This window comes from Lepidothrix coronata, unplaced genomic scaffold (assembly GCF_001604755.1).
Source record: "Lepidothrix coronata isolate B3197 unplaced genomic scaffold, Lepidothrix_coronata-1.0 Scaffold28, whole genome shotgun sequence".
Taxonomy (NCBI): domain Eukaryota; kingdom Metazoa; phylum Chordata; class Aves; order Passeriformes; family Pipridae; genus Lepidothrix; species Lepidothrix coronata.
In genome coordinates, this window is record NW_016690208.1 from 2,476,966 (window position 1) to 2,594,097 (window position 117,132).

Here is a 117,132-nt window from a genome sequence, read left to right on the forward strand (position 1 = left end):
GAGCTCCCCAGGGAGAGCTTCAGTGCCAGTACTCTGGGGTAAAACCATTAGTACCTTCATGGTGGTGTGGTTCCATCCAGCATCAAATAAGGATCTGTGAAGACTGCAGACACTTCCCTTGGGTGCATCTCCCAAGGAAACTGCCACAAAATGCTGCCAGCAGGACTCCTGGCCTTCCTTTCCAAGGTCCTGTGACCTTCCCAACTAATGCAGCACGGCTGGGAACTAACTGTGACTTGTGACAATAGTGAAAGAACAAGGTTTAGGGCTATTAACAGTGCAATTTAACTCCTCTTAACGGTTCCAAACATGAGAAAAACACATTTTTCATGTCCTGTTCCTCTGTAACTCTTGTGACCCCTCTTGTGTATCTTAAACACTAATTGCCTTCAATTGTATTTTATGCTGTTCTCTTGGGAACTGTTTGTTTTGTATATGATTTCTAGTAGTTCACTCGTGTGTGTTCACACCACTTCTCGCCCTCACAAACAGCCATGACTTAACACGTGACAAATGTTCAAAAGAAAATACACACTTCTGCCACAGGCTGCCTTTAAAAATGTAAGAAAAGAGAAAAAAAAAAACAACCCTTGGACTGTCTCTTTCCTGGAGGTACTGTTTTTACTTTGATAACATATTGTGCCACTATATTATACATTTGTATCTTGTTATTACACACTTTTGTAGACTTGTCTTTTTTACAGTGTGTAAATAGCTCTGTCCTTCATCTCTGTGATACTTAAGGGGGTCGTTTCCCCTTTAATTTAGTCCAGTACAGATTGTTTCTGTACACGACTTTCAATTCTTCCTCCTCTCTTTCTCTACTTTTCTTCTCTTTTTTTTTTTTTTTTGCCTTTTTTTTTGTAACTGGACTAATGACGACACAGATGTCAACACAGCACATTTGGATTGGAAAAACAAACTCTAAGAAAATCATGCAGTAAATGTCTTTTTTTTATTAGCTCTTATCTTTTTTTTTTTTTTTTTTTTTGATTTATTTTTTATTCCAGTCTCTCTTGTGTAGTGTATTTAAAAATAAATCAATGTTGAGGAAAACCTGTGTTTGTCTGTTAGCAAAGCTTTTCCAACCCAGTTGCCTCCCCTTAGATACAGCATCTGAAAACAGGGGTTCCCTGTTTGGGGGGTTCACCGTGGCCCTTTGGCACAGAGGGATTTGTGGAGCCAGGCAGCAGCCCCTTTCCATGTTCTTTTGATCTGGCTCTGGGAAGTCAGGAGAGAAAAGAGATGCACAGAATAAAGACTGTGTCATCACCTCTTTTGAATCAAAGACTTCACTGTTGTCTTCAAAGATTTAAATCAGAGATTTGACTAGACTTCTCTTCCTGTTAATGGTTTGTAATCTGTAATTCAGCTGCTCTTGTGGTTCCCTCCTCCTCTGCTATGAAATGACCCATGAGTTTCTCTCCTTATACAGTTCCCTCCTTCATTTTTGGTTGCCCATTTTTATCTTCAGCCTTTCCAGCAAATCTGGAGGGTTCCAGGTGGGAGTGTGACCAAGATCCTGGCAAGGTCAGTGTCCAGGCTGCTGTTCAAAGACTTGCATGTGGTGAATAGCTGTGGGCTGAGGGAAGATGAAGAAGCTTAACCTGCCCCTAAATACCACCACTCCTGGTGATCTTCATCTCCCCTGGCTTAGGGACCAGTCCATGGTGTCGTGGGAAGGCAGAGGCTGGGTTACCTGGCTGGGGAAAGCCCGGGGATCTGTGGTGTTGGGAGTGAAAGAGAGGGGATTAAAGGCTAAATTTAGCTGAATACAGTAGGAGTTGATTTAACAGATCGATGCATTTAACAGTTTGATTGCTCCAATTTTCAAGGCTATTGAGCTTGAAAGTGAGAGTGCTCTGGGGGAAAAATAGCTGTGTTTGTGGTTTTGTTTTGGGTTTTGTGTCTTTGAAATTACAATGTTCGCTCTTTTAAGTTTTAAAGGAAAACTTGTCATCTTGCCTTTTGTTGAGAAGTTGCTTGTCACGAGATATAAAATGTGGTCAGTGTTTTAGGCTCTTTTCTCTTAAAAATCCCACATTATTACAGACAGGCTGGTGTGGCAGCCTGGCTTGTGGAGGTGCTGCTGGGCCAGCAGTGCTTTCAGGTGTGTGGGAGTGCTGCCTGTCCCCCAGGATGGTCAGGGACAACCCACAGCCTCTCCCTTGGTTGACATTCATCCTTCCACAATTGAAAAGAGAGGAAAACACACCTAAACACAGTGTCACCTCTGAGGAGAGGGATCCTGACATCACCTGTGCATCTAAGAGCGGGCTGGCAGCAGAGCACAGGATGCTCCCGGTCCAAGGCTGAGTCCTGGCCTGGGTGGGCTGCTGGGAATGATGCTCCTGAATCAATCCATGGTCAGTCCTGATGCCTGGGCAGTGCTGGTGCCCCTAAAGGTGTGGTTGAGGGGCAGCCCTGCGAGTCATTCCCATGTAGAGGCTGGGCTCAGAGCTGTCCTCCCTGGCAGTGCTGCCCAGTGGGTGTTGAACGGTAGGTCCAGCTTAGCAGAAAGTTGACCTGCAAGCCAGTCCATGCTGAACATTTTCTTAGCAATTGCCCCCGTGTTGAGGGTTCTGTGCTTGTCCTGCCATCCATTCTGCTGATAAAGGTCCCACCTGTGCTCGGGAGCCGCAGCACTGCATGACCCAGTTATGATACACGAGCCTCTTCAGGAGTCCCTTGGATGTGATTAAATCGGGCTCTTTCTCTGCAGAGGATCCCCTGGGCTTCTGAAATTTGCTGTTCCTGTTGTGTGTGTTGTAGTGCTGCAGGTCTGCTCGGGGTGGAGGAAAGGTGAGGAGCAGCCTTTGGGAATGGAGCCGATGGGCAGAGATGGGGCCGGGACAGGGACAAGGGTTGTGCCTGGACGGGGGAGGATAAGGGGGTGTTTTATAGGGGGTCCCAGCAGTGGTGATGTTGGCAGCAGTTGTCTGCATCAGCCCTTGCTGCCTGGGCCCACTGGCCGTGTGTAGAAGAATCCAGTGCCAGTTTGGTGCCATCCCTGTGTGGGTTGGCTGGCACAGCAGACAGTGGTGTCAGAGCTCCAGGAATGTCCTGCCTTGTCCACGCTCCTCTCTGCCACCGGTGTGGCCATTCCACAGTGGATCCAGCTCCTTACAGTTTGTTGTGCAGGTGGGTTCCAAGGTCTCCAGCTCACAAAGGTGTTGGGGGGTCTCGGTGTCCCCTCAGGAGCTGCTCCACAAAGGGACCAGGGAGGGGAGGATTTGGGAAGAGCTGGATGGGAGACACCACGTCCAGTGTGCAGGGACAGGCTTTCCAGCCTCCTGGGGATCGTTCTTTGCACGTTGCCCCCTCCTTCCTCCCAGACACACCCCCAGACTCCAGGCAGTTATTTTCCATTCACTTTTACCTCCCCTCTCCCCACAGTGTTAATCACCAAGGAGCAATAATGAAGAGCCTGGAATGCTGTCTCTTCCCAAGCACACCAGCCACCCTAAGGTGTGTGCCAAGGCGAGCTCCAGGGGTGCCACAGCCCCTCACCTGCCCCACATCTCAGCCTGACGGGAGCCCCTTTCCTGCCAGAGGGTGAGGAGGGGCATGGCATCACCCCTGTGGCACCAAGCTGGCCATCAAGGAGCCCTGGGGTGCAGGGGCTGAGCCAAGCTCTGTCCCACCTGCCAGGTAAGTGCTTCACTTTTCAGTGAGTTCTACAGAGGTTATTGGACATCAATCAGCCTCGTTATACGTGTGCTTTTATCGTGCTGCTCTGAGCCTGTTCCTCTCCTGCTCTTGAGAGCAGTAGCTCAGGCATCTCTGTGGCCACAGCATTGCCCAGCAGTTTTCCTTCCCCTTTCCACAGCAGCCAATGCCACTTTTCCCTGCAATGATCCATCACAGCAAAGCCAGGGATTTACCAGCCCTCACTAACCCAGAGTTGCTCCAAAACTCTTTCCCCTTCCTCCCTCCCCATCCCTCCCCCGACTCCAGTGCAGGGTAAAATTGATCAGTGCGTATTTATTGATGGTTTGAACACTCAAAAGAAAGAGGGGGGGGAAAAAAGAGTAGTTGCCATAGAAACATCGATAAAGCTCCCGTCTCCACCGAGGGATGCGAGCGCGGCGCCTGCGTCCAGATCCAAACCAGGGCCTGTGGTGGGGCGGAATCGAGAGGGATGGAGGTGGGTTTGGGGGTGCCTGGGGTGGGGGGCTGTGTGGGCTCAGCCATCCTGAGTGCTGTTGGTCTCTGCTGTGGTCCCCACAGCGTGAGATGGTCCTGGCAGAAGGGATGCAGGGGAGGGAAATGCCCTTCCTCGCCTTAGCAGCTGGTGGTGTCCCCATGTGAGGACCAAACCCTGGCATCCTCTGTGCCCCTGCAAACCTGGAGTCTCTCCCGTTCTGCACCCTCCCTAGATGAGCCTGGTCCAGTGTCTCCATCACTCCTCCTTGAACCCCATGGCTGATGTTTTCCCAGGGGTTCCAGCTCCTCCATCCAGCCTTTGGTTACTGCTCCTGCTGCCAGAGCAACTCACGCAGCACTGCATTAAGTGGTCTGTCTGCTTGATGGATATTACAATGCACCTCTTGCAGCCTGATTTAGGGTTTTTTTTTTTAATCTTTTTACTCCCCCAACCAAGTCCTGCCACGGTCTCTGATTTTTGAGGGTGCAATTTAGCGCTTGCAAATCATCTCCCGGCTCATTTTTGTGCCTGCAATGAAATATCAGCAGTTGCTCAGTGTGTAAGTTGCTGTTAGTGCCTGCAGCAGGTAGTTAGAGCTCTGATTGCTGGTACCTCTGGCAGGCACAGAGCAAATGCCGACGTTGGCAGAGCTCAATCTGCCCAGAGGAGGGGAAGGCAGTGTCTGGACAGTGGGGTTTGTCTTGCACCGCTGTGGCTGTGCTGGCTTTCGGGGCTGGTGATTCCCAAAGCTGCACCACTGGGGACTGGAGAGCAAGGGGACACTGAGAAGTCCTCAGTGGCCCCGGGTAGGTGCAGAAGTCCTTGTTTCAGCCCTTCTGCACCCAAATTCTACAGCCGGGAATAGGTGGGGATGAGGCCAGGAAGGATTTGGGAAGGGCCAGGCTTCCAGGTAGGTGCTGGGGTGGTGTGACAAGGATACAAAAGGTCGGTCATCACCACCTCACCCTGGTGAGGACTGACTCTGGGGGCCAGGGAGTGAAAGGGGTGTTGGGGCTGTGGCAGGACTAGTGATGCCAGGGCAGGTTTCCATGCTCATGCCAGGGATTGCTAAGGACAAGATTTTCTCAAACCCCGCTGCTCTGCCCTGGTTTTTGCACGCAGGAGCTGCCTCGTGTAAGCGGCATCTTGACACTAAAGCAGAATTTGCTGCCGGAGGGACTTTTCCTTAATAGGCAGGAGAGCAGCAACTCGGCAGAGAGCTCTGAAGGACCCTCTCCTCCCTAACAGCCGGCCCTGGGTGGCAGCAACAGGCAGTCCCTGGGGACTGTCACCACCAAGATTATCCCACTGTAACCCTCCAGCCTTGCTGCCTGGCCTTACTGGCACTGCCTGTCCCAGTGTGCCACCCCTGCTCTCTGCCAGCACTGCAGCACTGGAGACTCAGTGCTCGGCCCTTTCCTTGTGCCCCTGCAAAACTGTCTGTGACCAGGAAAGGGATTTAGGGGCTTCTTTTTAAGGCACCCTCCTCTTCTTCTGTTGCACTGGTTGGGAACAGGGACATGAGACCTAGAGCAGGGCTGTGAGCTGAGCAAACGCGGTGTCCCCCATCCCCAAGGCAATCCCAGCAGCAAAAAAACCCCAGTACCCTTTTGTCCGAGCAAACCCAGGCGAGATGGAAGGGAAGGACGGGACGGGGTGACCCGCAGGAGGGTGGGGGGTATCAAGTCCAAGCCCTCATCTCCCGAAGCGGAAGGTGAAGCCCCCTTTTTTCCTGTTGTAGCCGTTGAGCTCCTCGGCCAGGTTGCCCAGGGTGCCGCTGCGCTTCTCCCCCGCGGCGGGCAGCACCTCGGAGCCCCCCCGCCTGCCCGGCCGCTGCCCGGCCCCCGCCGAGCCGTAGCCCCGCAGCTCCCGGGCGATGCCCAGCAGCGCGTCCAGCTCCTCGCTTCGCCTCCGCTTGGCCCCTGCCCTCCAGCCGGCGCCAGGGTCCTCCGCCGCTGGTTGCCACCTGGGACCGAGCAGGGTCCCCTCCCCGGGGCGTCCCGGCTCCCGCCGCTCGCTGGGAGGGAAGCAGGTCCCCAGGCTCAGGAGGAAGAGGCAGGACAGCGAGTAGGGTGCTCTCATCTGGGGGAAGCACAGGGAGGGAAAGGCAGGTCAATAAACCGCCGAGCATCCTCGGGCGGCGGCTGAGGCACCAGCACGGGATGCCCTCGGCCCTCAGTTCCTCACCCCTGCTGCAGCACCCCCCAAACCAGCCCCGCTGGCCCTGCTAGAACTTCACCCCACACTAAGCACCCACTGCTCCTTCTGCAGCCTCCACACCAGCACCCAGTGCGGGTGCTGGGGGAGTTTGAGCTCTCCCCATGCTTCCTTCAGACCTGCTGCCCTTCAGCAGCAGCAGCTCCGTGCTCACAAATCCCAGCCTTGCAGCGACTCCCCTGGTTCGCAGCCGGGAGCCAGCCGGGCTCTGCTGGGGTGAGGGGCCGAGAGCCGGGCAGGGCGAAGGGCTCCAGAGCTGCCCGCTCCTCTTGGAGGCACCTCGGGAGGACTTTGTGCATCACCCTGATTGTCCCCACGAGTAAGTCCTGCCCGCAGTGCCTGGATGACACAGGTGCAGAGGAAGGTGCTCAACATCCCTCTGCTTTATGGGGGTTGAAGGTGTCCTGGCGGTGGGGTCTGAGCAGAGTGAGCGCAGTCCTGGGTCATGTGCAGTGGTGCCTCTCACAAAGGCTCAGGAAGGGGAAATGCTGGCATTATTATTATTAATTACTATTATATTTATTATTTGCCGGAAATGTTGCCGTAAAAGTCACTGCAGCTTCTGGGGGCCAGGGTTTCTGCCCTGTGCTAGCAGGCTGGGGGCTGCTGCAGGTGGGTGCTCCTGACTCCTACACCAGACCCAGCTGCACCAAAGCCCCTGCATGCCCTCCCCAGCACCCCTCAGCCCAGGGGCTTCACTTCTGGGTGCTCCCTGCCTCTTTCACACCTTGCTGTCATTTTGCTCTCTCTCTTTTTCCACCCAGTTGCCCGTCGTGGAGCCAAATCGCTGGGTGCAGCCGGAGAAGAGGTGCTGAGTCCCTTCCCAGGGTCTGGGGGTGCCGGTGGGTCCCCACCTGCCTCCCACTGGCTCCTTTGCCTCCTCACTGGCTGCAGGTGTGAAGCAGGTATGTGGGGGCAGACAGACAGACAGATAGACAGACAGTCAGACAGACATATACCAGCCACTCACCTCTCTGCCCTGGTGCTGCCCAGCGCCGCTGGCCCTGGCCCTGCTCCGTGCTGCCCTGTGCCCAGATGAGCAGCCAGCCCGCCTTGGGCCATTAAATACCCGCCAGGTCTAATTGCTGTGTCACCTCTTGAACGTGTGGCCAAAGAGAGCAGAGGGTGGGATTCTCAGGGAGGGGGCTGGAGAGGGGGATGGGGGGGACAGGGGTTGGTGGAGCTGCCACAATGTGAGTACAGCAACACCACTCATTAACGCCCTGCCTTCATTTGCTGCCTTGTTTGAAGCGGTGGCTGGGAGCTGGCCTTGAGCCCCTGGCAGCTGGGGATGCTGCTGGGAGGGAGGGTCTTGTCTGGGGGCACAAGTGTGTCCCCCCCCCGTTTGGCTGGTGTGTCTTTGTGTGCAGGTCTTGGGGGTACCAGACTAATGTGTAAGTGTGGTGGGTACACAGGCACCAAGGGAGACTCCTGCACCCCCAAATTCCCCCAGGGACTGGCCCCACATGGATAAGCCCAAGTGCTCCCACCCTCCCTCGTCAATGCATGCAGCCACCAGTGCTGAAATGTGGTCCCCAGTGCCTGGGACCCTGCTGTCCCCTCCGGGTCTGTCCTGGCCTGCGACAGAATGGGAGGTGGGGTGAGCAGCTCAGAGGGAAGGGGCTCAGGGCATTGCTTGGTGCTCTGCCTGTCAGAGCAGGGAGAGGGTTCCCTTGGCTCTGAGACCTGCCACCCTCCCAGCCCCAGCCCCAGGGCCACCCTGAGGTCCCACAGTGCCTCAGTTTGGGCTGGAGCTCTGGGAAGCCTCCACTGCCCCCCCGGTTCTCCCCAGCCCTTGTTTTGCAGAGTGGTTTTGGCTCAGTGATCGAGTTTCCGGGGATTCCATGCCACGAGCCTGGCACAGGGAAGGAGCTGTCCCCACAGCACAGCAGGGGCTGCAGCGATCCAGTGTCACTCCCTTTGCCACCACCACGGCAGGTCCCTCCGGCGATGTCCCCACGCTGCGCCGCGGGCACGGCCGCCGAGACGCTGGCTAACGATGAGATCCTTTTATTAAGGAGTTTAGAAAGTCCACATGTACAGCGTTGGACACACTCACACACGACCTAGAGAGACTTCACGGCACTGCTACACACCACGACCTGGCTCAGGGCTTCGCCGGGAAGGTACGTGGCCACATCCCGGACCCCCAGTCGCCCCTGCCCTCCCCTCTCCGGGGAGGTGTCACCGCGGACGGGTTTAACCTAATCCAGGGCCATGGAGCAATGTGTGCGCTCTTGGGAATAATCCTGGGCAATCCTGCGTCTTGGCATGGATTAAATACCTCTCGTGCAAGTCAAAACAGAGTCATTGGGGGGTCCCGGATGACACAGGCAGTTACTCAAGGATGTGCTATCGACAAACCGACGTACAGTGTCCCCTCCCCAGCATGGCAAAACACCAGTGGAGGGGTCTGGGGAGGGGAGGGCCTTCCCACCCCGCACATGGCTCCATGTGCCTTCCTGGCCCAAAGGCAAGTGCTAGAAAACACAGCTACAGCTACTCCACAAAATAAATGAACGAGAAGTAAAGATGGGTGCAGGCGGGACCCTTTCTGGAGAGGTCCAGTGGGGCACAGGAAGGCCCTGGGAAGCTGTCAGGGCTCCTGCTCTTGAGCTGGGAAATGCCACTGCTGAGCTCCCCAAATTCCATTGTTCCAGAAAGCCTGACCAGCTGCTCTGGGCAGGGTTGGAGTAGGTAGAGCTGGTGCCTGCACTCAGAGCTCATCCTCACCCGAGGGCTCTGAGGAATGTCTCTGGAACAGGGAAAAGCAATCCCAATACGTTGTTTGTCCTTGTTTTCCTCGCAAAACAGACAGACAGGGACTCACCCAGCAGGTGAACGGGCTTGTCCAGCACAGGATCCGAGGTGGGAAGGCTTAAAAAAAGAAGAATCACAGAGGGCAGTACAAACCTGGCGCAGCTGGGAAGCTGAGCCTTTGATCTCCCCATGCCTTAAGTCCCCCTGGAAATGGAGACACTGGGAGTTTTCCTCCCCTCCTCGGTCCATCCATCTGTCCAACAGTGTCTCGGGGGGCCAGGGCTCTGCTCCCCACTGCTGCTTTAGCACAGGCAGAAAACGATGGACAGGGTGACTGGGTCCCTGCTGTCTCCTTCCCTCCCTGCTTCAGAGCCTTCTCACATTTGGTTCTAGTTTTCTTTTGGACAAAATCCCCCATTTGAGTCCTTCCAGGGAGCCAGCAGGAGACATCAGTCCCGCACCCCACAGCAGCTCCTGCTTGGGTTGGCTGGTGCGTGGCGCCGCTGCTGCCCAGTTATCAGGGCCCTGCAGATGCTAAGCCCCACTCGGGGCTTCTTTTTGCAAAACCTTAACGGGATTTGAGGAAATGAAAGGCTTTGGATATCTGCAGGTGCCGAGCCAGCACACGGCTCAGCCGGGGTGAAAATGAACGCGGGTCCCCGGGCCGGCAGTGAGCAGAGGGGGCTCACGTGGGGGATGTGTCTGTGCTGCCCAAAGCCAAGGGTTTGGGGAAAGGTCACAGCTTTTGGATGGCCCACATGAATCCGAGTGAGTCTGGTTGGGAGGGAGGAGCTGTGAAATGCAGGCAGAGCTGTGCTGGGAAGTGAACCTTCCTTGCCTCCTCCTCCTACTTGCCGCGCTTCCCATTTCTCCAGTGCTGCCAAAACAGCTCCATGCCGTGCTCAGTTCTGGGTGGACGTCCTTGCAGCACTGCATCAGCTTGCTTTGGGGTGTTCTGACCCATGGGGAGGCTCCAGGAGGCAGGACAGGGACAACAGGGTCTAAGGAGCTGGTAGTCATCCCTTCCCAGCTGTGTTCTCTTCCAGGGGCAGAGGCGAATGTTCTGTAGTCCAGAGAAAGAATCACTGGCACAGTCAGGCTGACCCAGCTGAGCCCTCCCCATCACTAGTAGCACCATGGGGGGAGCTGGAACTGTGGAGCAGCCTTGTCCCGGTCTGGGGGATTCTGGGGGTCTTGGGGCTCCCTGTGGCAAGTGCCCCCAGTCACTTGGTGAGGCCACTGCCTGGAGTCTGTGCCCGGAGCAGAGGTGATCAGAGGTGCTCAGCCTACCTGGGCTACTCCCTACCTCCAGGCAGCCCCTTCTCTTCCTTGCTGGACCCTGCTGGGCACTGCTCCCCAAATCCCTACATCCCACTGCCCTCTCTGGGGCATGAGCACCAGCCACAGGTCACGCCCTGGCCAGGACAGAGCCATTCTGGCTGCAGCGGAGCCATGGCAGTGGGAAGCAAAGGTCCAGCAATGTCCGTGGATGCCCAGGAGATAAAGTCACCCTCACTGGGGGCAGGTGCTCCCCAGAGGCCCCTCAAAGATGGGCCAGCCCTCGGGGAGGATGGGAAGGATGGCAGCTGGGGGGGATGGGGCTGCAGGTTGGTGGGGAAGGGCAGGGGGCTGGGCACAGTGTGGGGGGGCTCCTGCCATCCAGCTAATTCTCCTCCCGGATGGGCCGGATCTTCATCTCCGTGAATTTGAGGGAGTACTGCCAGCCGGTCCAGGAGGACCACTCGATGCCATCGGCGTAGGAGCTGTGGTGGCCCTTGAGGTACTGCCCGTTGAGGTTGGAGGTGTGGCAGTTGCGGTACCACCAGGCACCGTGGTAGAAAGCGGCGCAGTTGTTCTCCGAGTGGTCGTTGTCCAGGTCCTTGGTGGTGAACTTCATCCCATTGTGCTTCAGGAGGGAGTCACCTGTCCCGGGGAAAAGGAGATGTGATGAGCCCTTCCTGCCCTTGGGCCAGCTCCCTGCCCCATGGGACTCTCCTGGGCACCACAGCGGGATTCCTGCAATGAGTCTCCTGCAAAATCCTGTTAACTACCTCCAGCTCCCTGCAGCCGCAGGGATACAGCCAGTGCCACTGCCAGGGGAGACTGGAACACCCCAGTGAGGGGGTTTGGTGGCTGTGGGCTCCCCTTGCCCCACAGGCCCATGTGTGTGTCCCCACTCTGCTGCCTCACCTGCTGTTCCCGAGTAGTCGGTGACGGTGATGGGGTACCCGTCCTCCTCGGGGTCCACAGAGAAGAGCCCCACCCCGAAGCTGCCATAGTGGGCGAAGGCAGTGCCATTGTCAAAGTCCTCCAGGTCGATGCGGAGCTCGTAGGTGCCCTGGACTGTCAGCATGTGGATCCGCTTCAGCCCTGCAGCAGAGGGAAGGGGTGAGTGCAGGGACCCCGCTGGGGATGGGGTGGCCAGTAGGCCCTGGGGAGGGGGCCTGGGGTGGAACAGGGAGCGGTTCCCACCCTCCATCCCTCACTCTGGCTGCATGGCCAAGGGCACACGCTCAGCTCGGGGTCAAACAGCCCCATTGCCTCCCTGCCCTGTGCAGCCCCCTGACACCCTCCCTGCCTGCCCACCCATCACTCCCATGACATGAGCGCTGGCCAAGGGTGTCTTGGTGTGCCCTCCTTTGCAAAGGAAACCCTAGACCTCTTCAGGGGACCCCAGGCTTTGCCAGCCCACCCAGGAGTGAGCACTGCCAGCCCCACACACCTAACCAGTGCTCTCCTGTCAGCTTCCCAAAGCCATCCCGGTAGGCTTCCCAGCCACGGAAGAAGTTCACAGAGCCATCTTCCCGCCGCTGGAACACCTGGGGAGACACACAGGGCATCAGTTGTGGGGCTGCTCCAAGCCCATGCACCCTGGGCAGCCCCCCTGCTCCCCACCGTGCTGCCCACCACTCCCTGCCACTGCCTGATCACATACAGGCACGAATTAAACCCCATCAGCCCAGTCATTACACAGGGATGCTCAGCCATTATACAGGGATGCTGGGGAGAGGTCCCCAGAGAAATGCTGGATCATCACCTGCCAGATCCCAGGGTGGGTCAGTTCAGATAAAACCCTTCACAGGATCCTCCCTCTGGAGCAGAGCCCCAGAAACCTGTGGCCTGCTCCTGTGGGAAGGTGTCCTGTGCCCCTGGGAGTGGTGAGGACACTGCACCCACCTCCAACCAGCCTGGGTCTGCTGTTGCACATGGGAGCAGAGGTAAGGACAGATGGATGGACAGCATGACCTGAGGTCTGTCCTGCAGCTCGTGCGGCCCAGACCAGTCCAAGCCCTCCTACCAACGGTGTGTGTTCAGAGCTGTGTAAAACCCGGCAGTTGATTTCCCCCTCCTGGATCTCCACGCTCTCCTGGGCAGCCACCCCATTACAAGGCATCATCCCTGTGATGGCATCATTAGTCTCCCAGAGACTTTATCTCCCAGAGAAATTATCTGGGGGGCACTGACTGCCCCGACCCCTGCAGAGCCTCCAGATCCCGGGGCTCAGAACGTCTTTTCTCCTTGGAGCCTTTCCCTTTTCCTCTGCCATCTGCTCATCAGTGTGCTGTGTCCTGCGTGTTTCATCCCCTTTTATCCCCTTTTGTTTGGGTTTGATTTATTGACAGCAATCCAGAAAATGCTGCTTCGTATCTGACCATTTGAACTTAATTAAGCCTCCAGTCCTGGATTAATTGCATTAAAGTTGGCTGAGCCAGCCTGCCCCACTCCCACCAAGTTCTGCGCTCCTGTGGCTGTGGCGGGGAGCACTCAGTGATTTAGGAAAAGCCATCCCATGCCCTGGCCGGGCAGAGCACCCCATCTTTGGGGCTGGACCCCAATTCCAGGAACATTGATGAGCCCTGAGGCAGACTGGGAAGCCACCGTGCTTCTGCTCCCCTGGGCTGCTCCTGCCCTCCTGCACATGCAGGTTTTCATCCCTCATGAGCTTCACACCACTTTGCCCTTCACCAGACGGGCATTTTCGGGGCCGTGCCTGCTGGCTGCAGGCTCCGACACGCTCCTCGGCGTGGCCCGGCTCTGATCCTGCTGTACTTACCTTCTAGAATTAGAGCCTTAATTTTTATCCCTGCGTTGAGCACTTGAGAAGCTGTGGTTAAGCCCATTTAAAGGGGCTTTCTTCAGGCTTGCTGCGAAAGGGGGACAGCACGGCTGGACGGGGGCCTGAAGCTGATTTTCCTCAGCCAGCGTCGGCTCTGGTGCTGCCGTGTGGGGAAGGCAGTGGATGCAGCACCAATGCTCCCTCTTAATCGGCTTTGACCCGTGGTTTTAAATAGGCCAATTGCCTCAGTGGTGCCCAGGGAAGCATGAGGGACATGGCTCCGTCGGCCGAGCCTTGGCACGGATCAGGAATCACCCCAGAGGAGCCCTCAGTGCCCCACTGCCCACCAGGCTCGTCCCCAAGGGGGATTGGAACTGGGTTGGAAGGGCTGGCGGGTGCTGGAGGTCCTGTGTCCTCCCAGGTCTCCTGCTCCATCCTCATCCTCTCTTATGCACAGTCCCTCTTGTGCTTCATTTGTGCATCCACCATGCACTCCTCCTTGCCTCCCACACCAGGATGCTGCCTGCACTGGAACACTGGGTGCACTGGGATGCTGGGGGCACCGGAGACCCACAGGCTCATCACCCTCCAAGCCCTGCCTCGCTGCTCTTTTCCTCCTCATCAAATATTCATTACCCCCTCTTAAGCAAAAAGGATTTCCTTCCCTTTAAAGGCGAGGCTGAAATATTTATCTCCCTCACTCTCTGCCTCCCCTGGTCACACTTGCAGGACAGGGACAGGCTCCTGCGAAGGCACCAAACCAGAAAAATGGGTTAAAAGCAGAGAAAAGCAGGAGCATCAGCCTGTGACTGCTGTGGCATTGGCAGTGAGGAAGGGCTCTGCTCCCTCTCCCTCAGCTCCACCAAACCTGGGGTGTGCTTGAAACCCAGGCAGGCCCAGTCTGGGGACAGACTCTGCCATCACTTCTCTGCCTGCGCAGTACTTGGGCTCCTGGTTGGGTTTTTGGCAGCCGTGGCACAGACCCCCCAGCCCTGGCCCCACAGTGTTCCTCTGAGCCCCGTCACAGCAGGGAGACCATCTTCAGGCTCAGCCATGGACAAGGCAATCCCAGAGCATTGCAGGGCCAGTCTCTGGGAAGTGCTGATCACCACAGCCAGCAGCACTGCCCATCCCGGGAACTCCTGCCTGTCCCCACCAGCAGGAGTATTTCATCCCTGTTTGTGGCGACACATAAATCATATCTTCTGGAAACAACAGGTTTTTCCCCAGGCTCCTCTCTCCAGCTGCCTTCAGCCTACCCAGCCCATGTGTCTGCTCATCCCCCAGCCTGCTCTGGGACCCCTCCAGTGAAGGATGAGCTGGTGAAGCTGTGCCTGGCACAGCAGGTGCCCGTGAAGCTGGAAGCTGTCGCTTAACATTACCACAGCCCTAGTCCTGCTGGCACAGCCTTTTCTTCTGCATCCTTCAGCTTTCCCACCACTTCCCAATGGGCACTGTACATGGAAAATGATGCTGAGGCACACAGCCATTGTGGCACCATGGCTTACAGGGCCAAGATGCTGGATGGAGGCTCAGGGGCACCGTGAGGAGCATGTGGCCTTTGCAAAGACATTCCAAAGACAAACAGCACATGAAAAGGCAACTTTTTGAAGCCTCCTGAGACACTGAGCCTTCCTTGCCATCCATCATCCCATTATTACTTTAATAAAGTGCTGGAGGTGAGGAGTCAAGGAGTCAAGGAGTCAAGGAGGGAGTCAGGGTCAGGCTGGGCAATCACAGAGCTGGACCCCGGCACTGCCACGAGGACGGGTCAGCCCGGGGCAGCCACTGCAATTACAGTCGGTGCTGAGCACAGGATGGGGATGTTCCCATCAGCACAGGGCACTGACCTGGATCCACATCCCCACCAGCTGCAAATGTGGCTGGCAGGCAGGACCAGGGGGGATAAAACAGCTGTGCCTTGCTCAGCCTTCCCGAGGCAGGGGATGAGGAGTGACCAGGGAGCTGCCTCTGGCGAGGGGACAGGGTGGCACCGCAGGTCACACCGCAGGGACGGGGAGGTGCTGAGCAGCACCCAGTGAGCTCTTCCCCCTGCCCTGTGGTCTCTAAGCTGTCCGTGCAGGCTAAAGCTTAGCTCAGCAGCTCCCAAGCTCCCGAGTCAAAATTGATTCAGCTGCTGCCATCACTTCCACCCACCCACCCACATGCAAATAAGCCCAAATGTCAGGAGTAATCGCTCCAGAGAGGAGGAGGGGAGGGAAATTTCCCAGGCTCTGCACCACGACACCCTGCTGTGCCATGGCTTACCTGGAGCCTGGATAAGCCAGTGGACACAGGGACCTTCTTCGTGCCCAGCCCTGTGGGATGTGGCTGAGACAACCCCTGTACCCAAGGGACCAGAGGTATGTTTGGGACCTGCTGCTGCAGAGCAGCCACAAGAAACAGGAGCCTGGGCTGTGTGCTCTTGACCCTGCTCTGGATGTGTCTGTCTCTGGAACAGTGGGATTCAGCGCCTGGTTTGGCTCCTCATCCCATTGAGACGGCAGAGCTGAGGTGCTGCCTGACTGTGGTGCCAGAGGCAGTGCTGTGCCATCCCATTCTCAGGCCCCCACGGTGCTGCTGGGCTTAAAATCATTTCCTTTGCCCCCTCCCCAGCTCAGCCCGAGCCCTCCCGGCTGCAGCAGCTTTAAATAAGCCTCTGAGTGTCTCGCTAATCACCTTGGGCTGCTCTTCAGGCATGGCTGGGGCTGGTGGCGGCTGTGCAGACTGTGCAAGGGGTTTGCAAAGACCCTCCACACCCTGAAGAGCCAGAGAGGTCCTCCCCTTTTCCCTCTGTGAGGCCCCAAGAGATGAGGTCTCCAGGGCTGCACTGTGACTTGGTTTCCCCACCTGAGCTGCTGCTACCAACCCACAGACCACAGGTTCCTCCCGCACAGGGTGGGCGCTGGGAGGTCAAAGGCTCATCAGTCCCTGGGGGCAGGGGGGCTAAGCTCCCTCCTGGAACTGCTCAAAGCTGCTTAGGGGAATCAGATCGTGGGGATTTGTTTCCTAGAGCACCCAGCTGGAGGGGTGCTGGCTAGCCCAGCTCACCCAGAGTGTCCCCGGGGCAGAGGCTGCCTGCCCACCCCTCCCAGTGAGCCCCCACCACCTCCCTGGGACCACCTCCTGCCCTGCTGGCACCCCAGGTGATGCCCTCTGGGGTAGGAGAGGCTGCTCACACCCAAGTGGTCCCTGGGGCAATGGGGGGGCTCCAAGCTTGGTGCTGCCGTGTCCCCCCCTGCTCCCTGCTCCCTGCCCCCATTACTGTGATTACGGGGCCGTGGCAGCCGCCGTGGCAAAGTGAATCGGACAGGGCAGCCAGGGAGAGAGTGAATCAGCGCAGCATCCCAGGCGCCCCAGGCACCCTGGCCTCAGATGAGGCCAAGAGTGCTGGGTTTGGGGTCTGACCTGAGCCCCAGCACCAGCTCACCGTGTCCATGAGGACACGGCAAAGCAGAGCCACGTGCCCCGTGGCACAACTGCAGCCACGCTGTGCCTCAACTGGGCCCCAGCCCCACTGAGAAGGACAAACTCCTTGGATGCCTTGGCATCCAACTCCCTGCCTGAAACCACCTTCCAGCTCCAGCCAAACTCCCCATCCCAGTCCAGGGCAGGGCTGCTGGGCTCCAGCTCAGGGGTCTGGCTGGCACCGCTGGGAAGCTCAGTCGATGCTGCCAGCACGGGCATTGACTGGGCCCCTGTGTGCAGCCAGACCCCCTCAGCATTTATGCCAGATCCCAATGACACATTCAAGTGTCAGAATTGACATCTCCCACCCCCAGCATGCCAGCACAGGGCCAGCCCGTGGCCAGCGGTGGCATCCCCCGGTGTCCCCCAGCCTGGTGGCAGCTCACCGTCCAGCCGCCCCCGTCCGTCGTCATGTCACAGTAGACCTGGAAGCCGGAGGGATAGTGCGTGGGGAAGATGGAGTAAATCCCGTCCTCTTGCTGTCCACTCGCATAGATGTCAAAGCAGTCTCGGGGCCGGGAGCCTGCAGCGTGGCATTGGGATGGGGTGGGACAAGGAAAGCTGGTTAATTAATGATCTAATTTAGTGTCTTGCCATTTCTTCCAGGCTCCCAACCTTGCTTCCAGCTCTAGTTGGCTGCTTGGTGCTGCCTTGCTCTTTCCTTCCTTTCTCCTCCAATGCTCATGGTGAGTGGTGCCCAGGGGGACGCTGCACCACGGGGAGCCCCCAGCAGCTTGCAGGGACTGACCCCACGTCCCCCGTGTGATGGCAAGGGCACGCTGGGACCCAGCTGGGGATGGGGGAGCCGATGCCCAGAGAGGGCTGTGGGCAGAGCGTGGGCATGTGCTCACGACCCCAGGACAGTCTTAGCTGCAACTCAACCAAATGCTGATAAATGTGACTGTTCGAGCCCGTGCAGGGCCACCCTCTGCACCCAAATGGAGGCAAACAGTCACTCCTCGCTCTGCCTTTGCCCCAGATACATCTGCCTGGGGAGCAGGTGGGTCTGCAGCGGTGTGAAGTGGCTTTTGTGCTGGTTTACAGACAACTAGTGAGAAACGTGGTGAGAAACCCACCCTTCCAGGACACACCTCCCTGTCTCCCTCCTCCTCCACCACCTTGCCAGCCCCCTCGCTGTATTAAATCCCTTCTCCAGGGTGGTTTGCCCCATCTTGGGTGGTTTTCCCCCTCCCGAGAGCAGCGCCAGGCACATCCCTCTCCCCAGGGACTGGCAGGGATGAAGTCTCACCGTTGGAGCAGCCCCGGGGCCGCGCCCCCCTGGCCGGTGCTCGCTGCAGGTCAGCCTTGAGGCGGGGCCGGGCACCGCCCCGCTCCTTCTGCAGCGTGTCCAGGACGTCGCTGACTGAGCTCACCAGCCGAGCCATGTTGGTCTGGCTCTCCGAGAGCAGCTGTGGGCAGGGGACACGCGGGGGGGACACGGAATTGTGGTTAAATGTGGTTAAACCCTTTCCACGCCCCAGCCCCTTGACACTGTGAGGATGCTATGCTTGCTCCCACGGCTCAGCAGTGCTCCCTGCCAGGGCATGGGCTGGTGGGGACATAAAGCCACAGCAGATCCCTTATGGCATCTCTTTTTGGCTGTGGGTCAGGCTCCAGATAGTGCCTGTTGGCACCAGGGCTGAGAAATCCCTGAACCTGGGTGTGTCAGTGCTGCCACCCCTCAGGATAAAGAGCATCTCTGGGCAAAGGACAGGATCACGGAGGCGGCAGGAATAGCCGTGTCCTGAGGCAGCCACCAGCTCTTCATCGTTCCCTGAGGTGACCCGGGCTGGGAGAGTGACACGGGGTGGCCGTGGCAGAGCAGCAGGATGGGGAGCGAAGCGAAGCAGAGAGAAACAAGCAGCTCTGGATGGAGGGAGTTGAGCACCAGGAGGGTCGGGCATGGAGCTGAGTACTCAGCCGTGCCCTGGATCTTGCTACAACACTTGGCAGACCCCTAGCATACCCAGGTAAGCATTGCAATACAGTTCATCAGCTTGGCAATTCTGGGGATTGGAAATAAGGGGAGGGTGACTGCTGCGTGAACTGCCCTTGGGAAGGTCCTGTGCTGTGCTCAGCTCTGACCGGAACCTCCAAACTGGACCTGGAGCCAGGAGAACCACAATGTGGGAGGCTGCATGCCCAGCTCACTGGCACTGGGGTGGTTTGGCAACGAGGCAATTCCCAACTTGCAGTTCCCAAGAACCCACCTTCAACCTCAGCTCCTTCTGCTGGAGGTCTCCCCCAGACACCATGGGCAGGGGCTGCAACCAGCAATGCCCTCAGGGACACCAGGACAGGGTGTTCTATCCCCAGGGAGCCCTGAACGGCGCTGACAGCCCCGGCTCACCTGGATGAGCCTGCCCTGCTCTCCCTGCAGGGCGCTGAGCTCCTGCCCCATGGCGCTGTGCCCCTTCTTGAGGCCGTCGCAGTCGGCGCGCAGCTGCACGGCGTGTGTCAGCAGCTTGGCCACCTCGTCCGCCACCGTGACCAGCAGGGCCTTCTGCTGGCTCTTAGTGGCCTTGGCCTCGGCGTCGTGGTCGGTGACGGCGCGCAGCAGGGAGATCTGCAGCCCCTCCATGCGGCCCAGGGTGCCGGCGGCGCTGGGGCAGTTGGGGTCGATGAAGATGTTGATGCGGGAGCTGTCGGCTTTCTCGATGGTCACCAGCGCGTTGGCCTCCTCGGGGTTGGTGCTGATGACGGGGGGCGACTCGGTGACGGGCGTGTGGTAGTGGTTCATGAAGAGGATGGCCCCCGTGACTGTCACCGCCAGGAGGACGGCCACTGACAGCAGGACGGTGCACAGGATGTACCCGCAGCTCATCCTCTGTCGGCAGAGAGACAGACACCGTCAGCGCCCGTCCGGACAGACCCCTCCGCTCCCCTTCCTCCAAGAGGTAGGTTCAAACCCTCACAGGCTTTGGGGGGGCCCAGCAACAAGGTTGGCCAAGGGGGTGGTGACAGACGAGGGGAGGTGGGAGACCCCAGGGAGCCCTGAGGCTCTGCCAGGAACGTGGAGGCCACGGGTGAACACTCAGTGAGCAAAGCAGCTAAACCCGCCTGGGAGCAGGGTATGAAATAATAACGAGAGTGAAGGCACGGCAGCCGCCAGCTCCCGCTGGCATGTTTTATTTATGGTGGTGATCCTCGGCTGGAGCAGCCCTGGGTCCCTGGGAGAGCAGCGTGTGGGGGTCCCTGGTGCCCTGGGCACAAATATGGGGAGAGAAAGGGAAAACACCCCCCATGTTCCCTGGAGTCAGGACTGCAGGGAAAGCAGGGAGGGGAGGGGAGGCAAGGGCTGTCCCAGCAGCAAGGGGAGGCTGTGGGTTGTTGCTGGGGACACATTGCCCTGAGCATTGTGGGGACCTGCTCTGCATGGGGCATCTCCCAACTGTGGCTTGCCACATGTCCCCATCCCCCTTGCGCCCTCACTGCCTGCTGGAGGGGAGCAGAGCTGCTCTCAAAGCCCTCAGACCAGTCCCAGAGCCTACTGGTGAGGGAAAGGTGCTGTGGGAAAGGTCTCTGACCCTCCCCAGGCCCCTCCAGCAGCTCTGCTGCTGTACAGACCCCTTGGCTCAGCCCGTGGGAGCTGCTCCATTGCCCACCAAGAGCCTTTTCTCCCTGCAAAGCATGAAGTGCCAACACAGTCAGTGCAGAGGGAGTGAGCTGCCACCCGATCCCGCCAGCTCCCCGTCCCCCTCCACCTCCCCTCCTCATTACACCTGCAGGACAGAGGCTGTGATTTTCCCCTGACCCTGGCCACAGCTGTCATAAGGAATTGCAGGGCTGGCAGCAAACTGCAGATTCAGAGAGACAAAGACTACTTTCCCCTGAAACGAGGGGAAAATTGCTGCATCTGCAAAGATTTCCTAGGCCCTGTCCCCTCCTGTGCACATCTATCTGGAGTGACACCTTCCTTCAAGCACCCTTCATTTCATTCACGCTCACGCAACCATTTGCATTAAGGTGACCCCAGCTGTGGAGGGGCTGGCTGGCCACCAGCCCCAGGGGATGTTCCAGGTTTCTTCCCCAGCCCAGGGAGTGAGGCTGGAGATGCAAACAGCACTGGCTTGAATGGGGAAGCCACTTGGAGGGAGCTCTGTAAGGAGAGAGCCCCAGGCTCAGCCCCTCAGCACACGATAAAAGAAGATGTCAAAGGCAATAAGGGGAGCTTTTGGCAAGCAGAGGGTCAAGGAGTTTGCCCAGTGTTTGTAGACACAGAGCCCTGGCTTGGTGGCACAAGGGACACCCAGGAGTAGCAGGATGGTGGCAGACAGAGGTGGGAGATGCCCACTGCTGAGATCCTTACGTGGATACCTGGGACCTGAGCTCAACCCAGCCCCTCAGCACCCTGCAAGCACAGAAGTGACAGGAGGGAAGGCTGCTGAAAAAAAGCCAGCATCGGGAGGTCTGGGATCCATGGGGTGAGCAGGGACTGTGTCCCTGTGGCTGTCCTGGCTATCACAGCACCTTCAGCTCCACAACTTTGTGCCCTCCCATCCCGCTGCTGCTGCTCCCCACTGCACTGATGTCCCCAGCTCAAGGGGGCACATGGATGGGCCAAGGGACCTCTCTGAGCAGTAAAGATTCCCAGAGCAGAGCTGTGCACAGCTGATGCTTCACTTCCCACAGCCACGCAAATCCCAACCGGGCTTTAACACACCAAAATCCTGCAGCTCTGCTCAAGTCAACCATCACACCGGGAGCTGTATCCAGCTGCTTTCCAGCCTTTAAGACATAGAATCACTGCCCTCCTACCGGCACCAGGAATAGGGGACCAATCCCCTTCCAAAATTAGCCCCTCTGCTTGCAACCACAAGATTCTGAGTGGCGGCAGCTTCACGAGTCCCACGGCATTTTGCTGGCAGGTTGTGTTACCTGGCAACCTGCAGTGGGGAGAGGAGGGAAACTCAGTCAGTGGCACCAGCAACGCTCCAAACAGGGATAGTGGTCCCCCCAAACTCCCCCAGCACGGCAGCATGGCCAGCTCCCAGCACTGGCCCCTGTGGATGCCTCTGCCACGTGCTCCTGCCCCACCATGGCCACGGCCCTCATGACTCCAGGGGTTTCTGCTGTCTGTTCCGTGGCCTCAGGCTCCTGGATCTTCTTGCCAAGACTTTCAGGCAGCTGCAGGACATGCCCCTGGTTCTTGATATCCCTCTGGAGACATCTATCAGGCTGGAGGTCCCAAGGTCTCCAAATCACTCCTTCCTGAGGAGAGTAGAAGCTGGAAGACTGGGCGGTGCTCAGGATGAGCGGAGCTTTACTTGCAAACCTGCTGTGGAGCTGGGACTGGAGCTTGGGAAAGAGCCCCAGGCAGAAACCAAGGCATGGTTTTGTCCCTGGTGCATAGATGACCCAGGCTCTTCATGCCCTGCACTGGCTCAGGCAGTAGCTCTGTGCTCGGTCACCTGTGGGGACTGTGTCCTTGGTGCCCCAGCCACACGGCATGAGCCACCTGCAGGCTGCCCTGCACCCCATCGTGCCCCCAAAACATCCCCCAGCCTGTGCTGGGGATGGGAGACACTCAGCCTGAAAGGAGGGGAGGACACCAGTTGGCTTGTCCCCAGAGCAGACAGAGTTGACTGGTGCCTGGAGAGCATGGACAGAGTGGTGGCAGGAGAGGCTGAGCTCTGCCCTGGCAGATGCCCTTTGAGGAGGAGGTGCCCTTTGCTCCTGCCAAAGTCACTGCTTCTTGCCAGCTCACCAGGCAAGTGCTACTGTGGGATGGCAGGCAGCAATCTGGCTGCCTGGGTGCTCTCCCCCTGAACCAGGACCCCTGTTCTGCTTTCGAGGCAGGGGGGCACTGGCTTGCATTGCCCAGGCTCAGCTGCTGGAGCAAACTTTAGCCCAGGTACCCCCACCTTCCCGCTGGAGCCCACCCAGCGCTGTGGGCACCCCAGGGCAGCAAGAGTCAGTCCCCTGTCCCTCTCGCCCCCCCAACTCATTGCTTGCCCCAGAGCTGCTCGAGCAGCTCATTTTGCATCCCAGCCGCTGCCCTGCCCTGCTCTGCTCCACTGCCCCGTCCCCCTCCACCCTCCCCGCCTGTGCAGCCCCGCTGTTCTCAGCCTGGCGCCGGGGCTGTATCCCAGCCGCCTCCCGGAGCCCAACGCCGCGCTCCTCTGGCTCCCCGCAGGCACCGAGCAGATGAACTGAATCCCTCTCCCGTTCCCAGCTCTTTTCATCATCCAGAGCCTGCCTGCGACCGCTCCCACGCCACGCTCTGCGGATCGGGAAGAGGAGACGGGAAGGCTGGCGAGCACAGCGGAGCCGGCTCTGTGGGTGAGCATGCAGGCGGGCTGGGCTGGGATTTCACCGGAGCTTACAGAAGCTGGGATCGCAGCACGGAAAACTCTGTGCATCCTTTGCAACGCACCGCGAACCATCAGCTCCAGGCTGGGTCGTCCAGTCCCGTACGGGAGGTGGGGCTGGATCCATCCTGCCCAGCTCACTCTCGGGGCCACGGGGGGCACAAAGCCGGGGGGGTGGCAGCTCCAGCCCGATGGCACTGCTCGGATCCCTGCGTGGAGGGGCTGCGCGCAGGAAGGCAGCTTTGCCGGGGAGGGAAGAGTGAGGTTTCTCTCTTGGGGGGTCAGGGGTCTCCCGGGGTGCGCAGCCCCTCTCCCGTGAGGCGCGAAAGCCGTTCCCGTGAAGGGGCTGACCGGGGAGAAGAGGGCGCAGGTAAAGGGTGTGCAGAAGGGACAAGCCAGGCAAAAGTCCCTTTCCTGCCTCACTGCGGGTGGCAGGGGACAGGAAGTGTCAGACCTGGGGGCGAGCGTGTCTCACGGCTGCTCCCCCCCACCTCGCCCAGCGCCGGGGTGCGGAGGAAGGGCAGCACTGCCAGCTCTTGGCTCCTTCCCTCCAGTCACAGTCGGAGACTCACTCTCCTCCAGCTCTTCCTAGACACATTTGTCCATACTCAGCACCTCTTCTTCCCACCCTGCCTGCGCCCAGCGTGCCCGGCCGTGCAGCCGTGCCTGTGCCTATCCCTGGAAGTGTCCAAGGCCAGTCTGGACGGGGATTTGAACAACCTGGTCTAGTGGAAGCTGTCCCTGCCCACGGCAGGGGGGTTGGAACGAGATGAGCGTTAAGGTCCCTTCCAACCCAAGCCGTTATGGGATTCTCGGATCCCCCACCTGCTCTGCCGTGCTCGGCGGCCGGGCCGTGCCGGGGACGGGGGGGCTGGCACACGTGCAGCGGGATGTGCAAACGGGCTCCGGCACGTGCCGGATCCCCCGCGTGTCACCGCAGGCTCTGCCGCCGCTCCACCGCACCCCGCCGCAACGCCGGCCTCCCCCCCAAAAACCAGGGGCGCTCCTGGAGGTTAAGAGCGGGCCAGGCAGCCGGGAGCCCCCGAACAGGGAGGGATGGCTCTGGCTGCCGCGGGGAGCTGAGATGCCAAATCCCTTTAAAAGGGTTATTTAAGCAGTTTAAAGCGTGCAGCGGTTCAGCAGAGGAGTGTGGCAGCCCCGGAGCATCGCCCGCTACCCGTCCGGGGGCAGCCCCGGCGCTGGCGGGGGGGACCCGGGCCGCGGGTTAATAAACAAAATAATTCGGGGGGGGGGGGGGGGGGGGGGGGGGGGGGGGGGGGGGGGGGGGGAAAAAAAAAAAAAGGGGGGGGGGGGGGGCTGAGGGGGTGCAGCCCGGGGGCTTCTGCACGGGAAGGACCGGGAGGCAGCTCACCACGCCGGGCTGCACTGGGAGGAAAGCTCGCTGGGGGAACTGGGGGGTCGGTGGGACCGCCGGGATGGCTGACCCCCCCCTCCGCCCTCCGCCCCGTACCTGCGATTTCTCCTGCTGCCCATCCTCAAGTTGCGAGGCTCCTCCCACGGTTTTCCAACGCTCGTTCCCCATCTCGCCGCCAACTTCCAGCCCAAGTAAGTGCCCGGACCCCCCCAGGCTCCCCCAAACCTCCTCCCCGGCGGCGCAGCCCCCGGCCCGCCCGCGCTGCCCGGCTGGCCGCGGCGGAGGACGGGCGGCGGCGGCGGCGGCGGAGGAGGAGGAGGAGGAGGAGGGAGGGAGGAAGAGAAGGGAGGGAGGACACGGGCACGGACACGGGGGTGGATCTTCCCTCCCCGCCCGCCCCGCTCCCCCCCGGGGCTCCCCTGGCCCCGCTCCGGGCCCCCCGCCCGGCGATGCCCCGGGGGGTCTCCCCGCCTCCCTCAGCACAGCCCGCAGCCCCCCGGCCGCCCCAGTCATTCCGGACTGGGGCCCGATCCCCCCTCCTCCAGCCCCGGGCTCCGCAGCTGCCCAGATGTGGCAGCACAGCTGGAGGAGCGGCAGCAGGTAAGGTGGGGGCTGGTGCCGGCGGGGCCAGGGGTGCTACAGGGGACCGGGGGGCGAAGGGGGAGGCGGATGCCCTGGGGACCCGCTCACCCCCTTTCCAAAGATACGCCCCTTCACCCCCACGCTGACTGGGCTCAATCCCACCGGTGGGCAGGAATGGGCAGGGTGCTGGGCAGAGAGAGGGGGGCCATTGGCACGCCCCCACCCCCCCATAACCTTTGTCCCCAAGGGTAGCCAAAGTGCTGGGGGGCTCAGAGCAAAGCCCAGCGCACAGTGGAAAGCTGGTGCGGGCTGATGGGGGAGGAGGCAGCAGCTCCCCTCCCTGCGGGGTCACACCGATGCCCACTGGAGCATCCCTTGCCCAAACCCCAGCGTTGTCAGCCCAAAGCAGCGGTGCTGACCCTGCGTGCCAGGAGTCCCTCCCGGCCTGATGTGCTGCCACTCCCGAGTGGATGTGGTTTTCCTTCCCATAGCTTTGCCGCACTTCCCGTAAATCTTTTATTTGCCACTTGTCTGACCTGCGGGCAGGAGCGTTGCTGAGAGGTTCAGAGGAGCATCGTGAGAGCAGCGATGGCTCAGCCCTCTCTTAATCCATCTAGGGGGAGGCTGGGTTATCTCTCCGTGCTGAGAAGCCCCTGGGAAACCTCCTGGAAGGGCCCTGCATCCACCCTGCACACTCCTGTCCTGCAGCATGGGGCTGTCCCCTGGGCAGGCAGCACAATGGGGCTGGGGGTTGGTTCAAACCCCCCTGGGTCTGTCCCTGGAGCTCAGCTCAAGTTGGGACCCTCCAGCAGCTCCCATGTGGTGGCAGGTAAGGTGTGTGGGGGTGTCAGGTTGTTTGTGTGTTGGGGGGCAGGGGTCCAAGCAGCTTCTTTCCAGGACACACACCCCATCTGGGGAAGAGTTGGTGCATGCTGGGTCGGCTGGTTCCAAAAGACATCTCTGGGGCGGGGAGGGAATCACAGGCATTGCCTCAAGCAGTCAGTACGTGTGTCTCTGTGTGTGTGTGTGTGTGTGTATGTTGTTTCCTGGCAAGGTGCAAATCCTGCCTTTGGCTGCAGTGATGTTGTGTGTGGATTTACCGGGCGATGCTCATGGCTGGCAGCCCAGCTCCTTCCCCATGGACGGTTTTCAAGGACTTCCCTTTACAGCTGAGACCGGCCAGCTCGTGCCACCAGTGGGTTGTTTGACATGCCCACACCAGCCGGGCTCAGCCCCTGGCTCTGCTCGGCCACTCTGGAAGCATCAGGCCACGGGCACCCCGGGGGGCTGTTTTAGCTGAACTCCAAACAATAAAAACTTATCATTAAAAAGAAATGCATCTTGGCTTCATGTGGCCTGGCAGCGCGAGGAGGAGTGATTCAGTGGCTTGTCAGCCCTGGGCGTTAGGCACGCCGAGCTGCACAACTGGACACTCTCCAAGTCCAGCAACTCATTTTCTGCAGATGGAGCCAGGACCGTGCAGAGGGCTGATGGTTAATTTGCAATCCAACATACCTTGACATAACCCACAGCCGAATCGCGGAGGTGGTGCGGGGTGGGATGCTTGGGAGCCCGCTGGCAGGGGTGTGCAGGCAGGGCTGGCCCCTCGCAGCCCCTGCCCTGTGTGGGGTGTCCCTGCTGCACCCTGACACAGGGGGGCCCATGAGGCTCTGGCTCGGCCGCTCCCAGTGCTCTTCCCAGTTTCCAGTCTCCGAGCAACTCGATGAGCAGGATAGAGGGTGCCTGCCTGGAGGAGAAGGCTGTGTTTCTGGGAGCCGTGGGTGAGCCCTGCCCATGCTCTGGTGGGCCAGGGGATGGCAGGGACACTGGCCTGGCTCATCCCTGACTCATGCTGAGCTGTGTCACCACCTGTTACCCATCATGGGGTCTGGCTGTAGCTGTGGCACTGGGGACATGGATATGGGCATCCACGGCCAGATGAGCCCCATGGCCCCACAGCCCTGGATTCTGCTCCATAGGCTGTGCCAGGAGGGATTGGGTGCTCAGGGTGCACCAAGGACTTGGGCACACGCCATGCCTGGGGATTGATGGGCCCCCCGGGGGCTGACAGGGGCTTGGATAGGTGGAGAAGGGGTTCTGTCAGCAGCTCAGCCCTGATCTATAGGCAGACAGAGGGGATGATTCATGTCTCAAGCTGTGGCCTGAGGGCAAAAACGGGAGAGAGGTTTGATGTGAGGATGCCGGGAGGCTGCGGGTCCTGCTGGGAGTTGCGGCTCCTGGCAGTGTTTCCCTTCCCAGAGCCAGCTCTGCCCACACTGCCCAGGGGTCTCGGCTTGGCCTGGGGGCAGAAAATGGCTGAAGCAACACGGGACCAGATCCATGGACTAAACTGAGTCTTTTTTAAAAATTTCAGACACTGTCATCTATGTTGTGGTCCAAGGCAGCAAGCAAAGTTGCAGTGGTGGTGTTGGGCAGGGGTTTGACTTGGGTCAGGGGAGAGGACACCCCAGGGAGTGGGACACCCCAAGACAGGGCTCAGTGACACTTTACCCCCCTTGTTGAGTTCAACCACGCTTGGTCTGCATCCCCAAAATGCTGCAGGCCAGAGCTGGCAAGAGGACCAAAGTCCCGTGGGTCCAGCCCAGCGAGGGGCTGTGCAGGGCAGAACCACACCTGAGACACGGAGCAGCGCTGGGCCGGGGGGCAACACCGACCCCTCCCCGAGGAACAGCGTGCGCTTTCCTTGGCAGGGTGCCCCCGGAGGCAGAGCCGCCGCTGCACACGCGCGGCGTCAGACATCATCATCATATTAATAATGAAAGGGCAGCTCCTTCAAAGCTCTTCGTCCCCGCGCCGGCGAGAGCACAGAATGCAGAGGAGGCGCGTGAGCCTCATCCCAAAGCAGCCGCGGGGAGAGCGCTGCGATGCCCGGATGGTCCTTCGCTGGTCCTTCACCAGGCCGCTGACCCGGGTGACAAAAACCTGCCTGCTCCCCGATGGGTGCTGTCCCCACTGGGTGCTGGGGGGTCCCTGGCTGGGAGGGGGGAAGCCCGCGGTGTTCCCAGCTGCTGTCCCTGTCACTGCTCTGTGCAGGCTCCCCCGCCTGGCAGGGAAAGGCCGTTTTGGCTGTCAGGGAAGGAGCCTTTCTCCCAAGGGCTGAGTGCTGTGTCCATCACTGAGAGGCACGGCAGGACATCGCTCGCTGTGCCGGGGCCTTTTTCTTTTTTCCACGGGAGGAATCGATGGCTCAGACAATCAGACAAACCACCCGTGAAGATGTGCTGGGCTGCAGCCAACAGTGGGTCAGTGGCAGCAGCTCTTGGGGCATCTCTTCTGCTCATCCCCCTGCAAGACATTTGGGTTTCCAAACAACCTCCTTTAACACCCTCATTTTGTCTAGAGCATCCCCAAGCCTGGTCACTCGTTGTAAGGGTCTCAGCAGGACCAGACCAGGGACTGAGCATCTCTTCTTCTCTCTTCCCTCTGCCAAACCCTCTCCTCCAGCTTTTGCCCTGCTTGCGTGGTGGAAGCTGGGAGGGTTTTGCTGTGGATGCCCTGATCTGGGGAGGAAAGAATCAAACCCCCTGTACCAGGCAGAGTGGAGCACCCCATGCCCACCCTGTACCCACCCCATGCCCACCCCATGCCCATGTGCTTTCCCTGGCACCCCACGTGTTACAGAGAGTCCCACCCTGCAGTAGTGCCCCAGGGGGGTGGGGGGGCTGCTGTGTTCACCTTCTGACCCTTCCTGCCCAGCCCTTTCTCAGGCTTTTATTTTTCTCCCTCCAAACACAACAAAACCCCCAAATCCCCTGCAACTGAGAAACCTTTTTTTGTTCCTCTTTTCCCTTTGCTTTCTGCCGTGGCAGAGTATTGATCGGAGCTGATGTGCTGTAATCCGTTGTTTCTGAGAAAAGTTGGCATCCCAGAGTCCCTGGAGGGGCCAGATCCTGCCCCAGCATGGGTCTTGCTCCTCTGCCAGGCATGGGGCTTTGAGGGAAGGCTGTGACTTGCCCCATCCCATCCCTGCAAAGCCAGGGGCCATACGCTTGGCGGAGGGAACAGCATGAGCTGATAGGTAGGAGAAGGCTCTGGTTTGGAGCAGAGCCAGCTCAGATCCTGCTGGGATGGATATCCAGAGTGATGGACATCTGAAGATACCCTCCTACCCCTCTGGCAGGACAGGGGATGGTGGCACAGGGGGACATTGGTGCTGATGAGAGGGGCTGGTTGGGGGGCTCAGCAGGGGCTCTCCAGAGAGGAGTGATTCTGCTTCCAGGCATCCAAGGAGGGCTGTGGGGAGTTGGAGCTGACCTTGACCTGAGAGGGGCTCGTTTTGGGGTGCATGGCTGCCCCTGCAGGGCAGGACCCTGGCTGAGAACCACCCTGTGCCCACCCTCCTCCCCCCCTCCACTCCACTGTGCCGATGTTCCATCTACACTTAATGATGGCAAATGGATCAGAGCAATGGAAAGTGAGGGGAAAAAAGCCCAGCCAAAAATCGCCAAAAACCACAGGGAAGATTTTAATTTAAAACCTTTTCCCACATGGAGAGCAGCAGCCTGGGCCATCTGGAGGAGCATATGCAGGTGAGGGGGGGCAGCGGTGCCTCCCCCAGCTCCATCGTTATCAGCAGCCCCTAAAAGGGCTTTGGGCTGACAAAAGCTATCCCTGAGGGGGGGCAGGCACCCTGATCCCAGCCATCAGCCTGGGGGAACCCCGGCTTTCCCTGCCAGGCTACCAAGACCTCTCTGTTTAATTGCTGTATTTGCTGGAAAAGTGATGATGAATCCCAAAGCAAACTGCAATAGCGGCCGAGTTTATTGCAAGAGATTAATTCAGTGGTTTAATTGAAACTGCAGGAGCAGGACGGGAAAGCACCGGTGTGGGGCTGAGAGGAGGGGGGGTCAGGGTCAGCCCTGCTCAGCACCCACATCCACCTCTAACCCCGGCAATCATCGACACCCAAATTAGCAGATTTACTCCTCAGAGGCCTCCTCCATTGGCTGAGCGTCACATCCAGCATCCTAAAGCCCCAAGTCTCCTAGCAACTCCCCGGCACTGCCTCTGCCCACCCATTAACCCCTTCCCGAGCTCCCCCCCGCACCATGTGGAACACCTGGTGCCTTGAAGGCGTCACTGCCACACTGGGTGTGAGCAGGGCTTTGTGCAGCAAATAAATCTGCAGGATGCTGGAAGGATGCTCGGGATGGGAGAACTGAGCTGGGCTGGTTGGTCAAGACTCAGGATTTTTTATTCCAGGTGGCACAGAGAAATCTTCAGGTTTATACATTGATGTTGTGGCAGTTTGGAAGGTTTCATCCTCCTGACTTGTGGAGATGCTGGGAAAAGGTCAGGGAACCTCCAAATCATGGCCAGCTGGTGCAGCTCCCAGCTGGCATTGGCATCAGAGCACGAGCCAGCCTCTTCTTCCCTTTTCAATACTAAATCAATGACACCATTTCTTTGGGAATAGGATGGAAGGGAAATTTTCAAGGAAAATGGCCTTGAAAGTGTAAAATCACAGCAGGAGATGGTGTGATGCCCAGGCCAGGGCCGGAGGGAGTGAGGCTGCTTTTTGGTTTGGATGTCCAATACTTCCCTGGCTTTGTCTTTAGAGATCAGAAGGATGGAAAAAAAGGCTGAAAAAAATAGTGAGTTTGCTGTTCGAAAAATAACAGTTGACATGAAAAAAAAACCAAACAAGTTTGGTTGTGTTTGTTTGTTTTTTTTTTAACTGTCTTAATATTTATAGACTGGGAAATGTGTCCAAAGATCATGTGCCACTGAAAAGGATAAATCACTTATCTCACTTTAATGTGCTTTGTTGGGCTTTATCAGAAACATTGTCATAAAATCACCAAATTGAAATTTTAAATGGGGAGAGAGAGGAGATATCTGGAGGGTTTGTTCTTGCTTCTGTTTCCTTATTGCCAAATAAAATACAATTAAAGCAACGTTTTCCATGCCAGCCAGCACAGCTAACACTGCTTTTCTGACGGCACTTATTCCTGTCAGCCAATGAAAATAAATGATGCAGGATTACCAGGGAACATCCAGGCTCCGTGGCTGGAGGGGGATGCGGAGCAGCAGGCATTCCAGTTTGAAACAGAGGGATTTTATTCCCGCGGTAAGTGGAAATCTCCAGGGATGTTACCCACGGAGCTCTCTGCTGCCGCCTGGAGCGATGCTTCATCTTTCGTTCGCTCTCCCAGTTTCCCCCAGCGCTTCCCAGTCTAAACCAGTCCTTGGCACAGCCCCTGTCTGGGGGTGCTAAATTAACTCAGGACCCCCCTCGCAGCAGTTTTGGGGTGACTCCAGCCAGATCACGGTGGGTCTGGTCCCCCTTAGGGCTCACTCCCATGCCGGGGGCTACCGGCAGCTCAGCTGCTGACTGCACCGAAATCCCCGTGGTAATTGGATGAGGGCACTGGTTTCCATGAGAATATTAAATCAGAGCCCCAGCCCCGATCCCGGGAGACACGCTTGGGAATATAAAGACACGGTAGCTCACGTTATAGAGGAGTTATTTCTCCTGCTTTAAAGTCAAAGGTACCACAGCAACTTCTTATTTGTCACAGAGTGTATTGGAGCATCTCCGACTGATGGGAGAGAGGGAAGGGGAAGGCAGAGGGGCTGAGCACTCACAGCTCGTCACAGCGATGGGCTTTTGGGGGGCTTTGGAAAAGCAGGCTCAAAAAGTGGTTAAGTGCTTTCTAAGCCTGCTTTTCCAAAGCCCCCTGAGAGCCCATCACCAGCACTTTCTGAGCTTGTTGTTCCAAAGCCCTTTGAGAAACCATCACTGTGAAGAGTTGCAAGTGCTCAGCCCCTCTCAGGGGAGAGCCTGGGGGGTGACAGCAGCCACAAACCTTTGTAGCAGAGCTGATGCAAGTGTCCCAGTGCTGCAAAGGTCCCGGGGGCTTTGTGGGCAGGAGCTCAGTGCCACCATCCCGAGCTCACTCCACTCGGGACTGGTACAGGGAATCACTTAGGAAATGAGGGGCTCCAGCACCCTCTCACTTATCAGTTTATCCAGGTCTCTGGTTGTGGTGACCATCTGGTGGCATCTGCTGCTGCTCAGCTGTCACCCACCCTCCTGGTGAAGGGGATGCTCTGGGCACCTTGTGGGTGGGGATATGCAGGGGACATGTCCAGAGATCTGGCACAGGGTTAGGGGCAGCCACAGCAAGCACATCCCATGGCTTCCACGGGGACAGATGGATGCCATGGATGGATGGAACAATGGATGCATGGGCAGATGGACATCTCCCCACCCACAGCAGGGAGGCAGGGGAGGACAGACAGACAGACAGATGTTCCTCCTTAGCCAGTGGGGTGCCCTCAGGTGATGCAGACAAGCCCATTAAAGGGGTTTATCAAGGGGGTCGGGGCTGGCAGGAGGCTGCTGGTTTTATCTGAGATGCTGCTTTTGGGCTGGGAGAGCCTAAGCTCCTGCTCATTAATTAGAAAGGCTTCGAGGAGGTTTGTACTGGTTGGCCTCACTCGTGAGCAGCCATAATATGATGAGCGATTAGGGACTTTGAAGCTTTTTAGCGGGTGTCATTAAGCTGCTGATGAGCTCAGGCGGGGAAAGGGCCTTTTTGGCTGTGCCTGGAACTGGCTGGTCCTACTCTGACCCAGCCCTTCCTCCTGTTGTGGTCCCTGACCTCCTGAGCCTGATGAGATGGGTGAAGTGTGTGTTCTGGGGACAGCAATGGCTCATCTGTCACCCTGTGTCCTTGGGCTGGGTCAGATCTGGTGTCATTCAGCTCATCAGTGAGATGATGAGCTTGTGGTCATGCATGAGTGAAGCTGAGATGTTACTATTTTCGCTGTCTGCCAGGTATTGAGAGAATTTGGGGATTATTAGCTCTGAAAAGGTGACTTCTAAACCATTTGTGCATCAGGGGAGAGAATCGTGATATGTATCCTGGCAATTGCTTTGGGACAGAGTTTGTTTCCCGGTTATGGGTTTTCCCTGCTTGTCTGGGCACTGATGGTGAAGGCTTCTTGCTCAGGGGACACCCTCTCGGGTGGCAGTGTCACTGTCCCATCCTCCTCGTGCTTCCTGATGCCCCCAAGGGCTGCGGCAAGGCAGGGACAAAATCTGCGGGATTTTCTCTGCCCTCCCTCATCTTCTCCCGCCTGCCTTGGCAAAACTTCCTGCAGCTCAGCAGCATCCTGCCCCGCCGTGGTCTGGTTGGCATCACTAGCGCTGTATTTACAGCAGTGTTAATTAAATACTTTCTGCAATCAGCGCCACACATGACCCCGCTCCCCGAGCCGGGCTGGGCTGTAATGTGCCATCATCGAGCGAGAACACGACTGCTGCCATCCCAGGGAATTTCTAATAGAGATTTACTCATCCCAAGCCTCTCATTTCTCCATTTTGTGACATTTTGCAAAGTTCAGGTTTACAAAATAAGCCAGTGCACACGAGAGAAGCTCCAGCCATTATTTATGCTGCACATGCCATTCCCCCTCAATGGGGTCTTTTGTCCCACAGTGAGCAGAGTTAGGGGGTGGGCTGGCAGCTGTCCTCTCCTCCCCTCTGCCCAAGAGGCTGCTAGTTTTGACAAGGAGCACCTCATCACCCCAGATGTCCCTTCCTCTGTGTGCTGGGAGAGTGGCAGAGCGTTGTGGCTGTGCCCTTTGAAATGCTCCTGGCATCGTGCAGCTGAACCTGCCTCCAACCCCCATTCCAGTCCCAGGGTAAAGGATGGGATGGGAGAGGGAACTGGTCACAGTCTAGGGGCAGGTCAGGTAGGGCTACTGCAGTTTTGGGTTGTGATTTGGGATGCTGAGCTGCTCTGCTTTTAAAAATAAGCTTGTGCTGAAAGCTGGCGGGGAGCGCGGGTGCGGAGGCAGCAGCTGCCAGCAGAATCCCATTAGTGTGCCACAGCCTCCCAGGTCTCAGCTGTGGGCAGAAAAGCCCTTTTTGGCAAATCACCTGTGGTAGGAGCTGCCCACTCTGTGAGAGAGGCAGCCTGTGTGCCAAAAGCCAGGGATGGGGAGAAGGTGTCCGTCCCAGAGCCTTGTCCCTCCATGACACAAAGTGGTGGCCAGTGCCTTTCTGACCTGCTCCTGTTTAACCTGTGCCCAGCTCCCATCGGTGCTGGGGCCTGGGGCAAACCCCTGAGTAACCAAACTTCCTTCTCCTCCTCTTCCTCAGGAAGGCACTGGCCATTCTGTGTTCAGCAGTGCTACAGCAAGGTCAGCTCATCCCTTCTGGAGAAGGTTCTGCTGGAAACCAGGGTGTGCTCATCTCACAGTATCACTCCGTATGCAAGTGGAGTCAAGGGCACCAACCCAGGTCCCACACAGCTCCATGAGGTGGATGGGGGCAGGTAAGTGGGTGGTGGCACCCAGTCCTGTGCACCCTGTTGAAACCTGGCCGTGCTGCCAGCCTGGAGCTGGGCTGTGGGAGATGGGGGGCTGTGGGCTCTGGCACACCTCGCTCCTGCCCCACGCCTGCCTTGTCAGGTCTGATCACGAGAAGGATCAGTCGGCCCTGCTCCTCGCTCTCCCGATTTAATTAACGGGCCTTTCATCTCTACCCTGAAGGAATCTGCTATCTTCTGTCTTCTTAATTAACGTTCATTAAGCAAATCAGAAGAACATTTTCTCCTCTCCGCCTCCACGGCTTTTAACCCTTGCAGGGTTCCAGGTCCCCCCCATCCCAGGCTCCTGGGCAGGTTGGTGTGTCATCACAGACTTGGTCACCACGTCTCTGCCACGCTTGGACTAAAGTCCCGGGGCAGCATGTGAAGTCTCTCCAAGTACAGAGAACTTCAGGTGAGGTTGGGCTTTGCTACACCAGTTGGGCTGGGGGCAAATCCCAGCTCTGATCACTCTTAGGACACTCTTGTTCAAGATCATCCATATTCCTGGAAAACAAGGGGTTTCCATATCCAGCTTTAGCTCTACTTCATATCTAGGGGTGAAGTTCACCCATGGCACAGGTGATGCATCTGTGCTTGAAGGTTTTGCTGTGAGGAGCCACCATCCAAACCTGGTAGGAATCACAGTGCAAGGAAGGTGTGTCCTGTGGGGGCTACCCCTGCCGTTCTCTTGCAGAGTAACATTAGATGTGAAGGGAAATCTCCTTGTGCAGGCAAGAGGCACATTTGTGCCCAGCACCTGACAAGATGAGGGGCTCGTTCAGCCCGGGGTGCAGCTGAATCCGTCTAGGGATGTGCAGCTCTCACTCCAGCTGCAGCATTCCCACTGCTGAGCACAGCAGTGTCACCACCAATTGCCATCAAGCCCTGGCCCTGTGGGCCATCCCCCCATGCTGGGTGGGCTGTGCTTGAGGAGGAGGTGAGGTTGGGATGCTCATCAGCTTTGCCTGAATCCACTGTACGTCCCATGGGCACAGACCAAGCCCCCACTACATGGTCTCATCACTCTCTAACATGGACCCCTGTGCAAGAGGGGATGAGCTGGGCAGGGAAATCATCTCCTCTGTGTGTGTTACATCCAAGGAGGAGAAAGCAAACCCATGACACAAGAGAGCATCTCCTTGCCTCAGCAGCAAGTGGAAAGCAAAACATCTGGAAAACCTCATCCCTGCAGAATGCAAATCTGCTTAAAACTGGTGGCAGAGATATGCGGGGCAACTCTTGAGCTGAAAACCCTTCTCCTTCTCCCTGGAGGTTGACAGTGTGTTTGCCACTGGCCGCCCATTCCCAGGCAGCTGCTGCAGAGCTCCTCAGTGCTGGGAAATTCACCCTTCCCAGCGGAGCTGGCTCTGGCTGTCAGAGCCTGGGTCAATATATGATAATGGGGCTTTGAAACGGCGCTGCTGCGGGAGCCGCTGCCCAGGACTCTGATTCACAGCTCCCCTCCGGTGCTTTCTCCCGCAGTGTGTACGGGGAAGGAGAATAAAATAAATAAGAGTGGAAGGGAAGGGGAAGAAGGGAGCTTAAATTATAAATGAGAGCTAAGTTTCCAAGGCCCCTGTGGGCAGCTCAGTGAAGCAGTGTGGGAGTCAGAGGCAGCGCTCCCCCTGTGCACCCCTCTTTTGCAAACACACCTCCTGTGGAGTGTGGGGCAGGGTCTGCCCAGGGGCATGGCACTGTGCCAGTCTGCCTCTCCCCCTATTTGCTGTCACCCTCCTGCCCCCATGAGTCAAATCTGGAGGGTGCCATGGTCCCCAGAGGGATTCCCTTGGCACAGACTATAATTAGGATTAGCTGAGAGCTGTTAATGAGGCATGGTGATGATTGGGTTTTGCTACCCCGTGGAGATGCCTCCACAGGGATGTGCCCTCACCCTGGTCAAGGGGACTGGGCTGGTCCATGGCAGCAGGCAGAGATGGGACCCCCACTCGTGGGTGCTGGTGTGGAGGCATTGAAGGGAGTGTCACAGACCCACAACCCAGCCAGGCTGGTGTGAGTACAGGAGCATTGGCATCCCATAAATCAGTGTCAGGGGAGAATAGGGTGCTGGGCCTGCTCCAAAGCCTTTCACTCACCCCTTTTTGATTTTGGGGCTGCAAGAAAAGTGGTGACCACCACCAATTTAAGGAAAAAAGCTACAGGTGAGGCACATTCCTGGGGCTCATTCCTGGGGCTGAGAAATGGAGGAGCTCTGCTCCATCCACGCAGCTGGAGGTGCAAATCCCCCATCCCCAAAACAATGGGGCTGGGATGTATCCCACTGGAGGGTCCTATCCTGCCCATCCCCACAGCCTGAGGACCATGATGGCCTGCGGTGATACCAACCCCACAGCTCTGGCTCACAGACGAACATTTCGACATTCCCAGCAGCTTCCACAAGATGGACCTCGGAGCGAGAGGAGGTGCCGGGTAAGGGGACCCGTCCCGTCCCATCCCACCCTGTCCCGTCCCATCCCATCCCGTCCTGCCTGCTCCCGCCTTGCCATCGGGAGGAGGCTCAGAGTCCAGCCAGGCGAGCCCCGGCATGGCACGGCCTCCCGGGCTCTGCCTGCTGGCCCTGCTGGGGCTGGGGCTGGGGGCGGGGGGCTCGCCCGCCTGCTGGGACCCCCGGGGGCAGCCCCGCCGCTGCATGCCCGTCTTCGAGAACGCCGCCTTCGGCCGGGCCGCCCGGGCCACCAACACGTGCGGGTCGCCCCCGGAGGACTATTGCCTGCAGATGGGCACCCGCCACGACAGCACCCTGTGCCATCGCTGCGATGCCGCCGACCCCCGGCTCCACCACAACGCCTCCTTCCTCACCGACTTCCACAGCCAGGAGGAGAGCACCTGGTGGCAGAGCCAGTCCATGGCCTTCGGCATCCAGCACCCCAACTCCGTCAACATCACCCTCCACCTCGGTAAGTGCCAGCAGTGGTGTTGGTGAGGGGCACCGGCTGTGGGGGCATCGAGATCTGGGTGCAGAGATGGGGGGGGAAAGGGTGGATGCTCCTGCATCTGGTACCTCTTGGTGTCGGTGCTGAGTTAAGGACAGGACCTTCCCCAGGTCTTTTAGGGGGTGCAAGTTGGGAGGTGCCCTCTGCAAAGCACTGAAAGGACTCAGGGAGGGTCTGCCTTGTCCATCAGCCCTGGTCCTTCATGGGATGAGGATGTCAGCGGCTATGCCTGCCTGTGCTGCTTCCCAGACTCCCAAGACCGGGATGCCTGCCCCTCTTTTCATCCCCGGCTGCGTTATACTGGTTATGGAGGTCTGTGGAGCAGGAGACAGGTGGTTCCTAGCCCTGGGAGAGCTTTGCCCAGGACGAGTGAGCACCATGGGTGCTAAACCCCTGCCGTTTCAACCCCTGCATTGCTGAGGGTGCCCAGTACATCTCGGGGTGCAGAGCTCTGCACACATCGTGCAGTCCCAGTAGGTTTCCCCAGCTGGAATCCGCCCCTCTGTGTTTTAAATACTGTGCAAGCCGCCTGCTTGGAGGGTACTTAAAACCCACGGGGCATGCCTGGCATTTTAAAAAGGTTTTATAACATTTTCCTACCATCTAAACTATCCTGGCTGTTGGCCAGCGCTGTAAAATCTTCATTCTCTGCAGTCTCCTGCCATCTGCATGCCGAAGGGGGGTAGTGGAGGGGCTGCGGCTGGAGCTGGTAAGGGGACAGCCCAGCGAGGTAAGGGGACAGAGTGTTGGTGTGGCCCAGAGCCGTGCTGGTGGCACCCAGGCTGGCTGGGGTCGCCGTGGCGGTGGAGGGTCCGTGCCTGCCCTGGCAGTGACGCGGGCTCTGCCCGGCTGGGCGGAGGTCGCCGCTTTCCCAGCCCCCTGCGAGCGGGAGGACATCTGGTCCTGTCCCCGGGCCGGGGCTGGGCTCCCCGCCGGGCATGAGAAACGATGCCAGAGGAACCTGCCATCCCTGCTCCCGCTCCTGCCAGCCCTGTCCGCGGGGATCTGCTGGCCTCTTGTCCACTGTCAGATTGCCCCAAATCTCTCTGTGGGTGTCCTGGGGCACAGACCACCCGAGTGCAGCCTGTGTGTCTGAGAAAGTGCCACCAGGCGAGTTTGTGGCCACCAATCCCAGCTTGGCGCAGCGACATGTGCGGGCTCCACAGGCCCCGGGGCTTGCTTCCCAGTCTCTGCCTTTCTTCCAGCTCTTCCCTGGCTCGTCTGTGGTCCCTGTTGGACCCTGCACTCGGGTTTCCTGTGAAGTCCAGTCCCTGTGCCCACCCTGCTGTGTCTATGTTAACACAGCCAAGGCTATAGAATTGCACCAAGCTTATCTTCCAACCCAGTCCCTGTGGCCCTTCCTGAGCTGGAGCATTCTCTGCAAATGTCCCCTTCTCCTGCATGGCTCCTATATCTTGCTGTGCTAAAAAGTGCCATTTTGGCGCTTGGCTGTCACTGTCTGACTTTGCCAGAGCTGCCAGGCCCTGTTTCTGTCCCAGCTGCAGACCTTTTTATTGCTGCCTTAATGCTTTCACTTGGGTTAAGAAGAAAAAGCCCAACTGGCCCTGCAGCCTCCCCAGAATGAGTCCTTGCTCGTGAGCTCCACTGGGTAATGGGGTGTTTTAACCCCTGCAACGTGTCCCCTCAGCCTGCTTGTCTTGCTCAGACACATGTCATGTAGGTTCTCCAGAGTGGTTACCTGGGGAGCTTATTAAATAAGATATGGAATGAGTTGGACAAGAGCTGTGTTTACCTGCGTGCTGTTGATTGGTGTTAACTAGATTATCCTCCTTTAAACCTCTCTTCCCTGGGAGATTTCAGCCGTGCCGTTACAGTGCACTGGACTCAGAGCAGGTCGATCGTCCCAAGTGTCCATGGCTCCTGCACTTGCTCTGTCAGGGAGGTTCCTCAGGGAGGAACCCAAAATATCCATGGCTTGCGAAGGCAACAGACACCAGGGCTCCTCAGGAAGCTCCCTGAATGTCAGTGGCTCATTTTGGAGTGTGTAGATCAGGTAGCATCCGTGTCTGTGACTCTGCCTCTGATTTTCCTGTGGGATGGGAGCCCACTGCTGAGGTTTTGTGGGGCTGGAGGTGGCTGGGGACATGTAAGTGGTGCGACTGTCCCACAGGCTTCTCTCCAAAATCCTCTTGGAACCCCCAGTGCTGTATGAGCTGCAGTTCAGGCTCCACGGGAGGCAAGGGAACACTTTGTTCAGGTTTTTCTAAGTAGAAATTGGCTGATTGAAAAACCTGTCTAGAATAAGCACAGACTCCCTCAGGATGATTCCACAGGGAAGTGAGTCTCCTCCATCCCGGCTGGAGGCACCGAAATGGGGCTCCCCCAGCCTGGCTGACCCCTCCCCTCGCGCAGGGCCGCTTGGGGCAGAGGCTGTTTATTGACACAGCACTGAGCTCCCTTCCTCTCCCAGAGGAAACAGCTCTGGGAGGTGATGGCCCTGACCTCTCTGTTTTGGTAGACATCCCCCCTGGGACCCTGCTGTCTGGGAACCGGCGCCTGCCAGGCGTCCCCCCCCTTGCTCAGGGTGCAGGACAAGGGCACCCCTGCTGTCATGAGCCTGGAGGGGTCCCAGAGGGAGGGGAGAGGCACAGGGGAGCGTGGCAATGGTGGGACAGCCTGGCTGCAGACCCTTCTTGGCCCTCGTCACCTCCGGGTGGGCTGGAAGCGGGTCTGTCCCCAGCTCCAGGCACTCAGCCGGGCGCTCCCCGCATCCCTGATGGGATGCAGCTGCTTTTCCCAGCGCTGGTAGCCGACTGCCTTGGCTCCCCCGCAGCAGTCGCAGCACATACGCGACAGTATTCATATGGGCCCAATTAAAGGCTTGTTTTCCTAGTCCCAGAATAACCCCTATAACATTCCCAACTCATTATCTTTTCAAATAAAGCCAAAACCTTGCAGCTAATTGTTTTGTGCTGTCAGGAGTGGTGCTGTTATGGAGCAATCCAGGCTTTGAGCTGGTCCTTCATCTCTGGCAATTAAGAGGGTCTGATGTTCACTTTGGTGTTTTCTCTTCTCCTTTCTGCTAATTCTTTCAAGTGCTTTCAGAGCTCGCTGGCTGCCCCAGGGATTGGTGGCCTCTCTTTGTCTTCATCCCAGCAAACATGGCAGTGAGGCTGGGTCCTGGCACGCAGCTCCCTGGGAATCCCTGGGAAAGGGATTGGCCTTGACCCTTTCCAACTCTCCATCCCTGTGGCACTACTGCCCTGGGGACGCTCTCAGTGCTGTGGGCCTGACTCTCCTCCCTGCTGCTGGATAGAGCCTGGATTTGCAGTGCCTCCTTGCCCATACAACCCACCAGTGCACCCACTCAAGGGGTGGGCATTGCATTGGGGTGAGAACCAGTTTGGAGCTGGATGGAGCTGCACCATGGAGGAGCTGGTTAAGGGCAGCTGGATGGTGATCTCTTCTGGCTGTGGTGTGGAGAGGGAGACAATGCAGTAGGAGCAGCGGGATGGCAGCAGCTGTGCAGGATGGGGCACTGGGATAATTTAGGCTGGTGGTGCCCATCGGGAGGCCTGGAGAGGGTCACAGCACGGTGGGTCTGTCCACAGGCAAAGCCTACGAGATCACCTACGTGCGGCTGAAGTTTCACACCAGCCGCCCCGAGAGCTTCGCCATCTACAAGCGCAGCCACGCCGAGGGGCCCTGGGTGCCCTTCCAGTACTACAGCGCATCCTGCGAGAAGACCTACGGGAAGCGGCCGCGGCAGTACCTGAGGCCAGGGGAGGATGAGCAGGTGGCCTTCTGCACTGATGAGTTCAGCGACATCTCCCCGCTGAGCGGGGGCAACGTGGCCTTCTCCACCCTCGAGGGACGGCCCAGCGCCTACAACTTCGATGGGAGCCCCGCGCTGCAGGTGCTGCCAGGGCAGGAGGGGGTGGGTGTATGGAGCCCCGGGGACTGAGAGCACTATTGCACCCACGTGGGGTAATAGCACTGGTGATGCCCAGCATCCCTGTATGGAAAGGTGCAGGATGAGTCCCAGTTGGGAGCTGGTGGCCCCAACCCCTTGACAAGGTGCATTTCCTTTGTCCCCTGCAGGAGTGGGTGACAGTCACTGACCTGCTTATCTCCTTGAACCGGCTCAACACATTTGGGGATGACATCTTCAAGGACCCCAAGGTGCTGCAGTCATACTACTACGCTATCTCTGACTTCTCAGTCGGTGGCAGGTGAGGGGCAGCCAGATTGGGGTGAGGGCAGGAGTATGGGGACCTTCCCGGGGCTGTGGGGCTGGGGCAGCTGCTCCACACCAGTCTTATTTGAACTGTGGTTTTGGGAAACCTGCCCAGATGTGGCTTCCTCCATATGTAAACCAGAGCTGGAAATACAGAGATGGGTGATAAAACCTGGAGCCTCCCCAGTTGTATGGGAAGGTGGTCTTTTCCCCACAAACTCTTCTGCATGTTCCGCCAGCTTTATTTGCTTTGTCCCCTCCCAGCCCTATGGCTTTTAATGACACTGGGGCTTGTGTTGCTCCTCCTGTGGCCCTGCTGGTCCCTGGGCATGGGAAAAGGGGTTCCTGTGGTTCTAGTGGAGCCACAGCCTGAGGCTGCTGAGGCTGGTGGAGGAGCTTGGAGTCAGCACGGACACAGTCCGAGAAGCTGGAGCAGCTGTCTGTGGGAAGGGGGAGCTGATGTGGGTCAGAGATGCAGTCGGCACCCACTCGGTGCTGCCCATGGGCTGTGCTGCACATGCCCTTCCCTAGCTGGGACAAGTGGGAAATTTCTCCATCCTGGAGGGAGCTGTCTGCCCTGGGCAGCAGGGCTGGGACTGCTCCCAGCTGCTGTCCCACGCTCGGGGTCAGCAGATGGAGCTGGTTAGCACAGGCCACCCTCGGCGTGTGACCTCCGACTGGCCAGACTGGGATCACCTCAGGGACACCATGGGCGGCCTCAACACCAGCACAGCCTCGAGCTGCTTTCACCCCGTGGCCGGCCTGGCAGGGCCACACACAACCTGGCCACTGTCCCACTGCCACCACTGCCCACACGGAGCTCAGAGAGGCTCCCCCGTGCTGGGGTTTCCCCACAGGTGCAAATGCAATGGCCACGCCAGCGAGTGCGCGCCGGATGAGGCCGGGCAGCTGGTCTGTGTGTGCCAGCACCACACGGCCGGCGTGGACTGCGAGCGCTGCCAGCCCTTCTACCAGGACCGGCCCTGGGCACGCGGCACCGCCGAGGCTGCCAACGAGTGTCTCCGTGAGTATCGCTCGGGCTGTGTCTGTGGTCAAGGTGTGTGGCCATACTGGCGCTGCATTGGCTCATTCAGAGGCTCCTGCCCTTCCTGTACAGGAAAAGAGTACCTGCTTGTAAGGGAGGGAGGGTTTGCAACCCAGGGCTTCCCTTCACAGCATCACCCTGTGGATTCCCCATTCCCTCACCCCGTGAGCACGGCCATCTGCTCCGTGCGTGGTGCTGCACCCGCCTCTGCTTCCAGTGGCAGAAGCATTGCCGAAAGCTCACACTGCTGAGCCAAGCGTCCCCTCCGGCTCATCTGACCCCACAGGAGGTTGCCGTAACCCCTGGGTGAGCCCTGTGCCCCGCAGGTGCTCACCCCCTCTCCTGCCTTCCCCCCAGCTTGCAACTGCAGCGGCCGCTCCGAGGAGTGTTTCTACGACCGGGAGCTGTACCGGCGCAGCGGGCACGGCGGGCACTGCCGCCACTGCCGCGACAACACGGCCGGGCCCCACTGCGAGCGCTGCCGGCAGAACCACTACCGCTGGGAGCCACAGGCAGCCTGCCAGCCCTGCCACTGCCACCCCGCAGGTGCGTGGGGCTGTGCCCAGCTGGGCTCCGGCTGCACAACCCCTGTCCCAGCTGGAGTTAGCTGGGAGGGATGGTTTTGCTGGGTTCTCCCTTGCTCGAGGTTTACACATTTGCTCCCGCCCTGTGTCTCTGTTGAGTCCGTCCTGTTGAGCCTCAGGGCTGGCCGGGGTCCCCACAGGCTCCCTGCAGCCCCAGTGTGACAACTCGGGGACCTGCCTCTGCAAAGCCAACGTGACGGGCTGGAAGTGTGAGCGCTGCAAGGACGGCTACCACAGCCTCAGTGAAGGTGGCTGCAGGTGAGGAGGAACCTGGCCCTGGGCAGGAGCAGCAGGATGGAAGCAGGACTCACCTCATGCCTTCATCTCCATCCAGACCTTGCACCTGTGACCCAGCGGGCAGCGTTGGGACCTGCGACCAAAACACAGGGCACTGCACCTGCAAGGAGAGGGTGGAGGGGCACTTGTGCAACAGGTAAGCACCACGGCCCTGGGATGGGGACGGGACCACTGTCTCTTTCCAGTCTGGGATCAGTGACAGGACTTGGTGGCAAGACTGTGGGGCTGCATCCCTCTGGACCTCTGGGACCGGGTACACAAGGAGCTGCCACCAGTGTCCCACCCTGGGTTCCCTGCAGCTCTGCCTGCCCTGTGCCATCTGCTCCCATTTCCTCCCTGTGCCCAGGTGCCAGCCAGGCTGGTTTAATCTGCAGCCCCACAACCCCATTGGTTGCACCAGCTGTTTCTGCTACGGCCACTCCACCGCTTGCACAGCAGCCGATGGATACGAGGAGACTCACATCCGCTCCGACTTCAGCCACGGTACTGACCACTGAGTCCTGGGTGAAACAGAAGGCACAGCTGTGCCACCTCTAGCCAAAAAAGCTTGGGAAGGGTTGGGCTGAGCACCCCTCTTGGGGCTGAGCATTCCCCTTTATGGCTAACTAGTGGTGATGACCAGTGGGGATTTTCTCTGGCTTGCCCCTATTTTACTGTTAAACCTTTGCTTTTGCCCCCAGCTTCATGGGGATGGATGGGCTCTCCCTGGCTCCTCATGGTATACCTCCATGTCAACCTGCTCCTGGGGCTGTGCGTGGCTCAGGGAGGGCTGTGGGGCCAGGCATGGCTGCCCCACAACACCAGTGACTGCAGGAGCACTAAAAACAGCTCAGAAAGTTAAAATCTAAAAGGATGGAGCCTGCTGTGAATTTTCCCCTTTATTCCCTCCTCTCCCCACTCTCGGCTGGTATGTGGCAGGGTGGTTGGGAGAGCAGGATGGGGTGCTCTTTGCCTGGCTGCAGCCAGGGCTGTGGTGGCAGGGCTGGATGTGTGCGGGATGCTCGGGGAAACCCTGCCATCTGCCGCGCATCCCGGCGTGTGCAGCCCTGCTGCAGGGACACCGCAGCCCTCACCGCAAGTCCCCGCTCACCAGGACTCCCCCCCTGCACCCTGCAGGGATGAGCACCCACGGCAGGCACCCCCTGTCTGCCTCGCCTGTCCCCTGACGAGCAGATGGATACGAACCCGCCAGGCACGGGTTGATCCTGATTGCAATTAAGCCACGCTGCCAATTGCTGTACTGCTGGAATGTCTTCCACGGCCTTGAAACAGAACCAGGCTTTAAACCGAGTCCTTTTTTCCACCCTTTACGCAGCTAATCTAGGGCTTTTCCTTTTGGGACTGGTTTAGCAAAGCCCTGGGCTGAGATGTAGCCATGACACCCTCCTAAAGCCCCACTCCCCAAAGCGCCCCCCAATCTACAGTGGAGCTGGATCAGATGGAATTTTCCTGTCCTGGGTGAAAGAGTCCAAACTGGGGATGATTTGATAGCTGAGCACAGCCCACTTGAGAGCTGGGAAGGGATTTCCAACTGTTTGTCCTGCAGGGCTAGAAGAAATAACCCTAGGGAATGGGGGAGAGTTTAACTGGCTTCTGAAGGAAACCAACTTCATGCAATTATACCCCATCTCTCTCTGGGTTTCTCCAGCATCTCTCCCCAGGCTTCCTGCGCTCTCCAGCCCACAGTAATGTTAGCAATGCAGCACAGGCAGGGAGGCAAAAGTTTAAAGATAATAACTTCCTCCAAATCTAAAAAAAAATAAACAGATAGGGGCTGGCTAGGGCCACCCTCTAGTGCATGAGAGCACAGAGCCTGAGTGGAACAGGGTGTTACAAAGTGCTGGCCCCTTCCAAGACCCTGGAGAGCCTGGGGAGGAGGGACACAGCCCCTGAAAGCAGCACCTTACTGGTGCTCCCTTTGGTGAACGTTGCCACCGTGTGCTGTCACACAGGGCTGGAGGGCTGGGCTGCCACAGCTCCAGGCACCACAGACCTGCCCCTGCGCTGGGCTGGCGGGGAGATCTTCACCGAGTGGGACGGAGAGGAGCCGGTGGATTTTCGCGCACCAGGTACTGTGTGTGCTGGGTCCCTGGGGTGCTGCTCTGCCGTGGGGACCTGCCAGGGGACCCCCTGGTACTCTCATGGGGTGCCCACTGCTATGCTGCTGTGTGAGGCACTGGGCTCCATCCCAGAGCTGAGCATGTTTCAATAATACAAGGTGGTGGGGAGGTTTGGAACAGTGGATCTGCCTGGGAGGGCAGGTTGGAGCTGGCACTGCCCTAGGAGGGTGATTCTGGCTCCTGATGATGCTCGTGGGAATAGGACTTTCACCAGCAGAGCTGGTTCCTCCATGTCCTACAGACTTTGCTCCTCTCTCCCTTTGCAGAGAAGTTTCTGCGGAACCAGCGCCTCAGTTATGGGCAGCTCCTGTCCCTGCTGTTGGGAGTGGAGAACAGGACAGGGACAGAGCTCGGGATGCCTCTGCTCCAAGTCCAGCTGGTTCTGGAGGGTGAGGGGATGAAGATCACCATGCCCAGCAGCAAGAGCCAGCCCCAGCATGGAAAGCAAGCTGTCACCTTCAGGTACCTGTCACAGTGCTTTGGGGAACCTCAGTGGGGTTTAGGGCAGAGTGTGTCTGATCTTGTCTGGGCTGCCCTTTGCTATGGGGTTCAGCCCCACTCTCTGCCCCCATCAGGGATTTAACTGTGCTCCCATTGCTGTGCCTGGGTCCCAGCCAGGGAGCCAAGCTGTCCTGCAGCACGTGGCTCTCAGACTGGCCCTGTCCTTGCTCCCATGCTCCTTCTCCAACAGGCTGCACGAGGCAGAGGAGGGTGCAGAGCCTCTGCTGTCAGCCTTCAACTTCCAGCGCCTGCTCTCCAACCTGACCACCCTCCGGCTCCGTGTGAGCCGTGGCCCCGTGCGAGGTGGGTGGTCTACACTCAACATTCCCACAGGGACCAAGCTGGGATGAGCCGGGGACACCAAAGCAGCAGCAGACTCTCATGAACGAGAGGCACTGCAGGGGGTGTGTTGGAGCAGGGGCTGGCTCCTCTCTGTGAACACCCCTGGGCTCTCCAGAAGGTGTTTTGGTGTCTCCTATGCCTGTCTGGAGCACTTCCAGGCAGGAATTAGAGAGCTGAGCGTGGGATGTGCCATCCCATCCTCAGGCCGCTCTCCCCTCTCGCAGGCAGGCTGTCCCTGAGCGAGGTCCAGCTCACATCTGCCAGCCCTGGGCTGGGGACACGGGCGGGCTGGGTGGAGGAGTGCACGTGTCCCACGGGCTATGCCGGGCAGTTCTGCCAGTCCTGCGCGCCCGGATTCAAGCGGGAGATCCCCTTCGGAGGCCCCTTCGTCAGCTGCGTGCCCTGCGCCTGCAACCAGCACGGGGACTGTCACCCCCTCACAGGTGTGCACCCCCCGGCCCCTCCACTCACCCCATGCACGAGTGACAAATCCGTGTCTGTGCTTGTTCTGAAACCGTCGGTGGGGGTTGCTGTACCCAAAATTTGCAAGTCGAGTTGCTTGTGGGGACTGGGTTTGTAGCTGCAAAGACAGAGATAATTAATGAAGTGCAATAACGGTGGTAACTTATAATTAGAGGGGCATTTTTCATGGCACTATATGACCTTTAAGGAGGAGAAGGGAAGGGTGCTCATCCTCAGAGGAGTGTTGGAGTAGAGGTCAAGGCAGCAGAGAGGCAGAGGATTTTGCCAGGCTGGGTCTCACAGGCAGCATTGCTGCCCGATGGGTGGAGCAGGACTGGGTACAGCCCTGGAATCTGCAAACTGGGGGTCGACCTGAGCAGAGAAACAAGGAAAAGAGCAGGAAAACACATCAGTGCCAGGCTTGTGGGAAGACACGGGAGGAGCTGGCCCTTGTGCTGCCAGCCCAAGCCCTGTTCTGCCTCCAGAGCCAGCTCAGAGGTGTGTGACTGCAGCAGGGACTGCGGATGAAGGGAGGAAAAAGCCAAAGCAAAGTCTTTGGGGCAGTATGGCTGTGTCTGGGGTGGTTCACAGGGTGCTGTCACTCACCTCTGCTGCCAGACAAAGTGTCTGGGTGGCTTTGGATGGGGAAGGGGAGCAGGATTGCAAACAGCTGCCATGGAGCTTGAGGTGGCCGTGTGAATCCAACAGCAGCCTTGGTGCTGTCAGCCCCAAGGAAATGCAGACCAGAGCCCTGTGGGGCTCATGAGGTGCTGCCGTGCTCCCCATCCCCTGCAGACAACAGCAGCTCCAACAAGTGCTGGAAAGAGCTTGGAAATACAGTGATGCATTTGTTACCCGGAGATCCTGGATAGAGGGGAGCTCCTGGGGGTGGTGGCAGCTCTGCAAACTTGCCCTCATCTCACAGAGCCGGGGCTGGCGCCGCTGCACAATCCCCAGGGACGGGGCCAGGCTTTTGATGTCCTGGCCTGGGCTCTGCCAGCCTGCGCACTTCCTTTAGTTTATTTTTCCACTTCTTCCTGCCACCCGCTTTTCCTTTCTTTTCCTTTGTCTGACTGCCCGGAGGTGGGGAAAATGGAAAAAACACCCATTCCCTCCTGCGCAACATTCCTGGTATGACCTGACCCCACAAATTGTGGGGGAAAATCTTCCCTGTAGCTCCTCCTCTCCCTAGTGAAGCAGAGCATCTGCCTGGAGGTGGGGATTCCTTGAGCACTCTTCCTCATCTTCCTCCTCCTTCTCCTCTTCACAGCCGATTTCAGAAGGCTGACTCACCGGCTCGGATTGCCCTGGAGGAGATGCTCCCCAGTGGGTGCCGGGACGGCTGCTTGTGTTTTCCATGACAGGCTGGAAAGGACGTGTCTCGTTGCTGAGAAATGTGTTGTTGATTATGGCAGGCGCCGACAGCCTCCACACACACACTGATGGTGCTGCCTGTGCCAGCTCTGCCTTGTCCCCGTGCAGCTGTGTCCCCCTGTGTCCTCTCCAAAACCTCCCTTGAGCAAGGACAAGGAAGGGAGGGAAAATGTTCTGAGCACTGGCTGGAGATGTGCAACCCCAGCATGGTCCTTTGGCTGGAGCTGCACATCCCTCTTGGCACCCTGTGTGCCACACTCGGCGCTGGGCTCTCCATCCCTCCCGTGGTCCCTGCTGTTATTTGGGGCTGGGTTTTTGCAGACCCTCAGCTCTGTTTTTCTCCCCACAGGGCACTGCCAGTGCTTGCACAACACAGAGGGTCCCTCCTGCGAGCGCTGCAGCCCCGGGTTCTATGGCAACCCCTTCGTAGGGCGCTTTGATGACTGCAAGCCGTGCCCCTGCCCAGGAGGTTCACCCTGCACCGAGGTGCCCAGCAGTGGGGAGGTGGTCTGCACCCACTGCCCCCCGGGGCAGAGAGGTGAGGCTGGGGGTGGGTGGGCATGGGAGCTGTGGGCAGCACCGACACAGCCAAACCCTCCCCTTCTTTACACCTTCCTCAGGGAAACGCTGTGAGCTCTGTGATGACGGGTTTTTCGGGGACCCCCTGGGGCAGAGGGGGCCTGTGCATCCCTGTGAACCCTGCCAGTGTCATGGGAACGTGGATCTCAATGCCGTGGGGAACTGTGACCCCGTGTCTGGCCGATGCCTGCGCTGTGTGTACAACACGATGGGCGAGCACTGCGAGAGGTGCCGGCCAGGCTTCTACGGGGACGCACTGGCTCCCAGCCCTGCCGGGAAGTGTGCACGTACGTACAGTCCTGGGGACAGCTCACTTGCAGCCAAAATCCTCCCAGCAGTGGAGGCAGAGGGTGGAAGGGGGATGCCCAGTGAGTCTAGGGGGTGATGGATAGTCCAGGTTAGCCCCAAATGCTCTGGAATGGGATTCGTCCTCTTTCTCCACTGCCATCCGTCCCTGGAGAATCTCTGGTCTGCAGGAGCTCAGCCTCTTGAAGTCCTGTTTGATGGGGGGACGTGACTCTCCACATTGATGGCGGGGGGGCTCAGCCCCAGTGTCCCATTCCCACAGTCCTCTCCACCGGCTCCGTGCTGGGATGTAGGTGCTATTTTGTCTCCCACAGCTTGTGATTGCAACCCCAGCGGCTCAGACCCGGGGCTGGAGGGCTGTGATCCTGTCACGGGCCAGTGCCACTGCCTCCCACATGTGACGGGCAGAGCCTGCGGGCAATGCCAGCCTGGCTACTACGACCTGGAGCCCGCCGTGGGGTGCAAGAGGTATGTGGGGCATGGCATGGGGCTGCCAGGGGCAGGGTGGCCCTGTATCCCCGGCTCTGCTCTCTGCTCTTTGGGTCCATTGCCTGCTCATGTCCCCCCACTTCTCGTTCCAGCTGTGAGTGCCACCCAACAGGGTCGCGTGACAGCGAGTGCCACGCAGTGACGGGGCAGTGCTCCTGCCAGCCAGGTGTCACGGGGAGGCAATGTGACCGCTGCCACCACGGCTTCTTTGGCTTCTCTGCCAGGGGCTGCCGAGGTAATGGGGGTGGGGACTGCGCCTCGGTCCCTAAAGCAGGGCTGGCAGGCACAGTATGACACTTCTCTGCCACTGCTGCAGCCTGCAACTGCTCCCCGCTGGGCTCCGTGACCCCGCAGTGCCACGAGAACAGCACCTGCCTCTGCCACCCCGGCTTTGTGGGCTACAAGTGCGACCGGTGCCAGGCCAACTTCTTCCTCAACCCTCTGAGCTCCCACTGCCAGCAGTGTCCTGCCTGCTATGGGCTGGTGAAGGACAAGGTACAGCCCGTGCACTGCCAAGGCGGGCACAGCACCCCAACCCCCGCCCTGCCTTACTGTCCCCCCATGTCCCCCTGTGTCCTGCTCACAGGCTGACCAGCTGAAGGCCAGGCTGCAGGAGATGGAGGAATGGCTGCAGAAACCAGGCTGTAATGCCCACCCAGGCCAGTCTCTCATGCTGGGGGATGCACCTCGGGGAGATGGGCTGCCCAGCCCACACCTCCTGCAAGGTACAAGGGACACAGCTTTTCCCCATGTCCTGCAAGGTATAGAGGACTCCTCTTCCCTCCACCATGGAGGAGCCCCATATGACCCCTCTGGGTGCCCTCTGCTCCTGCAGGGTGGTGTGACATGCTGGGTGGGTGCAAGGAGTTCCTGGGTCAGCGCTGAGCTCAATGTGGGTGATGGGGTGACCCCTAGGGGAGCACAGAGCGGGGGATATGCCTTTTTGGGTAGGACAGAGCACTGCAGGGATGCTTGCACCCATGAGGTTTTGGAGCAGGTGGTGATGGGTGCTACTGAGGGCTGAGCACCAACACACGGGTGCCTTTTGGGTGCTGCATATGTGGGTCCCTCCTGAGCACCAGGAGGGACTGTCTTCCCCTTTCCTTAGCAGGTGGGAGGGAGGGCGTGGGGCAGCCCCAGAGGCAAGCAGGGAGCCCTGAGCACCTCTATGGACAATGAGCTGCTTGTGCTGCTCACAGGTGCCTGGGCCACCCTTTTGGCACAGCTGGGGCAGCTGGCAGGGGCTCTGAACATCGCACGAGGCCGTCTCACCAACGCCACCCAGGCCACCAGCTGCTCTGGCCACGGATCCGCCAAGACCTGCATCCTGCTGTCAGAGATCGGGGCCGTGCTGCAGTCAGCACAGCAGGAGATCCTGAATGCTGCAGACACCCTGGCTACCACGGTGAGCTGGGCTCCTGGGGGGGCTGCTGGCAATCCTGGGGGGCAGGGGGATGTGCCCCCAGGACTGGTGGGGTGGGATGTGGATGTGACCAGCACAGTGGGTGAGCAGGGGTCTGTGTGGGTATAACCCTCCTTGCAGCTGAGTCAAGAGGAGCTATTTTCCTTGCCCCAGCCCTTTGGGAGGTTCTTGGTGCTGGGCTGGTGGGGCTTGAGAGTCCCTGCTCCTTGCCATGGTCTCACTGCTACTGTTTACATTTTAAGGAGATTCCCCAGGAAATCCCTCAGCAGCCCACAAACTGGAGCCACTGGGCACTGGAGGCACGGGCTCTGTCCCAGAGGTACGGCTGCAACAAGCAGACGAGGTGTCTGCCCAGCCGGGGGTGCAGGGAGGCCGCTCCTTTCCCAGGAGGCCAATCCTAATATCATGTCTCTGAGTGTCCTTGTCCCTGCAGCCACGAGGGCGCTGTTGCAGAGGTGGAAGCAGTGGTCAGGAGAGCGCTGCGTGCCTCCAACGCCAGCTCCGAGCTCCTGCGGAGTCTGCTGGAAGGGAATGCGACGCGGGACGCGCAGCGTGAGCTGGAGGCTGGGTGAGGGGCTGGCAGGGCACCACAGCTCCTTGCTTCTGGCCAGGTCCCTGTTACAGGACTCGATCACAGTGATTTGGCATCTGCCCAACAGGGACGTGCTGAGCCCTGTCAAAATCATTGCACCACAGTGTTGCCAAGTAAAAAGACAAGGTGCTCTATATTGTGGGTATTTCAGGGAAAACCCCCAGCCTTTCCTGCTACATCTGTGTCTGGAGCCAGATCTCCCTCCTTTGAGGGACCAGAGGGCCTGGGCTGACAGCAGCATCCTGTCCACATAGGTACGAGGAGATCCAACGGCCCCAGGAGGAGCTGGGTGTGGGCATGGAAGAGGCCAGGAGAGCTTTGGCAGCCGTGCAACAGGCAAATGCAGACATGGCCAAGAAACTTCTGCAGGTGGCTGCTCTGGGGCAGGTGAGTAGCACCCAAGCTACGGCTGGTAAACCTACTCCCTGAGCAGTGCTGCCTCCTGGGCTGGGAGACGCTCTCATAGAGCTCTGGCATTCCTGACCCCACAGCAGGTACTGCCAGTGCAAGCTGGAGCCCTGGCACAGGACCTGGCAGTGGTGGAGCAGGCAGCAGCAGCCCAGGAGCTGTTGGCTCAGCAGGCTGTCGAGACATCCCGCACACTGGCAGCAGGATTGCGTCTGGAGCTGCAGAGGACTCATGGCTTTGAGCAGGTAATTGCTGCTCACTTGCATGGGGAGCCCCACCCCTGCTGCTCCAGCGACAGGAGGGACTGTGCCTACAGCCAGGGAAAGGATGTTTTGGGAGACATCTCCCCTTGGGCTCACGGGTCTCCCAAGGAGCTCACATGCCAAATGGGAGCTGGCTGAGACCCACATTTCTCAGCACTCCTCAGCCTCACTCCTTCCCTCTCCTCTCCCAGCTGCGGGACCGGGCTGGCTCTGCCCGTGACACGGCCACCTCAGCTGTCTCACATGGAAAAGCTGTGCACTCTGATGCCAAGTCCCTCCTGGCCAGCTTGGAAGGTAAAAGGCACCGGTCAGAGCATGTCCAGCCACAGCTTGGCTCTCACCACACTGGCTCTGGGTGCCAAGGGGAGAAGAGGACAATTTGGTGACAGCCAATTTGTCCCCACAGGCATGAGGAAGATGCTGCGGCATCGGAAGGGCCTGGCTGCCCTGAGGAGGAGGATGGCCACTGTGCGGAACAGGGTTTTGGTGGATGCCCAGAAGAAGATTAAACAGGCAGAGAAAACACTGGGAAACTCCTTGTCCCTCTCCATCAGAGCCCAGAGGACAGCTGGAGAGGCTGAGAAAGTCTCTGAGGAGAGTGCCAAGGTCTGAGTGGGGTGTGGGGAACTGCTGGGCATGGCCAGGCTGGCAGCCACCACAGGCAGAGCCCAGCCTGCTGCAGGCAGGGCTGCATGTCCCCAGGTGACTGTCCCCACCTCCATCCCTTTGCAGAGGGCACGGGCTGTGCTGCAGGAGAGCAAACAGGCCCACAAGCACGCCAGACAGCTTGCCAGGCGTGCCAACGAGACCCAGCGGGAGCTATCCCGACAGGAGCACATGGCTGAGAAGCTCAGGGGGGACCTGGAGGAAGCACACCAGGTGAGTTGGGTGCCCTTGGGCAGGTTGTGTCCTCTGGAGCCTGGACAAGCTTTGCCCACAGACCAAAGCAAAGGGAACAACACAGCTTTTGGGATCCACAGTATGGGCAATGCCTTGGGGATGTTCCTGGGATCCCCTTTCCCATCCAGCCAAGGGTCAATAGGGTCCCTGATCTGGGTTTCTGTCTCTTTTGAAAGGTGGGGACAGAGGTGAGTGAGATGGCAAAAAGTCTCCAGGAAGCCCGGGACTCACTCATGTCGGACATCGAGACCCTGAACAACCTGCTGAGCAGCCTCGGTGAGACCCGGGTGGGAATGGTGTGCAGGTTCCCAGGGAAGGGCTGGGTCCGTGGGGGCCGAGGGCTCTCCTGATCACTGATGCTGGGTCTCCTTCTCACCAGCCATCCAGGCTGAGCTGGGTGCTCTTTGGTTGAGATCAGCCATGGTCTCAGCAAAACTTCTTGAAGGTTCATGTCTTGAGGAAAACCCCCATGAAGAATGAATGTGTGTGCTCATGCCTGCTGTGGGGACACTGATCTCCCTTGGCACCTTCAGAAGGAGCAGGGCTGGGTTAAGGGCTCCCTTTGGAGCTGAGGGATGTACTGGGCTGGGTTCAATCCCTGTTGCCGGTTGGATTTGCTCCAGCTTCTCCCGCTTTGATCATCTGGGTACATTTCTGAGTACTCCAGGAGTCTTGCATCCAAGAAATTTTGCAAAAGGGTGGACATCACCCATTTGTAAGACAGACGTGCCCAGGCCCTGCCTGGAGCCACAGTCCTGTTTGCTTATCTGTGATCACTGGGAAGCTGCAAAGCCTCCATGCCCTGCTGCACCCGCTCCCTATAGCTTGCCTGGTGCCAAGGGTCTGAGCCCCTGGAGTATGTCCAGAACCTCTCCTGCCCAGCTGCCTGCTCTCATTCATGTCCTCTCCCCTTGTCCAGGCAACCTGGAGCAGGACATGGAGGTGGAGGCGGTGCTGAGTGCCGGGCAAGTGCAGCTGGAGCGGCTGTGGCAGCGCCTGGCCACGCCGGGCTCCCTGGCTGGCCAGCTCAGCCGGCTGCAGCAGGAGGCAGCCCGGCAGCAGGAGAAGATCCAAGCATTCGAGAGTGACTTGGCTGAGATCCGGGCCGACAAGCGGAACCTGGAGGATATTTTGCGGAGCCTCCCCGAGGGCTGCTCGAAGTGACCGGTTGCTGGCTGCTGCCCCATCCCCTCCGTGCCCCCCTGCACAGGGAAAGGCAGAGGGAAGGACACCCTGTGTTAACCAGCATCAATCCCTCCCACTGCTACTCACGCTGTCCTCCACAGAGTATCACACCCCAGGTCTTTATCTGTTACCAGTTCAGGCTCTGCATTCCGAGTGCTCTGCAGCAAGACTCCAGCCACCAGCTCCCCTTGGGATGGGGGGACAACCAGCTACCAGGGACCACCAACGTTTCTGTGCAGGATATTGAGCCATCACAGGGCCGGTTTCTCACCATGGAGTGAACAAAGAATCATCACAGATTTCCTCCATCTCTCCTTCCCCACCACAGCATGGCACACTGGGCAGGGAGAGCTTATCAAGTATGTAACATACCCAAGCTGTAACACCCAGCAGTCCCTCCTGCCCCAGGAGATGAGAGAGGCTCTCACCTGCTGCACAGTGCCTTGCAGTATTGTGCTCATGTGCTGTGGTCATAGAGGTGCAGAGAGGAATCCTGGTGAAGCGAGGCAGAGAGCTGCTCACCGGAGGGCATACAGCTTGTCTGCTTTCCAAGGGAAGGGAGGTTGCAGCAGGAAGGGATTGATTAACAAGCAGAAGCAAAGCTGGACCCTGGCAGGCAGGTGGGACATCCTCTACCTGCTGCAGGGTAAGAGCAGGTCAGCTCTTGCTGTTCCCCTGCTCCAGGGTAGCACAACACTGCTGCTGCCTACAGCTCCTCGTGTCCTGTCCCATTCCTCCTGGCTTACTGGATACCACCAGGCCTTGCTTTAAACCAGCCCGACATCTGCAATCCCAGGGGCTGGGTGGCACAGGCACCGGGCTGAGAGGTGGGAGAGCTGTATCACCCACAGCCCCACATCAGCACCTGCGCCCCCTCCCCACTGGGAGGAGCTGGCTAGTGGCACCAGGCTGTGCCTGGGGAACGGCTGGACACCAGCTCCTGCCAGTGTCACTCCCACGAGGTGGCAGAGGTCGGTGGCTGCATTGCCTTTAAAGGAAAGGCATGTGTGTTCCCCTGTGCTCCCATGAGGGCTGGGCTGTGTGGCCACGCAGGCAGGTCCTGGCTCAGCCCACCCTGTGCTGGCTGTGCCCTGACTCCAGGTAGATGAAGTCATTCCCATAAGACCAAAAACAAGTCCCCAGGCTGGAGCAGGTTTCACTTTTTAACCAGTTTTACCTGTGTTTTTTCTGCTCACAGTGCTGGAAATCAGGTTTGCTAAAGTCTTGTGTAATTTATGTAAAATTGCTGCCATAGATGTTGAATTCCCCCAGCAACATTTTCAGTGTGTCCAGTGGCCTGAAAGGGACATGGGATTTTCGTACTGAGAACAAACCCTTTGCCTTCATAAAGCTGCCCAAGGAGTGGGGTGCCAGAGCAGCGTGAGTGTAATGGCAGGGCCTCCCGTCCCTCTGCCCAAGAGCAGCTCTGGGAAAGCAAAACCATAGAGCAGCAAGAGCACAGTGTGATCCGGCTCGGCCAGGGAGCCATGGCCACTTACTGTCTCCCTGGGAGGACAATTATACATCTCCGGTGAACACACAAATTTGCTGCTGTTACAGAAATGTCAAGCCTCTGCCGTGTGCCTGCTGCTGAAGATGTTCACGCTCCCTCTCCTGCTCTCCCCGGAATTCTGTGTTTTTAGCTGGCAACACCTGCCTAGAGCTGTATCCATTAAAAATCCTTAATATAACACACAGCTGCCCAACCAGGGCATGTGAAGGTGAGAGGGCAAACGCTGTACCTGCTCTTGCTGCTTTGAAAGAGCAGGGGCTGAAATGCGGCTGAATTTGGAGTGGTGAGGGGCGAACGTCTGACAGCTCCTGCTAAACACCACTTTAGTACATGTTCCTAACATAAGGTGTCAGGCTGAGATCGCGGGGGCGACCGCCACAGCAGCTCCAGGCCGGGACACGCATCAGCCCGGCTGTGGCTGTCCCTCGGTCCATCCCTTTCCCCGCTGCTCGCGCTCCAGGGTCTATCCAGCAGCTGGAAGCGTATCGCCCCACGGGGCACCCGCGGACCCGCCGCCGGTACCGGCGGGGAGCCGCGGCGCGGGGATGCCCATCCCGGGGCGGCTGCGGAGCGATGCCCGATGGGCAGAGGGGGCCGGTCCCTTCCCCGCCGCGGGGAGCCCGCGGGCGGCGGTGCCTCCCCACCGCGCTCGGTACATCGAGCCCCCCGCGGGTCCGCGCTGCCCTCCCGGCGCGGGGCAGGCTCGGCCAGGAAGGGGTTAAGGGCGGGGGGCGGAGGGCCCGGCCCGGCCCTGCCCGCCCCTATTTAAGGCGGCGGCGGGCGCGGGGCGGCTCGGTGCGATGGCGGCTCCGCGCCGGCCGAGCGGCGGGGGGCTGCGGAGAGCCCCGCAGGACGGGCGGCTGGAGGAGATCAACAAGGTGCGGCGGGGGCCGCCCCCCGGGCCAACCCCATCCCGGCGGGGGAACGGGCTGGGGGCGGCCGGGAGGGGAGGGGGCTGCCTCGGGGAGGAGGAGGAGGGCGGTGGGTGGTGGGTGTAAGGGGAACTGCGGCCCCCTTTGCCTGAGCCCCTTTGGAGAGGGGGATGCGGCCAGAGGAGGCAGGGGGGCTCTGCGGGGGTCATGCTCCATCCCCGCCGCCCTTGGTGCTGCCCTCGCAGGCGGCTCTTTCCCCCCAGTGTCCGCACCCCTGCAGATCCGAGCGGCGCCGGTGGGTGCCCTGGGCACCGGCTGCCGTGAAAGTCCCCTTGGGAACTTGTTCCAGCAAGAACAGGAGCTATTGTTCTCCTGGAGGACTTCAACCTCCCCTCCACTGTATTGAGCACTTCAGCTTCTTCCTCGACTTCTTCCCGGAATGAGGAGCTGCTGCTGCTGCTCAGAGCTGACTCCAGCCTTTCTAGCTTTTCACTACAGCGGGTGATGAATAAGTAGCCCAGGACGGCTGGACGTGCCCCAAGCCTTGGGAAGGGGGAATGGCAGCTCCTGGATTAGTGCAAAGTGCACTGGGCTTCATGCCCTTCATGCCAGGGTCAGGCAAGGTCCTTTCCCCAGAGCATCAGGCTTGCCCTGTCCCTTGCTTGGCATGGCAGCAGGGGCAGTTCTCTTGGCATCCCTCCCGGCTAAGAGCGGTCCTGAGGGAGAAAAGAAGGGTTTAACCTTGAAACAATCAACGCTGGGATTTTTAGCGTAGTTTCCAGGTGGGTTTGGTGGTTGCCTGCTCCTATAGCCAGTGGCACCTTAGTGTTACAGGTGGAGAAGTCAAATCACTGCACAAGATGAGAGCCCAGAAGAGATGGTGGCTCACCTTGCCCTCACACTGCCTGAGCTGTGAAAAGTGCCAATATGTTCCACCAGACAGCAGTGAGACAGTGGAGGTGAAGTTTATGTAGGTCACTGGAGAGGGAATTAAGTCATTAGAAATAATTCAATTAATTAGAAACTAGGGTGTGCTGCGGAATAAGAGTGGAAAAAGAGGTGCTGCAGGATTAAGGTGTAGAATAAGAGCACTTGGCTAAAAAGGAGCCCTTGGAAGGCAGACATGGCACACTCTGCTCCAAGAAGGTGCATAGGTGAGCCTAAGGTATCTCCCCTAGCCAAGGTGGTGTTGGCCCTTAGGTTAAGGATGAAGGGACTGTGTTGTACTTACTGCTGCAGTTTCTGCTGCTCCAGAACCACCCTCCAGCATCACTCGGGCACAGGATGGATATGTGATCTTTCAGCTGGTGGGAGCTGTAGGACTGAGTCTGGGAAGTTGTGCTTCCTGGGATGCTGCTGGTGTGCCACTGTTGTGTTCCGGGGCTGGGGCATCTTCCTTCTCCCACACAGAGGACAGAAGCTCCTATCAATCCCCTAAGCTGCCATCACTTCTGGCTTTTCCTTTGGGTGAGGTTTGTATGACAAAAACCAAAACAAGCTACATGACTGCTGATGGAGCTGCTTGTTTGCATCCTTGCTGCCCTGTGTGTCGGCTCAGTGCTGGGAGAGGGGCTTTCAGCCGCTCAAAACCAAGCTGCAGATAGCATGGGTAGCAGCTGCCTATGGATCCTGAGAAGCCATCGTGCTCAGGGCAGCAGCCCCCACGCTGCCCTGCTTTGGTCTCTCTGCCAGCTCTGCGTGGCAGTGGGGGAGTGCAGTGAACATTTGCACACCTCTCCATCACAGAGCTGATAGAAACTTGGGCTGATATTGTGGCTGGAGCCAGAGAGGGGGTTTCCCAAGACCTGAAGAGCCCCAGGGTTGTAAAACAGTCAAGTACTCCTAATAAAACCAATCAGGCCAAATTCCTGTCAGGCTTAATCTCATTGTCTCATCCTAACAGTTAGCTCCCTCCCAGCCCTGCTTTCCTGGCTGGTTTCTTCCCTGCAGCTCTCACTGGGATAAGGGTCTGGCAGGCAGCATCCTGAGCGCACATGTGCTGCTGAAGGACAGCTGAGTCCTAGTATTGACTTCTCTCTTCCAGCTTGAAATGCTCCTCTGGGCTCCCCTCTTGCCTGTTCCCCTTTTCCTGGGGAACCCAATCACATTGTTCAGCCTCGTGCATCAAGGTGGCAAGTCTAATCCAGCACAGATTAGTTTCAACCTAGTTTTACCCACTAATACGCTGGGCTGTGGGGAAGAAATTCAGCCTGTTAGAGAGCAGGTGCCCACTTCTTTCATCCAGGCAGGCAGGAGCATCCCTCAGCCCCTTCCCAGCACCAGAAGGCAGGGCAGCTGGCATTGAGCACTTAAATATCCCAGTAAGAGCTTGGCCTGCCAGGTGGGGTCACCTTTTTGGGGAGCAAGGAAGAATCTGTTTTTGCTCAGGTTGCCTTGCAGGTAGCTGGGACTTGTGTGGCTGAGGTTATTGGCTTAGAAAAGTCTCTCAACAGCTCAAGAAAGGCTGCTCAGGGCAGGAGCGGGGGAGAGGCTTATTAGGCAGTTCTTATTAATAGAACATGCCCCTTAAAATGGGAACTTTAGCAAAGGGCTCTAGGAGGAACTTCAGCCACTCTGAGTCACAGGCCCTGGGGACTGAATTCCTGTGTGCTATTGTGAGTGTTTGCCTTATCGCAGTCACAGCCCAGCTCACATACAATGTGGAGGGTGGAATGCCTTTCAAATACACCCCCCTATTGCTTCCTTCCACCTGGAGCAGAGCTGGGATGCTGGTGGTCTATCCAGTCCCCCTCAGGTTGAAACTCAAGGGGTTGCACAGATGTTTGCAATGTCACCTGTCCTGCTCTTGTACCTTGCTGCCAGGGGCTGGTGGGCTCCTGGGCACATGGCCCTCAGCCATCACCTATGGATGTAACATTCCCTTTGGTCTTCACCATTTCTGTGCTGCTTCTTGCTCTCAGAGAGGTGCTGTGCTCTGCTTTCACACACTCTGTCCTGCTGGGAGGTGGAAGCTGTTTGCTGCTCCTGCAGGGCAGGAGTGAAGCTATGACCTGGTGGTCAGGAGGTGCTTTGACCTTGTGTTGTTTTTCAGTGATGTTTGCCTTCCCCAGAGGCTCTTCAGTGGCAATGGCAGCAGGTAACACTACTCCAGTCTCTGGTGACTTCTGCTGCTGCCTGGGCCCAAGTCTCAGAGCTCAATTGGGGCCTTTGTGTTGGGCTGGTAAATGATACCCCTGGGTAGAAATAACTGAGGTAAATGAAACTGAGTTGGCAAAGGAGAGCAAAAGAAGGAACTGGGAATGCCACTTTTCACCACAGCTCTCAATTTGAGTTGGTGACCATGGTGATGAGGGAAGTCAGTGTCACACTGGTTTAGTGGCCATGGTCTCTGTCTGTGGTTCACGAGGTGAGAGGACAGGATGGCAGTCACTTCTGTCCTAGTGGGCTTCCTACAAAACCTTAGTTCATCTGCAGGTAAAAGACTTGCCATAGCAGTGGTTAACTGGCAGTGAAGGTTTGAGGACTCCCTGGGCAGGTCTGAGCTCCCCTGTCCCAGTGAGGAAGGAGGAAGCAGCTCCAGGTGTGTGGGCTGGGGGGACTCAGAGCACAGGAGCAGGATCAGGGTGACTGACAGTGATCAGCACACAAGGCTGGCTGTGGCAGCAGAACCAGGCATGAGTTTGGGGCTGTGTCTTTGCTGGAGCTTGCCCAGCACCTGGACTGCCACAGTTCATCACACCTGAGGATAGCTGGATTCAGCCTTCCTTCTGGAAGGAATGAGTGTGCTCTGGAGGCTGGAGAGCATTTGGCTTACTGTTGGGCATGTGGACCTCGTGCAGTCCTGGTGTCTTAGTGCCTGCAGGCGGGGCTTCATTGGGTAGATGGTCTCATTAATCACAAGCAATGCTGCCCCAGCACTACCAGTGCCAGAAATCCTCATCTCTTAGTGACCCACTCCTGTCTTCCCCATGGGCATGGAGAAAAACAGTGAGGAACACATGCCCAGGGTAGGGAACAGCCTCAGCCCTCCATCCACTAACCCCTGGAGGGGTTTGTCCTGGACAGGCCATGCATAAGCTGTGCAGATGTTAATGATTTCTACACTGAAGAATGTGGTGTTGTTGCTGAACACAGATCGAGTCATTAAGCTGTGCTGGGCTGGCTGGAGCTGGGTGGTGTGGGAGGGCAGGGACAGGAGCAAGACCCTGCTGCTCACAGCTGCAGGGGGGTGTTGCTGGCAGGGCAAAGCAGCAGAGCTGGCTGTGCAAGTTGTGGTCTGTTCTCTTGGGTATCTGAAGGTTTTTGAGGTGGGGCTAGGCACAAGTGACCAGAAATGACCCAGGATTTCCCCTCCAGCGTGAGCAGGGTACGGGGAGAAAATGGATAGCTGGTCTGAGAGAGTGAGAGCCTGTCCCTTAGCCACACACCCGTCCTCCTGGGTGTATGACATTCTGCAAACTTTGCCTGTTCTATTTGCAAGCCCTCAGAGTTATCCAAGAGTTTGAAGTGTGAGATAAGAGTGCTTTTTGCAAGGACTAGGAGCCCTTGCTGGGAATAGGTGCCCAGTCCACGTGCTATATGTGCTTAAGCTTTCAATGGGGAACTGAAATCTTGGGTAAGCAAGAAGATGGGGTTTCATGCAGTTATTCCAAAGGCATGTGGGGTCCTGTCTTCCCTCAAGCTGCTGGTGGGAAATCTGAGACACTGGAGGGATTCCCTTTGCACTGGAATTCTAATGACAAGGTGTGGAGGGATTCAGCCCATCTTCAAGTCTCCTAGTGCTGTTGCTCAGCTGTGGCTCTCTGGGAATTGTGTGGGTCTTCTGGGTAATGCTGCCTCTGTACATGCCCTCTAAGGTGTTTTCCTTTGCATCTTTAACCTTGGGGCTATTATTTTTTCCTGTGATAGGAATTTCTCTGTGATCCAAAGTTCAGTGATGAAGAAGACCTGGAGGAGAAGTTGGCAGCATTCAAAGGTGAGAACTGGAGGGTTTCCCTGTCCTTTCAGCCTGACTGTTTGCCCTGAACCAGATTATTTTCCTCAGCACTTGGATCTTACCAGCCTGAGATTCTCTGCCAAATACAAGTGACTGAGCTCGGATGGATGCCTCCCCCTTGCTTATGGAACTTGTTGAAACTCCCTGGAGGGGTATTTTCCACACGAGCCTTTGTGCTTCTCCCACTTGCAAGGCAGGGACATGTCACCCTGCAGACATCCTGCCTGGTGGCTGCTATTACTGCAAAACCTGCTGCGTGGGCAAAACTCTGAGGAGCAGTGAAGGAGGATGGTTTCTGTCTAGTTACCCACACAAGCTAACTGGCATAATGGACCATGCAATAGCTGGACCTTTTTTTTTTTCCCAGTGAGTAGGAGGACCTCTTCCCACAGAGAAGAAGTCTCAGCTGCTTTCTGAAGAAGTTGGGGACTTCCTCTGCTCAAAAGTTTCATCAGTCTGATCTGGTCCTTCCCCAGCCACTTGACCCTGGAGGCAATGGCAGTAATGTGTCTAGTCCTGGCCGAAGCCTAACTCCAGTGGGTCAGTAGATCTAGTGCTTAGGTTTGGGCCATTTGTTGGGACAAGGAATAGAGAAACAGCTCAAAAGCCTGGAGTCCTCTGGAGCTTGTCCCCAAACTGGTTACAGGACAAGATCTGGCAGGGCTGTTCTGGGTACTTCTACTTTCTTTCCAAGCAGTGGCTGAAGAGAGTTGAGAAAACATGCCTGTGCGTCACACTGCCCTCAAGGCTTGTCCTCAGCCTGGCTCTAACCAAATAAAACCTGACCTTGCTTCCATTTCAGGCATTGTCTGCTATTTCCCTTTGAATTTTGGCTTTGCAATCCAGCATGGAAGAAGCTGGCTGGGGTTTTGTGATCCCTTACCCTGCCGGGCACAGAGGAGCCTCCTGTGCTCCCCGTTCTCTTTCTGTTGCCTTTTGTGTGACTTTGGCTTTTGGCTGCAGCCCTGCATTATTTTTTTCCCCGTCACAATTGGGGCTCTTCAAACATTGCAACTGTAGGTCACAGGCACAGAATTCCCTGTAATGAGAGCCTTTGGCATCTCCTCCTGCTGCCTCGTGAGTTTGCCTCCGTGGCCTGTCCCACTCTCCAATGCCTCCTCCAGCTCCCCCAACAAGCAGCTCATTGTGTGATGACGAGGGGAGTGTTTTCTCTGCTGCCCTTCCTGCTGCACCTCCCAGCTGGGCCTGGGGAGCTCCTGTGCAGTGTTGGTGTAAATGTATTTGTGAGGGAGGGACCATGCATGGTTTTGCCCCACTAAATCCCTGCCACTGGGGTGGGAGGAAGAGATCAGTGTGCAAGCTGAGGCTGGTGTAAAGCTGCCTCTGTTCTCTGCACTTTTGGCAAAGTGTCAGATGAGAAGAAAAGAAAACATGTGCTGGGCAGGGATGTGGCAGAGCAGGGTTTGTGTCCCCAGGCACATGCTGGGGTGTCTGACCCCTGCCAGGGAGGCAGCAGTTCATTTGCACAAGGTCATTACGGTGGGGCAGAGTGTGGGGAGAGACAGTCCCACATTAAGCATTGCTTTGGTCCCTAAGCATGTGTTACAACCCCAATTTCATCTTTGATCAGTTGCTGGATGCTTGAAGGGAGACATTTACTCCTGCCTGAAGCGTGAGCTGCTTTGGTTTGTATGTGATACTCTCATAGGTCTGTCTTGGTCAGCTCATGACAGCAGTAATCCATGGGCTGAGACCCAGGTGAACACATCCAAGCCATTCCTCTGCTTCCTGCCCTTAGCTGCCCATCAGTCCACTTAACCCAGCAATTTTCTTTGGAAGCACAGGTCCTGGGAAGGCTCTGCTCTGTGCAATAACCACTCTTCCCTTTGGCTCCTTAAATTAGCCTGCCACTTCTCTGTTCACGCTCGTCTGCTTGCTGGTGTCCCTGGAGGAGAGGCAAAAGGTCTTTTCCATTTTCCTTCCTGGGGGAGAGGAGCGGCCTGGAAGGACTCAGTTAATTTGAGTCCTCGGGGGCTGTTGTGGGGAGTGAGTGCTAACTGCAGGGCAAGTGGTGATTTCTCCAGCTCAGCACTGATGGATGGTGGCAGCAGGCATCTTGCATCTTGCTCTTTTCATTTAGCACAGCTGAGATGATGGGGGGCCCCCTGAGGCGCTGGGAGCTGTATGGTCTGTAAGACAGACAAATCCTTGCCTGAAGAGCTTAAAGTCTAAATGGGGAACAGCAAGAGAGGGGGGGGGAGTTGTAGGAAGCCCAGGTGTACCACTCCAAAGGGCAGAAACTGCACGGGATGGAATTCCTGAATTTTTTAACTGAAATCAGTGCTCTGCCTGTTACAGTGTGAGAGTTTTTGTCCTGCAGAGCTAATCAGACCTTCTGGAGCAGGTTCTGCCTTTCTCTGAGAATGCTGGAGTTGCTCGAGTCAGCAGTGTCTGACAGCAGGCTGGAAGGGCAAAAAAACCTGCTCCAGCATCACTGCTCCCAGGCATGTTCTTGGCTTGGCCCTCTTGATGTGGTCCTTGAGCATCTCTCCTGGCAGGAGCTGCTCTGGGAGCGAGCACAGTGCTGGGAGGACTGTGGAGTCTCTCCCTCGTTATTGCAGGCAACTGCGTCATTTAATCCCCCTCCTAAGCCGATCAAGCTTCATCTTGGGAGTGCTCAGGGGTTTGTTTTCCTTGCTACTCCTTCTGGGAGGCTGTTCAGAGCTTTGTTTTTCTGGCTGGAAACCTTTTAACGCTGCTCATGGCTAGCCGATACCTTGTTCTCATGCCAGTGTTTTCCTTCAGCTTAAGTGAAAAGCAGCCACAATTACAGAGTACTTAATTCTAGAGCCCTAGAACTGAGATAAGGGTACTAAAATGAGGCCTTGAGATGGTTTCCCCCTCTGAAGTTTGCATTCAGCAGTATATCAATGTTATCTCCATATCTTTTATTTCATTGCCCCAAGCAGGCAGCGCTCCAAAGCCCTGCACATCCCCTACTCTAGTGTCCTGCTAACTTGCTTCTGTGTCTCTTCCAGAGAAATACATGGAGTTTGACCTGAACAACCAAGGGGAGATTGGTGAGTGACTCTGAGGGATGCTGGGCTGGAAGAACAACAGTCTGCTGAGGTGATGTCTGCTGCTGTATCTGCTGCTTTGTGGTGCTGAGGAGGAAAACTTGTGGGCTTTTCTGTGCCCAGCCTTGCTTGAATCTTGATTTTTTCAGCCGGGAGCTTCCTTGGATTTCTAGGTCTTGCCTCTCAGCTTCCTTAGTCTCTCCTTGCCTACTTCAAGATCTAAGCTCTTCTCAGTCCTGTTCTCCTGGAGTTCTGTTTAGCTCCTCCACTTCTTTCTGCTCTAAATGCTTTTTTTCTTTTCCTTTTTTCTTTGCTGAGGCTTTCTTCTCAATCCTCTGCTGGAAAGCTGGGAATCCAGAGCTGGGAAGCCGCAGGGCTTGGACAATCCTGGGGTTTGCCTGGCTTGAAGCAGAAGCTGTATAAATCCATGAGTACTTCTGGTGCAGAGCAGCTCTTTGCTTTGCAGGGAGGGGAGCAGAGGGAAGCAAAGGACTTGGGTGTGAGTCTGGCTCAGCTGAGCAACCCTGCTTTGGGTCCAGAAAGCACCAGTTACATAAAGACCCAGCCTTCTGCAGGCCTGGAGCTGACATAGAAGTGTAACCACTTGTGACCTGTGCCCTTCCAGGAGGCTGCTGCCTCATTCCCCTCCTCCACCAGTCCTCCAGCTGAAGTGAAGCCTGTGGGGAGCTGGAAGAGGCCTGACTCAGGGTTTCCGGGAGGGAAGGGGCCCGCAGGTCTCAGCAGGCAGCAGTGCAGTGGAAGGAAATGGCCTGTGGCGCTGGGCAGGGGCGCCTGCTCCCCACAGCTTGTTTGTCTCCAGCTTTAACCCCGGTCTTGCTTCCCTCCTCCCCATCCTTGTGATTCTTGGCACCGCACTCTGAGCTGGAGAGCAGTGTCCCCACGTGTCTCTGGAGCACTAGGAGAGTTGTCCCTCTTCTGTGTGTGTGGTGCTTTTATCCTGAGCTGCATAACTGGGCAGTGATGCTCTGTACTGGCTTTTGGCAACAGCTTAATGCTGTCAGTCGTGGAGTCCACAGCTGAGGTGGGAACTCATGGCTCTGTCCCTAGAGTTAGTCTATGCTCAGTGTGGTCACATTTCCTTATTCTTGTAGATTTGATGTCTGTCAAAAGGATGATGGAGAAGCTGGGGGCTCCGAAGACCCACCTAGAACTGAAGAAGATGATCTCTGAGGTGACTGGAGGGGTCAGCGACACCATCTCGTACCAGGACTTTGTCAACGTGATGCTTGGAAAACGCTCTGCTGTGCTTAAACTGTGAGTGTCCCGGGGTGGAGCAGGGAAGACACAGGACCTGAGCTGGGGAGCTGGGAAGCCACAAGCTGCTTTGTCTGGTGGAGCTGGAGCTGTGCATGCTCAGTGACTGTGGAGGGAGACAGGACCCTTGTGAAGGGGGAGTCTGCAGAGTGACATGAGAGGGTGTATAAGCCCATGTCCAGGCTGAGCAGTGGCAAGTGCTCCCAGCAGAGCTGCCTGATGTGTGTTAGCACAGGCTTCCTCCCACGTGCTCAGTGGGAGTGATCTCCTCCTTTCCCGAGGGTGTGCAGGCATTCCACACTGCAGGACTTCTTCCTGTTTCTTCCCTGAGGCTCCTGCTGGCTTTGGGGCAGAGGCTTCCCCTGTGGATGGTGGCAGGACTTGAGTGGTTAATGATGGTCCTGCCAACACCGGCAGTGCTGGCTCCTGTTTCCCACAGGATGGTCTGTCCCTGCCTGATTTTTTGGAGGCGGTAGGAGATGAGGCACATACTTGAAACAGCTGGCTCATGCTGGGAGAGGTTTTCTGTGGTACAGGCTGCCAGCACTAGCCTCCCACGGCCCCCTCTGCCCTCTCAACAGGGCTCTGAAAGTGCTGCTGTAACAAATGGCTTCCAAACACTTGCTTGGCTCCATCTCCATCCCATTGAAGCCTGGTGTTTCCTTTCACAGCCACAGAGGCTGGCCCTGCTTTTGTGTCTGTAACCACCATGAATAGGAGCAGCTCCTCTCCATCCTCCTTACCCCCTTTTCGAAGGCAGCTTTAGAAACACAGTCAGCTTTCAGGGCAGGTTGGGAGGAAGGTTCCTCTAAGCTGGTACGTTCTTGCTGGCAGTGAGTCTCCCCACCGCGTGCCCTGTTTCTGTGTGTTGGGATGCTCGTCTTCCAAGCACACGCAGACTTCTGACATCCCAGCTCCTCCTTTCTTTCTCCACAGAACCAGACTGAGCCTGCAGCCTGTCCCATATCTTCCATCCCTCCTCCCAGCTGCAGCAGCTTTCACAAACAGGTCCCTTCTCTTGCTAACAGAAACCCCATTGTCTGTTGGACTCTCTAGAGCAGGAGCAGAAATGTAAAACTCTGTCCTAAGAGCAGTGCAGTCCTTTGATCCATCGAGGCAGCTGGCATTCCCAGCGTAGCTGCAGTCCTTAGGGAGGAAGACAGTGCTAGTGGTTGCAAAATGCTTGGGATTCTTATAGCCAGTGCCTTGCTCCTTGTCCCTGCCCTCTCCCTGGAATGTAGTTGCTGTTGCTTGCTTGGTGTTGGGTTCTGAATGTTGTGCTGTGTGGTTACATGCAAGGTGGGCCGGGGTGGTTTTTGCTTTTACCCCTCAGGAGCGCTTGGCATGCTGTGTGTGCCCAGGGGATTTCGGAAGTGGCTGTCTAAATAAAATGTGCTAATCCTCTGGGCTCGGAGAGGAAAACCGGCAGAGACTTTTGGAACACACTCCTGGAAGCTGCTGGGAAAGCCAGGCTGGCAGCACTGCCCTCTGTTGGCTTTCCCTCCTCTGTTAATTATCGGGTGCCCTTTGCAGAGGAGCCAGATGCTCTTTTTCAGCAGATAATGCCTAATGATGGGCAAAGATGCATTTGCTTTTTTTTTTAATTGGTAATATCTGTTGTGTTTTGCAGGGTCATGATGTTTGAAGGAAAAGCCAATGAAAGCAACCCAAAACCTTCTGGTCCTCCTCCAGAGAGAGACATAGCCAGCCTTCCTTGAAGAGGACAGGCTGCAAAATGGGCACTGTTTGCTTTGCTGGTCTGTAACAGAGGTTACCTGTGCTTTGTTACTCTTTTTACTGTGGACAGTCCTAGTTTTCAACTAACCTGCCTTAGAGGAACAGCAAGGGAAGCTGGAGACCCCCAGCTCATGTCTTTCTGCTGCTTGATCTCTTAGACAGAAGCTGTAGCACCAAGTGTAATGTGAGACCAAAAAAAAAAAAATACCCTGTGATCTTACTCTTTCCTCTGCCCTTCCTGCATTTCTCAGACGAGGAGCTACTTTCTTCCCAGCATATGGATTCGGAGCTGTGCTTGTCATAACAGGTACCTAAAGGGCCTTGCTGCCAGACGTGGAGCATTTCTCTGGCAAAGCCCCTGGGAGCAGCTTAATGGGTGAAAAGAAATAAGTGCCTTCTCTACTCCATCCTATACTTTCTGACTTTGGACTAGTTCTTCCCCTCCTGATCTCCCCAAAGTGCAAATCAGGCTCTGTCTGATCATGTTCTAGGTGGATGTGGGGATGTGCTTGGACACAGAGATCTGCCTGCAGGGCCTTTTGGCTTGGGGTAGGCACGGCTGCCTGAAGGGACAGCTTCTGTCTGCTCCGGGGGCTCATCCTGCTGGCACATCTCAGGGGTCCAACACCACCCACTGTGAGTGAGGATGCTTAAAGTCACCTTAGGGCCCCCCTTCCTGATAAATCTCAACTTGGATCTGACCAGGAGCATAACCTCTGAACGGGTTGTTTGTCTGTCCCATCCATGGAGTGCAGAAACAAGCTGTGATGTCTTTGCAGCCCCACAGGGTGCCTGGGGGAAGTCAAACCTTCAGGTGAAAGGAAGCTGGGTGACCAAACTGAGCCCTGCCAGGCCAGTTGCAGATGAGGATCTGTCCTCAGGCAGCTGCTCTGTCCCTCTGGTTTTTGCAGACCTCCCTGTATGTGTTTCATCTGGGTCCCCTGGGCCTATGGGGTACATTTCCCTCATAGATAAGCCCTCAAGTCTGCAAAATCAGAATGGCTGTAAGTATGCAGTGTGAGCTGGGACTGTGCTATCCATGCTCTGGTTACTGTGGTGATTCTTGTTCCACACACAGTTTCTGGAACCCAGGTGTTTGCTCTTTGCCCTTTTCCTACTCTTTTCTTAAATGTTCTCGACAGCTTTTAACTTTTTTAAAATCATGGTTTAATAAGTACATTTTTTAAAGGAAATACAGATGATTAACTCTACTAGGCTGATTGTTCCTGCCAAAGGCTGCACTTTTAAATAAAAAATAAAAAAAAAAAATTCTCACTACTGTTTGTGTGAAAACCAAAACTGTAATGGAGAGAAAAATTATGAGCAAAAGCAGCACCAGTCTACTTCAAGGACTGAAAATAAATCTTCTGAACCTACACTGTGTGTCAGTCTGTATTATCTCCTCTGAAGCTTGGTCCATATGATTGGTTGCAGATTAAGGGAGCTGGTGTCCAAGACTGTTAATATAAACCCTTAAGCAGATCCTGGAGATAGGTTTGGACTGTCTTGATCTGATCTTTGTCTGTAATAACTGACCGAATGCCATGGAGTTTGTGTGATGAAATACAGAGGCCACCTCCTGAAAGCTGTCTTTTTTTTTTTTTCCCTGATTTACTGAAAGAGAGCAGGTGGCAGTGCTTGTTTTAAGGAATAAACAAGAGCAGACACTTGCAATGCTTCTCTTGAAAGAGTGTGGTGGGTTTTTTTCATCCTCTCTGCTCTTGAAGCAGTTGCCTGAGGTTCTTGTCTAATGTGAATTATCAAAAGGGTAGACCAGGTTTCCTGGGGAATGACTGGGTGCACTGTTTCCATGTGTTTCTCAAAAGGACAGGATTTCCCTGAGATCAGAGCCCTGTGTCTGCTTTCTGCTGCTTGGTAGCCTCTGGGAATGCACCTGCTTTTCTGGGCTGTGTGTGTAAAATTATTGTTCAGATAGAAAATAAAGGAAGCTTATTACACAAGGGAAATTTGGATGTGGTTTGCCACAGTTCGGGTCACTACCCAAGGCCATCACTGCTTCTGCCTCTGTGGAAATCCTTGTCCTTTTTGGTCCTGGAAAAGAGAAGCACAACCTACTAAAGATGAACACAGCTCTTCTCAACATGTGCCCATAGGGCTGAGTGTAAGGTGATGCCTGGTGCTGGTGTTCTGTCTGAGTGGGGGCTGAAGCCCCAAAACTTGAGGAGCAAGTAAAGAAATCGAGGTCCTGTTGTGATCAAAACCCCATATGCTGCTTTTGTGTTTCCCTGGAGCACAATAAAGCTTTTCTGGCTCACAGAGCTTCTGTGTTTCCAGCTCAGCCACCCCTAACTGGAGGTGTACAGGGACTGACCCATGCTCCCACTGCAGTCCATACCAAGGGAACAGGATTTTACCTGAGGGAATGGCATAAAGGTGTGTCAGGGGAGGGTTAGGTCAGACATCAGAAAAAGGTTCTTCCCTCAGAGGGTGGTTGGGCACTGAACAGGCTCCCCAGGGCACTGGTGACGGCCCCAAGGCTGCCAGAGCTCCAGGAGCGTTTGGACAACGCTCTCAGGGACTGGGTGGGATTGTTGGGGTGTCCTGGGCAGGGCCAGGAGCTGGACTTGATCCTCGTGGGATGATATGGACATGATTAGCTCAGAGCTTCAGCAACACTGGATCTCTGATATGGAAAAGTCATCAGAGCCCCTTGCTTTGATGATGGCTGGGGTGGAGCAGCCGCCTGCCTGGCAGGGACAGCCAGACCCCATCCCTGGTGGCAGTGGGGTCTGTCCCCTCCGGGCTGGATCCCCTTAGGATGGAGCCGACCTACGTCCCCTCAAGGTGGAGCAGGGCTGGATCTCCTTAGGGTGGAGCTGGGATGGGGGTCTTGCAGCTCCCACCGGGTCTGGCCCTGCCTCAGAACATGTGGAAAAAAATCAGGATGAGAGGACATAATCTTGAGATTTAGGTCGGACACCAGGAAGAATTTCTTCCCAGAAAGGGCGATTAGACATCGCAAGGGGCTGCCCGGTAGGCGGTGGAGTCACCGTCCCTGGTGGTGCGCAAGGAAAGACTGGACGTGGCACTGAGTGCCACGGACTAGTTGACTTGGTGGTGTTCGGTCACAGGCGGACTCGATAACCTCTGAGGTATTTTCCAACCTAATTGACTGGGCGGGGCGGGGGGGGAAAGGGGTTTATTAACCACAGGTGCCGCCGGGAGGACCCGGAGCAGCGAGAGCGGCGGCCAGAGTGGCGGCCAGAGCGGCCCCGGCGGAAGCGGAAGCGTGTGGTGACTGTCCCGGCGGGGCGCGGGCGGCGAGACTGCGGCCCCGGGGCCGCCATGGGGGACGATATGGACGTGATTCCCGAGCGGGAGATGAAGGTGAGGGGCGGAGGGTGTGAGGTGGCGGGCCGCCGGCCGGGGGAAAGGGGAGTTCGACAGGCGGTTTGACTCGGCCCAGGGGCCTTGGCTTAGGGCCGGAGGGGAGCAGGGCTTGGGGAGGGCTCGGTCTGGGCTGCAGGGGGTGATGGGCTCTGAGGGGGCTTTGGGGACTCACAAACCGGGGTCGGCTCGGGGCATCCTTGCAGGGTCTGTGAAGCACTTGAGGACTCTCAGCGGAGTCTCCTACAAGGGGGTGGAAGGGAGAGTCTGGCGTGGCCTTGATGGAGGGGGGTCTTGGTAACTCCTGGGGAAGGAACCACAGAATGGTTGGAAAGGACCTTAAAGATCATCCCGTTCCACCCCCTGCCGTGGGCAGGGACACGTTCCACCAGACCAGGTTGCTCCAAGCCCTGTCCAGCCTGGCCTTGGACACTTCTAGGGATGAAGGAGAGTTGGACGAGCCTTGTTCTGGGACAAGAGTGAGGCGTTCCTAAGCCCTCCTGTGAGCATGCCTTGTGCTGGGAATCTCCCGGGTTTGGGAGCAGCACGTGGGGCTGTGGGGCAGTGTAAACTGGAGCCTTGCTGTGTGGTGCCAGCCTGGCCCCTGGCCGTGTCTCCCAATATTCCCGTGGGGCTGTGTAAGCAGAGACACGGGGGAACAGGTTCCTGGAGCACGTGTGGGTCTTTGTGCAGCTGCTTTCTGCCCTCAGAAACAGGGAAATTGGGCTTTTTGTGTTGCAGAAGTTTCTGAGTTCCTGCTGTTCCTCAGGTTGCAGGAATGTGCTTACGGAATGCTTTGGAAATAATTTGGAAATAAAACTCAGATGCTTGATTGGAGTTACTGGCATTAGATCCAGTGTTAGATCTCCCTTCTCTGCTTGGGAAGGGAGGGTCATTCCTAAAGGGAACCTCAGGTTTTGCTTGATAACAGTGCAACTGCTGTTTCTTAATTCACTTTGTGGGTTTGGAGGCTTTTATCTCTCACTCTGCTTTTCTCTCCCTCCTGTTTCCAAAAGGACAATGTGAATTATGAGAGAAATTAATGTAAAAAAAAATATCTGAGTGTACGAAGTAATTTCTGGGGGTGGGTGAGAGGAAAACCTGTGTCTGTTCTGTGTGTCATATGTTACAATGGCAACCAAAGATCCATGTAAGAAAGTGTGTGATTTGTAGCAGCAGGTTTTGTTCAGTCCTGTTCTGTATTTGCTTTATTCCCTTCTCTTTTCCTCTGTATCCCTTGGCTGCTTTTGGTGTGTTCCTGAGAAGGTCAGATGTCCCAAACAGATTCAGCTCCTGCAGGTTTTATGAGCTCAGGCACTGGGTGGAAGGGAAATTCAGCCAGTAGAAAAAACGTGGTGTGATCTCAGTCTTTCCTGGATGAGACATAAAATTTGTTGGGATGGCCAGAAACAATGTGGGCTCTGCCTTGGCACGAGTTTGCAGCTCTTGTGGGGAGACTCTTTAACTTACTGCCTTAGAGAAACTGAAGTAAACCCTTCCTCTTGCCCTGCACATGAACAGCTCCTTCCCAACTCTCTCCCAACAGGATTTTCAGTTCAGAGCCCTGAAGAAGGTCCGTATCTTTGATGCTCCCGATGACCTTCCCAAAGAGCGCTCCAGCCTCCTCGCAGTGTCCAACAAATATGGGCTGGTCTTTGCTGGTGGGGGGACCAGCCTGCAGATCTTCCACACCAGAGATCTTCTCATGCAGAACCAGCTGGGAGAAGATCCCAATAAAATTGGTAAGATGCGCTGACATTCCGTGGTCTTTGCAGGGACAGGTTTATGTGGGATTTATGACATGGAGCTCTTGGCTTCTGATACATGATGCAGACCTTGTCATGCTCTGTCATGGGTTTGAATTGCCACAGGTTCTTGTGTGGGAAGGCAGCGACAATATTTGCTGTACCTGTAGCCGAAATGAAGTACAGTTCATAGAATCATAGAATATCCTGAGTTGGAAAGGATCCACAAGGATCATCAGTCCAACTCCTGACCCTGCACAGGACATCCCAACAACCCCACCATATCCTTGAGAGCCTTGTCCAAATGCTCCTTGAGCTCTGGCAGCCTTGGGGCTGTGACCACTGCCCTGTGGAGCCTGTTCAGTGCCCAACCACCCTCTGGGGGAAGAACCTTAATTGCTGTTGGGAACATGTCACCAGGAGCTCTGTGCTCCTGTTCAGGGTCACCTGTGTTTGGTGCTATGCAGTGGGGCTGACTTTTCCTACACACAAATGTACCCCTTTCCCTCAGTTTTCCACGTTACCTTTGACAGCTGCTGTTAATGGGACTGTGGATTTCTGCATAAACTCATTCTGATTGTATTTTTTTACAAGAACAGTTCTTGCTATTTAAATTTGTCCCCTTCATTCTGTCTTCCTTTCCTTCTGTGTTTTCAGTGGAGAATGTTCAGAGCACCTTGGTCCCCATGAAGTTTCCTGTGCAGCACCTGGCTCTGAGCTGTGACAATCTCACCCTCTCTGTGTGTATGACGTCCAGTGAGATCGGTTCCTTCATCAGCTTTTTCGATGTCCGCACATTCCTGAATCAGGTACAGTGTGTGCAAAGTGGGTTTGGTTTTGGTTTAGATTTTGGTTTGGTTTTTTTTCAGAATACAGCAGAGGAGAGGCATAGCTGGGGTGGGATTTTCTGTCTCTCTCTTTGAGAGATGTCTTGTAAAGGAATTGCTCAGTAAGCTCATAAATCTACATCTTTTTATCAGTCATTTATCTAATTTATAGAAAGGTCAAAACCACTTTGAGCTATAACTTTGGGAGAATTCTGTGATCAGCTTTGTCTCATGTATTTGTGTTTCCTAAAAGGCAAAGCAGCAGAAACAGGCATTTGCTTACCACAAACTGGCCAAGGACTCGGGGAGTGCGGCCACAGTCAATGACCTGAAGTGGAACCCCGCCAGTCCCACCATGGTGGCCGTCTGTCTGTCCGATGGCAGCATCTCTGTCCTGCAGGTCACAGACTCTGTGAAGGTCTACGCCACCCTCCCGTCCTCCGTGGCTGTGACATCTGGTGAGTGGCATCCTCAGGTGGCACACGGAGTGCTGGGCGCTGAAGAGCGGGCGCACGTCGATAGGTGTGAAAACACAGGCTGTTTGTCTCGGGAGGAGGTTTCTTAACGTTAAAAAAAAATCCTTTGCGAAAAGGAAAGATTTAAACTTGAGACTCAGAGTGTGTTGCAATGGAATTGCTCTTTCCCAGTTGATTGGAGCAGCTGAGTCTTGTGAGTTATCAAACGGGCTCACCTGTGGCTTTTGCTGTCTCAGGCTTGACTCTCATTTCCAGGAAAACAGGCAAATAAGCATCATCAGCTGTTGGTTTTTGATCTCTTCAGACTTGCTTTCTCTGTGTCTGGATGATTCCATGTTTAATTCAGATTCATGATTTTTTGCAGGGGGGAAAAAATATAGCAGTTTTAATTTACTGGTCCTGTTTTTGTGGGGCCTTGTAACTGTTTGGTTCCTTGGTGCTAATGAAATTATCTTTTTTTTTTTTGCTTAGTGTGTTGGAGCCCAAAGGGAAAACAACTGGCTGTAGGGAGGCAAAATGGCACCGTGGTGCAGTATCTGCCTGTAAGTATTGTTGGTGGTAAGGCCTTATGTCTGCTCAATACTTTTGCAATATGATTTTTTTAATCTCCTTTTTTTTTCTTTCATCAGAAGCTACAGCATTTGGTCAGGTGGCACACAGTGTGAGCCATGTAATGCTGCCCAAGTGCTTCAGTAATATTCAAGTGTCTTAGGCCAATATTGGGTTTAGTTTAAGGTTTTGCAATGGTCACTAAAAAGTCACAATTTCAGAGTGGCACATGATGAGTGTTAAAGAGTGAGTTGCTTTAAAACAGTTCTGTGGGCTTTCTGCAAAACTTGCAGTTGGCTTTGTTCGTTGTCTTTTCTTTGTATTTAAGAGTTGTTTTATTTGCAGAATTTACAGGAGAAGAAAGTAATCCCTTGTCCTCCTTTTTATGATTCGGACAATCCTGTTAAAGGTACATCTTTTTATTTCTTTTTAACTTGTTTTCTCTCCTGTTGTCTTTAGTTGTAGCAGCTGTATACTGCACTGGTTATGTAATTACAGTGTGATTTAATTCACATATTTGGGAAAAATGCTATATCTCTGAATTGCATAGAAAAATTACCAGTTGGCCAGAGTCCTGCTCTATTTCTAGAATGTTTTCAATATGCATTTTGAAAGCTATTTTTTGTTAACTGATATAAGACAGTACTGTCACAAGTATTTCCCTTTAGCATGAAAATTTCTGAATATAAATCTAATTCTCATATTCCACATGAGTTTCACCTCATCATTTTGCCTCTTCAATACAATGTCAAAATAGAAAGTTTAGAAAAGCAGGAATGCTTCATTTGGATATGCCACACCACCACTCATATGTGGAAACACTGGCATTGTCTCATCTGTGATATCATCAAGCAACCCAAATATATTCTTCTAGCTTGTATTTTAAATTTCTGGGATCAAAGAATTTTCCCCCCTAATAATTTTGATGTTCTGCAGACAAATCATTGAAACTTGGTAGTTAAGGAGTTAGTTGCCATTTTTTTGTCATTTCCTTCTGTCTGCTGTGCACAGTTAAAATCAAGATAACCAAGGAAGTATCATTCTGAAGTGTTTCTGGCTGAGGTATTTGCTTTCCCTTTCAGTTTTGGATGTACTGTGGATTGGCACATACGTCTTTACTATCGTGTATGCAGCAGCTGATGGGACTCTGGAAACAGCCCCAGAAGTGGTCATAGCCATATTGCCTGTAAGTGCCAGCAAGTCACAGCTACACAAGTGTTTGTTGCTTGTTCTTGACTTGTTTATTACAGTGGCAAGTTGCTTTTATTGTTGGCATCATATAGAGCTCAAGTTTGGTGCTGTGGTAAATCATGGTTTTGAGGTTGGGGGGATTCAGTGGAGGAAGTAAAATCCACTTGAAAATCAATGAGTTCAACCTGTTCTCTGCTGAGATCAAATCAGGACATTATTGGTGTACCCTGGTGCAGATTTATAGGAGGTTACTCAGTTTCTGCATTGGAAGATAAATTAGGAATGTTGATTTTACAGAAAAAGGAAGAGAAGCGACCAGAGAAGTTTGTGAATTTCATGGAGCCGTGCTATGGGAGCTGCACGGAGAGGCAGCATCATTATTTCCTCAGCTTTGTTGAGGAGTGGTGAGTGGCAGGAATCATGGCGAGGTCTTTCCCTTGGTGTTTGTGTCTGAGTGGTCATTCCTTTCCTTATATTGTGTTCCTTCTTTTTGTAAACTATATAATACCTGAGTTTGAGAGCAATTAAATTGCTATTTTGAAAATGCTGTGTGAAAGTACAGCTTATTTCTCCTGCATGCTTTATCTCCGTGCCAACATACTCGTTTGGTGAGAATTTGTATGATTTCATGTAGGTACATAAGATTGTTTAAAATCTGTCATAACTATCTCCCTTGAGATTTTAAGTTACTGGGTGGGTAAAGCATGACTTTTGTCTCACTTAGTTATGTGTCTGTGTGAAGAAGCTGTTCTAACTTTTCAACTACCTCACGTGGACCATTGTTATTTATGATGATACAGGGTCTGTCAAATCATTGCTTTGAAAGAAAGAAAAAGCTCTGTAGTGATGTCCCAGACATGTTTCCCTCATCTTGGCAGGGAAAGTCATTTTTGTATTGTACAACTGTATTCCTAGTTGATTCCTAGTTGCAGATTTATATAGATGATAATGAATTTTGGAGCTGGGGACCTTGCAGTGGACTGTCCTGTTAGTTTTAAGGTGTTTGTGTCCATGCTTACAGGGATCTGGTTCTGGCAGCTTCGGCAGCTTCCACAGAAGTCAGCATTCTTGCCAAGCAAGGGGATCAGGTAATGTTTTTGTTCCACTTGGGGAATATATTTTGTGTTGTATTTGTGCATGTGTACCTCCTCTTTCCCAGAAATCTAAGTATAACCTGTATAAAACCTGGAATACAATGAGAAGATGAATTTTTTAAAAGCACCTCAAAACTAAACAGGCTTCTAAATTGTACAGAATCTTAAGGTAATTCTTAGATGAACAAGAGATTTGTGTGACACAGAGAGAAAGCACAAACAGAAACAGTGGGTTGGGAACCAAATACCAGAAGTCTGTTTTTCATGATTCATTTAGCAGTCTCAAAATTTGGTCAAGCTCACTTTATTAAAGTGATTCATGTGAGGTGACATGCAGTGATGTGTGAGAAGTCACACACAGATCTGTGAAGGGCCCTGATACTTCTGGCATTTGTTAATGTGAAAAATTTAAGTGGATGCTCTCTAGCTAGTCCTTCAGGCTGGAGTTCTGAAGAGAGCTGATCACAGGAAAGCAGTAGTCAAATTAATATTCTCACTTTTTGCAGAACTGGGAATTGTGGCTTTTGGAGGACTCCAGCAGAGCAGAACTTCCTGTGACAGATAAAAGTGATGACACTCTGCCCGTTGGTGTTGCTGTGGACTACACCAGTAACATGCCCATCGTGATCAGTAAGTCTTGTTAGTCTCTCTGGTGGAGTGGTCCAAAAATCTCAGTGTAGGAGATATTTTTGAGGGGCAGGCTGGTGCTCAGGGGTCTGGGAGATGGTTCTGAAAGGCAGACTGACACACCTGCCTTTAGTACCAAACCAACAACACGTGGCCTTACTTTTGTGTAAGGATTCAAATGGCAAAGTGTTAAACACAGTTCTTCCTTGGAGCTTTCAGGAGCCTGGGGTACTACAGTAACAGACTTGGGAAACAAAGCTCCTGAGCTACACCTGTGTTTCACAGAACTGGGATAATAGTGAGTTTAAATGAGTCATGTTCTAACACTGGGGATTTCAGGCTGCCTGCAAGGTGTTCTTTATTCTTGTCACTTATGTCCTTTGGCTGAACTGTTTTGTGTGAAGTACATTTGCACTGATCTAAAGCAAAAGTGGGTTGGTTTCAAAGCCAGAAACAGCAAAGATTGTTGAGGTGAATGTGTAGGTTTTAATTCTGCATTAAAGCACAGGGTCTGTACTGCCTAAACCCTGCTGTGCTCTACATCTAGGCAGCTGCACTGTTGCTGTACCTTCTGTGCTGCCTGAAGGCTCTTCTGAGCACCTTGTCAGAGTCTGAAGCTACATCTGAGCTACTGTGTTGTATCTTAGTGAATTCTGAGAACTCTCCCTTGAAACCCAGAGACAGATTGAAATAGAGATGCCTTCAGGCAGAGTGGAAGGTACTGCAGTCAGGAGTTCCTGAAGAGCACAGGAGGGTGCCAGTTAACTGAGAACTTTACCTGAATGAAAACCTACAGTAGGGAATTGAGGTCAAACTTTGTACTTGAATGCCAAATTGAATTTGAAGCCTTTTCTCTGTTAATCTATACAGTTGCTGGATTAAGGAATCTGTCAGGACAGATTTTTAAAACCTGTAGGGTTTTTAGAAAGGCTTTTGGAGAAGCTTTTTACTAACACATTCTCTGTATTCTCACAGAGTGCAACCAATTGGCTTTGCAGTTCACAGCAAGTTTAGGTTGCAAACAAACCTCTTTTGTCCTGTAGCTTGTTCCCATGTGGAAACTGCCCTTCCCTAGCATGCTTTTCTTGAAGAATCAATAGGTAAAGAAACATGGCCATCCACTGCACTGCCTGACAAACAAGGCACCATGATTATAGCAGATTTTTCCTGCATTCTAGATTATATGAGGTTTTTTGTTTAATTAAAGGCAGTTAAACCATTATTGACTTTTTTATTTAGAAATATAGGGAGCGTTTAACTGTGCTGAGAATTTTTTAACTGAAGCAGACTCACAGAGCAGCTGCAAATAACACAAGTATTTTATATCAGAGGTTCAGATCACAAGGATATTTGTTTGATGTTGGCTTTCTTTAAAGTTAAGAAGCTTCCTATGTAGCAATTCTCTTTGGTACTTTATGGATATGAATGTTAATGAGGTGACAGGACCCACTGGAATATGGGGACTGCTGAAAGGGACAGAGGATTGAAGGAGGGAGCAGCATATCAGTGAGGAAAAAGGACTGCTTCAAAATATGAAAAAGCTTGGCACAGGAATTCATGGGTGGAATTTGGACTTTGTCATTCAGGAGGTGACATCTGAGTGCCAAAATAACTCTTCATCTATGAATTTATGAAACATGAAGTCAGGAACAGAAAGGACAACAAAAGGAAAAAGAAAAAAAACGGGCATTTCATAGAGAAGCAAGGGAACAAAAATACAAATAAAATCGAGAAGGGAGAAATGTAGGAAATATTGTACTCATCAAGTCACATTAAGGTGGCAATGCCAGTAGGAACAGAACAAGAAACTTTGACTGCAGGACTTACATATGTGGTCTCTGGCAGGTGATGACAAGATCCTTGCCCCAGCTCCAGTTCTGATCTTGCTCTCTACGGACGGTGTGCTCTGCCCGTTTTACATGATCAACCAAAACCCAGGGGTCAGGTCACTTATTGTGACCCCAGAGCCACTGCAGTTGGCAGGAGAGAGAGTTCCAAAGTCAGCAGGTAAGTGCTCCAGTGGGGTAGGGGAACACTTGCATTTGTGGATCTGTGTCGTCTTCGTCTGTCAGTTTGGTAGTCAGACATGTATGTGGTCACAGAAAACATTTCTTTTTTTTTCTATGTAATGATGGGTGCTTTGTGCTCCCAGGACTGTTCTGTGTCCTTTGTGCATCAGTGTGAAATCATCTAGTCCTGTCTGTTGTAGGATCTCAGGCACTTTGCAGGCTGTGCTCTTAGACTCAACCTTTGGAGAACAGAGTCAAAGCAGTTTTAGGAGGCCCTTTGTCCAGCTTTGGGGTGCATGATTCTAGCTGCAGCAGGGGCTGCAGGCTCTGCCTGGGGACGAGGATCAAGCACTTTACAGACCCAGAGCGTGGTCTGCACACTTCAGAGAGGCGATGGTTTTCCTCCATGCTTTTGCCACAGGAGGTCATGATGCAAACTAAGGTGTTTGGCTGCAGCAAACCTTACTTAAACGATAGCTTTCTGCAGCTCTGTGAAAATTGTGTCAGCAGGTGAAGAATAGTAGTTTTGTTTTGAATTATAGATGTGTTGCCCTGTGTAGTGTGACATAGGCAGTTTCCAGTGCGGGGGTAGGCAGATAAGCTGATTGTTTTGCTTGTCTGAGTGCAGGAGTAATAACTGCAAAAGCATCATTTTTGTCTCTAAGCCCAAATTTGCTTCTCCTTCCCCAACCCCAATGCTGCTGTTTGGCAGCCTGCCCCTCTGCAGCGCTGGCTGGCTTGTGTGCTGATTGCCTGTTTTACTTGAGATGGCAGGAACCTCATCAAAATCAATGGAGAGAGGTGAAGCCTTTTCACAGGAAACTGCAGACAACATTAATCTGGACAGATTGTAGTATTGATCGTGACTTGGACTGTGAGCGCTTTCTGTATCACTTGCTGAGTTTGGGGACTGCAGGCCCAGCTCTGCCATCTCTCTTCCTCACTGTGCTGTCTGTCCAGTGAGTGAGGCAGTGCTGAGCTGTCCCCATCAAACAACATTTGGCCTTGCAATACCTTCTGCCATTAGTCAGTGCAGCCAGACGAGTCTCCTCCTTTCCAATTTGTCTTTTTGCAGGAATCACTGCCCCAACTCCAACCACTCCTCCAACTTCTCTAAAGCCTGACACAGTACCAGGTGTTGCTCCTGCTACTCCTGCCTCAAGTCAGCCTCCCACAGGGGGTGGAACAGCTGCTTTTTCCTTCATGCCTTCGGCTGTGAAGACACCTGGCTCCTCGGGCAGTGATCCTCCACCGTACCCCTTTGCCACTGATGCCTCCAAGCAAGCCCAGACTCCTGCTCAGACTGGAGCAGCAACATTCTCCTCTGCTGCTTCTAAGGCATCCACAACTCCTCCTGTGGGCACCACTACAGCTACTGCCACCTCCTTTCCTTTTGGATCCATGAACTTTAAGCCAGCTGCAGACAGCTCACCTGGGCCACCGCTCTCCACAGCTCCTGCTGCACAGAAGTCACCTTTTGCACCTTCAGCTTCTTCAGTCAAAGTGAACCTCAACGAGAAGTAAATAGATAAACAGTGAATGCAGGGGCTGGTTACTTCTTAAATTGCTCTAGGCATGGATATTGTATGGTAGTTCTGAAGATGGTGTCTGGCTTTTTGCCTTGACAGCTGTTCTCTATGCTCCCAAGAAAGCACTGAGGAAGCCTATCTTTAAGATGTAGCTGTCTCAGCTGTGAAAACCCTCAGTGCTTCCCATGCCAGAGGTTATGTTCATGGGTAGGATATAAGTGAAGGGACAATGCCAAAAATTAGACTGATAATTTGCCAAACTGCCTGAGACCTAGGAGGGTTTTTTTATGTGTCTTCTTCATAGGCATCAAACGGTAATTCCATGCCTTGGTTTGATGCAAATCATGGTTAAAAACTCTGGGATTTGAAATCCCTTCTGTCTGGGACTGATTTATTGAGGTGGTGATAGCACAAGAGTGTTTGAAGGTTCCTTCCCCCAACCTGAAGAGTAACTTGGAGAGCTGAGGGGAAGCTGTATCCACAGTTGATGGATGGCTTTGCCACTCCTGTGTTCAACAGAGAAGGTGCCAGACCTTTTGGGTTGGTTCCTAAATGGATGCTTGGTCACTGAACACAGAATCTGGAATCTTTAAAGCTCGTTCACACCAACTAAAACAAATAATATTGATTAGAAACTGTGCAAAATGGGTTTGAGTGAATTTTCTCAGATTTCATATACCCACTCTTCCCTCCAACTCCTGAGACTTGCTCTCTGTTTTTAGAAAAAATGGTTTAAAACACAGAGCTATGTTAATTGAAGCTGCTTTTTATAGAAAGCAACTTTTATGTAAATGTATCACAAGAAATTTCCAATGGTTCAAATGATTTTTTTTTTTTAATTTGGAAAATCTTTACTACACCAGGATCTGATGGGAGCTCTTAGGGCTTTTTATATTTTGTGTATAAAGCAAATGATACACCAGTGAATTGGCTGAATATTTAAACTGGCTGCCTTGAGGAGATGAGTTTGCAGATGAATAGAAATTCATCTTGCAGAATTTCTGCTTGAGCCTTGCTGTGAGGACGACACTGAAGGGCAGCTCAGATTTGCTATAGTTGGTGCGAAATGACGAGGTGCATTTTGAAGCAGTGTAGTACTTTTTGCTGGCATTTGGCTTTTGCTCACTGGGTGGGTCTGTGGTAGAGGTCTTTGTGGTTCCATGTATTCAGAAATTATCCTGAGTGGCTCCTCCCCACCATCTCCAGAAGCTACCCTCCTGGTGTTATAGCTGGAACTTGAGTTGTTGCTGATTCCAGTGGATGCTAATTCATGGGAACTTAATGCTTCATTTTGGAGGGAGGGAGGGAGGCAGCAGGATCAGTTCAGAGCTGAGAGATGTTCTGCTTTTTGTTTCAGGTTCACTGCTGTAGACACCTCTTCTCCCACAAGCAGCAGTGGCCAATGCACTTCCACAATGTTTTCCTTCTCAACCACTTCAAAACCTGCTTCTGGAGGTTCTCTGAGCCAGTCCACACCTGTCCCAGCCTCTCCTGCTACACCACTGAAGACTTCATCCCCTGTGCCTCCCACGGGTAGGAGGCTGATCCTGTTGTTGGGAATAGTGCATTATAAACAATGTTCTAAAAGTTTTAGGACATAGAGAGCTTTATTTGGCTTCTTTCTTTCTTGGTTTTCTTGCTTTAATGGCCCTCCTGATTGGCACACTGTAGTGGTGTGATGCATTTAGTCTTGAAACTGAGCAGTTTTTCCATTTGTGCTCTTCATCCCTCAGAGAGACATATGTGAAACAATTATGTTCAGCTGCTTACATTCATCCACAAGTTCTGGCATTTTCAGGGCTCTGTAATGCAGCTCTGATTATGGATGTTTCTGGGCAGTCACACAAATTGATGCCTTTCTTTGCATCTGGATTGACTAGAGTTCAAAAGGATCACAAATGAGTTCAAATCAGATGGCACTCACTTCTTAGCAGAATGATATTCCATCTCTCAAATGGTTGTGTGACTGGGGGTCTCGAGGTCCTCAGGAGTGGTACAGCCAGCCACTGTAGAGTAGCAGTTTTTACTGTTAGCAGTTTTTACTGGGTTTACTGCCAAGTGGCAGTTTTTCTGTTAGCCAGTTGTCACTAGATGGGAGTGAAAAGGCACCTGAGGAAGGTGTGTTCTTGGGCTAGGGCCCATAGCACTGCTGCTGTTGGATTTGACAGCAGTGATTATGTGTCTGATCACAACCTGTTTTTTCAACCTTTGTATAAGTTCATAAATTACTGTTTCTCTTAAATTCCAGTGGCACGTCCTGCTCAAAATGTTCCTTCAGCTTCCTTAGTACAGAAGACACCCAAAATCACCCCGTCTGCAGCAAAGCCAAGCTCTGCTCAGGTAACAGGGACTGGACTGGGTTCTTCAGAGGGTGAATATTTTGCATGGCCCATCAATTGCTTAGAATTCCTTGGACGGAATTAGTATTCTTAGGTCCAAGAATTAGCTAGCTTTTGACATTTAAATAACAGCAAATCTGTGGTTCTAAAACAATGTTCTCTGCATGTCTTCAGAGAGTTGTGTTTTGATCTGTGTTGTTATAATCAGAGTTATCTGGTGTCTGAATGTAGTTTCCAACATGAGGCCTTTGTTGGTATTCTAAGCTCCCTGTTGCAATGGATATATCCTTTAATATTGGTTTTGTTTTTTTTTTTCCCCAGGGCAAATCAGCACTCCCCAATGCAGCTTTAGAAAAACAGACCCACCAGTGGAAGGATTCAGACCCTGTCATAGCAGGAATCAGAGAGGAGGTGAGACTTTGAAACAGTTTTCTACATTTTAGAAACTGTTAAGACCACAGACACTTCAGTTCAGCTGTGTTCTGATGGTGCCTGTAAGCAGCTTAGGAATCAGAATGGAAATTTTTCCCAAGATAATCAGCCTGGTTTGTAGTTGCTGTCCGTGTGTCCTCTTCAGTCATCTTCACTCACTGTGCTAAAAAGATGGACTGTTCTTTCCTGTTAAACATTCAAGAGAAATTTCCCGCTTTGGCTGCAAAGTGACGGGTGTTCGTGGTGCAATTGAAGCATGATCCAGGAGCTGTGACATTTGTTCCAGACCCTGCTGTGTTTCATTGGCTGCACTTTCTTCCTCTTGACTTTGCAGATTGCACATTTTCAAAAGGAGATGGAGGAGCTGAAGGCCCGGACTTCCAAAGCCTGTTTCCAAGTTGGAACTCCAGAGGAAATGAAGATGTTGCGAACCGAGTCAGATGATCTTCACACCTTCCTCTTGGAAATTAAAGAGACAACAGAGGTGAGCAGGGTATCTTCAAACTGTGAACCATTTAGCTCCTCAGCAGTGGCTGTTCCTCACCTGATGTTCCTACTTAACCTGCCAAAGCTGAACTGATGTAGATGGAACATCTGACTCTGCCCTGTTAATGTGGGGGTGACATTTGCATTTGTGCTTTCAGGCAGATGCTTGCAAAAGCCCTTGTGCTGGAGATGGCAATGAGAACCTACTTTGAACCTTGTCCCATCTGTTCTATTTCTAATTGCAGTCACTTCACGGAGATATTAGTATTCTGAAGACAACCTTGCTGGAGGGATTTGCAGGGGTAGAAGAGGCTAAAGAACAGAACGAACAGAACCGTAGTTCGGGGTATTTACACTTGCTCTATAAGAAACCTTTGGATCCCAAGAGTGAAGCACAGCTTCAGGTACGAAAATAGAGAGTTTTAAATAAAATATAACTGAGGTTTGCATGTGCAAGTGCCCAGCATTGTTGTTCTGCCCTAGGTATTTGCTGTTTCAACAAAGTCTAGCAAAAGTGCAGTGAGCTTTGTTTTCCATGAGTTTAAAGACACTCTGAAAATCTTCTCCTAAAGCTCCTCTCTGTTGTTGCCGTTTGCAGTGATTCAAAACTCCTGCTGAAGGGAAGTAGTTCACCTGAGATCCAAGTCTATTCTAAGCTTAGAATGTGACTCTTGACATCCTGTTCCTTCTCAGCCTGTAATATTTGCTCAGGGATTTCAGATAAAAGAGTGTTGGGTTTTTTTTCCTACACTTTATAGAAGAGTTCTTGGAATTATTTTTATCTTCAGCAAGTGCCTTATGGAACAATTTGATGATTTATTATGACTTACAGAATTGTGTGGTTAATTTCATGGATGGTGGAGCATAAAGCTTAATGATATTCTAAAAGCTGGGGCACAAAGGAAAATAACCAGCAGTACATAAAGAGGCTTTCAAAGACATGAAAGAAAATAGGGGTGAAGCACTCTTTGTTACAGCTCTGGTGATGAGGGCTGTTTAACCCTAAGCAAAATAGAGTGAATGTGCCCTACAAATGATACTTGGTCTTTTATACACTGATAAGTTCCCCTCAAGAAGTTTGACTGGCAGGCTGAAGGCATAATTGAATGTCATCTTTGTGGCAGGAGTTATCAGGAGTAGGCATGCAGTTATTAGAAATGAGCTGACACAAAGTCATTTCTTTCAGGTCTGATCTCTGATCTTCACCTGGGTTCTGTAGATTGATTCACAGTCTTAATTGCACCCCTTGCTTTGATGTCCAGTATGTCTCTGTAACAGTTCAAGCTTATGCTTGTGACTTCAGAGATAATCTTGAAATGCATGTTTCCCTGTTCTAGAGAGAGGATCATGAGGAAAGGCTAACACACTGAGAGAGAAGTGGAAGTGGACTGGAATGTAAGGAGAGAACTTTCAGGTCAACTTTCTGAAAGTCTGTGAGAAAGCTCTGCTCTAACTCTTAAATTTTGCTCAGTCTGCATGATCCCCATTCTCCTGGGCGAGAAAAACTCCCTTAGTCAGCTTTGTGTCTTAGTTTTCAATGAAGTTTTAAAGACCCTGAAAATTTTCTGATGTCCAGCCATATTGATTTGGTATCCAGAGAGTTGCTGCTATATAGTTGCTGGAGAGAGAAAACTTGGCCTTGGCAGTGTGTAACACTAAGCCCACATTAGAACTAGGTTTGGTTTCAGGTTGGGGATGTCAGACTAGAATTTCATGCTGTGTCTTGAAAACACTTGGAGTGGAATTTTTCCCAAACCATGTTCCTTGGCTGCTTCATCATCGTATTTTAAGTGAGCATTCTGTTGGGATGAGCTGAAACCAATTGCAGTTGCCATTTCCAATTTACAAGGTCAGAGTTCAAGTCATGGCCGTGCCATGGCAGGCTGGAGGGATGACAGTAATGAGACTGAGTGCTGGGTTTGTTTAAGGAGCAGGGCTTGAGGCCAGAGGTCTCTGGCTTAGCCGTGGCAGTTGTGCAACTGTGTGGTCATGGATAAGTCACTTTACTCTCCGTGCTTGCTTTTTATTTATTTTTTTTCTTTCCTACCTATAAAAAAATCAAATTAATTCCTTGCCTTAATGTGGGAGTTGTGAGCATTTGTGAATGCTTTCATTAATCATGGTCTGTGAACGCTGGTCTCCCAGAGCCTTGCGAATTGCCTGCAAAGCTTTGATCACTTACAATTGTTAGAAGTTTCAGCGTTATAAAATGGGAGCAAATGACTCATGTTCTGTGAAATGACATTTGAAATAAGGATTGTTTTGTACAATGCCTGGTGTTTGTAAAACCCTTTCTTTAAAGATCTGGCAATGTTTTGCAAATATTATGGAAAGTATTATTTCTAGAGAGAGAAATGAGAGCTGGGGTAAAATGCCCAAGCTAAACCCTGTGTGTACCCCATTGACTGATAAGTAAATTTTCTCTACATTTGGTTCTGTTGTGCTGGTAAAACTTTCCAGGCAGAAATATGGGGAAGTGCTGCATGGCTTGGACTGAATGAACCCAAAGAGTCTTCAGCTTCTGAAGCTGAGATTTCTGAATTGAATTAAAAACTGACTTTATCTTACACGGTAGGAAATCCGGCGCTTGCACCAGTACGTGAAGTTTGCTGTTCAGGATGTGAATGATGTTCTGGATTTGGAGTGGGATCGGCATCTGGAACAGAAGAGAAAGCAGAAGTAAGTAATTGAAGTTGGAGTACAGAACTACTATAAAGAACACATCAGTGAATTGGGAATTAGTTTCTAATCAACAGACAGAAGCCTTTTAACAGTATGATCTTTTTCAAGGGGTCTGGGAGTAAAGCTTGGCTAAGACACCTACTGGGAGCTACAGGTTTAGACTCTCTGGCTTCATACGTGTTACATACATTGTTATGTTTCTGTCTAAGTGAAAATAGTGCTTATAGAAAGAACCTGTAAGGCTTGTAGAAATCCAGTGATGGTAGCTAATGAAACCTTACTAATAGATAAAACATCATGAAGAAAATGAGCTAAATGAATAAAGGGGCAGCATATCTAAAGGAGAAATATGCATTGGAGATGAACTGAACTTCTTTGTTGTTCAAACCAAACCATGTTTGACGTCATTAAGTCGCCAGAACCACCAAACCTCACTGAGTTTTAAGTAGCCAGAACCACTAGGTGTTTGCTTGCCTGCCTGTGGCCAGATAGACAGAATGGTCCTTATCTCTTGATCTGATCCCTTCAGGCGTCTGATCGTTCCTGAGAGAGAGACTTTGTTTAACACCCTGGCTAATAACCGGGAAATAATCAACCAGCAGAGGAAGAGACTGAATCACCTGGTGAACAGCCTGCAGCAGCTCCGCCTCTATAATCAGACATCTCAGTGGAGTGTTCCCAGCGATACATCTCTCAGCAGTGCTCAGAGGTATGTCTAACATGAATTTCTGAGTGGTGTTGACACTCCTCCTCTCTTGCCCCTAGCAGTGTGCAAAGGTGCATCCTCCAAAGAGTGATGTTTTGTGGGCATGGTATGGGAGGACAGGATGTCCCTAAAAATTACACTGAACTGTGCCCGGGCGATATAGAAGCTCACTGGTTATATTCTGTGACACGCTGTTTGATGCTGTGTCAGAAATTTCCCCTAGAAGTTAAGGGGTTTTATAGTAAATGGGATAATAGAGCCTCCAGGCTGAGATACTGCTGGTTGTCTGTCTGAGTTCGGGGGAAGAAGTGAATGGCTCTTGAAGTTTCCAAAATAGTTGTTTAAATCACACAGTGTCTAGAGGAGCGGATTGTTCTTCCAGTGCTTCTAGTGGCTCTTTTGGCCCACTTCTGTTCCTGATTTGTTTGGCTTCTTTCTGCTGCTGATGTTTTTTCACTGCTCTGTTTTGTCCCAGTTTTGACAGCGACCTTGAAAGCCTGCGCAATGCTTTGATGAAAACTACCTTGAAATCACAAGCCAAACCTCTGCCTAAAGCACCTGGTAATTTATTCTTTCTTCCTGGCATTCAGACCATAAACGTGAATTACTTTTTTTTTTGACTTGCAGTTCGATTACAGACTAATAACTGTCTGCCATTTTTCAGCTAAGTTGTCCCCAGTGAAGCAGGCACAGTTGAGGAATTTCCTAGCCAAGAGGAAAACTCCACCAATTAGGTCTACAGCTCCAGGTAAACCTTTAGTTAATGTAGAAGTCTGAAGTGATTTCCAGGAGGGTGAGTACTTGCTGTAGGACTCAGTCCTGAAGTTAGCTTTTGACTTTCCAACCCTTTCCTGTTCCCCCATCTGCTCTCAGTAAGAATTTTCTTCAGTTACTGTCTGGTTGAAGGCTGCCTTTCCTGGCAGCTAAGAAGTCAAATCCTAACAATGCAGGATTAAAACAGGCCAATAGAAGAGCATCCTAAAATAGGGTGCACCTGTTGTGGCTGTTGGGCTGGATGGTTCCCTCAACTTAATACACACATGATTTTGTTTCTGATATTGCAGCAAGTTTGTCTCGATCTGCCTTCCTGTCCACAAGATATTATGAAGATTTGGATGAAGTCAGCTCAACATCCTCAGTTTCCCAGTCACTGGAGAATGATGATTCCCAAGCAGTGGACCAGGAAGAAGAGGCTGCTCCAGTCCAGATCCCTCGTCATGCTCCTGTGGTCCGAACTCCCTCTATCCAGCCTGGTTTGATGGCTCAGTCTCCGTCCTTTGGGAAGCAGCACCTCTCCCTGGGTACTTTGCATGAGTTGTGTTTGCAGTGCCTCTCCAATTCTGAGTATGTTCTTGTGGGTATCTTTAACCACTGTATCCATTGCCAGTGCTTCAGGCCCTGGAGAAGTGAGTGCAGGAGGCAGATTTATGCTGCCAAGTTCCCAGGAGCAATAGCAGAGTGGCATTGTTAACTCATGAACTTGAGCTAAAAGTACTAAAAGACCTTGACTCATTGACTGTGTTTTCATGACAGCCTGGTTCTTTCAGATTGTAGTGACCTAAAATACTGCCCTAAAGACTAGGAAACTGAAGTACTGCTGCATTTGATTGATGTGGCCAAGGTTAGGAGTTCTGAGCCCAGCAAGTCTCACTAAGAACTGTATTTGCATACACTCAGTTTTCCTTGTGTGGGAGAGGTTTTTTAATTTTTGAAGCCAGAGAGAAAAATAAAGTGTCAGCAAAAGTGTCTGTAACAGCAAACTTAAAGTCCTCTAATGCACTGAAATGACATCTATTGAGACTTACTTGCTGAATTCCTTGGGATACACCAAAACTGCTAGGGACAGATAGTGTTGATTGTTTCGAAAGGTTTGCACATCAGTCCTGTCAGAAGGAAATTGTGCACTTTAGAGGAACTGCAGTTCAGCAAAGGCTTTCAAAGACTTGCCTGATTTGTAGAGATACAGTGGACTGTAATGTTTTTGTGCATTTTGTTTTTTAGTGCCTACGTCTTCAAACAGAATCATACCACAAGGGGCAGACAGCACAATGCTTGCAACAAAGACTGTGAAACACGGGGCCCCTGCTCCCACTGTCACTGTTCCAGCACCACAAGCAGCAGCTGCTGCAGCTCTGCAGAGGCAGATGGCTGCTAACCAGTCCCCAGGTAAAAGGATGACTAATTGCCCAAGTGACCTCTGAGCAGCTGAATGTGGCTTTCACAGGAATTTATTTCTCTCAGAGGAGAAGATCATCAGACAAAATGTGACGCAGATCTGTAGTTGTTGCATCTCTGAGCTATCCAGTGCATCTTTGTCTTCCTTCTTCCTGGAAGCTACTAGTACAAAATGCCTGAGGAACTCCCACCTCAAACTTCTTCTGCCTTTCTCATCTGTGCAGTGGCAGAAATGTTGATGAGGTCCTGGCACAACCATTGATCTGTGTGCAGGAAACTCTTGGAGAGCAGAGAAAGGATGTCACTGGCCTGTATTAATAACTATTCATTATTAGCTATGCAATTAAAGATCTGAATTGTAAAACAAATTAATATTGAAATTTAAATTTGAAGGTGAACTGTTAAGTCTTGGATTTGCTTGTAAGGTTTTGAGTTGACAGGAGAAGGGTTCCCCAATCTAAGCTTTTCCTGTTTAGCTTTAGACATTTCTTGGTGCTTCTCCAGCACTGCAGTGCCAGTGCAGAAAAGACACACAACTCAGTTACTGGTAGAGGAATTGGGTTAGTTTATTCTCCTTGCCTGAGGAGTGCCTAAGTGCAGAAGGTTAACTAGTGACATGAATTCTGGCAGAGGCTGGGGAGTAACTACACAGTCATTGCTGTTAACTGAAGATGTTACAGTGTGTGTAAGGGAAACTTCATAAGAATAATTGGTCAACAAGCAACAAAAATTGTACCAACTATATAGATCATTGTCCGCTTCTCTGGTGTCTATTGAGGGCTGAGATACCAAATGTTTTTGGCCAGATATGCTACATATGTTGTAGAAACTGAGATGGATTTTTTGGAGTTACTCAGGCACCATCTTGAATGAAATGCTTAATATGGAGATCATCTTTACATCTTTTTTTTTTTTTTTCCTCCTCTCTTTTTTTGTTCCTTAAAGCTGTAAGCACCTCCTTGACTGAATCAACTCTGAAAAACGTTCCTCAGGTGGTGAATGTGCGAGAACTCAAGCCTGGTGCATTGACTCCAGCTGTCTCTGCAGTAATAGGGTGAGTGGCCTTCAGTAACACTTGCAGTAGAGCACATCTGCCAGTGGGGAGCAGTAGCAGTGTTTTACATAGCCTGGCTGTGGAAAACCTAAAGGGGTTTTAGAGAAGAGTGTTGGGTTTGTGGAATGAAAGAAAGAAAGATAGATCTTCTTTCTGGGTCATTCAAGGATTTGCTCATGGTTTGTCCTGAACAAATGATGAGACCAGTATTAACCTCCTTCTCCATTAGTCTGTGAAATGCATTTTAGTGCATCCTCTCCTTTTGGGATCCAATGGTTTTACTGTTAATATGTACTTTGGACCTGGTATCTCTCCAGTCACCACCTCTGTTCTGCCTCTTTCAGTGAGGGACGTGCAGCCCTCTGTCGCTGAGTGTGGTCTGACTTTAGGCTGTCCAGATGTTTTCCTTCTGCTTTGTCATCCATTACAGAGAAAACCTCTGGAGTTATGCCTCTTCTGTCTATTCCCAGATTCACCCCCTGAGGGAGGCAGAACTGTGCTCTGGCTTTTATGGAAACTTGTCTCAAATTTTTTGATATCAGAATTTTGACTGAAGGGTTGTGTGTCACTGGGGGCTGATCACTTTGGGGAAGTACAGAGCTGCCAGGTTGTCTTCCTGAGTAAATTATGAATGTTGACTTTTGTTATTTAACCTTGAAGTTGTTGTTATGATTTCTTGTAAGTTAGCTGTAACACTTGGCCTCCCTGCTCTGCCTCGTACAGACAACAGCCAGCTCAGCTCATTCCAAAGATTTCTGTCTTATCACCAGGCTCTGTCACCAGCCACAGAACTAGTCCTTTTCCCTGTCATTGTAATGACCTTGAAACTGTCTTTGTTTGAAGTTGCTACTGCTGCTTAAGACAAGGATAGTGCATGGCCACTATATTCTGGGCTGGGAAGGCAAGGGCGCTGCTGAGAAGTATGAGCAAAGTTGGGCTCACTGCATAAAGTGGGATAAACTCACCACATATCTCAGAGTTGCAGATCCTTTATCCATATAACTGTGAGCTGTACATGCAGCTCCTGGAACAACTGCTGTTGTTGTATCACTTCTGGTTTTCATACATTTTTTTTTTTTTATACTCTTCACTGTCAAAGAAAAAAGGTGAAGTTCCTTTGATGCAGCTTTTCAAACAGAGAACAGTCTTACAGTGGTGGTGCTCAGCTGCTGACCTTGACATTTACTTCATGGTTTCTTCTGCATTTTAATTGTGAAACAGTCTGGGAGCATTTTAGCAGTATTGTGACCAGGAAGACTTTTCCACTCTCTTTTTCATCAGAACTGTGATGAAAAAAGTAGAAAGTACTGGCTGTGCATAGAGAAGGACGTGAGCAAGCAATACATAAATGAGATTGGTTTTCACTTGAGCTGTAGTTAAAGACCTGTCTTACTTTCAAGTAGTTTTAGACTGGCAGTATTGATTGATCTCTCTAATTTATAGATCTCCAGCTAGCTTGATATCTTGAAGGCTTTCTCTACAGTCTTATTTTATAGCTGACCTCATAAAAATGTACTTTCTAAAAATTCTACCCAAATGAACCGTGCTTGCCAGTCAGATTCAGCACTAAAATGAAGAGCATTCACCCAGCAAAGTTAATTCATCAGTTTTTGCTACTTCAGACATCCTGGCTCCCTTTTGCTGCCACAGCACGCTCTTCGGGTTGTTAAGCAGGAACGATTTTTCAGTTGTTACCAGTTGTTCAGTGGCCTGTGACTGGGTTTGTTGGTGGTCTCAGTCCAGTTACAGATACATAGTTTCCAGTGGAAAAAAAAAAATCCAGTTTCCACAACTGAAGTCGAACCCAGCATTTCCACAGCCTTGTCAGAGAACCCATGGGTCAAATGATCTTGAGACTTTTCTGGGGGAAAGGTCCCACCCTGTCATGAATTTCACTGGCCTTCTGTTGTTTTCTTCTTTGTTCAGTTTAAACTTGAGTTTACAGCTGCACCATCCCAACACCGACTCCTTCCAGTGTTAATCTTGAAGTTTTCCTTGTTTGCTTTAGTTTTGCTTTGGGCAGAGGGCAAATCCAGACCATGCAATGTGGAGAGAGCATGCATTGCTGGAGGGGAGAAAGGACTTACTAGTAATGCAAAGCTGTTTAAGGCACAAAACCATATCCAAGACCAAATGGCCATGCAAAATGTTTCATGCATGTGTCCACTTCCTTTGGAATATGGTAGAAAATTCCTGTCAACTGGCCTGTAGCTGACCAGACAGTAACTGCAGTTTGGGAAGTTACATGCTTTACAAGATAGGCAACTTTAGATGCCCAAATTTACTTCAGCCTCAGCCCTTTTTATAGTACAGAGATTGGTTATTGCCTTAGGAAACATCTGGCCTGAGTCAAAATGGAGAGAGCCTGCTAGGGTAAGAAAGCTGGCCTTTGCCACAAAAAAAATGCAACCAGTGTTGAATTTAAGCTTCTGAAATCTTCTGGTATTGACCATTGAAACTTGTGAACCTGGTGGGCCACATACCTTGAGGAGGTGTTAAAACTGGATGGCTGTTCCCAAGTTATGGTGATTTGGTGTGTTAATGGCCCACAGTGCAGAGGTTGGATGCCTCACCCCATAAGAAACTGCCTTTCTGCAGCAATTTTCTGTGGGTTCTCGTGTATAATTTATTTCATGGTCAAATTCCCAAACCTGTAGTGTAGAATGCAGGTTAATTTTATCACAGTTCTTGCCATGACCTCGTTAATGTTTGTGCTACACTTCAAAGACAGGAAATGCTCTCTCCACCCCCTCCCAACTCTGTCTCCTTGCTCAGCATTTCTGAGCATTGCATTTATTTGTCTGGGCTCCACACTATAAAGGAAGCTGCTTAGATTTGTTATCCACAAAGCATAAAATTGTAATCTCCTTACCTGCTGATATTTCATCAACTCCCTGTAAAATAGAAAGCCCTGACTCCCTTCAGTATGTGAAGAAGACTTGATCATTTAAGTCTAGAAGTTTAAACACACTTGCAGAGTTTCTTCGTTAAATGTGGCTGATTCACTTAAGAGGTTTATTCTCTAATCAGATTTGTTCGTTTGGAGTTGTGTGTGGAATCTTTAATAGCGGCGGTCGTTCGAGGCTTCTGGAAGCTGTGCTTTCTGAGAGGAGAGGAAATCCTCTTTCAGACTAGTTATTCATATAATTGTTTCATTTTTCTTTTTAAGATCATCCGTGCCTCACTCTGCAGCCCAGGCAGTTCATCAAGTTTTGGCTACTGTTGCTACAAATCAAGCTAAACAGGTACCTGATACAGAACCCTTTCCCTGGGGAATGCTGTACCTGGGCATGCTCAGCACAGTTTGGGGGTTTAGTTGTTGTTGATGAACAAATCATCTAAAAATCACTTTTCACAGCTTGCCCTGCGTTCTTGACAAACCATTTATCTATCCATGACCTCAACAGTGTGATGCCAGAGACATATCTTTGTTATGTCTTCCCTTTTCTCACTTTTGAAGACTTGCAGCTTTCTAATGGCCACAACCTTGCTGCAGGAGGGGTTGCAGCAAAAAAAACAGCAAAGGAAACTGTGTTAGGTAGATACACCAAAAAAAAAAAAGTGATAGGCAATCAAGGGACAGAGTAGTTTACTTATCCTGTTATTCTACTGAAAACATTTCTTACTGGTTGTCAGGCTAGGGGGTTTTATATCTACACATCCAAAAAAAAAACCAACACAGAAGTTTTTGTCCCCTGGAATCATTGAGCTGCTGCCCATGGAGGCTTACTGACCTGTTGAAAAAGTTCAATATTGACTCTGTATTTAAATGTCAGGACATAATGGGCCCAAGATTGAAGGGCAATTCTGAGAGCTTCGACCACCTTCCTCTATTTTATTCTTAAATCATTGCTTGACACTTAGAATACCAAACCAATGTCCAAGGACCTTTGTCAATGGACAGACTGCACTGACCTGGTGTTGTGTTTTTAGACACCTCTAACAAGCTCCATTAAGGTACAGACTCCACCTTCCTCTGTGTGTGCACCCTGTACTGTGGTATCCATAGCTGGTCTAACATCATCTGTCAACAAGATCTCAGGTAAGTTGTCGTGAGTGGGGGTGGAAATAAGACCTAGATGTCTCTTGCCACCTCTCAGGGTGAATGAAGACAGAGGAGAAAAGATTTGCCTCCCCTGAGAGGTTGCTGTGCCAGTCTTGAGGGAGAGAATTTGAGAAACCGAGTTACAGAAGCACAGGAGGGTGGTTTTCTATCCTGCCCTGTGTTTTGTCTCTGTTCCTGCATCTAGAATTCAGTGATGGAATTCCTTGTTCAGAGTGGACTCGAGACATGTAATCCTTATCAGTAGACACAAAAGCACGTCTTCCAAAGGCTGCTGCGGTTTGACAGCAAATCAAAAGCAGCTGTTTTGTTTTTAAAACGTGAAAATCATGCTTTTTTTAAACATGCTGGTTTGATTTTTAAACACACAGCATTATAGGAGTACCTGAACAAGCTTGAAGTGAACTAATTTGGTGCTGGGTGTGTTGAGCACTGAACTCTAAGACCAACTTCAGAGCCAGTTCAGATACTGTGATCAGTCTCACAGAGTTTGGAAGTTTCTTAGGAAAGGAATGCTCAGTTAAAATCACTCATGCAAATGGGGGAAGAGGAGACAGGGAAGGAAGGAATTGATTTTTAATGTGTATTAGATAATAATGCTTGCATTGGACATGGTTTTATAAGCCTCTTGCATAAATGTCTGAAATCCATCTCTGTTGGTCTTTTGCCTTTAATCCGTGGATGTAGGTTGCCTCTTAGCCAGGGGTAAAAAGCAGTAAAAATAGCTAGGAATCATATTTGACTTGGCAAATGCTTCTTAAATTTTGGGTTATTGAAAATGTCAGCTCCTGAATTTGATAGCATTTCCTTTTTATTTGAAGTTTATTAAATTGCAGACTGCGTGTGCAAGCTATTCATTCCTTTTCTGATAGCTGGATGACAAGGTGCTTTTGGTTTTTTGTTTGTAAATATATTTTATCCGTATATTTATTTGTTTTTCTTGTAACTTACAGGACAAGGGACAGTAAAAACAGTTACAGCTGTTTCTTCTACTGTGACATCAGTACAAGCAACAACTTCACAGCTTAACAAAGCGTTCTCGTTCTCTTCTGCGGGGTCTGTATGAACCTTAAGAGTTCTTTGTGGTTGACTTTAAATATGAGTATGGGCTGTTACAGCAGGTGTTGCCTGCAAGATGTGTAATGCTATAAAATGGCACCTGCACGTGTTAGACTGGGAGGGCAGGAGTTTTGTACCAGAGTTCTTGGAAGACCTTGTCTGTGGAAGCCTGAGCGAGGTCTGAAGGTCTCTGAGACTTGGGTGCAGTATCGTGTTGCTTTGAGATTTTCCAGTGTGTAACTAATCAAGAGTAAAGGATGACTGGCTTGCTTTGGGGGTTTATCTACAGTGGAGTATTGAACAAGTTCCCAGTTAGGGCTTGACATCTGTCCTGATGGTCAGGCTTGCTGAATGAGTTATTTATTCTAGTACAGCAGAGCAAATTTCACGTTTTGGCTTGGGAAAAAAGTCAGTTCCTGAAGGTGACTAGAGAGGCCCCCTGCCATCTGGTGATGGCTGTTACATAACAATAGCACAAAGCAAGGCACATGTTATGAACATACAGTTACTCTGAAATCTCTCTTAGGGAGTGTTTTTTCAGGGATGGCAGAAATACCTCTTTGATCATATCTAAACATAATCTGTGTTTAGGGGAGAGGGAGGACTCCTTAGACATGATTGTTTGAAATTCTGCATGTTTACCAGTCTGACACTGAAGGGAATTTCTCTTTATGAAGTGGGCAACGTTAAGTATTTCAGAACACACGTACTTTCAAATGGCTGGTTTCTTCCAGTCTTACCCATTTCTCTGCACATTTGTCAAGAGGATGTTACCCAAGTGCCTTGCTGTGCTCTTCAGAGGGCTAAAAGAGTCCTTTTGAGTGATGGAAATTCAGATTCAAAAAGCAAACAACCCTGCCTTTGTCCCATGTGCAGTGCCTCAGTGTGTAAACCATATGTTAAGTACAGTGCTGTTGTCAGTGATGTCTTAGTTCCACAGCCTTACTTCTATATCAGCAGCTGGTCTTTGAGAATCAGAGAAAGCTTTAAAAGCCTCAGGGAATGAAGATCTCTGTAAGACCCCAGCGCTCATTATGAAAGATCACAGTATTTTTGCAAGACAGAATGTTTTTAATGTGAAATAGTTAACAGTAACTTTTCATTTCTGTCTCGCTATGAGTGATCTCCTTTTTGATGGGTGTTATTCCCTTTTGTACATGCACTGACTCTTCCCTTTTTAACTGTTTTAAACTCTAGTTGCCACTGTGGTTTCCTCTCTTGCCAGTCTCCCCAGAGCTATAAGTTTTGGGGCATGGTGTTCAGTGACCAAGCTGCATGGGGAAAAATATACAGCAGAAAGGAAGGAACGTGGGAGGGTGAGGGGTGGTCAAAAGAACTTTGAATTCTGACTTGCTTTAACCCTCTAGGAGGCTTGTCAGAGAGGAAACAAATGGAGCACAGTCTGTGTGCATGCTTCTCTCTTCCAGTTTAGTTGTTGGAGAGGCACACACTGTTGCTGTGTGCCTTGTGCAAGTGTGTACTGGAAATCTGAGTCTCAGAGTTGTCTTAATCATATGGTTGGGAGTTTCAACACTTTGAGCTAAGTGTCATTCTTTGCCTTCCTCCTCTTTCCTCCTAGGCCTGTGTTTAATTTTAGTGGTGTCACATCAGCTGCTTCCTCACCGACGCCGCTCAGCCTCGCTTCCTCGCAAGGTTAGTTTGGGAGAGTGTGCCAACAGCATCTCTTCCTTACTAAGAGAATATTTACTCTCCTTAATTCATGTGGTTCTTGTTCTACATTGCAGTTGTAGTACTAAAATTGCAATAACAGTACATGCACAGGCTACATACAGGGCTCTGTCCCGTGACACGCAGGAATCTGGGCCACCTGCCTTTCAGTTAAGAGTAAGCAAAATATTTGTTGCCAAGAACTTTTAGGAGGTACTAGTTTATAAAAAGGGTGGCATCTGTAGTCATTTCCTCTGCTGTCTCTAATCTGTAGGTTTAAAGTTGCTGAGGTGGACTGACAGAGAAAACTGTCATCCAGTGAAATGAGCACTTAGTAATCAGAGGGAAATGCTTGGAATGGCTTTATGTTGCTTCTAAAATTGAAGTGACAATGCATAGGCTGCCTTTCCACTTCATAGGTAGATCATATTTGCCCAGCCTAGATAAAGGGGACCAATATATCTACTTTATAATATTCTTGAAGTTTTCTGCCTCTTAATTCTGGTCTTGCAAAAGAGGTCATATGGTCAAAAACTTGCTCCCAATGTTACTGGTTGCTCTGATAAGAGATATCACCTTTTCTTACAAATCTTGGCTTGTTTCTATCCTTAGACCATCACAGTCACAGTAGTGCTACTGATACTCTGTTGATGTTAAGCAGAGAGAACGAACTGGGCTTAAAATGTGAAGGTTTAGTTAACATAAAAGCTTAGGTAAATAACACAGATAAAGGAGGAGTGGGAGGTGCAGGAGACAGACTTGCAAACCACAGTGTTGTGTGAGGGCAGATGCTTCACACTGCTCTGTGAAACGGTAGGAGCACCTTTGTCTCTATTAGCTGGTGATGGAACAACAACAGAAGGAATTTCAGTGCCTCAGGAGGAAAAAAGAGATGTTATTGAGCGTTGGTTACTTAAATATACTTAATATACTTATAGGGGAAAGCAGAAGGATAATAACAGCTCAGCTAAGAAGCTTTTGCTCTTTGTTATTTGATCTCCATGCAGATTTACTATACTTTGTCCAAATTGGCCCAAGGTCTAAGCACCAATGCAATGTTTTCAAGTCAGAAATTGTGTGTTTGGTGCTCAGAAATGAAATGACAGTACATTAAATAAAACTAGCCCAGTCTCCCTTAAAACTTCAGCAGTTTCACACTGTTGGACAGCAGTGTATGTTACAAGTGGAGCTGTTTTGGTAATTATATTTGAGAGCTTTTCTCTAGTTTTTTCAAAGCTGAAAGCAGGCTGTGTAGAAACTGGTTGGTGGTCTCTAAATAGCTGAATTTGTAAAGATTCGAATTTGTAGAAGACTCTTTAAGTGTTCAGAAAGTATTTTTATGACCTAAACTCTGTTTAAACAGAGTTCTGTAGTGAATGTCAGGAATTGTTTAGCTGAACCAAGTAAGAAAGGGTGAAAGTGGTGTCAATAGCAAATGGTCTGTAGTAACCAGGTATTCTATATTTTTATCAAACAGTAGAAAAACAAATAGGAGCCAAAGGCTGGAGTTGTCTGTACTCAAATACAGGGATGGTTAAGTGGAGGCTATGACATGACAGTAACAGTGTTTTTCACTGCCACCCTGGCTATAAAGTCTTCAGATGTTACTGTTGTCTCCTGATTGCTTATGAAAGTGGCAGCTACCTGATGGTCAGAGGCTTTATAGTTTTGAGGCAAGAGCACTGTCAATCTGTGAAGTGCTGAAGAGGACTAGTGTTGTAAGACTGATAAATGAGCTTTGCATACCCTAACTCGATTTGTAACCTCTTCTCTCTCTCCAACAGCCCCTGCTAAAGATTCTACCCAGCCATTTTTGTTTGCTGGGAGTTCCAAACTTGCCCCAGTTCCCGAGGGCTCCTTTGCTTTTGGGTCCCACAAGTCAGCAAGTGCTCCAGGAGGCGTAGTGGGAAGTAGCTCCTCAGCAGATGGCACCCAGTCAAACAAACCTGCTGCAACAACATCTTCTGCTCCCCCCACAGCCTCTGGCAAGTTGGATGTTGCTCCATCTAAACCAGGAGATCACTTGTTTCAGAGTAATCTGGCTGGGGAAACTCTGGGGAGCTTCTCAGGACTACGGGTTGGTCAGGTAGATGATAGTGCCAAGACCACCACTAAAGCACCATCTACCAGTGTTGCAGGAACTCAGTCAACTAAAGTATCTACAATACCTTCTGGGTTTAATTTTGCTGCTCCCCTGACATTAGGAAAAGCTGGAGAAGCTGCTTCAACGTCAGTCATGTCAGCTGGCACGGCATCCGTGTCCATCAGCACGAGTGCCACAGGCAATCTCTTTGGCAATGTCCAGTTAACCCACACAGGGTCTTCCGGGGTGTTTAATCTTGGAGGCTCTAGTGGCAACAAACCCACCTTTTCATTTGGTATTCAGCAAACAAACAGTGTGACCACATCCACCTCTACCCCTTCTACTCTCTCTGCTTCAACGTCCCTCTCGTTTGGAAGTTTCTCCAGTTCATCACAAACTGCCGTCCCTGCTGCAACTTCTAGTAAGTCTGCAGGGGATGCCAAATTACCACCTGTGTCAGAAAAAACATCTGAAAATGAAGCTGTAGCAGCTGTGTCTTCACCTCCAGTGGCACAGTCCCCACAGCCACAGGCACAGCTCTCAGAGCCGGTGAAAGAACCCACCTTACCCCAGGCCACAGCCGGGGACACCGTCCTGGAGGGCTCCGGCACCACGGCGGCACCGCCTCCCCCCGAAGCCGTGGCTGCTCCTGCCTCCACGAGTGATTTGAAGGCACCGGTGCCTCCTGCCATCTCTGCAGCCGCCCCACCAGATCAGAGTGTCTCAGCACCCACCTCTGCAGCAAACGCTGCCTCTCCTGCAGAAGCCACGGCTGTGCTGGCTGCTCCCTCTGACGTTACTACAGCTGTGCAGAGTCCAGCTGTCAGTGCCCCTGTGTTTGCCCCCACTTCTGCAGGCTCCTCGGTGTTCTCTCAGCCTCCAAGTTCCAGCTCTTCTGGCTCAGCATTTAGCCAGCCTGCTGCTGGTGATACAGCTGCCACTCCTTCCACACCACCGGTTTTTGGACAGCTCCCAGCAGGTACCACAGCATCCTCTCCGTTTGGGCAGCTCACCACCAGCACCCTGTCCACTGCCACCGCCACCACACCGGCTGCCAGCTCGGGCTTTGGTACTTCTGCTTTTGGCACCACCACGACAGGGGGCTTTGGTCAGCCAGCCTTTGGGCAAGCACCCATCTTTGGGCAGCCTGCAAGCAGTTCTTCAAGTGTCTTTACCTTTAGCCAGTCTGGGTTTGGGACAATGCCAGCCTTTGGCCAGCCGGCGGCTTCCACGGCAGCCTCGAGCACCGTGAATGTTTTTGGAGTACCAGCTAGCACCAACAGCTCCAGCTCCTTCTTTGGACAGCCATCTGCCAGCACTGGAGGGGGGCTCTTTGGGCAAAGCACCCCCCCTGTGTTTGGGCAGAGCACTGGCTTTGGGCAGGGGGGATCTGTCTTCGGGAGCACCGCCGCTGTCACCACCACCACGTCGTCTGCTGCATTCAGCTTCTGCCAGGCTTCAGGTAAGAGCAAACTGGGAGATGTGATGTGGTTTTTTTTCCCCTGTGGCACCTGATGGTTTTCATTTTTTTGGTGGGTTTTCTCTTCCTTTGTTCTGTTTTGGTTTGGGTTTTTTTCAATTAGTAAGAACAGGAGCTGCAGTGTGTGTGTGAGGGGGAGACTACTGTTGGAGACCAAAGAAGCTTTTGCTCTGCTTCACTGTTCATCAGCAGGCCTCTCTTGAGTGCAGCCTTGTCAATCCAATCCTGCCTTCATTTTATTCTTACAAGTTTACCTTGATTTAATTTGGAACAATGTCTTGTCCTGCCTGTTGCACAATAAATGTAAGTGTTGTAAATTGTTACATGGAAGAGGCAAAGGCAGCTCTGAGACCATAACCAAGGCAATGAATACAGATGCAGCCCTTCCTTCAGTGGGCTACTGAGGACATGCAACAGTGGATGTACAAACAGGTATAATACCATGTTGTCATCTGGGGTGGCAAAAAAATTTTAAGTCCTCAAAGTGATGAGTTAGTGAGGAATAATCCGTTAAGTCCACTTTTGCATTTGGAAGCATCTCAAAAATAAATATAACAGTAGCACAACCATCCTGTCCACACAGTTAAATGAAATACCTACACAGACCAAACCTCAGTGTCCTTTAGTTCTCCCCACTGCTTATTGTTTTTTTACAGAGGTTTGTCTGTACAATCTTCAGAGACCTCCCAGGGAAAAGTGAAAAGTACATAGTAATAATAGAGAGCATGTATTTGCAAGGAAGAAAAACTAATTAGGCTCATTTAATTAAAAATTATGGCACTGGAGGCAACTGCTTGTTCATTTTAACTACAGTAACAGAGAATAGTTAAATTGGGGGAAGTGAACTCTGCTCGAGAAAGGTGTTCCTAATTATAGAAATGCAAGTTTTATTACAAAAGGCACATTTAAGTGAACTGGGAAATGGAAAGGGGAGTTCTTTTTTTAATCAAAACATTTCATTATCTTTAACAGGAGTCATCAGGTAACAAAGCTCAGATCCTCCTTACACAAGGGCAACCAGAAAGCTGCAGAGCTTGTGCACGACTTGCAGCACTATTGTAGCCATGTTAACAAAAATCCAGTTCTCTTGGTGGTAGCAACAATCCCACAAGTGAAAAGGCTTCTTATTGTCTGTTTGTTTTTAAGCTGAACAACAAGAGGAGGAGAAGGACTTTCAAATAAACTTTCAGTGCATTTTATTATTTGTGTGTTGGCACATGCTTTGTATTTGTGCAGCCTAGATATGTTTGGTAGCATCATTTGTGTCCCTGTATTTTGGTATGGAAGACCTGTCTTTTCCCTGTCCTGGACTAGTGTCACCTCCCTGAATGTCTTATACCCTACTAATAGTTCTGGTGGTTTGTTTTTCTTTCTTTTCTTAGGTTTTGGTTCTAGTACCACAGGTTCTGTGTTTGGGCAAGCAGCTAATTCTGGAGGCACTGTCTTTGGCCAGGCAAGTATTTATGGATTTTTGTAGAAACAGGGGACTGTTACATGTAGGGGACTTGATCAGGGTTCCCTATTACTGATATATTTTAAAAAAATACAGTTTGATGTGTTCAATAAAACGTGTCCCAGTCTGTAGTGAAGACATTTGCTGTTGTAGTGAGCACCAAACTAGCATCTGCATGAATGTTTTCTGAGGGGTTTGGAGGCACAAACATTTTATCACAGGCAAGATAAGACACAGATGCAGTAAGTCACCTGCCTTTATTGCATGCTAAGTGGAAAGTGAACAATGTAGGGCAAGTCTCAAAGGTGTTATTCTATGCCATGGATGAAGTTTAAGGCAAACTTAAATAAAATTTCATGGCATTCCGTGTTGGAAGGTGATTGCTTGCTGGTTTGTCAGCCCCTTCATAAATCCAGAATAGGCCAGAGCCAGACAGAAAGAGCAGCCTTGGGAACATGTGCTGCTTTGACTTCACTTAAATCCCTTTTTTGTCCTTTTTGTTCTCTAGCAGCCATCTTCTTCCAGTGGAGGCTTGTTTGGAGCTGGCAGTGGTGGGAGAGGTGGAGGCTTCTTCAGTGGTCTGGGAGGAAAGCCAAGTCAGGATGCAGCCAATAAGAATCCCTTCGGTTCCTCCAGTGGAGGATTTGGATCTGCAGCTTCCCAGAGTAAGTGAGCAAAACAAGAATACAAAATGTGCTGTGATTTCCATCTGCTTTTGTGATCCCATCTGCTTTTCTGCTGCTGGTTGTCTTTGAGTAAATTCTGTGTTAATTTAAAAAAGGCTTTGAGGGGGTAACTGAGAGTATGTGTGATGGGTAATCCAGAATTTTTCTTTTAGGTTTATGGAAAACAAGTAGGGAAGCCATTGAAACAAACAAGCAGATGCAGGAAGTGTGAAGAATACCCATGTTCTGTAGGGAGTTCTCAGCCAAATCCTTCCTTAAAATGGAATACTCCAAATCAATATCACTGAATTTCTGCTTCCAACTTAGTTGGAAGTTAGAAAGCTTTAATTATCTCTCATCTGCCCTAAGACTGTAAAAATTGTTAAAGAATCAAGAAAAACCAAGTTAACAAATATGTGAGGGATAGCAGTTTTGTCAACCTCATCCTAAAAATGAACGTCTTTGTGCAGCACATTCAAGATAACTTTATCAAACTTTGCCATGACCTGTGGTTAAGCAGGTAGCTGTAGGTTTAGCTGCAAGTGGCTAAAAGTAGCACTTCAGCTCATGAGAGAGTAAATTAATTTATTTTATTACATCTTTAATGATCCATTGGGATTAATGGTTGAGGTCAGTTTTCTAACCTTGCCAATTTAATAATTTATTGCAGTGCTGGGTTTTGAGATGAAATAAAACAGATGATTCACCAGAGAGAGGCTTTGGTTGTTCTGTGTCCTGACTCTAAATGCAAAAACTCAGTTTTGCATTTAGCATTTAGCCTTGTGAAAGATTAAAAACATGAGTTATTTCTCCTACTTTAAGGTCCTGTCAGATAGTAATGTGTAGAAATACTGGCCATTGCCAAGACAGCCGAGAATCTTTAATTTGTGGTTTGCTGATATTTGTGTTGCCTGGAGAGACTGATTGTAGCTGCTGGGATTTCTCACTTGAGAGATTGTCTTTTACTGACTGGGGCACAGGATGCATCTAAACAAATCATCCTTCGTGGTGATTTACTAGATTGCAGCAATAAAGGGTTGTTAGTGGTCCATCAGATCCAGAATGGATCTTGGTGGAACTACAAAGCCCTGTAACTGGGGAAAACTTGGCTTCTCTCTGCATGGTTTTCAGTGTGATGTTCATTGTTTTCGGTGTGATGTTCATTGTGTGCTTGGGGGTTGGGGAAGGAAAAGGCATTTTCCTTTCTGCTGCTTCAGTTAATGAAGTGCAGTGTAGAATATTGACTGTTATGAGTATTGGCTGTTGACAAGAGTTCTTCATCTCCCCAGATTCTTCGAGCTTATTTGGAAACAGTGGAGCAAAGACTTTTGGATTTGGCAGCTCATCTTTTGGAGAGCAGAAACCCACGGGCACCTTCAGCTCCGGTGGTGGAAGTGTGGCCTCCCAAGGCTTCGGGTTCTCCAGTCCAAACAAAGCAGGTACTTTGGGAATCCACCCACTGTGACAGTTTGTCTGGGAAATATTTAAAATTCTACCACTTGGCTCTCTACAGACTGGACTCATTTGCACATACAAGCATTGTCTCTGAACAATAAATAAAAATAACTAATGGCTTATGAAAGGAACTGTAAGTGGTGGGTTCAAGGCAAAGATTTACACTCTTGTGCAAGAAAGCCCCCAGTATACTATATCCTCAAATGTTAATTCCAAAAATTGCCTTTGCCATTTAAGAGCAGAGAGCTGTGTGACTTAGTTCTGATCTTATATTCTGTACAATGAAGAGTACAGAATATGGAACTGAAAGAATTTTTGCTATTTTAGATACTTCCTTGGAATATTATCTTACAAACTCCACTCTGGGTTTTGTAACCCTTTTTATCCCCATTTCACTACTTACAAATAGTGGCAAAAAGAAAGTGAAACATGTTAAATGCATTGCAAAAGAGAGTGTATGTTGAGCAAAGCTTCAGCCCCTGGGATAAGTGCTAGAACTTCCTAGAGACAGAGGTAACAAGATATCTGATCTGTGTTTAAATAATTCAGGCCTAGCATTTATTTTTTTTCCAGACCTTTTGTGTTTACAGCCAAACAGTATCCATTACCTTGACATGGACTGGAATTTCACCCTGGGTATTAAAATGTGCAGTGGTATCCCATCCTCATCCCTAACCAGACAAAAGAGCAGGTGTCCTTCACGTTCCACAGTGTCAATTAGAAACAGGCCAATCATATCAGCAGATGAACAGAGAATAAAATAATCTGGGTACAAGCCCATTGAGGGCTGCAGAAGGCAGAAACTGCCAAGAGCAGAGCACAGTTCTGTGGGAATTGTGCAGTTCCACTGACCTACCATTTAATCCTTGCATTTTAGTTTCCACCACTTAAACTGGGATTAGATAACACCCTGCCTCCTGAATCTTTGCATCACTGGAGCACCTAAAAACCAAGCTTGCATCTACTCTCTGATCCTAAGAGATGGGGCAGACTTGCTCACTGCACTGGGAGTTATTCCATCTTAAGCACTCACCTGCAAGAAAAGTTCTGTCTGCAGGACACTTGTGTGTCCTTCCAGAGTTTTAGATTAGGATCCAGGGTAAAACCCTGCATAAAATCACAGCAGCAAGCGTTCATACACCTGACCTTGGCAGGAGACTTCTCATTCCCCATTGCTACGTGCAGTCCTTTGGATAGTCATATGTTTAAATGGTGAGGAGCAGAGCTTTAAACTAAATAAGATGAGATTTTTTTTTTCCCATGGTAAAGAGTTGTATGATGAAGAATGGATATATCTTCTTCTTTTTTTTAATAATAATAATAGTAAAAGCATCAGTCTAAGACCTGTTGTAGGTATTTGTACTGGACCATGGTTATTCTGCACACTTGCTCTCTCACAGTTAAGATATTGGGAGTTATTCTGTATAAAGCAAGTAGAGATTCCTTCAAGGTGTGCAAGCATGTGCAATATATTACCACCTTCTAGTGCAGCTCTAGGACTGAGCTGTAGCACAAGAGACACAGAATGTGGTTTTCTTATGGATGCTCACTTAATTTGGTTGCAGTTTCTTGCATGCATTCAGGCACTTCTCACCTGTTTCTTTTGCAACAAAACACCCTACAGTTAGTTTTATAAATAATGTGATGTTCATAGGATAAGATGAAAAACCCCATTATCTACTTGGAAACCTAGTTTTTCCTTTCTCTTTCTGTGTTATTGTTTATGTGATGTTCTTGTCCCCTTTTTTTTTTCTTTTTTTTTTTTTTTGCCTCTGTTTTGCTCAGGTGGCTTCGGTGCTGCTCCAGTGTTTGGCAGCCCTCCCACTTTCGGGGGATCCCCTGGGTTCGGAGGGGTGCCAGCATTCGGTTCAGCCCCAACCTTTTCAAGCCCTCTGGGCTCAACGGGAGGCAAAGTGTTCGGCGAGGGTACTGCAGCAGCCAGCGCTGGAGGATTTGGGTAAGGCAACCAGGGGAAAACAACATTCCTGCATGACAAGATTATGCTTAGTTACCTCCCCATTAACGGGAAGAATACATTCGGTGATTGTTTGGCGAGCTGAAAATGTCCTTGGTTTGTTTTAAAACAACAATTAAGGCATAAAGATAAGACTTTAACCCCAAAGGAAATAATGTGTGTGATCTCATTTTAATGCTGATGCTACTGTGTTGAATCTTTAGCTTTAGAGATGTCATCTTGCAATTGTCTAAGGGAATGCAGGAGTATTTCACTTAACGAGTGCAAATCTAGGCCTAGCAAAGAAAATAACAAGTGTTGTTATCTGTGACTGTCCAGCCACCTTATCCACTGGTTAGATTTGGGCTAGAGCTACTAATGAGAATTCAGGCTGTTCCCTCACCTTTGGGATGAGGCACTTGTAACAGCCTGTGCTCCCAGAGCGCTTTATGTTTATCCCACACTGATTGTTTTTACCTGTTCTGCACCCCTTAAGCCTGTGCTTGGCACCAGAGCAGACACTACATTATTCCTGGCTTTGTTCAGCAAATACAGAATTTCAAACCTTGCAGAGCAGCTTCTGCAACTGGCAGTAAGTGCACTTCTTGAACACTGTGCTACCAGCCAGCAGTGCTCCCTCACGCCCTGCAGTTAAACTCAGACTGAACAGAGCCAATTAAAAAGAGGAAAAACTTCCAGTGAGGAGAGGAAACCGGATGTCTTCCCAGTCCTGGTGTTTACATATTTCACAAGTGTTTGTCTCTTTGTCTGGTTTCTGGAGGAACTGCCTTTTATGTAAGACACATTAGAACACCCCAAAGTGTAACTTGTTAATTCCCTGAGAGGTTTAGGGCAGGTACCCCTGAGCTGTGGGAGGCTCCAGCTGTGGTTCTGCTGCCCAGAGCTCCCGTGCAGCAAATTGGAGAGTCCCTTTGGAAAGGGTGGGATTACATCTCCACAAAGAAGGATGCACTTGTAGGGATGACTTAGCTTAACTTAGCTGATGGCTTGTTCGGTTCTGACATCCAGCCATTGTGCTGCAGGATTTTGTACTGAAACTGGATGTGCTCCCTGACAACGTTGGAAGCTTAAAAGATAAAATGGGATTCAGAACAAGCAGCGTGTTGATGAAACAGAGGTCTTGCATAAGCAGTCTGCAGACTCAAGGAAGATAATTCAGTGACTGAACTTGTGGGAAGTTTTGACAATTTTTTTCTCTACTAGGAAGGTGCAGACTCGGTCTGATATTTTCAGAGTTGCCTGGGGAATGTGATTTTGATTTTTAAAACTTTTAAAGAGTGTGCAGAATTCCCAGGCAGCTTTACAAAAATCCAAATCTCACCACAAAATGTTGAGCAATAGTTTAATTCTGCAGTATAATGTAGCATCTGTGTAGGATTTCCTTTCTGCCTTTTTCCTGAAGTGAAACTTTAAAAATCCCAATTCCAAGGGAGTTACTTGCCAGTACATTGTGCCGTATTAGCTCCAAGTTCCTGAGAACACCCTGCTGACTGAAATACATGTGATTCATACTGCTTCAATTCTGAAAAATCTGCATCACTCAATAGATGACTGGGGTGTCAAAAATAGAAACCACTACACTTCTTCAGAGTCTGCAGTTCTGACTGTTTGTGAGCAAATAATGTTTTGCTTTCATAAACTCAAGTGCCTCTCAATTGTGTTTTGCACATCAGCTTTACAAAAGACCTGGGCAAGATAGGTTGGATTAAATTGTTACCAGGCAGTGGCTGCATCTCATGTCTTTTATATGTTTGGAAAAAAAAATCTGTCCGTAGCTTAAGCTGTTTCCTGATCATACTTTCCAACAGGCATGTTTTAGTTGCAACTGAAAGGAGCAGTTTGAACCACAAGTTTTCCTTGTCACTGTTTTCACCTCCACTGCCTTACACCAGATAGATGTGATTTGTGGTATAGTCCTGAGAAGATGGAGCACTGCAAAGCCTCTCCTTCTAAAAGTATCACCTCATCTTGCTTCTCTTTTAAAAGACCTAAAAAACCCTGTTCTGTTCAAAGCCACATTTGTGGCTCTAAGCTGAAGCTGCCTGCAAGGTACAGGGGTCAAGAGCCAAAGCAGAGGCACAGGGGATGGGTAGCAGGGCCAGAGATGCAAAGTCACTGAACTGCCCTGGTATCTAATGCTGTCTGTGGGAGCAGTGTGTGCACTTGGCAGTGTCTGGGAGAGGAGAGGTGATGTCCTTTACCAGGTGACTTGCTTGTCACACTGCTGCAAGGGCTGTCTTTTATCTGCAGAGATAGCTTTTGATGTGGGTTTGTGTTTTGGGGTTTTTTTAAGTCTACTAGATGTGGATGGATGGAGAGGTGGGTTAACGTGCTGTCAGGTCATATTTTAAGTCAGAAATGACAGGAGCTTGTGTGAGGCACAGCTCTGCAGAGCTGGCACACTGTGACTGGTCCAGCTCTGCTCAGGGGAGGCTGTGCTGGGTTAGTGCTGGTAGAGCTGTGCACTTGCAGAGCTTTAGCAGAGCTTGGCATTTGGAAATCTTGTGTCTGCATTTTGCCCAGTTTAAGTTAAACTTGAAGGTCGTTCTTTGAGTGCATTTCTTACATTCAGAATTAGGAGGAGTGTAGAGGGGGCAGAGAACCATAATGCATATCGTGGTCTCATTAGTGTGTCGTGCTGGGAGCTCTGCACTGCCTGCTTGGACAGAGTGGGTGGAGAAAGGAGACAAATTTCCATATATAAAATTGTTTCTTATCTCAGTCCCCAAAGGCAATTATGGAAGTGATCCAGAGGTGATGGGGAGAAGTGCCAGGTAGATGCAGATCTTCAGGGAAGCACTGGAACTCTTTGTGGTTCTAAATGGGCTGGGAAAAAAAAAGGAATTGAGAAATGTGCAGACAGTTTCATGAGCAGTGAGTAAGGTACACCCTGAAATTTGGAGCGTGGGTTCTGTATCTGTGCTCTGCTTTGTGCTCCAGCCATGAGCAGCTCATATTAATTCTGTGTTTGCTGCCCTGTTTGTCAAACGAAATGAGGCACTACTTTTGGTGAAAACTACACACAGAGGTGAATTAAAATATTCCATTTGATGGCTGGAGTTGGCTTTTCCAAGCACTTGAAAACATACCCTGGGTAAGCATGAACATATTTGCCTTTCTGCCTGGTGTGTGTTAAGAATGGGAGCTGAACAGACATTTCTATGTACAATAATCTTTCCCAAACCAGAAACTCTCTTTCCAAAATGACCTATTCTAATTATTCATATCAACTGGTCTCACCTTTTGATGTATCCTCACTTAAGGAGTGCACTGTTACCATTGGTGTGGGGACAGACTTCCAGTGTAAGTGAGCAGGTGTTTGCAAACACAGCTTTTCTCTTTAAAAACTGCAGGTTTGGTGGTACCAGTAACAACACAGCATCGTTTGGCACCCTGGCAAACCAAAATACCCCCACGTTTGGATCCCTGTCACAACAGGGCACTGGCTTTGGCACGCAGAGCAGTGGATTCTCAGCTTTTGGGACAGGTGGAGGAGGTAGGAGAGGCTAAAATTAGCATTTGGGTGATACTCTCAGGCACATGGTCTTGGGGATGGTCCTGTGCAGGGTAAGGGTTGGACTCTATGACCCTTGTGGGTCCTTTCCAATTCAGCATATTGTGTGATTCTGTGAAAATATAATGACCCTAAACAACCACCACGTCTCTGGTTATCCCTGGAAACTGGGTGTGACTCATCAGTTCCCTGCCAAAAATCTGCCTGATCCAGGCTCTGCTATAGATAAGGCACCATGTCCTGGAAAACTGAGCTGCAGGGTGGGGTATAGCACCTTCTCAGCCTTTAGCCCCTAATTCCATCACTGATGTGCTGTGTGGCATGTCAATACCTCCCTCCTCTGCACACCTTATCAGATTGTTGCTTTTCATCCCTTTTTGTGGAGTTGCTCTTTCTCTTTCAAAGGAAAATATTGAGAAATAATTAATATCTCCTCAGTACCATGCACATGGGTATCTGTGTGTAAGTACTACTGCAAAACTGAGCTGGAGCACCAATAGCCAAGTGTTTTTCTGCTGCAATTCAGTGAAGCCACAGTGATTTACCCAGGGCTGAGAGCAGAGCCTGTGGAAGGCCACGTTCACTGGTGGCTGCCTGTCACCAAGGACGTGCATTAAGCACACACCATCTCCAGAAAGCTGCTCTCAGAGAGCTGAATAAACCAGGCACATTGTCTGCAGTGCTGCTAATGAATGGCCTGGCTGATGAGCAGTGAAAGCCAGGCCCTCTTAGGAGCCAGGCAAGTCACTTCTCTTCTAGATGGAGATTTGACTTTTATTGTTTGCCCATCGTTTTTTTCCTGGCCTAAGGCAGGAAAGAAATATTTTTCAGTCTGTGTGTGGGAGGGGGCATTTACTACAAATCTTATGTGTTCATTTTTCCCTTTTAACAACTATTTTTCTAATTTTTCAGGGTTTGGTTTTGGTTCACCTAACACGTAAGTACCATTTTTGTATCTAATTTTTCAATAAAAATACAAATAGAATCAGAAGAAAAAGTTTAATGGTTTACAAGAGCAAGCTCTGAAAATAACAGTGAAATACTGGTGCTGATTTCCATTTTGGTGGCACTGCAGAGAGCTCGAAGTCCAGGCTCTGTGCTTTCCAGTGAGGTTCTTCTGTCTCATAAGAGAGAATTTCTAGTTGGATCATGTTCTTTCTCCACCTCTCAGGGACATTATGTGTGTGCTCAGACTGTGTGTGCGAATCTGAAAATCTCTTCCATTTATCAGGTTGAAACAAGGAATGAAATAAATTGGTACTTTTGTGGCTGAAGTGAGATGATGATTTACAGCTAAAGGTTAACTCTGTCATCCACTCTGCCTGGCTGGATCCCTTCCAGCAAGTTTCTTAAACTTTGTTTCCCTGTCAAGCAGAGAGATCATGGATCTCTGCAGATGACAGGCTCTAGAATAAGCACAATTATATCTACTTAGGGTGTGTTGCTGCAGGCTCAGGTAAAAGATGCTGGAAATACTCGTGTGTTCTCATAAAAAGCTCCTGGTACCAGGGAGACTGGAGGTTTGATTGAGAGATCTGCTGAATTAATGCTGCCTGAGGGAGGCTCTAGCACTCATTGCCCTGGTTTTCTTTTTATCATTTCCTTGCTCCACAGATCTTCCTCTGGATTTAGTGGATGGAGAAGCTAGGAACATGCTGACCTCTCCTGTAGAACCTGCATTCTTGAGTCACCAACGTGATCAATATCCAACCAGCTTTTCTTTTAAATACGAGTTCTCGGACTTCTTTTTTTTTTTCCTTTTTTTTTTTTTTAAGAAGAAAAGATTTTGCTTATTTTTATGCAATACTTGTTCTCGCTCTGTATTAAACTATTTTATCTGCCTTGGTGTTATTTGTGTTGGAAGGGTTTATCTCCCTGTGTTCTGGGGTTTCCAGCTTTTCTCTTGTTCATCCCTTGCCTTACACGAGGGAGTAGCTCCAGTTGGTTCCTGACATAAACCAGCACATTTTTCATTAAGAGAATGCCTGATTATCCCAGGCTCTTAAGAAGGGGCTGAGGTTTACCCTGCTAATTTTAAGTCTAGGATGGGGCACATGCTTATCTCAGTGAAGTGCTAAAACTGAGTCATGTGTGAGCCAGAGGCTTAGTGGAGGAATAGGAAATTATCTGAGAAGAAGCTGGCAGCGTGCAGAGCACGTTCCCATGGCAGTAACATTCAGCAAAGAGGTGGGAAGTAAAAGCTCTCCTATTTTTACCTTTCTGTAAATTTTACAGAACTCAAAAAAAATGGAACTTGGGTTATAGGGAAAACTTCTGGCCCTGGAAGTGCACACGTGACCTCCATCCAGAGGCATCAGTGATTTTGCAGCTCATGGCTTTGGCTGGTGGATTCTACTGTTGGGTACATTTTTTTTTTTTTTTTTTTTTCTAACATGGATGAGTTTGTGCTTTTTCCCTGTAGCTTTTGGCTTTAGTCACTATCGTTTGTGAAATTCTCCTGTGTTTATTATACTTGAACGTACTGAGCAAATGTTTTAAAGAATGCCCTGAAGGCATTCTGGCCAAACACTTCTTCTCTTTGATGCATCTGACCTCCGTGAAACCTCCAGATGATGTAATCAGGTTCTGTGGCTCTCTGGAATGAGGTATTTGAAATAATATCTCATGTGTTAGCTGAGTTCCTGCAGATTGGATGGGTTTATTTTGTTGGTCCTGTTAGGATGTTTTGGGGTACCTCTGCTTCTTCTATTTTCAGCAGAAACAGGTGGCATTTTCTGGTTTGGTGGGCCTGTGGTCACTTTTGGGACTTGTAAATAGTTGATAATTTTTTGTTTTCACATCCAGCATTATAAACTACTTTTATTTGTCAGCAGTTCCTGAAGAAATCGCTTCTTTCAAGTCAGCCTAAAAAGTCAGTGTCTGTCCTAACTCCTGTCCTGCCTGTGGCAGGTGACTTTCCTATCTCTGCACCTGGGAACAACCTTAGGTAGGTTCCCTTTGAGAAGGAAGAAATGTGGGAAATTCATTGTCCAAGGAGGGCTTGTTTTTAGCTATGGAGAGGCTTTGCAAGGCCATAGGCTCCCAAGGCTTTTCCATATGCCCTGGATTTATGGACCCAGGTGTGCTGTGGGTCATGTTAGAGTCAGCACTATTGGGATTTGTGTGTGACCTTCCAGCCCATGTGATGGGAGAGGGTCAGTGCTGGTGATCCAGGGACCACAGCCCTGGAACGGAGGAGAGAATGCTCCAAACTTTGCCGGTTGGAGGTGAAGAAAAGCTGAAGCTGGATTGAAGTGTGCCCCTCCCAGTGTGTTCTCCTTGACTAGACAACATTTCTTAAGGCCTAGAGGTGAAACTGTTGTTCTGCTTTCCTTCCTCTTTATAAATAGCAGCTGGCCCAAACCATTGACCTTAAATTCTTTGCATTAATCTCCCCTGGCTGTGGCATGTGACACCTCCTCTCCAGGCCATATCAGCTGTGCTCCCCCAGATAGCTCAGAAACCTCTTGCTATGGAGAAGATTGGCTTGGTAAGAATGTGATGTTGGCATGCTGAGCCATTTAAAGTTTCTTTTTTGGAATGATGGGAGCAGTTGGGGGTTGTCCCTGCTCTGCTGCTTGGTACCTGTTTTAACTCCTGGCAAGCGAAGTGCCTTTAGAATTACTCCAGACCCATTTTCTTGCAATGCTTCCCAAATAATGGTTGGAACAACCCAACCCTCTGAACTATCTGCCCTTGAGATTCGGGTGCTGCTCCCGGTTTCCATAGTAGCTGCTGGAGGAGCTGAGCAGTGCAGAGGCTGATCGTGACCACAAGCCTACAGGAATATGCACAAACCCCAGCAAAGTCGACTTTGAAAAATCTGCATTTTCATTAGATGACTCAAGGACTTGGCAAGTGCTCGTGGTGCTCGTTTGGTGGTTGCCAGAAACTGCCACGGGCTGTGTCACATCTGTGCTGAGTGGCCTGTGGTCATGGGGCCTCCGTCCTCCCCTCTTTTGGGATAGATGTCCACCAAAGAGTAAAGCTGCTAATGTAGAAAGCCCCAGTCTTGGCAGTCTTTGAGAAGAAGTCAAGGACTAACCAGGCTTGGAGTCTCGTTCCAGTAGTTTGTCCATGTTGGTTAATCCTCTGATAACTAACAGCACTTGCTCCACCACTGCTCTGAAGGAGCTTATCCCTTTGTCTGTGCTAAGGTGGTTGTGCCTCTCTCTTTTCCTGCCACTTCAGTATGAGCAGAAATCTTCCCAGGCTTTTTTATCAAAGGTGGAGTCTTAATTATTTCTAAGGAAAGAACACACTTATTTTCCCCTCCCCTGAGACCACGCCGTGGCCTCGAGGCAGCAGAGAGCCGAGTGCTGGTGATGCTGCTATGGCAGAGCACCAGGGATAGTGTCACACTGGTGGGCAGAGGGGAGCCTGAGGCACAGAGAGGATTCCCCAAACCCATGGGGAGACCAGACCAGGGATTTCTGCTTCCTCCAAGGTTAAAAGAGCAACAAAGAAAAGAGCCTTTTCCTGGAAAAGGAGCAAAGAAAGCGTACCTTTGTCACAGAGAGGTAGGAGAAAAATATTTAATCTCATGTCTTAAAGGTTTTTACTGTATAATGCTTGGTGTTCCAGAATGTGGGTGTCTTGCAGAGTACCAGTGGTCCTGGCTGTATCTGGCTCTGTCTCCTGGGAAGGGAAGGACATCGTTCCTTTGGCCCTTCTGTACCACAGTGCTGTGATGCAGAGGAGACTGGAGGACAAATGCCAGTGGCATCCCACTGCTGTCAGACTGAGAAGGGATCACAGGGCTGAAGTTCATCCTGTGCTGCTGGGCTGTATCCCTGGGCTTGCCTTGTCCCTCGCAGCCACCTTCCTGCCTGAGCAGTGCTGGGGGCAGAGCTGGTGTGTCTCTGACCAAAATCCTGGTGAGTTCCATGGGAGAAACCAGATGTGCTCCTGACATGATCACCCTGCTCAGGATGGGCTTCTCAGCCTCAACAGTGGCTGCTGTGGCGTGTTCACATGTGGGGTGAGTGTCAGGGATGAGTAAGATCCCTGTGACAGACCAGAGAGGTTGGAAAAGTGCTGCAGGACGTCTCAGCCCCTTGCTCCAGAGGCCATGGAAAGGTGAAGGCAGGTTGTGGCTCTGCCTCTCCTGCCACCCCTTTGCCCAGGAACCAGGGACACTGGTCTCTGTCCTTTCCAGCAGTTTGGTGTGGAATTGCCTCCCTTCTCCCTGTCAGCCATGGACATGTCCCTACACTGCAGGCTCGGAGGCTGAAGTCACATTTTATTTATCCCTTCTTAGTTTTCATGTGTCCCCTGTGCTTTGCTTCCAGCATTGCTTACAAGGAAAAATAATCCTGCATGAGGCTTTGGCATGAGCGTGGCTGGGAGTGCCAGGGGAGTTTTTGTTCCTAGATAAATGTCGTGTGGAGCCCCAGGGGCTGGGAAGAGGCAGCTGTGGCTCACAGGGATGAGCAGCTCTGGGTCAGCAGTGAGTCCATCCCTGTCCTCCCTCTTGCAGCAACGAGGCTCCGGGGTCCTGCAGCCACGGGGAACAGGCACTCAGTGCTCTGGTTTAGTTCACAGTGGGGTGTTTGGCCAAAGGTTGGACTCAATGATCTTCGAGGTCTTTTCCAACTTAGTGATTCTATGACTCTTCCTCACCCAGGGATGAGTTTGGATGTGTCCACACGTTTTTCAGCTCTGCACACCTACGTGTGTCTGTGGGATCCACCCCCCTCAAAGGCCCTGTGGTTGTGCTCAGCAGGTTCCCTGTCTTGCACCATCCCCCCCTCCTTTTTCTGTAGCTCCTAGAAGGTCACAAAGCTCCTTCTCTACAAACATGTGTCTGCCCCTTGCTGCAGAGCCAGGACTTCCCCCTGCCTGCCCTTATCTCATGCAGGCACACTCTGTGCTGCCAGTGCCTGGATTGGGACTCCGACCGGTCCCTGTGCCCGAGATAAGCTCAAGTGCTGTGGCTCCACTCCTGGGACTGGGGTGCTGCTCTGGCCTGGGGCTGCAGCTCTGCCTCCTCACAGACCCACCCCAGTGCTGGAAGGGACCCGTGACCCCCCCTTACACCACCCTCTCCTGGAGAAGGGTGCTGGAGTTGCTCCTGGTTCAGGCTGCAGGTGCAGAGCTTGGGGAAAGGTGGGACAGCCCCAAAGTAACGAATCATGGTAGAGTCAGACCTGGCTCTCCAGTGCTGCTCTGCCATGTTTGGGTTTCTTCACACAATCACAGACTGGTTTAGGTTGGAAGGGACCTTAAAGCTCATCCAGTTCCACTCCCTTGCCACGGGCAGAGACACCTTCCACTAGCCCAGGTTGCTCCAAGCCCTGTCCACCCTGACCTTGGGCACTTCCAGGGATGTGGCATCACAGCTTCTCTGGGCAACCTGTGCCAGTCCCTTACCACCCTCTTAACAAAATCCTTTTTGCCAGGACTCTGTACCCAACAGACAGCTTTTCAGGGGCCAATTTACAGAGGTTACTAAAGGCAGCCCTGGGAATCTCAGTGCAGGTTGTTTGAGGAGCTCTGTTATAATCATGTGTCAACTCATGACACTGTATTTTTATTTTATTTTTAATAGATGCTTCAAGCTCTTCAGGGCATTGCTAAAAATATTTTTGCTTAAAAACATGAAGGAGTAAAATGAGCATTTGCAGCTGCTGCACATGAGCAGCTTAAGATGTGAGAGAGGAGAAATAGGAAACAAAACCTGATTTGCATCAGCAAAGGGACTTCCCTGCAAAGTTTCAATCAGGAACTGTGGGGGTCAGAGGGTATTTCTTCAAACAAAGTAACCGCTGCCTCAG

The 117,132-nt window shown here is 52.2% G+C and overlaps 6 protein-coding genes across 9 annotated transcripts in view; 4 read left to right on the forward strand and 2 right to left on the reverse strand.

Moving 5' to 3' along the window:
* Positions 1 to 584, forward strand: part of ABL1 (ABL proto-oncogene 1, non-receptor tyrosine kinase) — a 77,798-nt gene extending 77,214 nt beyond the window's left edge. For all 3 annotated transcript variants that reach the window (XM_017810343.1, XM_017810344.1, XM_017810345.1), the window contains one exon: positions 1 to 584. This exon is cut by the window's left edge and continues 2,785 nt beyond it. The gene's annotated coding sequence lies outside the window, so the exon portion shown is untranslated.
* A 5,258-nt stretch (positions 585 to 5,842) lies between these two features.
* On the reverse strand, positions 5,843 to 7,827 carry QRFP (pyroglutamylated RFamide peptide). Its single transcript, XM_017809944.1, has 2 exons — positions 7,335 to 7,827; positions 5,843 to 6,229 (listed from the first exon to the last, which is right to left on the reverse strand). The coding sequence occupies exon 2, from the start codon at positions 6,227 to 6,229 to the stop codon at positions 5,843 to 5,845; it is 387 nt and encodes a 128-aa protein (XP_017665433.1). The 5' UTR covers positions 7,335 to 7,827.
* Positions 7,828 to 8,358: 531 nt separating this feature from the next.
* FIBCD1 (fibrinogen C domain containing 1) lies at positions 8,359 to 24,550 on the reverse strand. The gene is made up of 7 exons (XM_017809908.1): positions 24,432 to 24,550; positions 19,000 to 19,476; positions 17,899 to 18,058; positions 17,036 to 17,172; positions 11,847 to 11,943; positions 11,315 to 11,494; positions 8,359 to 11,047 (listed from the first exon to the last, which is right to left on the reverse strand). Exons 1-7 carry the CDS (start codon positions 24,501 to 24,503, stop codon positions 10,788 to 10,790), a joined length of 1,383 nt encoding a protein of 460 aa, XP_017665397.1. The 5' UTR covers positions 24,504 to 24,550; the 3' UTR covers positions 8,359 to 10,787.
* Positions 24,551 to 29,425: 4,875 nt separating this feature from the next.
* On the forward strand, positions 29,426 to 54,259 carry LAMC3 (laminin subunit gamma 3). The gene is given in 32 exon segments (XM_017809920.1): positions 29,426 to 29,467; positions 30,897 to 31,008; positions 31,230 to 31,291; positions 36,625 to 36,744; positions 36,747 to 37,176; positions 40,785 to 41,089; positions 41,275 to 41,405; positions 42,268 to 42,434; positions 42,813 to 43,001; positions 43,180 to 43,297; positions 43,374 to 43,472; positions 43,683 to 43,819; positions 45,289 to 45,405; positions 45,723 to 45,918; positions 46,148 to 46,260; positions 46,524 to 46,742; positions 48,485 to 48,673; positions 48,756 to 49,001; positions 49,335 to 49,488; positions 49,602 to 49,744; positions 49,826 to 50,004; positions 50,096 to 50,234; positions 50,709 to 50,914; positions 51,175 to 51,251; positions 51,366 to 51,500; positions 51,779 to 51,911; positions 52,016 to 52,177; positions 52,387 to 52,489; positions 52,602 to 52,801; positions 52,928 to 53,074; positions 53,272 to 53,371; positions 54,015 to 54,259. Coding segments are annotated over 32 exon segments (5,115 nt in total).
* Positions 54,260 to 56,576: 2,317 nt separating this feature from the next.
* Positions 56,577 to 69,048, forward strand: AIF1L (allograft inflammatory factor 1 like). Its single transcript, XM_017810201.1, has 5 exons — positions 56,577 to 56,671; positions 61,535 to 61,601; positions 64,622 to 64,663; positions 65,773 to 65,935; positions 67,566 to 69,048. The coding sequence occupies exons 1-5, from the start codon at positions 56,594 to 56,596 to the stop codon at positions 67,651 to 67,653; spliced, it is 438 nt and encodes a 145-aa protein (XP_017665690.1). The 5' UTR covers positions 56,577 to 56,593; the 3' UTR covers positions 67,654 to 69,048.
* A 1,867-nt stretch (positions 69,049 to 70,915) lies between these two features.
* Positions 70,916 to 112,202, forward strand: NUP214 (nucleoporin 214). Of its 2 annotated transcripts, none has more exons than XM_017810199.1 (36): positions 70,916 to 71,020; positions 72,567 to 72,762; positions 73,423 to 73,574; positions 73,846 to 74,050; positions 74,540 to 74,610; positions 74,963 to 75,026; positions 75,700 to 75,803; positions 76,106 to 76,212; positions 76,830 to 76,896; positions 77,409 to 77,532; positions 79,375 to 79,536; positions 80,614 to 81,058; positions 82,425 to 82,600; positions 83,316 to 83,407; positions 83,728 to 83,817; positions 84,173 to 84,322; positions 84,570 to 84,728; positions 86,900 to 87,003; positions 87,536 to 87,715; positions 88,188 to 88,273; positions 88,377 to 88,460; positions 88,777 to 89,013; positions 89,714 to 89,878; positions 90,833 to 90,941; positions 94,111 to 94,186; positions 94,875 to 94,983; positions 95,958 to 96,060; positions 97,643 to 97,716; positions 99,516 to 101,276; positions 102,677 to 102,747; positions 103,256 to 103,412; positions 104,702 to 104,851; positions 106,653 to 106,824; positions 110,196 to 110,338; positions 111,269 to 111,293; positions 111,971 to 112,202. In XM_017810199.1, exons 1-36 carry the CDS (start codon positions 70,979 to 70,981, stop codon positions 112,002 to 112,004), a joined length of 6,246 nt encoding a protein of 2,081 aa, XP_017665688.1. In that variant the 5' UTR covers positions 70,916 to 70,978; the 3' UTR covers positions 112,005 to 112,202. The 2 variants fall into 2 exon arrangements, with proteins under 2 accessions (XP_017665688.1, XP_017665689.1); XM_017810200.1 differs by having other exon boundaries at positions 103,259 to 103,412.
* Positions 112,203 to 117,132: the final 4,930 nt, after the last annotated feature.

Bases quoted from the DNA above. Each gene is read 5' to 3' on its own strand.
- FIBCD1 (XM_017809908.1), bottom strand. From the start codon at position 24,503: ATGGGGAACGAGCGTTGGAAAACCGTGGGAGGAGCCTCGCAACTTGAG. The intron at 11,944-17,035 runs GTGAGCTGCCAC...GTGTCTCCCCAG, and splicing joins CGGACGGGGGCGGCTGGACG to GTGTTCCAGCGGCGGGAAGA. The intron at 11,495-11,846 runs GTGTGTGGGGCT...CCTCTGCTGCAG, and splicing joins GACAGGAGAGCACTGGTTAG to GGCTGAAGCGGATCCACATG.
- AIF1L (XM_017810201.1), top strand. From the start codon at position 56,594: ATGGCGGCTCCGCGCCGGCCGAGCGGCGGGGGGCTGCGGAGAGCCCCG. The intron at 64,664-65,772 runs GTGAGTGACTCT...TTATTCTTGTAG, and splicing joins GAACAACCAAGGGGAGATTG to ATTTGATGTCTGTCAAAAGG. The intron at 65,936-67,565 runs GTGAGTGTCCCG...TGTGTTTTGCAG, and splicing joins CGCTCTGCTGTGCTTAAACT to GGTCATGATGTTTGAAGGAA.
- NUP214 (XM_017810199.1), top strand. From the start codon at position 70,979: ATGGGGGACGATATGGACGTGATTCCCGAGCGGGAGATGAAG. The intron at 76,213-76,829 runs GTGAGTGGCAGG...CCATGCTTACAG, and splicing joins CTCAGCTTTGTTGAGGAGTG to GGATCTGGTTCTGGCAGCTT. The intron at 82,601-83,315 runs GTAGGAGGCTGA...CTTAAATTCCAG, and splicing joins ATCCCCTGTGCCTCCCACGG to TGGCACGTCCTGCTCAAAAT.
- QRFP (XM_017809944.1), bottom strand. From the start codon at position 6,229: ATGAGAGCACCCTACTCGCTGTCCTGCCTCTTCCTCCTGAGCCTGGGG.